The sequence below is a fragment of the Rana temporaria genome, chromosome 2, assembly GCF_905171775.1.
Source record: "Rana temporaria chromosome 2, aRanTem1.1, whole genome shotgun sequence".
NCBI classification, from domain to species: Eukaryota; Metazoa; Chordata; class Amphibia; order Anura; family Ranidae; genus Rana; species Rana temporaria.
This window is the reverse complement of record NC_053490.1, coordinates 204,799,615-204,941,993: the sequence shown is the minus strand read 5'-3', so window position 1 is coordinate 204,941,993 and position 142,379 is coordinate 204,799,615. Positions and strand designations below refer to the sequence as shown.

The window sequence follows — 142,379 nt, the reverse complement described above, 5'->3', positions numbered from 1 at the left end:
ATTTATGGAAAACGTTTTACAAAATGAAAAAAAATCTGTTTTCTGTAACCGATTTATAAAGTGTATCTAAATCTGCAAGTACATCTAACACCCCCACCCCCCCCCCTTCCTAGACTGGCAAATCTGCCCCCACCCCAGTGCGCATTAATCCAGAGTGGTTTCTATAGGAAGTGTGTTGCTGGCCAGATCGCCAGGTGAAAAAGAGGGGGGGAAACCTTAAGAATTCAGCCACCGCTTACTTTAAGTCCTTATCCTGCTTTTCCAGTAGATTAGAGGTCATCTTTAAACTTGGCGGTAAAGCCCCATCCATACACACGGGCAGAATGTTGGGAGACATTTTCCGGTGCAAAAGATATCGGCTGACATTCTGCCCCCACGTGTATGTCGGTCTGTCCGACAGAAGCTGGCCATGCATGCTGGAAAACGAGCAGCCGACTGACTCCCGGTCAGTGCTCTCAGCCACTGGCAGTGAGTGCTTAACGAAGTGTTCTGACAAGGAGGGGGGCGTCCACCAGTCAGAACACAGCTCAGTGCGGGAGATCCATGGATTAACCTTGAATGGGTTAGTACAGCGGCTCCAACCAGAGCCGTCATTTATTTAAAAAAATGTTGTGCAACCCCAGTGTGTGTGTGTGTTTACCAGGCTTAAGTCTCCAAGCCTAGATCCTTTTATATCAAATTACATTTATGCAAGAAAGCTTAATTGTGGATGACATATCTGTAGACTTGGAACCTTGGTGGAATTATAATATCAAAACTGTGTTGTGCCAAGAAGGACTGAGCAACCCTGGTTGTTTTTTTACTGGCCTAAAACATCTGATTGGAGATGAACATTGCATTCAGCAAATATAGGTTTATACCTCCTGGCACTGAACCTAAAATAGTAGGTGATTTGTAAGATTACAAATCTATCATCTTTTAGTGACTTGCTAACAATCGGTAATCTGAGAATTCAGAGAGAATGTAGGAAAGTGCACATATTCTTAATGGGCAGTCAACACATTTTAATAGGTTTTAACTATACATAAGCGTGTCTTGGCAAAACTACACAGTTCACCAATCCATTGTGATGTTGGTCTTGTTCAGTGAGAAGTGATATTTTTGAGGGTTTTACCCTTTGTATACAATGTTGATTTACTAAATCTGGAAAGTGCAAAATCTGGTGTAGCTTTGCATGGTAGCCAATCTGCTCTTAACTTCAGTTTGTTCAGTTAATGCGTAACTCCACTTTTGTTGAGAAAAAAAAATTCCCCCTCGGTGATCTATGTGCAATGCAAGGATTTTAACAAACGTTGCAGATTCCTATCTTTTGTTGTTCTGAAGAAATCTATGTGTGTTGTCTGTGTCCAGGTGGGAAAGTGAGTCTAATGGGAATGGTTTAGGCTGGGTTCACACTACTACACTACTTTCATCCTACTTTGCTCTGTGTTCAATGTTTCCCTATGAGAGCGTCTTGTAGCGTCCTACACAAGTCGGTCCGACTTTGAAAATTCTCCCTGTACTACTTTTGGTCCTACATTGATCCTACTTCAGGCCCATTGAATAACATTGAAGTCGGACCAAAGTAGTATCCTGTTCATGAAAGTAGGATGGATGTAGGACCAATGTAGGATAAATGTAGGACCAATGTAGCAAAGCAAAGTAGGATGAAAGTAGTGTAGTAGTGTGAACCCAGCCTCAATACTTATCAATCAGCTGCAGCACCTATAGGGCGCTAATGAGGAAAGCTGCTAGGCCTGCATCCCTTTTAGACATGTTCCTATTGGGACTATCTCACCAAAAATGACATTTTTGTTGCAAGGGATGCCTGAAATCTGACTTGTATCTTAGGGCAGACTTCTAGAAAAATTAGTGAGCCAATCACACAAGCAGATAATGTTTCTGGGGGTAGCCATATTGCATTGCTTTTTCAGAAAATGACAGAGCTGAAGATTAAAAAGGAAAGGTAATTTTTAATAACGTTCAATTATAATATGACTTGTGTTGCAATTGTATACGCTATATTTTTTCTTTCTTTGCAATTTTTGCGCACTCCAGTTTTTAGTAAATCAACCCATGTGTCAAAATGAATATACTTTATTCTATTGCCTGGCTAGTAGTCGTTTATAATTTAGAGAACTTCTGTAACTTATAAAAGATTAATTGGAATATGTGGAACCTGGTGCTATGTGTACTGATCCTGAGTTGCCCAACAACCCAGTTGAAGGCAGGGTGTTATACTTTGCCCAAAGTTGTCTATGTACTCTTATCCATGTGATCTGAGCAGCCAAGCCCATGCAATAATACACAACTACAAGGACCCATTAACCCCTGTACATTTTGATGCATTTCAATAAGGCAGCCTGTTTTGAATGGGTTGCCAATACATCAAAAGCAGAGGGGAAATTTTGCCTGCAGTATTTCTGTATTGGCGTATCACAATGCACTCTAGTGCGCTATAATGCAAGTGTGTTGTGGAAGTTTATTTGTAGTGTCATTCAAAATCAATGGCACCAAAGCACACTAAGTGCATTATTGCAATGCAATGTTGTGAATAGCCCCCTAAATTTGTTAAATATTTTCTGAAGTGTTACACTGGTGCTAATCCTTTGAAATATTGCTTGAAATGAACTCAATATAATTCCACGTGAACACTAGTGTCTACCTAACACTTATAAGTTATGTTTTGTAATTTTATGTTTTGTTGCAGTTAATGAAGGAGATTGCCTTGTGTCCATCAAATGGTCCTTCCCTTGTTACTTTATACTTCAGCTTTTGTTTATTTTTACTTTGTGTTTTTACATATATAAATATGTATATATTCAATTTTCAAAAACGGACTGAGCCTTTTCTGATGTCCCTGTTTTACAAAAAAACTTTTTCATTAAATTATGTATTTGGCAACCTTATTTTTGGTTTGGTGTTCTTAAAGCAAACCTTTTTACTCGTCAAATTGTTAGTGGCATTTGGCATTTAATAGTAGCCGGCACCACCTGGTGAGACGTCATCTAGTATGTCAAATGCTTGTCTGCTTACACACCTTATTAGCCCCTTAGTGTGATTAGTCCCTGCATAAAATCTATACTTGCCTAAAAGAGTACCCAGGGTTTTGGGGCATCCATGTCATTCTAGAGCCAACTGAAGCAACTTGCAGGCATCCAGTAAATGCTTATGCTTACACGAAAGTAAATGCCTTTTCATTTATAGATTTATCAGCTAAATTATTTTGAAAGAAAAGGATTCACCTTATCAATTATCAAATTTACCACTACATAGTTACATAGTTAGGTTGAAAAGTCCATCCTGTTCAACCACAAAAAAAATAAACAAACAAAATAAAAAACATAGTACAATCCTATACACCCAACAACAGAGGAAGGCAAAAAACCCCATCAGAGCATGATCCAATTTGCTACAGCAGGGGAAAAAATTCCTTCCTAAACCCCCGAGAGGCAATCGGATTTACCCTGGATCAACTTTACCTACAAATCTTAGTACTCAGTTATATTATGTACATTTAGGAAAGTATCCAGGCCTTTCTTAAAGCAATCTACTGAGCTGGCCAGAACCACCTCTGGAGTGAGTCTGTTCCACATTTTCACAGCTCTTACTGTGAAGAAACCTTTCCGTATTTGAAGATGAAATCTCTTTTCCTCTAGACGTAAAGAGTGCCCCCTTGTCCTCAGTGTTGACCGTAAAGTGAATAACTCAACACCAAGTTCACCATATGGACCCCTTATAGATTTGTACATGTGGATCATATCTCTCGTATTCTCCTCTTCTCAAGAGAGAATAAATTCAGCTCCTCTAAACTTTCCTCATAGCTGAGCTCCTCCATGCCTCTTATCAGTTTGGTTGCCCTTCTCTGCACTTTCTCCAGTTCCCCGATTATCCTTTTTGAGAACTGGTGCCCAAAACTGAACTGCATATTCCAGATGAGGTCTTACTAATTAGTTTCCTGATCACCATCCTGAAATTTGAGCAATTTAATTATTTAATTATCCCTTCAACAAGGGGCCTCTCGTGACCTCTTATCCAGTATGGGTTTAGGTTTTTATAAAACGCCACGGCAGTGCCTTACATCAACCACCAAAGAGGAACCTAGGGTCTCATGACGGTAAGGCTGGGTTCACATATGTGCAAATTTGATGCAGGTTTCCTCACATTCAATTCACATTACAGGCAAATGTGTCCGGCTCGCAATGGAGTTGGTTCACACTGGTCTGGCATGGCCGTCCTGTGCATCTTTTGGTCCAATTCATGTGTGAATTCAGGCATAAATGCGGAACTGATTTGCATCTGAACAAGTGAATAGGGACACCCCAGACCCCATGCTGTGAACCACGGCTGCACATATGTGAACCCAGCCTTAGGAAAGCCAAACAATTCTAAGTTGGGCAGAAATTCATATTCCAGCTCTCTCCATGATGCACATTTCAGGAGTTAACATCTGAACTCTGGAGCTTGGTCTCTCCACCTAGAGGTGTTTCAAGAACTCTGTTGTAGGTGAGGGACAGGTGGATTTTTCCTTTCACCTCAACCGGATATTGTGCTCCCCTTTCTGTCCTGCTCCAAAACATCCCAGTGGGTTTTATTTCCATTGTCTGGATGTGGTGTGAGCTGTGTGTATTTAACCACTTCCCGCCCGGCCTATAGCAGAATGCCGGCCAGCCGGGCGGGGGGGGGGGGAATATCAGTTATCCTGACTGGGCGTTCTATGACATCCAGCAGGTTAAAGCGCTTGCGCATCAATCAGTAGTGCAGTGTGTTGCTCCGAAACGCCACATCTCCGATCTCAGTAAAGCGACTAAGACGTAGGCTCTTTACCATGTGATCAGCTGTGTCCAATGCCTGGGCATTATGGTTCTGTGACGTCACAAGGGGGTGGGGTCTCTAGATGATGTCATCCAATGACCACATCCATAGTTATACATGAAATGTGCGACATCGAAGCGGACAGATTGTGGGGCGCAGCATCGGAGGAGGGTTGTTTTCTTCAGGGGGTCGGCGGCAGAGGAAGAAGACCGGAGGAGGAGGAAGAAGAGGGAAAAGATGACACCATTTTTAATAAATGACTTGTCAAAAACTGTCTCTTATCTTTTGTCACACTACTCTACAATACTAATTTACATGGGAGGGTGGCTGGAATCTGGGGAAGGGGGCTTCCGGATTTTGATAAGCCCCCACCTGCAGAGCCCCACAACCACCGGCCAGGGTTGTGGGTAAGAGGCCCTTGTCCCCAAAGTAACCCCCCCCCCTCCCATGTTGAGGGCTTGCGGCCTGGTAAGGTTCAGGAGGGGGGTGCAATCTCTTGTCCCCTCCCTTTCCTGCCGAGCTGAATGCTCTGTTAAGGATCTGGTTTGGATGTGGTCCCCCACACAATTTTTTATTTTTTTTTACACTTTGGTGTGGGGGTTTCCCCTCAATTGATACCAGACCAAAGGGCCTGGTATGGTTTGGGGGGCCACGCCGTTTTTTTTTTTTTTTTTGCTGCCAATTTTTGTGCATGCTGGGTGTAAGTGTATTATACTGGGCTGTCTTAATGGGTAGCTGAAGGTTCCCTTTCGAACAAGAAAAGGGTGAGTCAAAAATATTGTTTTTGTATTCACCATTAAATCTTTCTCTTGGCGTGCATTGAGGGGTATGTGTTTTACAGTGAACCTGGAAAGTATTCATAGCGGTTCACTTTTTCCACATTTTGTTATGTTACAGCTTTATTCTAAAATGGATTAAATCCATTATTTTCCTCAAAATCCTATAAACTACCCCATAAGGACAACATGAAAGAAGTTTGTTTGAAATTTTTTCAAATGTATTCAAAATAAAACAAAATCACATGTACATAAGTATTCACAGCAAAATTTAGCTCAGGCGCATCCTGTTTCCACTGATGATCCTAGAGATGTTTCTACAACTTGATTGGAGTCCACCTGTGGTAAATTCAGTTGATTAGACATGCCTGACGAAGGGGTCCTGCGCGACTCCAAAACGTTGCACCTTTGTGATGTGATTTTTTGTTATTAAAACTTTTTTGGGTAGCTGTTCAGATGCAGGAGGACGTGAGGATGTTGCCTTTTTTTCACGGAGGGAGGGGCCTGACTATGCCTGCCGGAGTGCGAGTGCCGTCCCCGGGAAGAGCCGAGGCAGACCCGTGACGTGAGAAGCTGCAGATAAAGCTCCCCCAGTCTACCCAGGTGTCTTTAGGCGGTGCAGCCAGTGCCTACGGAAGGAGACATATGAGCTGCGATCCGCTGCCCCCCCCCCCCGTGATCCACACATCCTAGCGGTCTCTCACAGGCTCCCAGCAATCAGCTGTTACACGCAGCGTTCGGGAGTGAGATAAGCCAGGAAGCAGGCTGGATGAAGACCCCTCTGAGAGCCACAAACAAGGACCTGTGGGGGATTAAGTGGAGGAATAGAAGACCAGAAAAAGGAGGTATCTTTAGATAGAACCACATTGGGAACTAATGAGAACTGTCCTCAGAGCCTGCTTCTTGCTTGCTATTGGTCTATAACCGCCAGTCTGCACTCTGTCTTATCTGTACTATGTCTAAGCAAACACAACAGTAGTAAAGGTGTCATTGTTGTAAGATACTGTGATAAGAACTGTTTTTAGTATCTGCTATTTCAGTCACGTGACAGATAAGATTCTCCGGCACAAAGGACTGGTGCATCTTAATCAGTGAACCAGTTAACCCGTCAATTGGAGACCTAGTGTGACTTAGTCAGAAGGAATCAGAAATGTTGTGAGCAGGGTGGGAATTTCTCTGAGTGTCAAATAAATCCCATATCCCTTACGCCTAGTATAGCAGAATATTCTGCGATCTCAAGGTCTGGATTAACTCGCATTAATATCTGCTTATTTCACCAATTGCAGTACCCTGCCCTGAGTATGACCAATGCTAACAGGAGTAACAACTGTGTTTGGAGTAAACTGTGAATGGATGAGATAAGCGGATTGATAAGTTTATGTGAACAGACAAAGTGGCATCTGTGTAGATAACTTGACAGTCCAAGTGGTAGCTGGACTGAATTCCTGTCTGCAAACTTAGACCGAGTTGTGTGTTTTTTCTATACCTCTGCAGCTACGGAAAATAAGCTAGCCCGGCTAAATTTAACGGTATCAAATCAAATATTATCTGTTTTTTTTATATATATATACCTCTCAGGTCCACCAGACTGGGCAACTCGGTGTAACTCACATAGACAGACTTATTAGTGCCTTTGTATATAGTGGTGGAAGTCCAACCTTTAATTCTTCCCTGTGGGTATTGATAACGGGCACTAGTGAATCAGTCCTATCAGCTTGTTTTTTTTATATATAGTTATAGAAGTATACCTCTATGGGCCTATTCATAATTCCTTTTTGCAACTTGGAAAACTGGCCTGCCCGGCTGAAGTTGAATCGCACTAGATTCACCATTATAAAACCGAGGCCCGAGTCGGGATATTTATATCTTAGAAGCCCACGGGGATATTCGAGTATCCTTACTCTTTGCGTAAGACAACATAACCCTCAGTTTTTACAGACTCCAATTTGGAAATCTATTGGATGGGGTGGAGTATAAAGCAATCCACTTCCAGTATATATAGATAATAAAATATCCAACTCCAAACTGGGGAAGTGCGTAAGAGCGGTTAATAAAAACACCATGAGTAAGACAACAAGCGTCCCAAAAACCCCTAAAAATAGCGCAGTAACGAGTACAATAAAACAATACATGACCAAAGAGGCAAGCCCCAAAAGCCCTGGTCAGAGCAAGCAACAGTCAGATAAAACCAATAAGAAAATAGATAAAAAGAAGAGTACGGCAAAAAAAGCAGGAAGTTCGCCAGATCTATCTAGAGACGACTTAACTACAGGGAGTGAACTAAAGATAAGCAGAATGGATGAACAAACAGACTGATGCACAAATGCCAACAAAAGGGGAAATGACTGAGATGTTAATGCGATTGGAAAATGCTATCAAGGTTGAGAATAAATTGGCTAAGATCTGACCTAGGGCATCTTTTGACAAGGGTAGAGGTGACGGAAGAGAGAACAGATAAACACGCCCAGGAATTAAGTAAATTAAAAGAGCAGGTCCGAGCAACGCAACAAAATCAAAGGGAAATCTTATATAGATTAGAAGATCAGGAGAACCGGAATAGAAGACAAAATTTGAGGATCTGCTCGCTTCCGGAAGTCTGAGAAAAATTATGAATAAAATATTTAATCCCTTACTGGAAAAGGAAATGGAGGACCCCCTTAAGATCGAGAGAGTACACCGGACCGGAAGATCAAAAAATGTAGAAGCCGATTGGCCAAGAGATATTATAGTGAGGTTCTGGATTTCCGAAGATAAATCAGAAATATGGACGAAATTTAGGTGAAAACCTCATTTACAGTATGAAGGGTCTGAGCTTCAAATCTTTACAGACTTAGCCCCAGAAACACTTGCAAGACGGCGACTCCTAAAACCATTTCTGTAGCAAATGCGGGCACAACATCAAATATAACTGGGTATTTCCGGCCTGTTTCATAGGCCAGAAAGAGGAATCATCAGCTAGATTGAGGTTCCTTGAAGAATTAATAGGATTTTGTAATAAACTGGACTTGCAGGTGCTAGAACTGCCAGGCTGGGCAGAAAAAGAAAACGAGATATGAAAGGAAGCGAACTCTGTAGAAAAGGCCTTTTTGTTTTTTATAGGAGGAGATAGGGGGGTGTGAGGCGAGCGGAGTAAAGGGGGGTTGAAAATGGCTAACTGGGGGGCCGGTACTTAGGCTTTGGTTTTTCAAACCCCCCCAATAGTGAGGGGGGGACTTATGGCAGAATCAGAGCCACACCTTGGATCAAGTGAACCAGTGGTGTAGGTGGTAGATGGGACCACTAATGGTTCTGAGGCCAGGAGAATGGGCCAAAGGGGGGGAGGAGGGAGGGTCGGGGGGGAGTAGGGTCGGGAGGGAGGATGGGGGGGAAGGGGGTGATTTGGAGAAGGGGGGAGGGGAGGAGTTACCTCACTGAGTTTACAAGATAGAAAGGCAAAATCCTATGGTATACAGTGTGAAAGTGAACAGGTCAGAAAAAAAAAAGAGAGCAAGGAAGTGATGACAGCAATTAAGTTTATGACCTATAATGTCAGACGTTTAAATACTCCCACCAAGAGGCACATGATTTTAAAAGAGCTCAAACGGTACAGAACGGAGGTAGTCTTCTTACAGGAGACTCACCTGACCCTGGAATCAAATGTCAAACTATTTTCCTTGGTTTTTCCGATATGGTATTATGGGGATACTATTTAAAAAAGAGCAAGGGGAGTGGCAATAGGATTTGCTAAGGGGGTTTGGTTCACATTGGAGGCAAGGATGACGCATATAGAAGGAAGATGTCTCTTCCTAAAAGATAAATTAGGTGAGATGGAATGCACTTTGGCAAACATCTATGCCCCTAATGTGAGCCCAATTAAATATTTTAGTGAAATCTTGGGAAAACTGGAGGACTTCAGGGCAGGGTATGTGATCTTGATGGGAGATTTGAACTTCTGTATGGATCCGGATGTAGACAGTACGTCCCGGGTACAGGGGACAAACAACGCACAGCTAAAAAGTTAAAACAAAAAATGCATAGTAGCCAGATGGTGGACATATGGAAAATACTGCACCCAAAATTGCGGGATTATACGTTCTACTCCCCTGTACACGGGACGTACTCTAGAATAGATTACTTTGTGGTTGACCATAGACTGTTGGAAAGGTTTATAGATTCAGAAATAGAAATTGCTTTACTTTTGGATCACGCTCCAGTAAGCATGAAAATTAATATCCCTGTACACCAAAGGCCACCTTTTTCTTGGAGATTAAATTAAGAATTACTGTATTTATTGGCGTATAATGCTCACTTTTTTACCCTGAAAATAAAGGGTAAACTGTGCCTGCGTGTTATACGCAGGGTGCTGTGGATGGTTTTTTTTTTCCTGAAATTTCCCTCTTCAAGTTAGGGTGCGTGTTATACGCTGATAAATACGGTAATTCGGGATGAAGGACTAGCAAGGGCGAAAAGAGAGTTGAAACAATACTGTTTGGTAAATGATACTGAAGGAAATACATTTAGCAAAAATGGTACAGAAAAAGAAATCCAGAAACTATATAGAAAAAATTAAAAAAAAGAAGGGAGAATTGGTACATTCAACAAAGGAGATAGCAGATACCTTCAAAAACTACTACGAGGGGTTGTATTCTGTAGAGCAGAAGTGTTGGCGGAAAGGGTCGAAAAAGGCAAAAATAAAAGTTTTTAGAAGGCACAAGATTGCCCATTATCGGCCAGAACGAAAGATTAATCTTGGACAAACCAAAAACAGAAGAAGAAATTAGTGGAGCATTGGCAGACTAACCCCCGGGCAAAAACCCTGGCCCGGACGGGTTTACAACGCTCTACTTTAAAAAGTGTAGGGAGATTTTGATCCCAAGACTGTGTCATTATTTCAACGGATTAGGGACCGAATATGAAATGAGCAGGGAGGCTCTAGCAGCTACGATTATAGTAATTCCGAAGAAAGGCAAAGATGAAATGCTTTGTTCTGGATACAGGCCGATCTCGTTGCTTAATGCAGACACTAAATTGTATGCAAAAGTATTAGCAGAACGAATGAAAGGGCTGATAACCACACTGGTCCATCCGGATCAGGTGGGATTCATCCCTGGAAGAGAGGGGAGGGACAATGGGGTGAGAGCATTGTTGCTCCTCAGGAAGTTGAAAGAGAATGGACTCATTAAACAAACCCTGGAAACCATGGATATTGGACCGAAGATGATCTATTGGATTAAAACATTGTACCACCACCCATCGGCAAGGATAAGAATAAATGGTAAGCTATCTCCAGGATTCGAGATGAAAAACGGTACAAGACAGGGGTGTCCCCTCTCACCGCTCTTGTTTGTGCTGTCTCTAGAGCCCCTTCTGTCCAGTGTCCGTAATAGCCCCGACGTGAAAGGTATCAAAGTAGATGAGTATGAACATAAACTATCTGCCTTTGCAGATGATGTATTGTTTTACATCGTTAACCCTAGGACTACAATTCCGAATGTATTAAAAATCTTTAAACACTATGGGGAGATCTCAGATTTTAAAATCAATGTAATTAAGACCGAGATCCTAAATGTAAATATCAGTTAATCAGAAGAACGGCTCTTAAGGGTAGAGTTTGGGTTTCCTTGGCGGAAGGAACTTAAATACTTAGGAATTTAACTCGCCAATTCAATTAAAGTATATAAAATAAATTATATTCCCCACTAGACTAAATTAAAACGGAAATCAAAAGGGTAATACACAGACCAATTTCATGGCTAGGAAGAATTAATATCTTGAAGATGGTTCTCCTTCCAAAAATTCTGTATAAATTCCAGATGTTACCAGTAGTATTGCCGCAACCTTATCTTAGAGTACTCAAAACTTTGTTAATGAATTATATTTGGAAGAATACATAGAATCTCCTTCCTGGTATTAAAAAATATGGTGGACTTACGGTCCCAGACATCAGAAAATATTATAATGCGGTGGTGCTGTCTCGGGTCGTGGAGTGGGCTAGAGACAATCAGGAAAAAAGATGGGTAAAGATAGAAAATGCACTGTCTAAGGCAAAATTGGGAAGCATAATATGGAATCCCCCTCAGTTTAGAGCACTGGATGAGAATACTCACGAGCTAACACGTACAGTAATGCACTTAAAATATGGAACATGTTGCACAAACAAATAGATAAGGATTCTAATTCACCTTAAAGGAAAATAAATATTTTGCACCAGGAGAAAAAACAGTGGGTGGGAATTGGATAAAAAAAGATAAAGCACAGCTTAGGGATATAATAAAAAAAGGGAAAATTACACCATTGCAGGAATTAAAACACAACAAGGAATTAATGGTAATCGATGAGTGGAGATATCGACAGTTGCGCCACTTTGTCCAAAACTTACCCCAACCATTAAGGTCAGGGGAACAGCTTACATCACTGGAAAGGTTATGTATTACAGATAAATCTAAAGGCATCATATGAAGGCTCTAAAAAAATATTATAGGCAGTGGACGAACTGGAGATGCCCCCATTCATCAAAAAATGGGAACGGGAGGTAGGAACACAGAAGGATAATATCACAGTAGGAAAACTTTTAAAATTTACCCACTCCTCGGCCATTGACAATAGGACCACAGAAATGAATTATAAGTGTATAGCAGACTGGTATGCAACACCAGATAAATTGAGCAAATTCAAAGAGGGACAGTCGGCTGACTGTTGGCGGTGCTGCAGGACTCTGGGCAGAATGGCCCACCTATGGTGGAAGTACCCAATAGTTAAAACATTTTGGGAGAAAATTTTAGGTTTGATAAAAGGTATCACCAAGAGGGAGATAAAAAACGATCCATGGATAGTACTTTTTCATGGAGGCGAGGAAGCGGCAAAATCCTACAAAGAATCCCTGATACCACATTTGATAAACGCGGCTAAAAGGTTGATCCCAAAAAAATGGCAGGAGGTGGAGTGCCCATCAATAAGGGAGTGAATCGACTCAGTAGAAGAGACGTATATTATGGAAGATTTGAAGAATAGTATCGAAGAGGGAAAAACAGGATATAAAGATAAATGGGAACATTGGAAAGAATTTAAGAAAACTTGGAGCTATGTGGAAAACCTAAGGGCCTAGACCTGAACAGGGGTCAGAGTAGAAAGGAATAACATATGGTTGTAAGAATCAAAATCAGAAGGTAGCAGGGGGCGGGAGGTGGGGGGAAGATGAGGGTCAAAAAAAGGATCTTTCTTAAATGTTCGTATATGTCATTTTTTTTTAATTGTATTGGAGTAATTCTGACCAGAATTTTCTGATAAATATACGAAAAAAAGAAAGAGAAAGAAAGGAAACAAAAAAACAAAGGGAATAAAAGGAAAAGTAAAAAGGGGAGGGAAAAAAAAGAAAAAAAAAACACATATAATGCGAAACCGTAGCAGAGACGATATAAGCAAATAAACTGTGAGTTAAGCCGCGTACACACAATCAGTCCATCCGTCTGATTGACGGTTTTCATCGGTTAACCGATGAAGCTGACTGATGGTCCGTCGCGCCTACACACCATCGGTTAAAAAAACGATTGTGTCCGAACGCGGTGACGTAAAACACAACGACGTGCTGAAAAAAAACAAGTTCAATGCTTCCAAGCATGCGTCGACTTGATTCTGAGCATGCGTGGATTTTTAACCCATGGTTAAATTTAAAGCAAGTTGGCTTTTTTTAACCGATAGTTAAATAACCTATGGGGCCCACACACGATCGGTTTTGACCATTGAAAACGGTCCATCAGACCATTGTCCTCTGTTTAACCTATCGTGTGTACGAGGCCTACGTCTCTTGTTTTAGGTGGAGTCTGAAGTAGTTAAAAAAAAATAAAAAAACGTAGACGTAGTTTGACGATCCTTGGTGTGCTGGCGAATACGTACGCTTGCTTGATGTTTCCAGGACCCAACTGGCAATCGCTGCAGCACCCACCGTTTTTATGAGCCATTTCTACCAGGAACGTGTGCGATAGGAATATGGATCAGATGATTTCAAAAGGCACACACCTGTCTATATAATGTCCTGGGCTGGACTTACCATTTGGCTTGACTGGGCTCAAGCCCATGGGCCCCGCCCATTTGGGGGCCCCGCCCGTTTTACGTTAATTTTTTTTCAATAATATGTCAGTCATTTAATTTTTCATTTAAAGTGTGTTTATTGGTCTAGCATTTTTACCTGTTCTAGGGACATTGATCATTTTTGTCCTCTGTCCAAGTAGACAAACTGTCTTTCTTTAATTATTACCCTTGTGAAGCTATTTTTGCAATATTATGCCTGGTGCTGGATGTGGCATGTTACTTTGGCTCCAATTGCTGTATTTGCGCTTTGAATACATTGCACTCTGACTTGTGTCAGTGCTTTTTTGTGCCCATGCCGCAGTATACATCATGTCCTCCGGGACAACGCTATGTTTACTATTGATGACTACGCGTCATCATTCTGTGACGCGGTCGCAATGACGTTATTACGCCCAGTCATTTTTCTGTGCATGTGCAGGTATCCGAATGACACTCTTTATAGCTGCAGCGATTATCGATGGACAGACGTGACTGCTCGTACGGTGGAATTATATGATCCCTCTCCATCTGACAGGTATAGCGAAAGATCTTTCCTTGCCAGGCTCCTTGTGGTGATATTGGGTTACTTATCCCCATACACACATTCATGTTATGCTGTTTTGCTTCTCTAGGCATACCCCTTTGAAGTGGGAGAATACATAGCTTGTGTATGTATCATTTTGTTCTATTTAAAGTAATGTATATGTAGCGGGGTCATCCTGTCAGAGTCTAAGGACAGGCCATCCCGCTGGGACTTTATTCACACTTGTAAATATGTAAGTTACCTTTAAGGAGTTATGCCTTGTGGGATTGCATGTAGCTGGAGATATGGACTCCATTGACTCTGAGGAGAAACAGACTACACATCCCACAATGCCCTGCAGCATGTGACACCTCCGAACAGACTTATGGGGGAGGTTACTTAAGAAAAGGGCGCGGCTGACTTCGCTCTCTCGGAACCTGCATCTTCTCCTATGCGAAGCTGCTGACACAGCCCAGCCGTGCGACTAGGCCAGAAGCCTGGGCCTAAATTCACCGAGAGGCCAGCCATCCGGAAGGAAGCAAGACTCCAGTATCCAGCCCGTGTTTCCAGAGATTGAAGAGGCAGCCCAGCTGACAACTGAAACAGTGGAGCACGCTCGTCCGGGATCCTTGTGCTGTGGAGCAGTGTTCCACCAACACGCCTTTTGAGGAGAACTCAGGCAGATCAGCCTGTCGGGTGAGAGAGCACATGCTCAGCCTTTGACTTCCACTTAGACAGACACCTTCGTGCCACCTCACAGGCCGTAGACACACGTTGGACTCCAGCTGAAACTTAGAGGCCCAGTTAACTGTTTAGGTGTTTTATAGAAGTGACTGATGCTGACGAGCGATCAGTTCACCAACGTTTGCTGTTCCAGGTACTTTGCTGTGTAATTTCTTTCACCGATTACCACTTGTGGATTACAAATTTAATGTACACCGACCGGCCGCAATGTGGATATTAACTGCTCTGTAGAACCGCTTGCTAGAGGGAGCTCACGAGTATAGACTTCCTACTTTAGTTTAAGTGAATAGTACTGTTCTTTAGTTTAACCCTTTACCTACTGATATTAATTGCTGATTCCTGTAAGGACCCTTGCAGAATCATAGTGAGATATTGTCTAACAGTTGTTTGTTGTGATCTAAACCTATGCTTGTTCTTCAAGTTCACATAAAGTAAACTTATCTTTCCTATTTAAATATAATCACTGTGTGAAGTGTATTTTCTCATCTGGAGGGACCTTCCAAGAAAGCAGGTAATACTATTGTTTTATTGTCACTGCATATTGTGGGCCTGCTATTGTGCCCCCCAGCCCATCAGAGGTCACAATACCTTACTCACCAGACTTCTGATGTGTCAAGGGAGGGTTCGAGCTTGTTAAATAGGGGTGAGTCAAACTAAGAGAGTAGATCCCAACAACAACCAGCGGGCTCCTTCGGGGGTAGCGCTACACGTGGTGGCTCGTCCGGGATTCTACTTCTCAAACCATCAATTATCCCCTAATACTGAACCCTGCCCTTGCCAAGATCAGCCATGGACGCAGTCACGGCCGCCAAGTGGTGCGTAGACAAAGGTGTTCCTGTACAGAAGGGTTAAGTGATTGAAGTGCAGGGAGAAGTTTGGCATGAAAAGCAAGTACTCTCAGTCCTGGAAGTTTTGTCCCAAGGCCAAAGGCTCTGGGTGATAGACTCGGAGGTGGATAACACAAAACCCCACACCTATGCCTTATGTGAATGGAGAGAAGGAGTTCCCGACTGCTTAAAAATACCCAGTGTAAAGGCCACCAATGGCAAGGAACTTTTTCTGATACACCCTGAACAAGAGTCAGCTGTCCCTTCCTCTTCTAGTGCAGTCCCCCTTACTTCTCCTAGTACTTCGACCCCCAAGAGGGCCCCAGGGAAAACAATGAAGGACACTGCCAAAGCACCGCTTAAGGACATCAACCCAGAGCTATGTGCTGTCCTGGAAGAGATCGTAGCCCAGTGCAAGAAGGATTCTACAGACTGTTTGATCACAGGATATAGAAAACTTAGTCTTCTCAGGGAGACACCCTGTGCCATCCTCAGGATGGTTTTGAAGAATGGATGGATCAGGCCGCCCAAGCTCTGGAAGAGTGGGGAATCCCAGAGAAGAGTAAGAAACAGAGGATCATGGAAAGCCTCAGAGGACCAGCCCTAGAGGCCATACGTAACCTCAAACTTAGTAAAGATAATTGCACTGCTCAAGATTATCTGGACGTCTTACAGAATGTGTTCGGGAGGATTGAGGACATCAGTGAACTCCGTTGCCAGCTGGAACACTGCTTCCAAAAGAAGGGAGAAAAACTATCTGAATTTGTCAGTCGCCTGGATAAGATTCTGCACCGGATGCTGTTGAAGAAAGGGATAAGGCCAAAAGATGTGGATAAAACACGCTTCCAACAAGTGGTAAGGGGAGCTCAACCCATGAATCCTATTGTCTTTCAGTTGCGAACTCAGAAGGAAAGTGGAGTATTGAAGTATCCTGATCTGATCAGGATCATTCGACAGGAAGAGGACCTCCTAGATCAAAAGAATAAATACCAAGCCACAGAAGCTCCTGCACGAGTGCGTGTTGTGGCCACTGAAGACAACAACCCTCAAGTTGAGCTCTTAAAGACACAAGTGTCTCAGTTGACGGAAATAGTAGCTGCTTTGACCGGTCAAGCAGGGTTTTCCCCATATCAACCCAGAAGAGATAAAGCCGAAAAGCCCCCTTATGGGTCTTACTTTGCGCAAAATAAACCAAGAAGGTTTGCTGTCTGTTTCAACTGTGGAGGGATAGGACACATCAAAGAAGTTTGCCCTAGTCCGGTCAGTGTCTACCAACCAGCTTTCCAGCCGCCGGAGAACTTCAGAGGGCCCCGGTGAAGGAGTCAACCGGGGGCCCACCTAACGCAGATGGCTCCAATGTGAAGCAAGAGACGGAAAGACCAAAGGAGAAAACCCCTCCAAGAACACCCCCTAATTCCCGCTCATGTGATTGGGTGGGGCCCAAAAGAAGTCCTCGCAAAAGAGGGGTGAGAGTACGAGTTACAGGAGAGAGAGAGAGAGCCACACCTCGAAAGTTCCCTGAGAATCTAGTGGGGCCTTCCCCATTGGTGCCCATTCAAGTAGAAGGAATCTACACCAAGGCCCTCCTGGATACCGGAGCACAAGTGACTCTCCTATACAGAGACTTCTACGATAAGTATCTTTCTCACCTGCCCTTGCAGAAGTTAGAAGAATTGGAAATATGGGCCATTGGAACTCAGAGTTTCCCTTATGATGGGTATTCTACCAATATGCTTTACCTTTGATCCCTCAACAGCTGGAGTCGCCAAAACCTTTGACACCCTGGCGATAGTCTGCCCTCGACCCCCAGGGGCCCATAAGAGCTCCCTCATCATAGGGACAAACACAGCTCTAGTCCGAAGACTCCTGACCCCCTTAACCGAAGCAGCAGGGGCTCAATCCAAAGGGTCCATCCAATGTTAAAGAGGGTGTTCCACCAGCTGGTGATGGAGAAAAATTCCCCTGAAGGAGTGGGAAGAATCTGGCGGTTAGGGAAATTCATGAGAATCCTGCAGCCTGGAGAGGTAACCTGCCTCAGTAAAACTTACCTGGTCTCAGCCAGGCCCATTTCTTGTCCTTGAACCCGACCCGGCCGGATCCCCAGACGGATTGGAGGTGATACCTGAAGTGATCCCCTTGAAGGTGCTGGAGAAAAATTGTGGGTGGGTATCCGTTAACATTCGGAACCCCACTGCTAAGCCTATGAGAGTGCCAGCCAGAGTGCTACTGGGCCGGGTGCAGCAAGCCACCCCCATTGGCCCTTCTGATCTGGCGGATGGCAGAAAAATAGAAGACTCAAGGAAGAGTCCCCAGCCTGATGGCGCTGAGCTTCCACCAGGGTGGAAGGAGAGAATATAGGCCCAACTTAGTAGGTGGCAGAAGATGTCGGATGTGCAAAGAGCGCCACCCACCGAATCTGACTTAGAGGACAAGCCTTTAAGGAGCGAGTCTGAAGAGTTTCTCTGACGGATTTGGAGGATCTCAGGGAGCAGCTTGCAGAGTTGAAAAGGACTGGAACTATTCGAGAATCCAGGAGTCCTTACGCTTCTCCCATAGTAGTGGTGAGGAAGAAAAATGGTTCTCTGAGGTTGTGCATCGATTACCGAACCCTCAACTAACGAACTATCCCTGACCAGTACACTACTCCTCGGATTGAGGATGCACTACAAAGCCTGTCAAAGTGGTTCAGCGTTATGGACCTGAAGAGTGGTTATGGCCTTCTCAACAACCAGAACCTAGTACTTCGTTCCTGCCCTCATCTGAAGCGACAAGTAGTGGGACACTTCGGCCAGAGGCCCCTGAATTAGTTACCCAGAATGTGCTTGATGAAGAATTAGAGGGTGGTATTGACTTGTACTCTGCAGAAGAATTCATGGAGGCCTCAAGCCTATTAAATAGAGACTTAGACGCTTTGGGGGATGAGGAATCTGTTGTGTCAGACACAGAGGATAATGCTGCTCTTCAGAATACTGCAATAGACCCTGTTCTTCCCAACCCTTCAATGCCGGATGAACCAAAAGAAAGACGAGTCATTCATCCACCAAAGAGATTGACCTATAGCCAATTGGGTGAATGTTCTGAAGAAGCTATCCTCGCCTCCAAAAGATCTACCGCTCTGTGTGATCCTCCAGTTTCCAATTTAGTGGAGGATAACCCCTGCTCACTCCCTGACACATCTGAATCTAGCACTTTTTAGTGTTAGTGAATAGTGGACAGGGTTGCCTGCCCATATCCAGGGCCGGTACAAGGCAGGGGCGGGAGGGGCGATTGCCCAGGGTAGTACCATTTAGTGCAGGAGGGGGGCGCAATCAGCCAGTGTGTCACTCACTGTCACAGCGCGGGGCCGCGGGCAGCGGCATTTTACACATTGTGTGCTGGCTGCCGAGTGCGCTCCTGGCTCCCTTTCCTCCTGTCACTGTGTGTGCTCGTCGCTCCCCCCCATTCAGTTGGTCGTGCCGGTGGATTTCATTTCAGCGGCGTGCGCCGCGTGACGTCACGCCGGAGGCGAGGTCACGAGGTGAGAGAGGGAGGACTCGTCTCTGCGCGGGGAGCTGTGTGTGTCGGCGCTTGCAAGATGGACAAGTCACGGGGGCGGCCTTCTCAGCCTGCCAGTGCCTAGTCCTACAGTGCCTAGTGCTGTCTGCAAGAAACAGAATACTGAAGTAGTCAGTGTAAAAAAAGTAAGCAACCAATCAGTAAATAATGAAATGACTGTATTGGGGAGGGGGGGGGAGGCTCACTGAGGTGAGGTGACCATCATTTTTTTAATAAAAAAATGTCAGTTTAAAAAAAAAATGTGTTATTTTTAGCCACGTTCGCCGTCTGACTAAAAAAAAAAAACATTAACCGCAGCCACTGTGCCATCAATTGTCGCCACTGTGCCCATCACAGGCAGCCACTGTGCCAACACATGCAGCCACTTGTGCCAACACATGCAGCCACTGTGCCACCATCAATTGTCGCCACTGTGCCCATCAAACGCAGCCACTGTGCCATCAATTGTCGCCACTGTGCCCATCACACGCAGCCCCTGTGCCCATCACACGCAGCCACTGTGCCCATCAAACGCAGCCACTGTGCCCATCAAACGCAGCAAATGTGCCAATCACACGCAGCCACTGTGCCAATCACACGCAGCCACTGTGCCAATCACAGGCAGCCACTGTGCCCATCAAACGCAGCCACTGTGCCATTAATTGTTGCCACTGTGCCCAAACGCAGCCATTGTGCCCATCAAACGCAGCCACTGTGTCAATCACACGCAGCCACTGTGCCAATCACACGCAGCCACTGTGCCAATCAAACGCAGCCACTGTGCCATCACATGCAGCCACTGTTTAATCAATTGTTGCCACTGTGCCCATCAAACGCAGCCACTGTGCCCATCAAACGCAGCCACTGTGCCCAAACGCAGCCATTGTGCCAATCACACGCAGCCATTGTGCCAATCACACGCAGCCACTGTGCCAATCACACGCAGCCACTGTGCCAATCACAGGCAGCCACTGTGCCCATCAAACGCAGCCACTGTGCCATTAATTGTCGCCACTGTGCCCAAACGCAGCCATTGTGCCAATCACACGCAGCCACTGTGCCAATCTCACGCAGCCACTGTGCCAATCACAGGCAGCCACTGTGCCCATCAAACACAGCCACTGTGCCATTAATTGTTGCCACTGTGCCCAAACGCAGCCATTGTGCCCATCAAACGCAGCCACTGTGCCAATCACACGCAGCCACTGTGCCAATCACAGGCAGCCACTGTGCCCATCAAACGCAGCCACTGTGCTAATCGCAGCCACTGTGCCATCAATTGTCGCCACTGTGCCCATCACAGGCAGCCACTGTGCCAACACATGCAGCCACTTGTGCCAACACACGCAGCCACTGTGCCACCATCAATTGTCGCCACTGTGCCCATCAAACGCAGCCACTGTGCCATCAATTGTCGCCACTGTGCCCATCACACGCAGCCACTGTGCCCATCACACGCAGCCACTGTGCCCATCAAACGCAGCCACTGTGCCCATCAAACGCAGCAAATGTGCCAATCACACGCAGCCACTGTGCCAATCACACGCAGCCACTGTGCCATCAATTGTCGCCACTGTGCCAATCACACGCAGCCACTGTGCCAATCACACGCAGCCACTGTGCCAATCAAACGCAGCCACTGTGCCATCACATGCAGCCACTGTTTAATCAATTGTTGCCACTGTGCCCATCACACGCAGCCACTGTGCCCATCAAACGCAGCCACTGTGCCCAAACGCAGCCATTGTGCCAATCACACGCAGCCATTGTGCCAATCACACGCAGCCACTGTGCCAATCACACGCAGCCACTGTGCCAATCACAGGCAGCCACTGTGCCCATCAAACGCAGCCACTGTGCCATTAATTGTCGCCACTGTGCCCAAACGCAGCCATTGTGCCCATCAAACGCAGCCACTGTGTCAATCACACGCAGCCACTGTGCCAATCACACGCAGCCACTGTGCCAATCAAACGCAGCCACTGTGCCATCACATGCAGCCACTGTTTAATCAATTGTTGCCACTGTGCCCATCACACGCAGCCACTGTGCCCATCAAACGCAGCCACTGTGCCCAAACGCAGCCATTGTGCCAATCACACGCAGCCATTGTGCCAATCACACGCAGCCACTGTGCCAATCACACGCAGCCACTGTGCCAATCACAGGCAGCCACTGTGCCCATCAAACGCAGCCACTGTGCCCATCAAACGCAGCCATTGTGCCAATCACACGCAGCCATTGTGCCAATCACACGCAGCCACTGTGCCCATCACACGCAGCAACTGTGCCCATCAAACGCAGCCACTGTGCCAATCACACGCAGCCACTGTGCCATCAATTGTCGCCACTGTGCCCAACACACGCAGCCAACAACATTGATTCTTTCTTAAAAACGGGGGTGGGCGCAGTTTGCCATCTTCGCCCTGGGCACCAAATGGCCTTGTCCCAGCACTGCCCATATCCGATGAATGGTGGGAGGATCCTCTGTCCACTCTGTAAGTCGATGAGTTGTTTTGCCTTGAGCAACGCCAGGAACAATGCACAGTGTTTGTTGCCTTGCATATACTAACACACCTTTCTCCGCTTGTATTTGAAAAGCATGTATCAGGATACATACTGTTACCCTCTTTGGGGACCAAAGATTTGAAGTGGGGGGAGTGTGTAGCGGGGTCATCCTGTCAGAGTCTAAGGACAGGCCATCCCCGCTGGGACTTTATTCACACTTGTAAATATGTAAGTTACCTTTAAGGAGTTATGCATTGTAGGATTGCAAGTAGCTGGAGATATGGACTCCATTGACTCTGAAGAGAAACAGACTACATATCCCACAATGCCCTGCAGCAGTGGAGCATGTGACACCTCTGCACAGACTTTTGGGGAGGTTACTTAAGGAAAGGGCGCGGCTGACTTCGCTCTCTCGCGACCTGCATCTTCTCCTATGCGGAGCTGCTGACACAGCCCAGCCATGCGACTAGGCCAGACGCCTGGGCCTAAATTTACTGAGAGGCCAGCCATCCGGAAGGAAGCAAGACACCAGTATCCAGCCCGTGTTCCCAGAGATTGAAGAGGCAGCCCAGCTGACAACTGAAACAGTGGAGCACCCTCGTCCGGGATCCTTGTGCTGTGGAGCAGTGTTCCACCAACGCGCCTTTTGAATACAAATTTAATGTGCACCGACCGGCCGCAATGTGGATATTAACTGTTCTGCAGAACCGCTCGCTAGAGGGAGCTCGCAAGTATAGACTTCCTACTTTAGTTTAAGTGAATAGTACTATTCTTTAGTTTAACCCTTTACCTACTGATATTAATTGCTGATTCCTGTAAGGGCCCTTGCAGAATCATAGTGAGATATTGTCTAACAGTTGTTTGTTGTGATCTAAACCTATGCTTGTTCTTCAAGTTCACCTAAAGTAAACTTATCTTTCTTATTTAAATATAATCAATGTGTGAAGTGTATTTTCTCGTCTGGAGGGACCTTCCAAGAAAGCAGGTAATACTATTGTTTTATTGTCACTGCATATTGTGGGCCTGCTATTGTGCCCCCCAGCCCATCAGAGGTCACAATACCTTACCCACCAGACTTCTGATGTGTCAAGGGAGGGTTCGAGCTTTTTAAATAGGGGTGAGTCAAACCAAGAGAGTAGATCCCAACAACAACCAGCGGGCTCCTTCGGGGGTAGCGCTACATATAGAATGTAGTGCCCGAAAGTGACTCAAGCCCAAGGGCCCTCACCACCCTAAGTCCTGCCCTAATAAGGTCCCACAGTTAACAGTGCATGTCGGAACACAAACTAAGCCATGAAGTCCAAGGAATTGTCTGTGGACTTCCGAGAAAGGATTGTATCGAGGCACAGATCTGGGGAACGGTACAGAAACATTTCTGCAGCATTGACGGTCCCAATGAACACAGTGGTCTCCATCATTCCTAAATAGAAAAAGTTTGGAACCACAGGACACTTCCTAGAGGGGGCCGCCTGGCCAAACTGAGCGATCAAGGGAGAAGGGCCTTAGGGAGGTGACCAAGAACTCCTCAGTAAAAGACACATGACAGCCTGCCTGGAGTTTGCCAAAAGGCACATGAAGGACTCTCAGACCATGAGAAACAAAATTCTCTGGTCTGATGAAACACAAATTGAACTCTTTGGCCTGAATGGCAAATGGCATGTCTGGAGGAAACCAGGCACTGCTCATCACCTGGCCAATACCATCCCTGCAGTAAAGCATGATGGTAGCAGCAACATGCTGTGGGGATGTTTTTCATCGGCAGTAACTGGGAGACTAGTAAGGATTCAGGGAAAGATAAATGCAGCAAAGTACAGTGACATCTTTGATGAAAACCTGCTTTAGAGCACTCTGGACTTCAGACTGGGGCAAACGTTCATCTTTCAACAGGACAACAACCCTAAGCACACAGCCAAGATAACAAAGGAGTGGCTACAGGACAACTCTGTGAATCTCCTTGAGTGGCCCAGACTTGAACCTTATTTAACATCTCTGGAGAGATCTGAAAATGGCTGTGCATCAATGCTCCCCATCCAACCTCATAAAGCTGGAGACACTCTGCAAACAAGAATGGGAGAAACTGCCCAATATTAGGTGTGCCAAGCTTGAAGCATCATACTCAAAAAGTCTTGAGGCTGTAATTGGTGCCAAAGGTGCTATAACAAAGTTTTGATCAAAGTCTGTGCATACTTATGTACATGGAATGTTTTTAATTTTTACATTTTTAATAAATTTGCAAAGATTTTTAAATAATCTTCTTTCACGTTGTCATTATGGGGTATTGTTTGTAGAATTTTGAGGAAAATAATGAATTTAATCAATTTTGGAAGATGGCTGTAACATAACAAAATGTGGAAAAGGTGAACTGCTGTGAATACTTTCCAGATGCACTGTAAACCATGGTAGCTGTGCTTCAGCTGATGTAAAAAAAAAATCTCCCTGACAAACAAATGCAGATAAAAAGCTGATTAGAGGATGCACATAGTAAAAGTCTCCAAACGCATTAAAACCCAGGCTCAGTTAACTACTGATATGTATTTAGTTTACCTTGTTCACACTGTTTTCATGCAGCAAACTCATGTATTTTACTGCATAAAATGCATTTTATGTACAAATTAATTTCTTTCCTGTGTGGCTAGTGCCCATCTAGGCGCTGTAGTTTGTGTGTTTTGGACAGGAAAAATGTACGGTATATAGTAGGCCCACGTCCATAGTCTCATGCGTAAAAGAGAAAATCTGATTTACTGCTAATGCAAAACAGACCAACACTCAACCATAACACTCAACATTAAGATTTGCTAAATGATGTAAAGCACAGGTAATAGCTGAGTACGGTCACCACATGTTATAAAACTGAGCATGCCTGTTATTTACCATTCATAATTTGTGCTCCGTAGTTCAATTCTAAGGATCTGGTTATAGATTTGTGCTGGGTTGGTAAATTTCCAGTGCCCTTTTTCTGACCCATTTCCGAACTTGGTCTTACAGAATGGAGAAAGTGCTGAAGAAGCCTAAGGTTTCTGGATGATTAGCCAAGAGTATTTTGTTAATCATGCTAAGCTGATGTTTCAAAGGTGCATTATCCACTGATGTTAAATATTAATAGACCTGACAAATATAAACCTGTAAGTTGACAGCACTTTCGAGCCATCACAAGGAAGACGGGACTGATTTGTGTATGTAAGATCTATTCTGTTATGTTCTGTTTGTTGCATATATGATGTTTCTAATGTATGAATCTCACTACAGAAAGGATAGCCATGTAGAGTGCATTTGTAGAATGTACTGGGTCTTATTTAAAAAAAAAAACGTTATTCGCACTAAAAATTATAGATTAATCAGTATTAGATTGTCAGCAGCTTGTGAAAATGTTACTAACTACAGTACATGGATATTAATGGTTCTACTTTCTTATTTAGATATAATTGAGAAATAATCTGAAACCACTTCAATCTCAGTTTTTTTTTTATTTGTATTTATATATGCATTGGAATTTTTGGCATCAACTGAAAAAAAAAAAAACACAAATTGGTTGCTACAATGGGTTGCCATCTTTGGCAATCCAACCAACATCCAATGAATACATAAATGTGTGTTGGTTGGGAAAATTGATTACTGTCCGTGATACTTTTAATTCAATCTTATTTTATTCAGAGAAAAAGAGAAACAAAAAGACAAGTAATGTCTCAAACATTTCATACAGTAAAAGCAATTACATCAACAGTAAGCACCGTGATACTTTTTTTATTTGCACTAACCATACAATTTTTCAGGACAAGCTTTCAGGGTATGTCCTCTTCTTCAAGGTCCTTGAAGAAAGGGACATACCCCGAAAGCTTGCCCTGAAAAATTGTATGTTAGTGCAAATAAAAAAAGTATCACGGACAGTACTCAATTTTCTGTCACAATTGCACTAATACGGCTACAATCACGTCAAGTGTGTTGTATATTGTATATCAGAATCTCGGTCAGAAAGCTTGGATGTAGGTGCCTGAGCACAAGAACACAAATGTTTAAGATGTAGGCCAGCCATTCTCAACCAGGGTCCGTGGAACCCTAGGGTTCCTCCAGAGGTGGCTAGGGGTTCCTTGAGCTGTGGCTGATTTAGCTCCTGTTTGATGGTGCCTACATAGTTCTGAGCCAATTCCACTTGGAGGAGCCAGTGGTATTACACCAATGATCTTCATAGTTCTCTGTAAGGGGGGCATTCTTGCCACTACTGTAAAAAAAGGGCATTCTTCTCACTGACCACCAAAGTGAGGGGCATTGTTCCCACTGACCCCCAATGAATGGGTTTTATCAGGGGTTCCCCGAGACCTGAAAATTATTTTTAGGGTTCCCCAGCGGTAAAAAGGTTGAGAAAGGCTGATGTAGGCTGTCATCCATTGCTTCCAGAGTCACATTGATGTTCTCCATGACCACAATTTTTTCTATTATTAGTTTTTAGTTCTTATTCGTTTCTACCAATGAATAATGCCACATTGGGCCACAAAATAGATGAATACATTTTCCATTATGTGTGCAGATCAATTAAGCTATCGGCCATATGACTTATTAAAACCATTTCAGAAGCAAACCATTTAGGTCCAATGAAAGAAAGTATAAGTATTTCTTACATGTGCTTTGGCTACCACGCATAGCACAGAGCCCCTTTCATGAAGTGAATGTATGGCACTGTCCTGATAGCAGCTGTATTTTGTATATTTGTATACCACCACCCCTTAAAATTTACACTTTTTATACAACTCAAAACAAATTCATGCGAGTATTCCAGGTATGTCAAGATTTCAAATACTCTCTTTAAGAGATCTACAGTATATGAAGCTAAATGCATCAGAGCCCAGTTTTGCGTTTAGACATGAATGTGACTGCCTCTAGATTTTTACATAGCCAGTTTCTAGCATTAAGCATAGAGATTTGATTCAAATTGGTATGTAGGGAGTAGGGGGACACAAACACCTCTGGTCCAGATTACTAGAAGAATGTGGAGAAAGCCTCTTAAGGGGGGAGGGGGCGAGCAGGCAATTCAGGACACTCTCTACTTTGCAGATAGAGAAAGAAGCTGTGTGTTAGTGGGCTTCCTGACACTCCTGCTCGCCCCCTCCCCCCTCAAGAGGCTTTCTCCACACCAGGGAGAAAACCTCGCATTACTGCGTGTAGTTAGACAGAAGAACAGGAAGTGAGGATTTCTCTGAAGAAATAAGGACATTTAAAAGCAAAATGGAAGGATGAGGTAAATGCAGGAAGACTGCACTAAGGTAAAGGAAGCTATTTAGGGGGGGAAAAATTACCTTTACAAGCCCTTTAAGTATTCCCTGTGTCTAATGTCTTTAATGTGACAAATCCACTGCTGAATGGATGTGGGGATGAGTCCTTCCACAGGGATACAAGAGCGTGCTTTGTTAAATAAGTGTTTTACCACTTTATTTTTATTTTTTTTACTTTCATAGGCACTTTATTATAGAGCAGGAGAAAAAAACACAGGGCAGTAATATGGACCTGTGACCAGATGGACTTAAGGGCCAGACAAGACCAAAAGATCTTAGTGCTGTTGACCTCTTTTTGCCACTTTTCAGCAACAGTGATGGCTGCAGTTTTTGCACAACAGTGATGGCTGCAGTTTTTTTTCTATGTGCAGGTTTCCTGGTAGTAACAACAGTAGAATATGCCTGCCTAATGTGTGTGTTGGAATAGACTCTAGCAGTGCCAAACTAATGCACTTATGACAACACAGGAGCACAACTAGGAAGCAAGGACAGCGTGCTGCCACTCTATAATATGAGGGGCCTGAACAAGGACCCAACCCCTTCATGAGGGTAAAAAAAAATCCAATTCCTAAACACAGTTTTACAACTTTGGCATGTGTTAAAAAAAAACATCGTGACTACTTGGTGTTTCCAGGTGATTTATACCTCCTGATTTTTTTTTTTTTTTTTAATTATTAAAGGAAAATTAGTCCAAAATAGTTAAAGAAATATATATATTTTTTAAATTTAGCTGTACAATTCTTGCTATTGCCATAACCTACCACGAAAAAAAACAACCCAAAAATAAATTCTCCTGCTCCTGCCGATCACAGCGATACTACATATGTATATGTTAGTTGTACCTGTAATAGGTCCCAGAAACAATAGTGAGTATTTTTCTTTTCTTTTTTTCCTGTTTTTATGCTTCGTAAAACACACCGACACGCTAACTGACACTAATCCTAAGTTTAAAATTATACTAACCCTGACATTAACCCTAACCTTGACCTTAACACTACATCAAGCCCTGATCTACCTATTTTATCATTATTCTTATTTTTGAATTTTTCTTTTTTTTTTTAACACACGTTTGTTTTTGTTTACATTCTACCCTCTAGCAGGAGAAAAAAAAGATACAATGTGCCTTTTTCTCCATTCAAGAAAAAAAAAACACGGGCATGTTACACAATGACTGATCACTGTGATAGCCAATCAGAATCTATCTCTACAATCAGATGATCAGGAACCAGAACTCAGAGTTCCTAATCAATAGTACTGGAGGCGGGGCTGTCGTGGGAGCCCCGTCTCTGTGTTGGGAGTGTACTGTGCAGCACGTTCCCAGCACAAACACCAGTATGCAGATATGTATCTTGACGGATAAAGGCCCCTTCTCCATGAGGCTGCATATATGTGTACAGTATAAGCGTGCACACAGGGTGCGCCCAGGCACACCCTAATCACCCTGTGCAGCACAGGATCCCCCCTACTGCCCTGCCCCCCCTTCCCCCCATCGTGCTGACAGCTTCCTTTCCTCTCCCACCGGCTGTTGCTAAGAGGATGTTTTAGGATGAGTGGGGGAAGGGGCAAGTAAATATGTAATTTACCAGCCCCTTCACTTTCTGAATGAACATAGTAAGTGATCGTTAGTATGTGTTTGATCTTTGGGATGCACACCCTAATGCAATAGGCTGTGCACACCTATGGCATACAGACAGCAAAGAGTTCATGAAAACAGCAGATTAAAAATATTGAAATTTTATTATGAAATGTAATTTCATAATGTTGAGGCAAGAGATTAATCCTATTTCAGCTAGATATATTTGAGGGAAGCTGCATTATTTCACAAGCAGGTTTAAAAATGCACATATTTGCATAAAATTACACATTAATATTGTATGTTCAGAAATAGTTCAACATTTTAAAGGTTTCATGCAAAGAATATAATCTTTTTAAATAGGATTTAAATAGCGATGTCACATTCTAGTCCAAAATATTCAAATGCACTGTTATTTATTTATTTTTTTTAAATACATAATTTATAAATTATACAGATCAACTGGAAAAAAAGAAACAAAGATCCTCTGCAATGTGAATCAATCTTCAGCATATGCAGGTGTTTCTTTTCTTCAACCAGAGAAAAAGCTGTCCCACCACCAGAGATGATGACCCCAGTGGGAAACAGGCTCACCAAATGGAGATTAATCCAATAAACTAGTCATACAAACAATGTCATTAAATCCAGTACGGGTCTTCCTTTATTCACAGGCTTCAGCATATAGTCCCTTAATAAATGTACAAGGCAGAGAGAGGGGGGGGGGGGGTCTTAGTGTAAAATCACTCACAAAACATGTTCTTTGCCTAGCATTAAGGATAAAAGGCTCAATAATGTACAGAAGGAGTGCTTCACTCACTCCAACCGACTACAGAATGAATGTGCCTGCCCCCTCCGTGCATGAGTACTTCACCATGCGTTGGCCCTTTCATATGGGTTTTGTTCTAATGAACTTCGTCAGGAGCTGCTAAACAAACAACAACCTCCAGCATTTTCAATTATCCCCATTCACACCAGAAATTGCACATTTACTGGGCATTTTTGCATACGTGGCTACCTCCATTTGATGCACGTTTTTACTGGACTTACATTTTCAGGTCACTTCCATCTTCTTTCTTTTTTGGGCCTTTATGTTCACTGCACAGCGTTGCGGTGCATTTACATGCATTTGCAGTGTGAAGAAATGCAGCTTGCTGTGCTTTTTTCCACTGTACGGCAATAGTGCTAACTATGCCCGTAGGATAACCTGGATTTTGGAGTGTCTATGCAATTGGAGGGCAGTCAAAAATGCATATCTGGTGTAAATGGGCCCTAAACCTTGCATTACTGAAATCTTCAGTTAAACATAAGGGCATACATAAACTTTAATTTCTTTGACAGACACAATTTAGAATCTTGTTAGAAATCCAATCTCATGTACAACATTAATAATTCAAATTATTCACAAATCTACTTTCTTGTCCGAAACAAGGAGGGTTAAAATAATCAATGCAGATTAATCATAGATATCACAAATCCATTTAAAATCCGCAGAATATCCTCACACTACGTTGCTGCTGACAAACATTATTGGTCCTATCATTCAAATCTGGAACAGTCTGACTGTGGGTGCCCAGCATACGAGGCGGTATCAAAAAGTTTTGAAACTAGTTTTGTAACACGCCAACAGATGGTAACACAAGGCTGCACGCACAGTCAAAGGGAGCAACGACCTTCATAAGTCAGTGTGCCAAAATACATTGTCCTGTGTACATCGGGATCTGTGCAACTGGTGCTTTTCTGACCACATGCGTTACCATGTCTGCTATTTCATCATGGACAGCATTTTAGAACAAAGAGCGTGAAACTGGCAAATATGCCACAGAGACGTTTGACACGATTTGGCAAGTTTACAGAGATGCTGCAATGAGTAGTGTTTGGAGTGCCCTGTTTAATTGTTCTCCGACGATCATAATGCACAAGTTGCTGAATGGTTTTGGCATTTTTGGGGGTTGAGCTCGTTGTCGATCTCTTGTCTTACAATGATGTTCTTCCGCTCTTGAAGCACACATGCCACTCAAAATGATTCATGCATCATTGCCGTTGTTATCATTGACATCATTGCTGTCCATGATGAAATAGCAGATGTGGTAACGCATGTGGTCAGAATAGCACCAGTTGTACAGCTCCCGATGTACACCGGAAGATGTCTTTTAGCACACTGATTTCTGAAGGTTGGTGCTCCCTGTGACTGTGCATGCAGCCTTGTGCTGCCATCTGTTGGCGTGTTACAAAACTAGTCTCAAAATGTTTTGATACTACCTCGTAAGTTAAAGGAGAAGTACAGCCAAACCTTGTTTGGCTATCCTTTTGCTGTGGATCACAGGAGTGCAGTTCGTTCTGCACTCCTGTGACCCATTTCAGCTGAAGCCCACTGTCGTCTAACGTCACAGAGCAGGTCCAGGCTGGGGAAAGATCATGACCATATGGTCGCGATTCAACCAGAAGCCTGGACTGGCACCTAGATCAGGCTCTCTAAAAAGCCTGAGCCAGCCCCTCCTGCCCCCTTCACAGTGCTCCAGTGAGTGCTTGAAGGGCAGAGCAGACAACGGTGACTGACAGTCACCAGCTCTCTGCTCATGGAGCTCTGGAAACCAAGTGATTAGTAGCGGTTGATCGCTCAGTTCTCAATTTTAGAAGCGTAATAGTTATGATTTCTAAAAAAAAAAGGCCAAACTTCTCCCTTAAAACTAAAATGAAAAAAAAAATATATATATATAGAAGCTGCCACTGCAGACCTCCTTCTGAAAGTACTGATTGCCTGGATCTTATTCTGACTTGGCTTCAGTACTTTCAAAAGTTGCTGACCCTAAACAAGTATGCAGATCAGAAAAATCTAAAGCTCTCCACATACCTCACAATCTGACTGAGTGTACAATCTCCTTCAGATCTCTCCTTTTAGTTCTGTGTAGTGCAGACACCTGCATGATTGGATATGTTTTGAATGTACAAAGATTTGTACAGTCTGATTGTAACGTGAACCTAAGGAAAATCCTGATCTGCATACTGGGTCTGTGAAGCCTCGTACACACGACCCAGGAACTCGACAGGCGAAACACATCGTTTTGCTCGTCGAGTTCCTTGTTAGTGCCAATTTTCTCCATTCCCGTCGAGGAAAATGAGAACATGGTCTCTTTTTGGCTCGACGAGTTCCTCGACAGTTTCCTCGTCTAAAAATGTACACACGACCGGTTTCCTCGGCAAAAAAAAAAAACCCAGCAAGTTTCTTGCTGGTTTTGGCCGAGAAACTCGGTCGTGTGTACGAGGCCTGACTCAAAGTATCCAAGGCATTGCTGGAAGATTGATCAAAGCAGTGTAACCTGCAGTTCAATTTAATGCAAAGTAATGCAGAAGGAGAATCCAATGAGTGTTTGGGAAGTGTGTTCCATTCTTTTCCTATAGGTGGAGTGCTCAGATCACTGGTAATGCTGAATTGCAGTGCAATCTAATCCTTCGGCCTTTATGCCACACAAACTGTGTTGCAGGAAATAGGATAGACAGAATTTCCTATTGAAAGGAGACTGAATGCTGCATTAACTTCTGCTTTCTCAAGTCAAGCGGGCTTATGGTGCAGCTGAGATTACTGTTACTACATGTCTCGTTTCTGGACTAATCATCAGACTTTGAAACTCCTTCTGATCTTGTTTTAGGATAAGGTGCTTGTAAGTGTTTACAAAGTTATGGTTGTTTATTTACTATATTAGACACTGTCTAGACTCCTGTACAATCATGTAGTGCATACAGCATAGCTTTAGTGCTATGCCGTGTTGAGCCACCTCTGTAGTTTTAAAAGACATTAAGTCAGATTTAACTTATTAAACAAAGTGTTCTGTCTCAGATTCCTAAAATGTATGTAGTCCAAGACAACTGAAGCTAACCAATCATTTGACAAGCATTTCCTGTTTTCATATTCTGTAGGATTGTATTCATGATTAGACACTGGCATTCATTCATCAAGCTGCAAAGGTTCACATTTAAAAAACAAACATCAGTCACTCACTATACCCTCCAGAAGATATACCTCCCCTTCATGACCATGCCATTTTTTGCTATACGGCACTGCGTTACTTTAACTGACAATTGTGAGGTTATGCAACTGTACACAAATTAAATTTATAAAAAAAAAATCCACAAGTAGAGCTTTCCTTTGGTGGTATTTGATCACTACTGGGTTTTTTATTTTTTTGTGCTAGAAAAAACAAAATGTTTTTACTTTCTGCTAGAAAACATATCCAATAAAAAAAACTTAATTAAAATACCTTATAAAAGGAGGGGCGTGGTCTGGAGCTGCATGGAGTAAGAAGTGTTGGGTGAGAGCTCCGCTCGTGACTGATCCTTTAATCTGCATCCTGGGGGAATCCTCCCTGCAAATTGGCCACAGGCTCACTTATCCTTGCCTCAACTACCTGGGTACAAGATGTCACCCCCAAAAAAGCCCGGAGCCTCCGCTAAACCCGACAAAACCCGCCATGTAGATCGTGATCTGGGGGAGGAAGATGGCGCCGCCGCGCTCCCTGATGGTGAGGTCCGTCCCTCCGGAGAGACAGCCTGGGTCCTGGAAGCCATCGCTGCCTGCCAAACTTCCCTCACCTCCAAGATTGAGGAGGTGAAGGTCGATATATCGCACATCCGCCATGATATGCATAAGCTGAGGGAGCGTGTGTCGGAAACAGAGCGCCGGCTCGAGCACGTGGAGGAGGGCCTGCACCCGCTCCAGGTCACTGTGGAACATCTACAGCATCAGCTCCACGCGGTTCTCTCCAAGCAGGATGACATGGAGAACCGCCTTCGGAGGTGTAATCTGCGCTTCGTGGGGCTCCCTGAGCGGTCGGAAGGAGGGGACCCCCCCACTTACCTGGAGAACCTACTGGTCAAGACTTTCGGCAGGGAGGCCTTCTCCTCCACCTTTGTTGTGGAGCGCGCCCATCGTCTTGCTGCTAAACCCCCCCCTGAGGGAGCACCTCCGAGGACTTTCATAGCCAAGCTGCTCAACTATCGTGACCGGGACGCAGTGCTTAGGCTCACCCGTGAAAAGGGAAACATCCCCCTCGGCAACACGACGGTTGCAGTATATCCTGACTTCTCCTCTGAGGTACAGAAAAAGCGGGCGCGCTTCACGGAGGCCAAGCGGCAGCTCCGCGTGCATCACCTGCCCTACGCTATGCTTTTTCCTGCAAGGCTCAGAATCGTATGCGACGGCAAAGCTCAATTCTTCGAAGATCCTCAAGCTGTCCTCTCCTGGCTGGAGCGGCGCAATGGAGCTGGCTCGTCTCGTGATTAACCCTGCGACCCTGGCTTGCCTCGCCGGCGTCCCACGCATCCCTGGCACCGCTGTCCACGATGTGAAGATTCTTTAACCGTGAGTTGGATGTGCTGCCCTTGGGCCTTCCCTTCTTCCCCCTTTTTTTTGACCCTTGCCTATTCCCCCTAACTGGACAGGGGGGCCCTCCCTTCCCCCACTTTTTCGTTTTGATTTTCTTCCCCTTTTTTATGAGCCCCCCCAGATATTGCTATCCTGTCATAAGTCACGGGCGAACCATCCACACCGATGTCCCACTTGAACGGACATCCCTCTTGCAACGATGTGTGCTTTGCAGTTTGTTCGTCCCCCCAACTGTGCTGGTTGCCCCGAACTTTGGGCAATGTCATCGCCCCTGGTAACCGCCACAAAGCTAAAGTTTCCCTGGCCGGCCCCTACCCTCAGACATTTGGTGGGAGGTGGGGTGTTATGCCTGCTATGTCGGTCCAGTGTTCATGCAGGACATGTTTTCATGTTAACTGTAATGTTATGTTTTATTTTCTTTTTCAGAAATTTTTTGCTTTTTTCTTTTTTTTTCAGTATTGATGTCAATGTACCGTACAAAACTTATTGTGTGTGCTACTGTGCTATTGTTGGAAGTGTGCGGGCTCCACTGTGCTGGATGGTTCTCCCACCTTCCCGGTCTGGGCTCCGTATGGGCCCCCCGGGAACGTGGGACTTCCGCTCGACGCCCTCTGGTTATCCCATACAGGTGTGCCCAGGACTGGGTGCCGACCCCCCCTTTTTGGGGGGGCGGTCCTGCTCCCTCCATCCCCACATCCACTCATGGCAACCCTTAAGATTGTAACCTGGAACGTCCGTGGACTGGGCGACCGTGTTAAACGGTCGGCAGTCCTTTCACACTTAAAGTCCCAACATGCTGATATCTCCGTTTTAGTAGAGACACACCTAGCGGGTCAAAAACAGCTGTGCCTCAGAAAAGCCTGGGTGGGTTGGGTTTATCAGGCCCCTCACACTTCTAACTCCCGGGGAGTCGCGGTGCTTGTGGCGAGGTCGCAACAATTTGAACTCCATACCTTGCAATCTGACCCCCACGGTCGATATCTATTTTTGCACGCCACCGTCGGAGGCCTTGAAGTACTCCTCCTTGCCTATTATGTTCCCCCTCCCTTTCAATTCGAGGTGCTACAGCGGGGGGTGGCCTTTATGGCATTACACCCGTCTGTACCCGCTATATGGGCGGGCGATTTCAATATGGTCATTTCACCGTCCCTGGACAGACTGGGCTCGCGCGCCCCACTGGGTTCCCTACCGGGAACTACCAGGTTTGGTAGGTTCCTCACTGACTTCGCCCTCACTGACACCTGGCGGCACAAGCACCCGACACTGCTCAAATTCTCCTGCTTTACCCCTTCCCGTGCAGTAATGTCCCGTATAGACCTTATTTTGGTAGCTCCCTCCCTTCTCCCACACATTCTCGACGTTGGCTTTGACACTAGGACACTCTCAGACCACTCCCCCGTACTGGGTCAAGCTCAGGCTCCCGACGCCTCCTGCGGTCCAGACTTGGCGCTTGAATCCATTCTGGCTGAGCGTTATCCCAGACCTGGACTCTATCGGGTCAGAATGGGACCGCTTTTTTACGGCAAATGACGGCTCTGCTTCGGTGGGTCCTGTTTGGGAGGCATTCAAGCTTCATGTTCGTATGATTCTATCCTCCCGTATCAATAGGCATAAGGCCTCATCTAAACTGCTGATCCTTCAGGCGGAGGAGCAGCTGGATGCCCTCGAGCGGACCTTCCAGGCCGACCCGTCCGAAACCAATGCCTCTCAGCTACGTCTACAAACCAGGCTGACAGATCAACTACACCTTGAAAAAGCGCGCCGTGGTATTTTCTTTAGCAAGCAGCGCACATATGAACATGGTGAACGGGCTGGGCGACTCCTTGCCTACATGGCTCACCTTGATCATAAACCCCCGGTGATCGTAGCTCTCCGGTCGGCGTCCGGAGCCTTGCTCTCGGACCCCGACCGGGTGGCAGAAGAGTTTAGGTCCTTTTACTCTAAGCTTTACGCGTCTACTGCACAACAATCCACGGAGGAGCTCTCCGCTCTTCTGCGGGATGTCACTTTTCCCACGCTATCCCCGGACCAGGCCTCTTTGCTGGAGGCCCCCATCACCGCCGTGTGCGTGGAGGGGGCCTTAGCAAGCCTCCCTACTTCTAAAACTCCGGGCTCCGACGGGATTCCCCTCGAATTCTACAAACAGTTTCAGGGGACCCTTGTTCCCAGGCTTTGTGCGCTTTACAACTATGCCTTTGATACGGGCACTCTTCCCTCCTCCATGAGCGAGGCACTAATTGTCCTCATACCGAAGCCTGGCAAGGACCCCTTGCTTCCTGAATCCTACCGACCCATCTCACTCCTCCAATTGGATGTGAAAATCCTTGCTAAGATCCTCGCCCTACGCCTTAATAAAGTCATCACTAGCTTAATACACCCCGACCAGACTGGTTTCATGCCTAATAAAAACACAGCGTTCAATCTCCGCAGGCTACACATGAACCTTCAGGCCCAACATGTGGAGGTGGGTTCCAGAGTGATAGTTAGCCTGGACGCCGCCAAGGCCTTTGACTCAGTCGAGTGGAAGTACCTGTGGGAGTGCCTTGGTAGATTTGGCTTCGGCCCCCACTTCATTAAGTGGCTCCAACTTCTTTATCATGCCCCAACGGCGCGCATCAGAGTTAATGGCAGGATCTCCTCCCCCTTCTCCCTGTTTCGGGGCACTCGTCAGGGCTGCCCGGTCTCGCCCATGCTTTATGCCCTTGCAGTGGAGCCTCTTTGCATTGCCCTGCGACACCATCCCGGGATTAGCGGGTTGCGCTGCGGTCGAGTCACTGAGCTACTCAGTCTATACGCTGATGACATGCTCCTCTACCTTTCGGATGCGGGTCCCTCACTTCAAGCAGCCCTTCAAGTCATAACGCAATTTGGGAAATTCTCGGGCCTACAAATAAATTGGTCCAAGTCCCATATCCTTCCCCTAGATCTAGGCCCCCCCACCGCGGTGCAGGCGTCCCTCCCTCTGGTGAGAACAGATGTCATTAAATATTTGGGTGTTTACGTCACTAGATCCCCACTTGACTACATGCATCTCAACATTGAACCCCTGTTTGATGTCCTTAAGACCAAGACGCAAACATGGTCCCGTTTACCCCTAGGAGTTATGGGTCGCATAAGTCTCGTTAAAATGATTCTACTCCCGAAGTTGCTCTACGCTTTTTGGCATGCCCCGCTGTACATCCCTCCCCGCATTTTTAAAGCCATGGAATCTATTATTAACTCGTTCATCTGGGGTCCATCACGGCACAAACTATCGTGGCGGGCGCTGAAATGCCCCGCCAGTCAGGGCGGCGCATCGGTCCCGGACCTTTTTCTCTATTATGTCGCATCCCAACTTTCCCACCTCTACCACTTTCATCATTCAGACAAGAAGCGTTACCTGGCCATGGTCTGCTCTAGGGCACCTGGCTTGGTCTCGCACCCCTTTCAGATTCTATTTTGCGAGCCCCGCGTCTCTCAGCGGATGGGCGATAGACACCAACTGCTTTTTCACCACCGTAAAATTTGGCAAATCGCCATGTCGGTCGGCGAGGCACCGTCTCCACACTCACACACTCCTCTATGGGACAACCCTCGCCTACCCGAACTTGCTACGGTCCCTGATCACGGTATTTGGATCAAGAGCGGAGTTATATATCTGACGCAGGTTGTGGCCCACGGGTCGGTTAGGACCTTCCAGTCCCTCAAGGAAACCCACACTTTACCTAATCACATGTTTTTCCGTTACCTCCAGCTCCGACATGCACTCACCACACAATTTAATGCTAACATCCCCACGCTGGAGATTCCGCTGCCCGTTGACATTGTTTTGGGCTCGGACCCCCAGAGACTGATCTCCCAATTCTACTCCTACCTACTGGCGCCTTCGGCGACCATCACTCTCCGGCAGGTTAAGTCCCGTTGGGAACCTGACTTGGGGGTGGTGTCGTCGGAGGACTGGGACGAAGTCCTTCTCAATTGCAGGTTAGTTTCTCCCAAACTCTCAGATCGCCTCACTCAATTGTACATCCTGCATCGGTCCTACCTGACACCGCACCGCATCTCGAAGTTTAAGCCAGGTAGCAACCCCAACTGCCCGGGCTGTGACCACTCTAATGCCTCCTTTTATCACCTCATTTGGGAATGCCCCGGTGTGCAAGGCTTCTGGACTCAGGTGGTCCGGTTCCTTCACGACCGCATGGGATCACCACTGTCCTTGTGCCCCCGTCAATGTTTGTTTGGCCTCTTCTCCCTGTCTGAAGCCGAGAAATATCTTAATACCTTTTTACAGGAGACATTATTCCTCGCCAGGCTTCAGATAGCTAGAAATTGGATGCGGGGACCCCCCCCGACACTGCAGCAATGGATCATAACCGTCAATGCAACCCTACCCTTTAAAAAGCTGCTCTATGTCCACAGAGGCTGCCCTAATAAATATCATAAAGTCTGGGACAGATGGTTGGGGGAGGCTTCCACCTGTGTTCCTCCTGACGAATGAGCTCCCTTATGTTGTTCTTCGGACTCTTCCGACCTCGGGCCCACAGCTTTGCCCCCTCCTCATATGTTGTTCTATATATCTATCCCGCCCTTCCTTTAAAGTGTTTGTTTGGTCTGTGTACTTGACATTGCATTGTATTCTTGCTTGTGGTGCATGTTGCACCGGTTATCCATACGTCTGTAATCCTTTTCCTTTATGCTCAATAAACGTCGTTTTTGATTTAAAAAAAAATACCTTATAAAAATGTAGGCCAATATTTTTTGTTTCCCTGCAAAGTAGGGGATAAAAACCAGCTCATCCCTTAGTGAACGCACGCCACAGAACACACATAAACACTGGTTAGGCACACATTTAACTCTGTGATCACTCTAAAGGTTTAACACCTTCCCAGCCATCATTAGTACAGTGACTATATATTTTTAGCACCGATCACTGTATTTGTGTCACTGGTTCCTGCAAAGTGTTAGTTAGTGTCAGACTGCCCGCCATACTATCGCAGTGATAAAGACTAGTTCCTGTCTCAATACAGGAAAGGCTTGCAGTGTCTCACTGGTATAATCTGTTGAGATAAGCAGAGACAAACAAACACACACACACACAGCTTCTTGTGGAATGCAGCAGGAAAATGAGAGAAGAGAAACTCTCTCTAACCATCCTTTGCCTTTATAGTGCTCATGACATCACAGATACATACATTTTCATTGGTTCACATTAAGTACACACCCATCGATCCCCTCCCAATCACCCTGAACCCCACCCATTTACCCTCCCCTCTTGTAAGCACATGGCAAAGTCCTTTGTTTAAAACGAAATAGTCCAGAAAACAGTCCTTTTAGATATTCATACGCAGGAAGCAGGCGTGTTGCCTTATAAGGGCATAAGCAGTCCAGAACACAAATTCCTTTGATGGGAGGTAGCAGACAAGAAGAAAATGGAGTGGAAAGCACTTGTTAAACACAATTCATTGCATTAAACATATCTTATATATATCATCAAGGAAAATAGGTACTAATATGATTTCATTCATGCATATATATTTATATATAAAAAGGTATTAAAAAGAATATATAAAAAATAATACTAAACATTATTAATAGTTCTAATAAAAAATTAGCTCAGCTTATCAAATAGGCATTATTACAGAAATCTATCACAGCAGTCCCACTATAAGTTACTGATCACTGCCGTTACGAGTATAAACCTAAATATTAAAAAATTCCAGTATCTACAGGTATAGTGCCTTGAAAAAGTATTCATACCTCTTGAAATGTTCCACATTTTGTCATGTTACAACCAAAAACGTAAATCCTTGCCCGGGCTGTCAGTTTAGGTGGACGACCATGTCTTGGTATCTTTGCAGATGTGCCATACTTTTTCAGTTATTAGATGATGGATTGAACAGTGCTTGGTGAAATGTTCAAAACTTGGGGTATTTTTTATAACCTAACCCTGGTTTAAACTTTTCCACAAGTTTATCCCTGGCCTCTCTGGTGTGCTCCTTGGCCTTCTTGATGCTGTTTGTTTGTTTACTAAGGTTATCTAACAAACCTCTTCAGGCTTTACAGAACAGCTGTATTTATATTGAGATTAAACAACACACAGGTGGACTCCATTTACTAATTAGGTGACTTCTGAAGGCAATTGGTTCCACTAGATTTTAGTTAGGGGTATCGCAGTGGAGGTGGCTGAATACAAATGCATGCCACACTTTTCACATTTATTTGTAAACAGAATTAAAAACCATTTAATATTTTCCCTCCACTTGACAATTATGTGCCACTTTGTGTTGGTCCATGACATTAAATACCAATAAAATACATTTACGCTTTTGGTTTTTAACATCACACAATGTGAAAAATTCAAAAGGGTATGAATACTTTTTCAAGGCACTGTACCTGTACACTGTAACTGTAGATACTAGTAATGGCAGCGATCAGCAACTTATAGTGGGACTGTGATAGTATGGCGGGCACTGACACTTCTGACACTTTGCGGGAACCAGTGACACTAATACAGTAATCAGTGCTAAAAATATACACTGTCACTGTACTAATGATGACTGGGAAGGGGTTAAACATCTAGGGTGATCGCAGGGCTAAATATGTGCCTAACCATTGTTTGTGTGTACTGTGAAGTGCTTTCACTAAGGCATGAGCTAGTTTTTATTTATTTTATTATTTTTATTTGCAGAGAAACAAAACCCAGCACATCCTCACTGCCGGCAGTCATTCATTGGCCGAAACTCGCTGATCAGCTTGTCCTGTGACTAATCACAGCACAGCCAGCATGCCCCCTATATATATATATATATAGTATCTCACAAAAGTGAGTACGCCCCTCATTTTTGTAAATATTTTATTATATCTTTTCATGTGACAACAAGAAATGATACTTTGCTGCAATGTAAAGTAGTGAGTGTACAGCTTGTATAACAGTCTAAATTTGCTGTCCTCTCAAAATAACACACAGCCCTTAATGTCTAAACCGCTGGCAACAAAACTGAGTACATTCTAAGTGAAAATGTCCAAATTGGGCCCAAAGTGTCAATATTTTGTGTGGCCCTCCTTTTTTTTCACAGTACTGCCTTAACCCTCTTGGGCATGGAGTTCACCAGAGCTTCACAGGTTCCCACTGGAGTCCTCTTCTACTCCTCAATGATGACATCACTGAGCTGGCGGCTGTTAGAGACCTTGTGCTCCTCCACCTTCCATTTGAGGATGCCCCACAGATGTTCAATAGGGTTTAGGTCTGGAGACATACTTGGCCACTCCATTACCTTTACCCTCGGCTTCTTTAGCAAGGCAGTGGTCGTTTTGGAGGTGTGTTTGGGGTCTTTATTACGTTGGAATACTGCCCTGCGGACCAGTCTTTCCAGTGATTGTGGGGGTCTGCGGACAGGGGGTTTATCGGAATCTGGAAGCCCCCTTTAACAAGGTGGCCCGCAGATCCCAGCCATCCCCTATATAAATTAGTATGGGGTACATTGTACCCTACTCTTTTCACCAAAAAAACTCAGAGAGGTGGCGGCGTTCATCATGATTGATGCTGGCCCTCTTGTTAAATCTGGGAAGGCCTTCTGCGTAGCAGTTAATTTTTATTGCTTGAATTATTTTTCCTATTATGGGCGTGAGTGGGGCCTTGTGTCTAAGTTTTGCCTAAAGCTGGATACATACTATAAAATTTTCTTATGATTTTTTCCTTTAGACTTACCTAAACCATATACGAGGTCAAATCTAAAAACTTTTAATTTGTATGCAATCAGGCAGGCCCTTACACTACACAGTTGATGGTAAATCTAAAGGAAATTGAACAACAAAAGTTGTATAGCGTGTATCCAGCTTAAAGTGGTTGTACACCCTGTACAACTACTTTTACCTACAGGTAAGCCTAGATTAAGGCTTACCTGTAGGTGCTGGAAATATCTCCTAAACCTCCACGCTTTAGGAAATATTTACAATAGAGCCGTGCGCCAATGTCTACGGCACAGGCATACTTTAGAAACGACAATCTTGGCGTTTCTAAAGGGATAATGCCGTGACTGGTAGCTCCCACGCGACTCTGGCCAGTCACAAAGCCAGAGTTCGCGGCCCCGGAAGGAAGAGGGGTGAAGATGGACGCTCGCTGCTAGTGGGGACATCGGTGACATCGCAGGCTTCGGTTTCAGGTAAGTGACATATAATGAGCTACTATGTGATGCTTTACCCTTGCAGGGAAATAAAGAGGAAGTAAAACCCATTAGGGTTTACTTCCTCTTTAAGGCCTCACAGAGCCTAGAGCCAAGTCTACCTACCAGCATGTCTTTTGGAGTATGGGAGGCAACCAATGTTAGCACAGGGAGAAAATGCAAACTCCTTGTCTTGGTTGAGGTTTGGACCAAGAACCCTAGTACTACAAGGCAGCAGTAGTACTAAACCCTGTGATTCACTTTTTGGGAAATGCTATAGTCTAAGGTTTACAGTGTACTTTATTGTTATGAGTTGGCCAAACTTTTCTATGATTCTAAAGGAGGTGTTAGAGGCAATTCCCAAACTATACCCAGTACCTATATTATTAGTGTAGTGCCCCCTTACTTCCAGTATGGGCACTACGCTAAAGTTAGTGGGGAATGGGAGAGTTATTCTTGCTCCCATTCACAATTTGTCAAATTTGGGCTGCTGTCATTCCAGAAATGTCCTGTAGGTCAGCCTGCGCTCCAGGGGTGTTGTTTCCACCCATGGGCGACAGGTGGCGCTAGAAGGGTTCTGGCAGAGCAATTTTCCACAGCAGCCAATTAGAGTAGTTTTCCCTCGCGGAGCATCTTTATTGGTACTTCCAGCGGGTTCCAGGTGCGGCATCCACCTTCAGGGTGCACGCATCCAACGGACCCTGGCGATGGCCTTCCAGGCCGGGGTCAACTGCTACGCGGAGCTCTATGTTGCCGAGAGGGGCCCCGGTGACTTACTGGGCCCCCAGTTCTATTGAGAGGATCCCAGGCTGGATGCCGTTCGATTGGGGGGTCGGCTTGAGGAGAACCCGGAGGCAGGTTGTCCAACAGGGCTTGAACGAACCAATCAGGGATCTAGTGACCGGAATGCTGACAGGTACGCTTTGCTGTCATCCGGTGACCTATGCTAAAACCTACTGGGAGGATTCAATTCGTCCATTTAGCTCCTTCAAGTAATTGCCCTGTGGCAGAGGCCCTAGAGCCAGGTCTGTGAGAGAGATCTGTTCCTCCCAGCAATCTAGAGTGACACTTTGGCTGCCAGGCTTGTGACAGGAGTCTGTCCAGGGGCACTTCACCCACTCTGGCTAGAGTGGCGACAAACTGTAATTTGGTACTACTGAGAGCAGGATTGCTCGGTTGTTATCCAGGCCTGATACCGCAAAGTGCTCCCTCTTTCTTCATCAATCTTTTCTTCCTATTTGATGTTGATGTTGGCCTGGAAATAAAGCATTGGAAAACCTCTATTCCTTATCTGGACATTCGCTCAATACTCTGTTCTCCAACTGCACCCCTAGACAACACCAAGGTAACTTAATACGCCGATCCCAACAACAAATCAGCGGCTCCTTCGGGGGTAGCGCTACCTTAGTTATCATGTAGCAACTATCAAAGAGTCTAATTTCTAATTGCACTCACTTTGCACTATAAAGCTGGACACACATTATACAATTTTCTTTAGATTTAACTTTATGTTGTACAAATGCCTGCCTGAGTACATACAAACTGAAAGTGTTTAGGTTTGACCTCATATTATATGGTTTTGGTAAATCTAAAGGAAAGTTGCATAATGCATGGCCAGCTACCACCTTGCAATGCAGAGGAACTGGACTGATAAAGGAAGCCTCTCTACTCCCACAATGTCAAGATGTGTGTTATTCCAACATGCGCAATATGAACATGAGCTGTACATTTCCCAGATGTTCCCACTGCTTTGTCTGACATTAGTCAGCTCTCTACAAGTTCCAACGAGGAAAGATGCCAGAGGGCTGGCTTGTGGGTAGGTGCATTCCTTGCTTGGATTCATTTATTTTTCCGTGTTGATTTTTGAAAGCAGAACTTTATAACTTTGTCATTTTTATACAGTCTATAATTGTCAGTTCCTGTGTCATGTCTTTATTGCTATCTGTGACCTTGACAGAGGAAATCAAACCTTATACATCTTATGACATGTGTCAAGATTCACAGCAGATTCACGAAAATAACCTTCTACTGTGCATTCAAGCAATTTTGTTGCTTATATATATATATATATATATATATATATATATATATATGTACTGAGTTCCTATCTTTCCAGTGGGCAATTAGTCCAAACTCCTTATACGTTTTCAACATTTAACACTTCTTTGAGTCCCCCACCGAATCCTAAGCTGTACTCAGTGGTTCCTTCCAACATCTCGTATGTCACTATTGAGTACTAGATTGAGGTAGAGGCCAGTGAGAGGAACCACACATGCAGTGGGGGACGAAAGCGATTCAACACTCTCAGGAGGTGTCAAATGCTGAAGGCTTGGCCTGAAGTTATCCTGCTTAAAGCAGTTATTAACTACTGGCCTTTTATTTGGGAACTTGCAAGGTAAAGTCATAATGTGCTAGCACATTATGTTAAACTTACCATAAAATTAAGCCCTCCCGCGCCAAGAAGTCAGCGCTGCAGGGGCTCCCATCCCATCTCGTCTTGCTTCTGGCTTCACAGCACAGGGATCTGAAGGAACAACACGGGTGGCCGTTCCTTCAGAGAGCGCATGCGCCAGTGATGTCGCTGGCTGTATGTAATGTAAATATCTCCTAAACGGTGCGAGTTCAGGAGATAGTTACAATACCTATAGGTAAGTCTTATTATAGGCTTGCCTATAGGTAAAAGCAAAAGATGGAAGTTTACTCCCACTTAAAAGAAAGACTTGCCACCGGCCTGAGAGGTATGTATGCAGTGCCTTTTTTTGTGGAAGCAATGCTTTGCAGTTTTTTGGGGGAATTGAAATCTTTACCAATATTCATTAACTTTGCATTTTACACTTGAAAACACCTGCAAATGTGCCTATGATCACCAGAATTTTATAAATATGCTGCAAATCTTATTTGATAAATACCTGCTCTAATTATTTTCCCCTTCTTTTATAGAACCATGTCATCCATCAAGATAGAATGCGTTGTGACTGAAAAATACAGGATTGGAGAGTCTCCTGTATGGGATGATAAAGAAGGAGTGTTAGTGTATGTTGACATTACGGGACAGAAGGTCTGCCGATGGAACCCCAATACTAAAGTAATACAGACTGTTAATTTAAGTAAGTTGAGTTCATAAAGTACATCTTCCTGGAGCACTTTACAAAAGACATTAAACCCAACCCTAGCCAAAACATTTTATTTTGTTTTGGATAGAGCAGCAAAGGCTGAGAACCGCTATCAGATTTATTATTTTATTTATTTATTACAGTACTATAGCACCATCAATTTACACAGTGCTTTACATATATATTGTGCAGTCACATCAGTCCCTGCCCTCAAGCAGCTTACAATCTAAGGTCCCTAACTCACATTCATACATACACATGTTGCGGTGCCCCCGTGGGGTCGCTGCATGTTCTAGATCCACACATCACCCTGCTTGGCTCAGACATCCATTTCAAGCACAATTTCTCTAGTCAGCAGTGAACAGTCTTTTACTTGTTTTTGTTGTTTTTATTAGGGAATTAAACTTGTATGGGGGAAAGGGGGCCATGGGATGCCCAGACAACGAATCTTGATGAATTGAGCAATCGTTTTAAATCTATTTTGCCAGTCTCTAAAACTTTACACTCCTCCAGCACACTAGAGAAGTAAAGATGCACATTTCCTCCAAATATCCAACAAACAAATTTGTATAAAGGGTGCAGCAGATCTGCCGATTGCAGTTACCCTTGTCTGAATATAACATTGTTCTTGACCAAAGAAAGACTTTCCAAAATTAACTGGGAGGATACAGTAACATCTTCCCTGCACAACAAAAGGTATTTTGTTATAGCTTTCAAACCCAAACTGGTAGGAATAAAATGTATTTAGAGTAAATGTCCATTGTTAGAAGTCTCCATGTTGGTTCAAAGTTGTCAATTATGGCATTTTTTTAAAGAAAATATCAAGTATAACATGTGTATAAGAGTGATGCTTGTACCAACGGTTGTTAGATATTTTTATCATGAGGAGGTGAATGATAGAATAATTCCCATATGGGATTGATTTACCAAAACTGGAGAGAGCAAAATGCAGTGCAGCTTGTGCATGGTAGCCAATCAGCTTCTTTTTTCAAAGTTTTTTATTGAATTATATTAAGTGTACAATTAGCTTCTAACTTCAGCTTGTTTAGTTAAGCTTTGACAAAAAAAACTGGAAGCAGATTGGTTTCTATGCAGAGCTGCACCAGAATTTGCACTCTTCCGTTTTAGTAAATGGACCCCTATGTGTCTGTAAGATGGAGTCCCTTGTGTACTTTGAGGAGGCCATATAACACTGGGATGTTGGATGTTCTAAGTAAGGTATTTGGTAACAATTTTTTTTCTGAATGTGCTTAATAGGATCGCCTCTGACAATACTATAGCCGTGACCATCAGAGAAAATATCTAACCCCCAAAATCTATAACCCTTATAGTCCTCTTTACTTAAATTGAAGTATTGTTTTTTCCTATTAATTGCCCCGTGTGTGATATTTGAGGGTCTTGGTAAAAGTCTCCATGGAGAAATAATGTCCAGGTGGTAAAAAATGCACCGGGTACCCTAATGGTTTCATGGGGTATTAAATTAGTTGGTTTGGTTACAGTATCAAATGAGTTGGTATGGTTCAGTGCTGAAGTTTGAACGTCTCCACCTCAAACTGAGATGTGTCTAATTTTGTTGTAGGACAAAAGGATAGGTTCTAGCCAGTAATTTTAGTTCACCCTATCCCAGTACTTGTAAAGAAAAGTTAGTCACCTGGCTCTCTTCATCTTCTGGTATTGTAGACTAGAAATCTTTTACTTTTAAACTTTTAAACCAGGGCACACTTTTTGAAGGAGGTATTTATCACACCTTAAAGCACTTATTTTCAGCGTTTATTTCTATACTTATCCTTGTTCTTGTTTGGTTATATTTGATGGGCTTATGATTATCATGGGGTGGAGAATGTTACACAGGTTGCTATGGGTTACACCAAGATATATGGATTTGTTAGTTATAGGCTTAGTATCACTATATTGCTTTGAAAAAGGGACCCTACAAGGTTAGAACTGCCCTCCTGTCAAGATGATGTCTACAACCCCCATGTCTTGTACAAGCATTACAGGGACAGACCAGACTACCAAGATGTCTAAAAATTTAGGGAAATATTAACTTTTCCCCACTTTATTGAAAACTAAAAAAACAAAGTGACTGGCGTTAGGCTTTAAATCCAATTTTTGGGGAAAACTGCATGAACTGACAGTATTTGAATAATACGAGGAATCCAGAGGATCCAGAAATACTCCATATAGGTGTGTCTGTGGTGAGAATGCAAACTACAATGTGTATAGGTGATTTACGAGTTTTGTATAAAATATCAATATATCAGAATATGCAAACTGAAAACCTGGATGAGGTATGCATGATTAATACTGACTTAATGTGTTTTTACTGTAGCTTCCTATCTAAAGCTCATAATAAAAAGTATGGGATGAGGCACTGATTGGCTGCTGAAGCAGAGGCATTGATTGGCTGCTCAAGCAGGCTCAGTGTGGAAGCTGAAGAGTAAGAAAGGTGGTGGTGAAAAGGAATCTGGTCACTTGAACCCAATCCTATAGGTCATTTAGCACTTTTCATTTGGCTTATCAAAGTCGGCAACATGGTGGAGATCTAGGGCACTGATGAAGCAAACATTAGGCCCAACTTAATCCTTTTTTTTTTTTCTATTTCCATTTGTAGAGGAACCAGTTGGCTCTGTTGGACTTCGAAAGTCGGGTGGCTATGTGATTGCCACGGGCACCACTTTTGCTGCCCTGAATTGGGAAGACCAATCAGTAACTACTCTTGCCAAAGTTGATGAAGACAAGCCCAATAATCGTTTTAATGATGGAAAAGTTGACCCAGAAGGGAGATTTTTTGCAGGTATTTTTAAGTTTCCTGTACATAATATTAAAAATATTGATCAAAAATGCAACAACAAACAAGAAAAAAGCAAACGCACACTACATGTATTAGTGATAAAATTGCACTCACAAAAGATCAGTCACAAAGAGCTATGATTTGCCACGTACTGTATCATATCATAGCCCATTGTCTTATCTACACTATCTAGCCCACTGCTTTTTTCTTGTCTGTTGTTACAGTTTTTCGTACTTCCCTGATCTATGTGTGGAGCTGCAAGCATTTATGAGGATCATTTAAGGCATTTTTGAAGTGACATTTGTACATTTTATACTCCATAACCGGTGACTGTTTTTGTTTCCAAGTATCAAGGGGCCTTCTTCCAAGTGAGTGTACCCTATGTCATGTTGCTATTGATCAAAAGTGGTTTACCATATAATTTAGTAGGCAATTCTTGCTGTGAGTTGCAGCAAGTTTGTATTTTTAAATTATAATTTTAAACTATTTTAAACATTAAATTACATAATGCAATTGAAGCAAAGGCTCCCAGGCCACAGAGTAAGCCTGAGTCAGTGATGTAACTCATATTCAAGCTAAAAAGGTTCAATTTCATTGTTCCACAGTTATGCTGGCCATAAACTATACGAAAAATCGGGCAAACCCATTTTCAAAAAACGAACATTCAGCCGTGAGCGCAAACGATAGTGCCATCATGTAATGACCAATAAATCATTCAGTGGACATAAATGAATACATTTTTTTGATAGTTTTTTTACATATACCTAGTGCAGACAGTTCGAACAGGAAACACATTAATCTTTCAATTTATCGTTCGCTCTACAGAAAGTTTCCAAACTTGTCATTAGTTTTTTTTTCGGCTCAAAAAACGTCCCAACGATTATCAATTTTGTGTCGATTAACTGTCAGAAAAACGAACGAACTGTCTAAATGACCAAATTTCGGCAGATTTTTCGTATAGTGTATGGCCAGCATTAGTATGTGGCCTAGCTTACCTCTGTATTGCCCCACTTCACTGACTGAAAACACGAAATTGAGGGCTTATCATGACAGCTAGACAAGTAACATTTTTAAAAGAGAATATCAATAATAATGGCACACCATGCATTTCTCAAGTACAGTATGATTACTGGTATATAATATATCATTTAATAATTAACACATTTATCTGGAGATTGTCAATAAATCTGTTAGCTTTGTAATTAGTGTTATTTTTTACCTAGGGACTATGTCGCAGGAAATCCGTCCTGCAGTTGTAGAAAGAAACCAAGGCTCGCTGTTTACCCTGTACCCTGACCACTCTGTAGTGAAACACTTTGATATGGTTGATATCTCTAATGGGATAGACTGGTCTTTGGATCACAAAACCCTCTACTACATAGACAGTCTTTCCTTTGCGGTGGATGCATTAGATTATGATGTGAAAACTGGAAAAACCTGTAAGTTATATATATATTATGTAAATTAATAAGTACTGCATAGCTCTATCCTCTATAATGTAAGATTATATTGTATCCTTTGTTGGTGCAAAAATTTAGCGAGAATTAAAAAATAGAAACATACACTAGATGCCAAGATGTCTGCACTATCAATCTTATGCTGCAGCTATCCCCTAGTCGGCTGTACACCGAGAACTGTGCAATCAAAGACTGCTGATCGCTCAGTTATCGGGTCTGCTCTGAGGAGGATCCCTGCAAAGCCCGAACCAGCTTTGAGATGTCAGCCGACAGGCTTTAGTCCACTGTTGGCTGAATCTGGGTCAGTTTATAATTTGTTAGGACATTTTTAACCAGAACAATTTTATTTATTTTTAACTTTAGACTTTAAACTTGTATTTATTATTTATTTATTTATCTTTTACTTTAAACCTTCAAAACACTTGTTTATCTATTTATTTTACTTTAAACCCTGAATTATGGTCCAAGAATTATTGCTTTCACTCTGACATTCATGCACAATAGCCTTTTACATAAACGTATGTGCTATATATGTGCATTTACATTCAAGTGTGTACGCAAGATGACGGGTGCATTTTGAGTTTAAAAAAAAACATATAGGGGCAGATCCACATACACCTGCGCTGGGCGCAGCGTATCTAAGATACGCTACGCCGCTGTAACTTACTTTTAGTTGGTTTGAATCCTCAACAAATCTGCGCCATAAGTTACGGCGGCGTAGCGTATCTCTCGCGGCGTAAGGGCACGGAATTAAAATTTGGCGGGTAGGGGGCGTGTTTCATTTAAATGAAGCGCGTCCCCGCGCCTAACGAACTGCGCATGCGCCGTCCGTAAAAAATCCCAGGGTGCATTGCTCCAAATTACGTCGCAAGGACGTCATTGGTTTCGACGTGAACGTAAATGGCGTCCAGCCCCATTCACGGACGACTTAAGAAAACAACGTAAAATTTTCAAAATTATACGCAGGACCGACGGCCATACTTAACATTGAGTACGCCACCATATAGCAGCTTTAACTATACGCCGGAAAAAGTCGAACGGAAACGACGTAACAAAATGCGGAAATAGCTAATTTGCATACTCAACGCGGATTACGACGGGAACGCCACCTAGCGGACGCTGAAAAATTGCATCTTAGATCCGACAGCGTACGAAGACGTACGCCTGTCAGATCTAGCCGAGATGCCGTCGTATCTTGTTTTGAGGATTCAAAACAAAGATACAACGTGGATATTTTGAAATTTCTTTGTGGATCTACCCCATATTGTTTAATTATAGCTCCATTTATTACATTTTTATATTTAACTTTATTGCTAGCACAATGGGCTAACAAACCCCCTATGTGATAGCATTGGGCAGGTGACAGATTCTCTTCAAGCCGGGTACACAAGAAACGAATGTCGGGAGCCATTTGCTGGTTCAATTAAAACCGGCCGACATTCAGCCCGTGTGTATGTTGGTCTGTTTCTTCAACAGAAGCCAGCCAAGCATACTGTAAAACCAGTAGCCGACCGACTCCCGATCAGCGATGTCAGCCAATGGTAGAGAGCACTGAACAGAGTGTTCTGGTGGGGGGGCCGTCCCCATGTCAGAACACAATAGCTCAGTGGTGGAGATCGCTGTACTTACTTTGCATAGTGAATACCAGACCAGAGCTGACAGTTTTTTTTTCATTCAACCCAAAAAACTATAGTGTGTACTTTATGGAGCCATTGGGGGTCTACAGCTAATCAGACGCAGATTGTGCAGGATGCAGGCTATTCAATGTACTCTAAAAGTCATCACCTGTACATGACAGCTGACAGTCGGCTGAAACATTTAATACTGGACTCACAGCAGCAGCCATGAGCTTGCTTATTCCCCTTGACTATCTGGAACAATTTTAAATGTACCTTGGCAGACAACAGGTTAAATTATGTTGTGCTATAGATTGCAGTGTGTTTTTATCAATTTTTTTTTTTTTGCTTTAGTGATTTTATGTTCTGCGGCAGGTTGCAATAGGCTGCACAAAAACACATGTTCTTTCTTACACCAACACAACACCAATGTGAACTAAAGCCATAGGAAATAAGGCTATTTATATTGTCCTTGCATTGGAACTGTGTTGGACAACTTACACTACAGAGTTCAATTTTTTGGGATTCATAAAGATATTTTTATACCTTGTTCATGCAGTGTACTTTTTATATTGGTATTTTTGGTATTATTGGTATTTTATTAAAAAAAAGGCGTAAAAGAAGTAATTTAAACTTCTCCATGCTAAAGGAGGCAATAGCAGGTTGGCACTACTGCTCCATGTAAATTTAGACCATCTGTGACCCTCTCAGCACCACTTTGCTCAATAACCTTCTATCAGAAGTTTAAGGGAACCAGGTGGGAAATGTTCAGCTAAACAGTGACTTAAGCCAATCAGATGTAGCCACTGTTCAGGTATCCTGGCAGCTGTTGGAGCGGTGGTTTTCAGAATCCAATAGCCTGCAAGAGAGATGCCTCCACCCCCGCTGTTAAAGCGGTTCTAAAGGCAGAAGGTTTTTTATATTAATGCAGTCTATGCATTAAGATGAATAACCTTCTGTGTGTAGCAGCTCCCCTCAAACTTACCTGAGCCCCATCTCGATCCAGTGATGGATTCGCTGAGCCACACAGCAGGCGTCATTGGCTCCCGCTGCTGTTAATCAAAGTCAGTAAGCCAATGAGGAGAGAGAGGGTGGAGCCGAGCTGCGGCTCCATGTCTGAATAGATGCATAGAGCAGCGTCTCGACTCGGGTGCCCCCAGAGCAAGCTGCGGGACCCGAGAAGAGGAGGATCTGGGCTACTCTGTGCAAAACCACTGCACAGAGCAGGTAAGTAAAACATGTTTGTTAATGTCATCACTTTAAGTGTGGATGGGAGAATCTATTGATTTCTCTTGTTGCTGAACATCAATGGCTAGCGTTAGACATGCTTTGGTCCTGAGGAGTTTGGAAACGGTGAAAGAAAATTTGAAAAATGTAAAAAGTAAAGCTTTCTACCCAGAAGTTATCTGGTTTCAGAGGCATGCAATATTCCCTAATAACATAAATTCAAAAATGTTTTGCAATCCAAATAATATTTGAGGATTTAAAGCGGTTCTCCACCCTAAAGTGGAGTCCCGCTGATCGGAACCCTCCCCCCCTCCGGTGTCACATTTGACACCTTTCAGGGGGGAGGGGGGTGCAGATACCTGTCTAAAGACAGGTATTTGCACCCACTTCCGGCCCGGCATTCACGGGCAAAAGACGGGCATTCCGTCACATCCCGTCGCCCCCCCGTTGTGTGCTGGGAACACTCGGCTCCCAGCACACAGCGGGAGCCAATCGGCGGGCACGGCGCGACTCGTGCATGCGCCGTAGGGAACCGGGCAGTGAAGCCGCAGCGCTTCACTTCCTGGTTCCCTCAGCGTGGATGGCGGGGGGAGCAGCAGAGTGACGAGCGATCGCTCGTCATCTGCTGCGATCGGCGCTGGACTCCAGGACAGGTAAGTGTCCTAATATTAAAAGTCAGCAGCTGCAGTATTTGTAGCTGCTGGCTTTTAATATATTTTTCCCATGGCACATCCGCTTTAACACACATTTAAAACACTCTCACCCCATTTCCCCCCTGAAAAAAAAAGTTCTACATTGTCTGATTCTATATGAATAAACACTAAATGCAATCAAGCACTTCAGCTACTATTCCCATGATCATTTCTAGTCCTACTCCATACACTTTTTGGTAATAAAAACAGCTCAAAACACTTAGCTATAGCTGGCCATACACGGTTCAAATTTCAGCCAGTTCAGCGGGAACCGGCCAAGATTCCTACCGGTAATGGACAGGCTAAATGTATTAAGTTGATCAATCGATCAACTTGGGTACAGCCAGCCTGCCTGATTAGCTTGCGATTATCACAAACGACTGCTATATCCGCTAGTGATAATCACTATCTTCTCCCGGAGGGGACGGCTTCCCCGCCGCCCCCCTCCATGCTGGGAGATGACAATTGCCGATTCCCTTGTCAGCTCTGCCTGTGTTGATGAGGGGAATCGCACAAATTTCTTACCTGCAGAAAATAAATTTGCATGGTGCCTAACTCAAAAACACAAGACCCTCAAACAACAGATGTTTTTTTAATTTTTGGAAGAACCCAACTAAGAAACTTTGCTTAATCTGATTTAACTATTGTCATCTTGTTATGGTTAAAAAAAATCCACAATGCAATATTTCTTTATTTGCACAGCAAACCGACGCCATGTCTACAAATTACAGCAGGATGAAGGAATTCCAGATGGCATGTGCATAGACTCAGAGGGGAAACTGTGGGTTGCTTGCTATAATGGAGGACGTGTTATCCGTGTAGACCCTGAGGCTGGTATGAGATATACTGTGTATATATATATATATATATATATATATATATATATATATATATATATATATATATAATTTTTAGTGCACATTATAATATTTTGAACTTAATTTTACACTGCAAATGCTGTTTCTTGGCACTGGAATCAAACTTTCCAATCTGTACTGCAGGTAAGGTAATCCAGACTGTAAAGCTCCCAGTAGATAAGACAACCTCTTGCTGTTTTGGAGGAAAAGACTATTCAGAAATGTATGTGACATCAGCCTGTGATGGCATGGATGAAGAGTTGACCGCACGCCAGCCTCAGTCTGGAGCAATATACAAGGTGATTACCTATTGTAACTCTTGAATTGTTTTGTGTTCTATTTAAAGAAATACAAAAATGCATGATAAAAAAACTCCGCACAAATTCATATAACAACTTACCAGGACCAATTTTCTAATATACATTATAGAAACCCAAGGCACAAGTGAAATATTTTGTCTAGATAGTTTACATGACATGTGTCCAACAAGTCTAACTACTATGCAGTGCAGTGTCAAGAAAAACGTATGTTAACCCCTTAGAATGAACTGGTTTTCTGCAGTAATTTATCATAAAATGTGATTTGATACTCATACAAGTCACAACAATATACAAGCATTATGTGCTTAAAGTGGAGTTCCACCAAAAGTGGAACTCTCGCTTATATGCTTCCTCACCCCTCCGGTGTCACATTTGGCACCTTTGAGGGGGAACGGGGGACCTGTTTAGACAGGTCCCCTTCTCTACTTCCGGAGACAGGCCGTGGCCCGATCTCCTGAAAGTTCAGCCCCCTCCTCCTTCCCCCGCCGCCGGGACAATTAGAAAGCGCAGCGCGCTTCACGAATGCGCAGTAGGGAACCAGGAGTGAAGCTCAAAGTCTTCACTGCCTGGTTCCCTTACCAGGAATGGCAGCGGCAGCACCCGGGAGTAGGTCCGAAGATCGGCTGGGGTGTCGACATCGCAGGCTCCCATGACAGGTAAGTACCCTAATATTAAAAGTCAGCAGCTACAGTATATCTAGCTGCTGACTTTTATTTATTTTTTCACCCAGGCTGGATTTTTGGATTACAACTTCTATTAGGTTTTTGTTTCTGTCTGTGCCCGGTTATTCAAATTTTCCCTCTCTATTTTTGCTGTTTATCATTAGCATAAAAAGTTAAAGAAAATCCCAAATTTTGGGTTGTCCACAGAAAAGTAATAGAGGGGAAATCTTCCAATGGGGACACTAGTTCCAATGAGCTGGGGGGCCCAAGGGATTTTCTTAATTTGCAGGGATTTCCTGCAAAATTCACTTTCTGTTTTGGCTATGGAACAAGAAGTGAAGGTAAATTTCCTCAATGGGACACACCTGGGGAAGAAAAAGTGCAAGGGAAATAACCTTCCCTTATTGTATTTAAAATTAAAACAATATTTTTGCCTAATGTTCTACTTTAAGCACACAAACAATTCTAATTTCTTGTGTCTTTACTGAGTGCACCATTTAACATTTACAGTGCTGGAGAAAAAAGTGAGTGAACCCATAGATTACTTTAACAAAGGCTACTTGGAGTCAGTAGCTTGCACACCTGGAGTCCAATAAATTAAATGACTTTCAAGGTGTGGTTTGGAGCATTTTTGATAAAAAAGCACTCAAACATTTTAGGTTGCTGTTCACAAGAAGCATGAGCTGATGTGAACCATGCCTAGCAAAAAGGGGCTCCCCAAGGGCATACTTTCAAGAGCAGTTGATCTGCATAAGGCTTGAAAGTGATACAAAGCATTCTTAAAGTGTTTAGATTTTTCATCAGTCGACAGTCAGACAAATTGGCTATAAATGAAGACCGTTTACTACTGTGGCTACCCTTCCTAGAAGTGGGTGCCCAGCTAAGATGACTCCCAAGGCACAACCCAGAATTCTCAGTGAGGTAAAGAAGAACCCATGAGTAACAGCTAAAGGTTTGACATTAGACATTGCTGGAACTGGCAAACATCCCTGTTCATAGGTCTACCATAACAAGTCTTTGAAAAACAAAAAAAAGTACCTCTCCTATATAATTAGGTAGGGAGCGAAAGAGGCGACGGGGGAGGCTTGTATGCTCAGGCTTTCTCCCTGAGCTTCCGGAGCTCTCGTTCCTGCCTGGTAGGGGAGGGGGCTGTCACTGTCCGTTGGCTGTTGGTCAGGGCTCGTTGAAAAGCCTATGGTGATGTGCCCCTGGAGTGGCAGTCCAGGGGTGCCGTAATTGCACTAGTGTTTTTAACGGCACTTTTGCTTTTTGGCACCTTGGTCACATCACCATACCACCTTTTTTACACCTGCCTCTAGGGCCAGGCCTTTTGGTCAGGACCAGAGGAATTTGTGATTCCTGCCTGAGGGCCAGCCATCGTACTGCACGATGGCTCACTTTCATTCTCCCTCATCTTTCTTCTCCCCCACTTTCTTTTTATTTATCCCTGTGTGCGTCACTTTATGTCTTTTTTTTTATTGTGCACTTTATTTTCACTGTGTGATTAGTAGGGTGCAGGTCCTCGGGCCAGCCCTGAACGTCTTGGGAGTAGGTGGACATGGCCTTCTGGCTTAGTTCGGCTGCTCTCATGGGGTCTCCCTTTGGGGGAGCCCCACCTAGTACTGGGAGGGTTCTGTTTCAGGAGACCCTCCAAGGAATGGGGTCTGTGTCGGCTTCGATTGCACAGACCACTTGAGTACCTCAGTCCCCGTCTGGAGCCTAACGCCCCGGGGATCAGGGTCAGGTCCTTCCTCACAGGAGGACTATTTGACGTAGCACCCATCTGCACGTTTTTGTGTTTCACTCTTTATGTGTGTGCACATTTTTTCTGCACCGGGTGGAGTTTTTTGGGTGTGTTTTGCACGCCATAGGCTTTTCAAAAAAAAAAAAGAAAGTCTTTGAAAAACATTGCTGCATGCCTGAAGTTTGCCAAAGAGCACCTTGGCAAATGGCAACGCTACTGGGAAAATGTTTTGTTGACTGATGAAACAAAAAGTTAAAGCTCTGCTGGCCCCTGCTGAATCGGGCGAGTTTTGAACTATCTATGGCTGGCTTAAGATGAGGATCAGATCACATTTTATGGGAAATTACTGCAGAAAACCAGTCAATTCTAAGGGTTTCTAAGGGTTATCTTTTTTAAATATTTTCTTGGGAGGTCTCTCTCATGCACTTTTTTTTTTTTTTAAATCAAAGAAGTTCTTTATTGAAAAAGTTAACAGACATACATCAGATATTTGTGCCAGGAAAGTTTTGGACAACATACATGTATTACATTACCATCTCCCTTTGTTGTCCCAAAAGCTTTTAGTAGACCTTAACAATCACTGTTTCATACCTTGGTTTCTTATGCATACATTATTTCCTCTCATACGCTTTAATACGTGATATTGTGCTAATGTCTGACCAGTGGTCGAATACATTTTTATCAATAAGGCAAGGAAGACCTTTGAATTTTTTTTTTGAGTTTAAGGGCTTTTTCCGTCCAAATTTCTATTTCACTTTTTGTTAGATACTGTGTATCAGCCTGGGTGCACCAAACAAGAGTAGTTTATTAAGTTCAACATTTCAACAGATCACAGTCCTTGAGCCTTGACAAAAATAGATAGTGATCCATACATATGGACCTGTAGTGTTTTGGTTGCTTTAGGAAAAAAGTATGCAAGCTCATATTTTCTGCTTACAGAAAGACCACTGGGTCTTCACAGTATGCTTTTTAAAAATCCATGGGCACACTTTAATTGCAATGCAGCATTTATAAAAAAAAACAATACAACTAAAATTAAACATGTTTTCAAATAATTTTCTTATAACAGATTACTGGACTTGGAGTGAAAGGAATTCCACCGACTGAATTTGCTGGTTGAACAAAACATGTCATCATAATGCCATTATTTCTGTGTCTACCAACATTAAAGCTACTGAACATGAACAAAGGAATACTATTTACACACTCTCTATGGCTAAAACTTCCAACATGTTATACTTTATGTAATGGAATAACCCTTTCTTTAGTATTTTGTTACTAAATAAATGTGTCTACTAAAATGGAAACATGTTACACTAGCCAAGCATCATTGGAAATAAAATAACACATATTTTCCTAAAATTCAGAGAGCGATTGTGTATTTTTAGCTACAGTAGAGTTAAGTTGACATAAAACCCTGTAAATTGTCTTTTATAAAAAAAATTTAATCACTCATATCAAGAATTATGTGACACGTCATTGGATCAAATGTGGATAGTTACTTTTAGAAAACACATATCTGTAAAACCATATGTCAAAAATGGATAGAGTCACTGTGTGCAACACTTTTAAGACAGAGTAATAGAATAAAGAAAGTAGAGAAAAGATGAGAAAAAGAAAATGGGAAGAAAGTGAGATAGAGAAAGGTGGTGTAGGTTAGATTATATAGGGGGAGCCTCTCTCCTGTTCTCACATTTTCTCAGAAACCTCTGTTCCTCCTAAAACTCAGTTCCCTTGAAGAAGCGGGGACAGAGAATTCCTGCCAATAAAACCAGGCTTCCCCAAAAAATGGGTACACCGATCTAAAGCAATTAGGCTTTACATGCGTTTGATACTATTGACTTTGATCACCCATGTATCTATGGATGGTGCCCGAGACTGTTTCCAATATACTGAGATGAACCTCCTAGCAGCATTGAGCAGTTATGGGAGTATCGATCTCTTATAAGTCTCTTAGGGAAGTCATTTTGATGCAGTAAGAAAAAAGTGGAGTCAGTTTTCCTGCCCAGGATGACAAAACATATTTGTGATACATAGTCAGCAGTTCTACAATAAGTCATTGCAAGCACAGCAAACCAGAGGCAGAAACATCCTAACCTGCATCCTTGTGACTTCAGGCAAAGGCTTAAAATTTGTAGGATGATTAGACTGACTGACTTATTATTCCCACTGATATCTGCTGTAAAATGTGCACACCTGTCATATATGCTTTACTGACTAGCACTCGGAAAACATGACAGTAGATGTGTGGGTTCATGTCACCACATGTAGGTGGGGACCCTCCGGTGACTTCATAACAGGTGTGCCTATTCAATGTCATCAGTTTTTAGCTGCCCATCCTGTTTTTTTTTTTTTCGTATTTTTTTGTATGGAAAGGGATTACAACACCAGTCAGGCTTTTATTGATGTCCTCTGAAAATGAAAGTAAGAGAAGATGCCAAATTTTGGGTTGTCACCAGAATAGGAATGGAGAGGAAATCTTTCAATAGGGGTACTAGTTCTGGTGACCTGGTGTCCTGTTTTGGTTTTGGGACCAAGGGAAATCTTCTCAATGGGAAACAAAAAGTAAAAAAAAATGGACTGGGCTTATAACCCCCTGACTCCATCCAAATTGAAAAACTGCAGAAAGCCTAATATAAGGCAATGAGCACCGGCATCTGTTTGCATGTAATCAAACATGCAGGGATTACTTGTGGGTGATCAGGCCTGGGCACAAATAGTATGCATCCAGGGCCGATCATCCACAGTGTTCTGACTCAACTACAAGGCCATCAACTTGATCTCCAGCTTCATATAGGGCTTACATGACCTGGTGTTCTATTTATCCTTTGCATCAATTCATACAGCTTAACTAAATGAATAAACTTTCTGTTAGAGAGACAGATGATCAATCCTTTCAAATGCTCTGTTTAATAAGAGATATTCATAGGTAGGAAAACGTTGCAGTTGTAAGCCATATGGAAAGATGTTTAGCATGGAAGGTATACTGAGCTAAAGAGAGAGAGACGGGAAGTGGAGGGGAATATATGGAACTACGCTGAGAGAGAGAGAGTTCAGCTAGACAGAAGAGGGCAGAACTTAAAGCGGATCTCCACCCTAAAGTAAAGTCGCGCTGATCGGCACCCTCCCCCCCTCCGGTGTCACATTTGACACCTTTCAGGGGGGAGGGGGGTGCAGATACCTGTCTAAAGACAGGTATTTGCACCCACTTCCGGCCACACGTCACGGGCAAAAGACGGGTTTTTTCCTGACATCCCGTCCGTCCCCCGCTGTGTGCTGGGAACACTCGGCTCCCAGCACACAGCGGGAGCCAATCGGCGGGCGCAGCGCGACTCGCGCATGCGCCGTAGGGAACCGGGCAGTGAAGCCGGAGCGCATCACTTCCTGGTTCCCTCACCGTGGATGGAGGGGGGAGCAGCAGGGTGACGAGCGATCGCTCGCCCTCTGCTGCGGACACCGCTGGACTCCAGGACAGGTAAGTGTCCTGATATTAAAAGTCAACTTCTGCAGTATTTGTAGCTGCTGGCTTTTAATACTTTTTTTTGAGCGCACATCCGCTTTAAAGACACAGAGCAATAATAAATCACATACAGTAGTGTAACACAACACACAGATAATTGCTGCATGTCCAATTACATGCGAGGCGAGCAGATGCAAATGGCTGCGGGTGCTGTCATTCTCTTGTTGCTTTGTATGAGGCTTCCTGCATACAACTGTTCACAGAAAACACTGTTGAGTCTTCAGTAGGAAATCGTAATCGACCGAAAATGCAGGTGTGAATGAGGTCTAAACGCATCTCTACAGCAGGCTGAACTCCACTGTCTTCTAGTAGTACAGCCTGCAGCAGTCTTCCGTATTCAACAATTCCAAAGCTCTGAATAATCTGTTGTACTTATCCAATAATATTAGGCAAATTGGGGTTTAAAGCAAAGGTATGGAGCTTAGTATTTTCTATTTGATTTTTCGGTGAAAAAAACACACAAGTACCATTAATAACTAATCATAAACCATGAACAATTATTTCTAACTAGCTGCATTGCCTTATTAAGGCTCCATGCACTTATACAACATAGGAACATGTGTGATTTTGCACATGTTCACCCAGCGCAAAAAAATGCCCTATGTTCTGGCTGGCGCACTGTGATGCCATTCATTCTTAATGACACTCCAAATGCACCAGCCAATGTAAGTGTGCTATAAGGCGTATCGGTACCCCCGTGAGGGCTGCTGATTGACTCTATACCCCACTGGCTACCCCGACTCTGCAAATCCCCTCTTACCTCTGACACCTTGGGTTCCATCCTGAAAAGTCACGTTAGTAATGAGAAACTCACACAATGTTACTGAACCACTCAGAATGTTTACTGTGGTATAAAAACAACACAAGGAAATGGATTATGAGTAACAAATGAATGAACACAAGAGAGGATTGACAGAGGTATTAATCAGTGCACAATTACCATACACATATAACCGAATAACAACCTGAAGGGGTATATGTGAACAGGTGCACAGGGAGATAGATCTTTAATACTTTCAACACATGTATTGAATACCTTCCCACTGAGCCCTCAGCACACAGACCAGTCCCAAAATGCACAAACAGTGAATACAGTAAACACATTACTATTTTTCACTAAATGGCTCCCTCTAGGTTGTAGTTCAGAGCAAAACTCCAATGTAGTACAGTAAGCTTTGTAGAAGAAAAAAGTGGTAAATGTTCCTTAATTTCCGGTTGTCTTCAGCTAGCCTCATATTATACTGCAGTGATGATGTTGTATTTATTTGTGATTCAAAAGGGACAAAAACAATGGCTGAAGAACAAGATGCTAATGACTGCACAACTGAAGAATTATTCCCACTTATAGATTCCTTCTTGTATATGTGAGTAATACAGTACTGACCTTACAGCTCAGGGAAAATAACAAGGCCCCAAAGTCTAGCTGTATGATGACTGGAAAGAAAGGATCCACAGCCGTGGAACTACACGTCTCACCAGCAGCCTGTAAGGAAGAACTCACTCAGCTATACTGTAGTCACTACTTGGAAGGGCAGGTGCCCTCTCACCACAATGGATCCCAGTGAATGTTGGACTCCGTCCGGAATCTCCTCCTGGTGCCTCCGTTAAGGAAGATGGCGTTGTCACGCCGCGCTGCAACTCCCAGTGGGCTGAAAGGCAGATGGCTTTGAATGCTCTGAAGCACAGACCGATCCACCTGCTCGATTAGAAGGGCCGTCCTCCAAAGGTGGATGATCAGGCTCTCCGCTGTAGGCCACAGTCTCTCACTCCTGGTCACACACACACAGACCTCCTGTTGGCAGTTGAATGGCGTCCAGAGAGGCTGAAAGCAGGCCGCGCCTGTCCTTTTATCTCTCCTTCCAGCAGGCTGTTCTGTGCACAGGGCATTGTGTGTCTTGTAGTCCAAACTGATTAAACAACATTCCTCATCCAGACTAAATATCCCACAATGCATAGCTGTATTTGCTTCTTAAAAAGGAAGGAAAAAATTACAGAGTTTAGTGATCACTAGAGGGAGCCAAAACCTTATTTAAGAAACACTAAACCATTTAACATAATAACTACAGTAGTAACCCCTGGGCTACAAATGCAACACAAAGCATGTTAACTTATTGCCATGCGTGGTAGTGTAATGTAATAAACAAAAAACAATGCCTGCACTTCTTTTGTGCTATTGTCATGAAAAGGGTAACCGTTTGAAATAAGTTGGCTGCCCCCAACATGATGCACCTGAACAAGCAAAAACACAGGAGACCTGTCCCACCTGCATAAGTATGAAGAGAGCGTAAATAAGCCTGAAGATTATTTGGCAGCTCAATACAAAGATTGCAATGTTTGCACTCTGAACCTGAAAGTGTTTAGCTAAATTCTATTTAAACTTTCGATATTCATTCATGCATGGCAACAACAGTTACTTCCTCCTCTGCAGGGAAGTAGTTTTGCTTTCTTGTACTTTTCTCTTAGTTCCTGTAATAAGTGTTTCTTTTAGTTCCTGTAATGAGTGTTTATTTTAGTTCCTGTAATAAGTGTTTATTTTATTCCAAGAAGATGATAATTTGGCACTGCATTTTATTACATTTATGCCTTGTACACATCGGTTTTCCCGGCAGTAAAAAGTCTGCCCGGAAAACCGAGGGGAAAGCCGAGAACCTGCTCGGCAGCTTTTCCCCCCTACACACGGACGGTTTTCCTGACAGGAAAACTGCCATGAGAGCTTTGGCCGTGAATCCCGGCCGTGTGTATGCTCCACTGCAGTGTTTCCCATAGGAAAACTGCCGGGAAAAAGACTGCCGGGAATCCCGGCAGGAAAAAAGAAAACATGTTCTAATTTTTCCCACCGGGATTCCTGGTGGTTTTCCTGTCGGGTGTTCTGCCATGGAGCATACACACGGCCAGATTTTCCCGCCAAAAGCTGTCATGGCAGTTTTCCCGACAGGAAAACTGGTCGTGTGTACGAGTAGGAATTTCCACATTTATTTCTGGCAAGTCAGAGATTTTCAGTTACTGTTCCCATGTATTATTTAATGTGTCTCTATATTGCATTGCATGTTTATAGACCAGAGTTTCCTCAACCTTTTTCCAGTCAAGGCACCCTTTAAAAGTCTCCAGGCACCCTATTCTAACACGTTCATTCTTACACCTATACGATTACCCACCACCGTCCGTGGGTACACTAGCCTTGAGTGTTCAGTTAAATTGCCTGTCTCTGCGCGACAGGTTACTCAGGCTCACATGCCAGTCACACTGGGTGGGGGTGTCATCGGGGTCTTTCATGCGCAGCGGTCTTGATGTTCTGCTCATACGTAGGTAGGCTCATAGGGTGTTGTTGTTGCATGTCTGTTTTCTGTATTGTCTAGGTTGTGTCTGCGCACCCCCAGCTCCTGCTCTTCCATTTCTGCCGGTCATTTCATCATCCCCTTGGGTCCGGTCTAGCAGACCTTCTGGTTTATGTCTGTGTCATGGGTGTTCCTTGTCGGAGGTGGTGGTGGAATCTCCCATCCCTGATTCTCTGACGTCCCTTCTATGGGTACTTTCAGCCAAGGCTAGCAGGTAGGAACGGGTTCGTGTGTCGTCATGGTTCCAGGTCAGGTTGCTGCTGTAGCGCATGGGCCTCGTCCTTCTGCTCCGTCAAGTTATCCATTAGGTATCCAGCACTTCAGGCTCCTGCCAGTTGTCAATTTTTGCAACTCTCCCGGTCACTTTCCATATTAGCATGGATAGGCCAGGGGTTGGGGGGGGTTTCCTCACGGAGCTAAGTCTGGCGGCCGGTTGTAGTATTCATTGTTAGGCATGGTTGCAGGGGCGTCTTGGGCCAGTTCTGGTTCAGTTGCCCCAAGTATCCTTGTATCATTAACGCTTCAGGCTTTCGGCTGGCTTGTCGCAGGCAGCAGGCTCGAATCAATCTTTCTCAGGGCATTGGTCGAGTTCAGGGGCTGCTTGACGCGTTCGGCGGGGGCTTCCTTCTTTCACAGGTCATGAGTCAGTAGCTTCTCCGGTCACAACGGCTTCTTATCAGGTATGCTTACGGTTGCCATCCGGGTGCGTGCGGCTTTTCTTCTTGGTCGCTCATCTACCCCCTCTCCACCTAAATATGGGTCTTTTGCCCTCTTTCAGGCGTACCTACGGCGGGCCAAATGGGCACAATCCAGGCCATTGGTTATTAGGGTTACCGCATCCCTTACTCGAAGTCTTGAAGACTCTGACTACAAGTAAGAAGGCTGGCCGCAGGCCAGCCTGTATTTGTGGGAGGAGTCTGGGGCTATTTAAGACTCCCTCCCGGTCAGGGCTGGGTCGCGGTGGATTTCTGGGTCCCACCCACCCATTCCCTCAGCTTTCTCATATTCTCATTCTACTTTTTCTTATTCAGGGTATGCCCTCTTTCAGGCGTACCTACGGCGGGCCAAATGGGCACAATCCAGGCCATTGGTTATTAGGGTTACCGCATCCCTTACTCGAAGTCTTGAAGACTCTGACTACAATAATAGTTTTACACATTGTAACAGCATCCATACACATTCTTTGAAGGCAAATACACTTTTGCACACTGGTACTGACTAGTATTCCAGCTTTTCTTTGTGGTCATATTCTCTGCCCCACACAGCTAACATGAACCCAGTGCAGAGATAGAGGGGCCTGGGGGGCCAAACAATGATGGTGTTCTGGTGCCCAATGTACTCCTTTTCAACCAATGATGTCAATGCAATGCCCAAGATTGTAATGCTGCACAATGAAAACTTGTGGTTTTGTGTATCAAAAAAGTCAGGCTGATCCACTTGCTGGTACACAATTTTGGGGCAATTTTTAGGCATTTTGCCAAGGCACCCTTGAAGAATCCAGAAGACACCCAGTGGTGTCACTATGGGGATGCATGGGTTACCCGGGTGACACCCGCAAGATTGGTGACACCATCCAGGAAGCAGTTGTAGTGGCGGATGCTGTTGAGGCCCCCCCATTTCTCCTGTCAGCAGCACAGGATAAGAGAGAGCAGCTCTTTTCAGGTTTGCCGGGCCAAAAATAGGGGGGTGACACCATGTTTTACCGCACCAGGTCACACCAACCCTAGTGGTGTGACCCAGGGTGCCTAGTCTTCCTGGTTGAAAAGGGCTGGTATATTAACTAGTAATTAGTAAATCTCAGTGGCAGGATCGATCTTACCTCTTACAGACAGTTTAGGCTGGCCATAGATGGATCACAATTCCCTACTGAACAGGTCGAATTTTGATCAATCTGTGGCTTGAGTGAAGTTGATGTAATATTTGACTACTCTCAAACAGGGATGTTGGAAACTTTTTATTCAATCAGCGGCTGCAGCCCTGATCAGTGTGTCCTGACAGCGGAGGAGTTCTAGGTGTCAACATACAGTAGCACAGCAGGGAGGATGCTTCCATCTACCTCACTTGTGTGGATGGGGGAATCTGTTTGATCCATCTGTTTGATAACTTTACAAGTTATGTCCCAATTAAAATTGCACCAGTGCTCCATTGGCGCTGATAGCGGCCGTTTACCACGTGATCGCTCCGTCCAATGACGGAGCGATCACATGTAAACAAACCGGCGTCATTTGATGACGCCGGTTACTCCCTCCTCTCTCTGTACCGATCGGTACAGTGTGAGAGGAGAGAGTGGGTGTCAGCAGCGCTGTGGGCTGGATCTGTGACTATTGCAGTCACAAATCCAGCCATCCCTGCTCAGCCATCCCTGCAATACCCCTGCGCAATACTCTCCAATACCCCTGCGCAATACTCTGCAATACCCTGCAATACCCCCTGCGCAATACTCTGCAATACCCCCTGCGCAGTACTCTGCAATACCCCCTGCGCAATACTCTGCAATACCCCCTGCGCAGTACTCTGCAATACCCCCGCACAATACTCTGCAATACCCCCTGCACAATACTCTGCAATACCCCCTGCGCAGTACTCCGAAATACCCCCTGCGCAGTACTCTGCAATACCCCCGCACAATACTCTGCAATACCCCCTGCTCAATACTCTGCAATACCCCCTGCTCAATACTCTGTAATACCCCCTGCGCAATACTCTGCAATACCCCCTGCGCAGTACTCCGAAATACCCCCTGCGCAGTACTCTGCAATACCCCCGCACAATACTCTGCAATACCCCCTGCGCAATACTCTGCAATACCCCCTGCTCAATACTCTGCAATACCCCCTGCGCAGTACTCTGCAATACCCCCTGCGCAGTACTCTGCAATACCCCCGCACAATACTCTGCAATACCCCCTGCGCAATACTCTGCAATACCCCCTGCACAGTACTCCAAAATACCCCCTGCGCAGTACTCTGCAATACCCCCGCACAATACTCTGCAATACCCCCTGCGCAATACTCTGCAATACCCCCTGCTCAATACTCTGCAATACCCCCTGAGCAATACTCTGCAATACCCCCTGTGCAATACTCTGCAATACCCCTGCGCAATACTCTGCAATACCCCCTGCACAGTACTCTGCAATACCCCCGCACAATACTCTGCAATACCCCCGCACAATACTCTGCAATACCCCCTGCACAATACTCTGCAATACCCCCTGCGCAATACTCTGCAATACTCTCACACAATACTCTGCAATAACCCCACACAATACTCTGCCATACCCCCTGCGCAATACTCTGCAATACCCCCTGCGCAGTACTCTGCAATACCCCCTGCGCAATACTCTGCAATACCCCCTGCTCAATACTCTGCAATACCCCCTGCTCAGTACTCTGCAATACCCCCTGAAAATACTCTGCAATACCCCCTGCGCAATACTCTGCAATACCCCCGCACAATACTCTGCAATACCCCCGCACAATACTCTGCAATACCCCCCAACAATTTTCAGATATTGGCACCATAGCTTGTGGACGCTATAACTTTCACAAATACCAAATAATATTCACCAATTTGTACTTATTTTTACCAAAGATATGTAGCAGTATAAATTTTTACCAAAATTTATGAAGAAAAATTACAAATTTGATAAATTTTATAACAGAAACAAAGAAAAATTCATTTTTTTTACAGAATTTTCAGTATTTTTTCTCTTATAGTGCAAAAAATAAAAAACCCAACGGTGATTAAAGACCACCAAAAGAAAGCTCCATTTGTGGGAAAAAAAAGGTTGTATGACTGAGTAATTGTCATTCAAAATGTGAGAGCACCGAAAGCTGAAAATTGGTCTGGTTATTAAGGGGGTTTAAGTGCCCAGTGGTCAAGTGGTTAATCTATTCAAATTGGGTCTCTGTCTCAGTTTGGCTGTGCTGTGGGCTTACTCTGTTGTTTCTGGGGTGCTGTTTCCACCCCAGGACGATAGGTGGCAGCAGTGGAGTCGAGGCTTGGGTGCTTTTCCCCAGCAGCCTATTAGGAGGGTTTCTCCTCGCTGTGCATGCTGGGGGGTATTTATGAGACAGACGCCATTGGTCTAGGTTCTTCTTCGAGGGCAACACCCACCTTTAGGGTGACTGCATCACGGCGCCCGGGCGAAATGGCCTACCAGGCCGAGGTGCATGTGCCACGCGGTGTTCCTGGTTCCGGGACCATGTTGGCCTGGAACATTTAAAGCTGTGGCGGGGCCCCAGTAATAGACTGGGTCCCCAATCCTAAGAAGATCCCATGCGAGATAGCTGTTCGGTGGGGAGTCCATTTGAGGAGAACCAAGAGAGGCTGGCAATCCAATAGGGTCTCGATAATCCACCGGGGATCAAGGGAACCGAATACTGAAATGATGGATATTGGTCACCTGTCAGTCGGTCACCTGTAAACTACCTGAAGGAGATCCAGGCCAAAGTCTTTTAAGAAGGATTACCTCCGCTACCTCAATCCTAAGCAGGGTCTGTGGCAGAGACTTTTCCTCTAAGTTCCAAGTGATACTCTGGCTGCCAGGTCAGTGAGAGAGGCCTGTCCAGGTACGCTATACCCACTCCAAGTGTTGTTGGAAGCAGGACAGTTTCCCTTTTGATACACCTGAATCTGCTATTTCTCCTTCTACTTCAACACTTCTATCACCACAAAGTTTTATTGTTTTTACCCGGCTGGGTAATAAAGAACACAGAAAAAGACACCTGTCGTGGACATTCCGTTAATGCTACATCCACCATACACCCTTAGATGGCGGAGGAGCCATGAGGTAACATGCCACCCAAAACAAACCAGCAGCTCCTTTAGGGATAGTGCTACACTTGCAAATCTCCAGGGCAGGAAATAACACAATTAAACCAAAAACCTGGTACCTGGAAGGAGAAAAGCGCAAGAATGAGGAGGAGGTGATTGCAGCAGGGCCATCTTTAGCACAGTGCAAAAGGGGCCTCTGCCCCGGGCCGAGTCATTGTTGTGGAGCCCAAAGTAGCTGCCCCTTGAGCCTGCACTACCCACAAATAGTTGATAAGTGGATGCGGGGGGCCCAAGAAAATATTTACCCAGGGTTCAATCAATATTAAAGACTGCCCTGGATTGCAGCACACATCGCTGAGAGATATACAGAATTTATTAATTCAAGCGGAGTAGGGCTGCAGATGCTAAATGTAGTTACTCACAGCAACCAATCAGAGCTCAATGTAGTAAATACAGAATGTGCACAATGAGATGTATTATTACTATTTCTTTGGTAACATGAGTTCCACACACAGATATTAAGACTGCCTCCTCATCAAATAAATGAAAGAGCATGCAGAAATAATTTAACACAAATACTTTAGAGTTGTTTTTATTGTCCTCGCCCAGGCACTTGGCATAGGGAGACAGGTAAGCCATTAGTCTCTTTTGTCTGGCTCGTGTGGCTGTGCACTACGGGGAAAGCATGCATTGCTGTTCCTATAGGTGATCAACACTGCCTGGTAATATGTGGTAATGTGTGATATGTCGCACATTATGTGGCTCAGGGCAATCCATTAAAATAAGAAGTCTGCTAATGCACCAGAATGGATAAAAAAAAATGTCATACAGAATATTTGTGACGCAATTCACCACAATACATGCTTGTGTGTACGTCAATGCTAGTGTGTTAGAGTGCTGTTAAAAATGAATGGCACTTCAAATGACTAATACTATTGCTGAAATTTTCTTTAAGGTATAACATTGGATTACCGCACCATTTGCATCACTTGTCACTTCATTTTAATGTCACTGCTCTTCTCTTCTGTGCCCTTTTTTTCTGCTTCTCTTCAGTGTTTAGACAGTTGTTCATGTTATGTACACTCAAAGGCCCAGATTTAAGAAGCAATTGCGCCCGTGTAACCATAGGTTACACGGCGCAATTGCTTACTTGCTCCGGTGTAACGAGTGCTCCTGATTCAGGAACCTCGTTACACCGACTGCAGCCTAAAATCTGCGCGGCATAAGGCTCTTGTGCCACACAGATTTTAGGCTGCATTCTTGCGTGGGCCGCTAGGGGGCGCTCCCATTATGATCAGCGTGTAGTATGCAAATTGCATACTACCACTGATTCACAAACTTGCGCGGGCCCTGCGCAAGCCAGGTACGGAGTTTCCATACGGCAACTTTAGCGCAAGGCTGCCCCTTCTAATAGTAGGGGCAGCCAATGCTAAAGTATAGCCGCCACTCCCACGACGTGAAATTTGAATTTCACGTCGTTTGCGTAAGTGATTTGTGAATGGCGCTGGACGCCATTCACGTTCACTTTGAAGCAAATGACGTCCTTGCGACGTCATTTGCTGCAATGCACGTCTGGAAAACGTTTCCCGACGGAGCGCGCGCTGTGCGCTCGGCGCAGGAGCGCGCCTAATTTAAATGATTCCCGCCCCCGGCGGGATCATTTACATTGCGCGCGCTTACGCCGGGCAATTTTGCCGGCGCACCCTCGCAATTTACGGAGCTACTGCTCCGTGAATCGAGGGCAGCGCAAAATATTTGCGGGGGCGCAGGGCAAAATCGTTGCCCTGCTCCACCCCAAATATCGCGCAAATGTACCTGAATCTGGGCCTAGTTCCCAAGTTGCCCAAAGTTCTTAGAACCTCTGGTACACCCCTTTACCTCTCCTGGGGCTAGATTCACATAGATTAGCGGATCTTTAGATCCGCGTAATCTATGTGATTTACGATCCGCCGGTGCAATTTTGCGAGGCTAGTGCAGTATTCACAAAGCACTTACCTCCAAACTTGCGCCGGCGGATCGTAACTCCCCCGGCGGAATTCAAATTCCGCGGCTAGGGGGAGTGTACAGTTTAAATCAGGCGCGTCCCCGCGCCGATTTAACTGCGCATGCGCCGCCGGCGAAATTTCCCAGTGCGCATGCTCCAAATGACGTCGCTAGGACGTCATTGTTTTCGGCGTTAACGTAAATTACGGCCATCCGTATTCGCGACCGACTTACGCAAACGACGTAAAAATTCAAAACTCGACGCGGGAACGACGGCCATACTTAACATTAGCTACCCCTCATATAGCAGGGGTAACTATCCGCCGGAAAATGTCGAAGGCAAACAACGTAAAAAAAAAGCGAGTAAAACACGAAACGCCACCTAGCGGACAGCGGAAGCGGAAGCGGAAGATTGCAACCTAAGATCCGACGGTGTAAGTCACTTACACCTGTCGGATCTAAGGGAGATCTATGCGTAACTGATTCTTATGAATCAGTCGCATAGATCCGACCGTCGGATCTCAGAGATACGACGGCGTATCAGGAGATACGCCGTCGTATCTCTTTGTGAATCTGGCCCCTGCTCTCTATCCCCTTTGTCATTGCTCTCCTCTTCCACCTTATGTATAAAAGTGTGGCAGCTTTTGATGTAAACTTACATGAAGCTGCTGTAGTGTAGGTACGTGTATGAAGTGTCTTTTTTACTGTACAGCTCCCAACTGAAGAGGACCAATATGCAGGAATAGAGTTTTTGCAGGTGCAGCGCGAGTATTGCAGAAAGTTGAAATTTTAATGTGTTGGGCAAATTATTATTTTTTTTAGAAAATGGAAAGGTGTCCTTCTGGTTTTCATAGTGTCATGATGTCATTCAAATATTTTTTCTATTTTGCAGTCAGTAAGTTGATGATGTGACCTCACTAGTATGCGGCCATAATGCTAATTTTGTAGCAGCCAGAGTTTGTAGCAGCTGTAGATGGCAACCAATCAGCTTCCATCTCTTTTTTTTTTTTTAAAGCTATAGAGTGTTTTCACACTATAGCTTATAAAAAATGTCATGTGCGGTTTATAACGGCGCATAGCGTGTCTTGGCGCATAGCGTGTCTTAGCGCATTTATAGCTTGTTTTTAATGCGTTGCACTGAATTTCAGCACAGTGTATATAGCGTTATTAATGCATACTTGATGCATTTTCTGTGTATACGTTATATGACAGCACTTCCTAGACATGTGAGCAAAAAATACATCAAAAACACAATGTGGTGCATTTTTGATGCTTTGTAATGCATTTCCTTGATGTTCATAGAAGGTAAAAAAATGTGTGTGGTCTTTATTACAGCGCACAAAAAAATGCATGCAGGACTTTTCAAAAGGCAGCGCACAGGTGTGAAACGGTACATATGTGTAGCACTACCCCCGAAGGAGCTGCTGGTTTGTTTTGGGTGGCATGTTACTCTGTTTCTCCCATGTCCAGGGTACTAGATGAGAGTTGTAGTAAATGGAATGTCCACACAACAGGTGACTTTTCTGTGCTTTTATTACCCAGCCGGGTAAAACTGTAGAACTTGGTGAAGAATAAAGAGATAGCAGAAATGGAGAATAAAAGATTCAGGTGTATGTAGATGGGAAACAGTCCTCCTTCCAACGACAACTTCTGTTTTACCACTCTAGCTGGAGTGGGTATAGTGCATCTGGACAGGCCTCTCTCACCAGCCTGGCAACCGGAATGTCACTCGGAACTTGGGGTTAAGTCTCTGCCACAGACCCTCCCAATGGTTGAAAATAATGGAGATAATAATGGTCCGGAATCCTCCTTAACAGATTCAGCACCCGGATCTCCTTCAGGTAGTTTTGGTTAGGTTACCAACTGATAGGCGACCACATCCAGCCTCTCAGTACCCAATTTCCCTGGTCCCCGATGGATGGTCAGACCCCTCTTGGAACACCAGCCTCTCTTGGCACTCCTCAGGCAGACTCTCCACCAGACAGCTTCCTCCAACAGGACAGACAGCTCAGGACCTCATTAGATTGGGGACCCAGTCGATCACTGGGCCTCAGCCGCAGATTAAATGCTCCGGGCCAACATGGTGCCGGAACCAGGAACACTGCGTAGCACGCACACCCCGGCCCAGAAGGCCATTTGCCGGGGGGCCGTGGTATGGCTACCAAAATGGCATCTGCCCCATAAATACCCCTCCCCAGCATGCACAGCGAGGAACACTCCTCCTGATAGGCTGCCGGGAAAAAGTATTCAAACCCTTGACTCCACTGCTGCCATCTGTCGGCCTGGGGTGGGACCAGCACCCCAGAAACGACAGCATGAACCCACAGCACAGCCAAAGCTGGGACAAAAGCTCCAAATTTAAACAGATTAACCTGGTCAGAGTCACTTAACTCTCTGACCCCTCTAAATTTACACTAGCACCGGTTCTGAAAAGTAACCAGGCGCTACATATGATTTTAAGGGAAATATTTTTCATGCACTTTGTGAATGTGCCTTCTAGCGTGGCAAAAGAGCATTAGAGCTTAGACGCTCACTTCACAGTGGGCATTTGGCGCCTAATTAAGCTCAAAAATCAATCAATCAATCAAGCATTGGTGTGAAAGGGCCCTAACTGGACAAGCTGAAGATAGAAACTGGTTGTCGTGTACAGCTGATTCAGATTCTGGCTGCTCCAATCTCCCAACAGCCTTCGAAACTTCACAAAGTGTTGGAGATTATTAAAAATATACAGCCTATTTCCATTACAAAGAAAAAGCAATATTGATAAAGAAAGGCAAACCTGCCTTATGGTTTGCTATCTTTACTTGATTGACGGGATCTCTTTAAGCAACCATCAGAAAGTTGCTAACTGCATGTTACCGTATTTATCTGCCTATAGCGCGCACCGGCGTATAGCGCGCACCCCTAATCTAGACGTGAAATTCCTGGAAAAAAATGTTTTATTACTTACAGTTTTGGTGTCTTGCCTGGCGTCCATCGGCGGCCTTGTCCGGTCCGGCGTCCGTCTGCGGCCTTCGTGGTGTCCTCCCTGCTTCTCCCGCGCTGTCTCTGAGCTGATCCCCGCTTCCCGCGCTGTGTTTGAACGCCGCCGCCGACATATACCGAGCACAGTACACTCGTGCACGCTCGGCCACACTCGGCTCCTCTCGGCTCCTCTCGCATAACCACGAGGGGAGCTCAACCTGGCTGAGTGTACCCGAGTGTACTGCGCTCGGTATATGTCGGCGGGGACGTTCAAACACAGCGCGGGATGCGAGTATCGGCGTATATCGCGCACCCACGATTTTGCCCTGATTTTAAGGGCAAAAAAGTGCGCGGTATACGCCGATAAATACTGTACTTTTGAAGCACCTTAGGACATGCTACAGGGACCAACAATTGAATGGTATTTTATAATACTTAGGAGTTCAGCTTTAATATACGTGGTGTGCCCGAACAATTACGCAGTTAAGCCCCGTACACGCGATCGGAATTTCCGATGTAAAAAGTCAAATTCCATCGGACTTTTTTTCTAAGGAATTTCATCAGAGTTTACATAGAGAACATGTTCTCTTTTACTCCGATGTGAGTTTGGTCGGACAAAGGTCCGATCTTGTGTACGGGGCATTAGTTGTCTAGTCCAGCGGGTTACAAGTCCCATGCCACAACAGCCTCAATTATGTCTAACTTTTTATGGGAACTTATTTCTAACCAAGACCTTTACAGATGTTTATGGGACCCTTCAGTTCTTCTTTCTATGAAAATAAAAGGGTAATGGAAAAAATGACTTAAAAATGCCAGCTGAATAAAACCTCTCTCAATTGGGCACTACTTTGTCAATGCAAACTTTTTTGTAAACACAGAGGATATTTCCCAGTTATGCCATAACCAGATTTTCAGGGGTCTTCCCAGCTGTAATAATATCCCAGTAACTGCAATTTGAGACATCAGCCCATACATGTCTGCTGGTATTCAAAAATGTATTGCGTAAGCAAGATATGTGAAAACACCTTCTAATGCGTGGTGTTGAAGGAGTGCTTGCTTTGCTTCTCTTCTATCCAGCTCTATGGAATGCAGTATGTTCATATACTGTAACTAATTATGACAGTCCTATGTACAATTTTATCCACTTACAGACGTTGCAGTTTCTACAGGAGGAGAAGGATAACTGCGCTAAACCAGAAATGTACACATAAATGTACAGATCTTGTGATATTATGAAAAGTACAATAGACGTATACCCAAGTGTATATCAAAAATACAGGCCAAAGAGCAGTGGCCTTTAGGGGTTAGGTGACTATATACTAAACAATTAAGCTCCAGATCCCTGGATGCCCAAATCTATAAGTGAAAAAAATAAACAAATAAATAACAGTAACAGTGTATCACAATTATCGGTCTTTCACCAGAATTAGTAATAAGTGATTTTACACTAGAAACGGAAATTGTGACATAAACAATTGTTATTGTAAATAGTCCAAAGAAAAAAGGAAGTCCATAATATGACTGTTGGAAACACCCGTGCAGATTGAAACCATGCGATTATCCGTGGGATAAATTATCCAAAAGTGAATCCACCACCAGTGATCGCAAGCCGCTTACCAGTAATCCTTTATGTTACTGGCCGCTTCCTGTATATGGATTCATCGGGTAGTGTGCGGGTATACTTGCGAAAGCAAGTTCTTTCTAAATCCCGCGATAACTCGTGGCAGACCTCCGCAATGTCTCCTGGGAACAATGACAATAGCTCCCAGGAGACATTGCGGCATCGAGGAAGTGACGGAATACCCGCACACTACCCGATGAATCCATATACAGGAAGCGGCCAGTAACATAAAGGATTACTAAGGTTCGCCTGCCCCTGACAGTGACTCGAGCTGGGCATCGCCGCTTAGTGAAGGATTGGCTCGGGCGGCTCGGCTGCTCTAGTCCTGCAAAGGGAACTGCGTTCCTGCTGTGAAAAAGGTGACCACATTTCCAAACTGCCATTCAGGGACAACCGCCCCCCCCCCCCCCGCACCCACGCCAGCCCCCCTAAAATAAACATTTTAGATTTTTTTTTTAAAATAAAGTCACTTAGTGACAGCGGCGTACTTTGTACTCATCAAATTCACCCTGTTTAGTGTCCCCTCAGGTCTCTCTGTCTCCTTCATTAATGTCCTCTCAGTTCCCTGTGTGTCACCTTTATTAGCGTCCCCTCTGTTCCCTGTGTCACCTTCATTACTGTTCTCTCAGTTGTCCCCCCGTGTTACCTTCATATCCCCTCACTTGTCAGCTTCTTTACTGTCCCCTGCTTGTGTCACTTTCTCCTTCATTACTGTCCCCAACTTGTGTCACCTTCTTCTTCATTACTGTCCCCAACTTGTGTCACCTTCTTCTTCATTACTGTCCCCAACTTGTGTCACCTTCTTTATTACTGTCCCCCAATTGTTTCACCTTCTTCTTCATTACTGCCCCCCACGTGTGTCACCTTCTTTTTCTTCATTACTGACCCCAACTTTTGTCACCTTCTTCCTCATTACTGTCCCCCACGTGTGTCACCTTCTTCTTCTTCTTCATTACTCCCCCCCACTTGTTTCACCTTCTTTATTACTGTTCCCAACTTTTGTCACCTTCTTCCTCATTACTGTCCCCCACGTGTGTCACCTTCTTCTTCTTCATTACTGTCCCCCACTTGTGTCACCTTCTTCATTACTGTCCCCAACTTGTGTCACCTTCTTCATTACTGTCCCCCACTTGTGTCACCTTCTTCATTACTGTCCCCCACTTGTGTCACCTTCTTCATTACTGTCCCCAACTTGTGCCACCTTCTTCATTACTGTCCCCAACTTTTGTCACCTTCTTCATTACTGTCCCCAACTTGTGTCACCTTCATTACTGTCCCCCAATTGTTTCACCTTCTTCTTCATTACTGTCCCCAACTTGTGTCACCTTCTTCATTACTGTCCCCCACTTGTGTCACCTTCTTCATTACTGTCCCCCACTTGTGTCACCTTCTTCATTACTGTCCCCAACTTGTGCCACCTTCTTCATTACTGTCCCCAACTTTTGTCACCTTCTTCATTACTGTCCCCAACTTGTGTCACCTTCATTACTGTCCCCCAATTGTTTCACCTTCTTCTTCATTACTGTCCCCCACAAGTGTCACCTTCTTTGTTACTGCTCCCCACTTGTGTCACCTTCTTCTTCATTACTGTCCCCCACTTGTGTCAACTTCCTCTTCCTTACTGTCCCCCACTTGTGTCACCTTCTTTATTATTGTCCCCTCAGTTGTTGTTCCCCTGCATCACCTTCACATTTTCCACTTGTCAGCTTCATATATTACTGTCCCCCACTTGTCAGCTACATGTATTACTGTCGCCCTGACCCCCACTTGTTGGCTTTGTGTATTACTGTGAGAGTAATACATGAAGCTGATAAGTGGGGGACAGTAATACATGAAGCTGATAAGTGGGGGACATTAATAAATTAGACTGACAAGTGTGGCAAAGCAGTGACAGGTGGTGCTCAAAATGTTTGTTGGGGGGGCGCAAACAAACTGAAAAAAAAAACATCAATTGCAGCCACTGTGCCCATCAAAGCAGCTACTGTGCCCATAAATTGCCGCCACTGTGCCATCAAACGTAGCGACTGTACTCATCAATTGCTGACAAAAAATTGAATAACTGCTGCACAAATATTCTGTATCTGTAACACAAAAAAATGAAACATTTTATTCTCTATTCTCTGCTTGTAAATATGGAGGGCCAGATCCACAAAGAAGTTACGCTGGCGTATCTATTGATACGCCGCGTAACTTCTAGGATGCTCCGGCGTATCTTTTTTCTGTATTCAGAAAACAAGATACGCCGGAATTTTGCTAAGATCCGACTGACGTAAGCCTCTTACGCCGCCGTATCTTAGTTGCATATTTACGCTGGCCGCTAGGTGGCGCTTCCGTAGATTTACGCGAGGAATATGCAAATTAGGTAGATACGCCGATTCACAAACGTATGTCCGCCCGGCGCATTTTTTACGTCGTTTACATGAGGCTTTTTCCGGCGTAAAGTTACCCCTGCTATATGAGGTGTACGCAATGTTAAGTATGGACGTCGGGCCACCGTCAAATTTTTTACGTTTTACGTCGTTTGCGTAAGTCGTTCGCGAATAGGGCTGTGCATAAGTTACCTTCACGTCTAAAGCATTGACGATTTGCTGCGTAATTTGGAGCATGCGCACTGGGATTCTTTCACGGACAGCGCATGCGCCGTTCGTAAAAACGTCAAATACGTGGGGTCACGATTAGTTAGCATAGAACACGCCCCCAACCAGCCTCTTTTGAATTAGGCGGGCTTACGCCGCCCGATATATGCTACGCCGCCGTAACTAAAGGTGTAACTTCTTTGTGAATACAGTACTCGCCTTTCTAAGTTACGGCAGCATAGCGTTTCTGAGATACGCTACGTCCGCTTAAAGATAGGCGCATGTACGTGGATCTGGCCCGTAATGAAAAATAAAAAAGGCAGATTTTGTAGATGAACGCCAGAATTGGCCTGGGGGGTCACGTGGTTAAAGTGGTTGTAAACCCCTTTTGAGTACTTCTACCCATAGGTAAACCTAGAATAAGGCTTACCTATAGGTAGTGGAAATATCTCCTAAACGTGCGCCTTTTAGGAGTCATTGCACTTGTAGTTGGCCGAAAGTGTTAATGGTACATGCGCGGGGAAGAAACAAATCAAAGTGCCATTTCTTCCCCAGCCTGTGCCGTTATTGGCGGCTCTCGTGCGCATTCACGGGAGTGATGTCACGCGGCTCGGAAGGAAGAGGGGACAGAAGATGGACGATGCCTACACAGGGGACATCGCTGGATTCTTTTGCAGGTAAGTGTCACATAATGGGCTAGTATGCTTTTAATTTGCAGGCTTTTCAGGTAGCAAAAGAGGAAGTAAAACTCAGCGTTTACTTCCTCTTTAAATTTCTTGTAATATGCTAAAACGTAAATATGAGATGCCAGTGATTGTGTTTACTTATCCATTTTATTATTCTGGCTGTTTTATAAGTCACCTGTAGGTGCCGCTGTGACAGTGAACAGGCTAAGGGAAGTGAGTTTTGTCCACCCCCCTGGACGCAATGCTCCAGTCCTTCGTCTAGGATGACAGACAAGGAGGGAACGTACTATTCCTGTTTCTAGGGGAGGGGAAAAGCCAGCCCCCTCTATCGCAGCGGCTGATCTACCAATGGCTGTAGCGATGGGCTGGTCCCCGGAGTACCTGTGTGTCCAGATACATAGAGGTGGTCGAGGAATTCCTGGTCTATAACATGATCCGGCATGTAGGGAAGGCTTGGAGTCCCTATAGACAGTGTGCGCTGCTGGTGAGTACTCCGATCCCGGGGATTACTTCCTATCCTAGTAATAGCATCCTACTAGAAAGTGGGATCAGGCTGATCTGTCACTTCACTCATCTCATTGTTTATCTGCACTTATCATATTATTCTCCTAGAAGGTGCATCACATACACATTGGCATGTATGATATCTCTATTGTAATGATTGCTTTGGAATATTTCTAAAACACAAAGACTTTTTAACCAGCTATGAACTAGGGTGACTTTTTTTGAGGGACCCCCCTATTAATAATTTCCTATGGAATTGCTAAAGCGACATTTTTATCAGGTATTGTACAAGAACATCTTTTGCGTTTGTCCCTTTGGATAATTTTAGATGAACTGATCGTGATCGACTCTGGAAAGCTATGTACTAACAATCAGATCATCGCACGGTCGCGTCAAAAGCGGTATTTTTTGTAAAAAAATTGTTTCTGCAGTGCATTTTTGATTTGATTTACATATTTGATCTGTTTCTGCAGCGCATTTTTGCGCACATGTTATTGAGCCTAGGTTCACATTTGTGCGAACGCAGACATCGCATGTGATTCGCACCCGGGGGACGGGGGGGCGATTGCATGCAATGTCTGTGCAATGCCAGCTCAGCCTTACAGCTGTATGGCTCAACCATGAAGCTGAAGTCAGCTTCTTATTTCAATACAGAAGTTGGCTCCCTATTCAGCCAGCTTCTTATTCAGGTTGGAGAAGCTGGCCCACAAAAGCCCCCCCTGCACTAAAAATCGGATTGCACGGGTGCTCTCACCTATGCGATCCGATTCCTGTACGAATCCACAGTTCGCGTTGCGATATGCGAACTGTTCTGGGGGTGGCATTAACAATGTATTGACACTGGCAGCGGTTAGCAGAGGGTAGTGTGAACTGCCTGCGGGAGAGAAGCGATGCGGAAACCGGCGCTGAAATCGCGCTGGTTCCTGCATCGCACAAGCATGAACCTAGGCTGAATGCGTTTTTCATTTTTTATGCTTTTTCTTTTTTTTTTTTTTCAATTTGTTGTTGAGCAGATGAAAAAACACAAATCACTGCAAAATCATGGCAAAAACGCAGCACGTTTTTATTATCATTAATATACAGGATTTATATAGAGCCAACAGTTTGCACAGCGCTTCACACCTGAGCGTTTTGTAGCTTGAAGCCTGAAGCTACAAAACGCTGGAGGAGAAAAAAACAATTATTCTCTATGGAGATGGTTCACATCTCCACTCCAAAAGGCCTGTACAAAATCGCAGCAAAAACGCCTCAAGATCGCGGTAAAATCACAACTTTCTGCCTGAAAACGGTACGCTTAGGTGTAAATGGGGCCTTTAAGTGGAGTTCCACCCGTTTTTTTTTTTTATCCCTAAAAATCTCAAAAAAATAAAAATTCATTGATTATCAGCACAGCCCCATCAGATGTGCCAATCAGCTGCCAATCAGTGCCCAGCAGTGCCCCAATAATAAAGTCTGCCAGTGCCCACCACTGTGCCAATCAGTGCCCACCACAATGCCAATCAGTGCCCATTACAGTGTCAATCAGTGCCAATCAGTGACCAGCAGTAACACCTCATCAGTGCTGCCCATCTGTGCCAATTAGTACTGCCTATCAGTGCCAATCACAGCCGCCTGCCAGTGACCATCACAGCCGCCTGTCAGTGCCACCTATCAGTGCTGCATATCAGTGCCACCTATTGGTGCCCATCAGTGCTGCATATCAGTGCCCATCAATTCTACGTATCAGTGCCTCCTCATCAGTGCCCATCAGTGAGGGGGAAAACAAACTTTTATGACAGAAACTAAGAAAAATTTAGTTTTTTTTTCCAAAATTTTTGTATTTTTTAGTTTGTTTAGCAAAAAATAAAAACTCCAGAGGTGAACAAATACCACCAAAAGAAAGCTCTATTTGTGGGAAGAAAATGATAAAAATGTAGTTTCGGTACAGTGTAGCATGACCGCGCAATTGTCATTCAAAGTGTGACAGTGCTGAAAGCTGAAAATTGTCCCTGCCAAGAAGGGGTGAAAGTGCCCAGTATTGAAGTGGTTAAAGAGGAGGGGGGGAGAGGAGGATGAAAAGAAACAGAACTTCCCCTTTTTGGATGAAGTTCCGCTTTAAGTCTTATCTTTTAGCTATTGAGATCCATTTCCCTGTATGTCATATCCATCAAATGGGCTGTGGATCAGTTATTACATTTTGGAGAGATGGATCGAAAAAGAATTACATTACTTGTTGAAGCATGTGTGGCCATCCTAAAGTGAATGTAAATAAAACAACCCATTCAGTTTAAAATAGAAATTAAAGGCAAAACATTTGTGTATAGATATAAAAAAAATCATAAATACCTTTTTCCCCTTTTTTAATAAATGATCACGTTCCCTCTGTTCTCAGCTGCATAAGAGCTGGCGGAGGAGAAGCAGCAGCACACCATCTTCCCAGTGAATGGCTGTGCAGCAGGGGTGTGTCAGGACAAGTCTGATCATTGGAGGAGAGCAGGCTGACATCACAGCATAGCTAGAGAACTGATCACGGCGTGTTCTCCTGCTTAGTGTGGTCAGTTTTTAACAGGAAAGCAGAGCGACTGGCAGGAACACCAGGGATTTCACACAAAGGAAGCAATACAAAGAGAACAGGATACCTTCTCATACAAGTACATGGTACAGCAGGCACGTATCAGAAATATGATGTGTTGGGGTAACAAACACTTTAAGGGTGATGATACACAAGCGACTCTGCTGCTAGTAATCCTGTCACTAACAATTTGTAATCCTGCCTCCAACCAGAAGGATTTATAAATAAATGGCTGTGGAACGAATCATTTGAGTTTCCATTATGTCTTATGGGGAAATTCGCTTTGGATTACAAGCATGTTTCCGGTATGAATTATGCTCGCAATCCAAGGTTTTACTGTATTTGTCAAAACTGGTAGTGGCAGGATTGCTAAGAAGTTGCCCGTTTGTCTGTATCCGCACACACATGATGTCATTCTCAGTGATAGCGATCGAGATTCAGCAGTGTTTGTGCCAGCAACAAACTGACATCTCACTGTGTGTAGCTACGGAGGGAACGATTCCATAGGGACACACGGGCAGCCTATTTACTGATCCTGCGATTTGTGATTTGTCACTAGTGGCAGAATCGCCCCTGTGTCATCAGGCTAAAGCTCACCACACACATTACAATCTGATTGTACAATCTCCTTCAGATCTACACACAACTATGTAGTGCAAGAGCCTTCCTGATTGGATACACATTGGATGGTTTAGGTAGGTCCTCATATTACATCGTTTTGGAAAATCTAAAGTTGATTGTACAACAGGGGGTGGTGCGGGGGTTGGATGCGGTTTATATGTCCTTCCAGTATGTTGTTTTTTGTTAACATATACTACTGTTCTGTATATGGCCATGTATGGGTCTGCTATATTGGATATGATTGCGGTACTTTGGACTGTATGTGTCGAATTTTTGATCAATAAACTCGTTTTTCTTGGTAAAAAAAAAAAATTTGATTGTACAAAGTGTGTATGGTCAAATTGTAACCTGCACGGTGACCCTAAACGGAAATCATTTGGTATTATTCATTAGTAAGGTCACTGTCACAGGGGCTACGTTTTTTTTTTTTTTACTGAAAAGCATAAAATAGGTGGAAATGTGGGGCTGTTGGCAGTCGGTTTTCATGGGAAAAAGAAACATTATACTCCAATAGATCTAATGCAGGTAGTAAGAAAATTACAATTCTTCTAATGACTTTATGTGTGTATGCAGGGCTGCTGATAGGGGGGGACCACCGGTCCTCTTGTAGGGGGCCCGAGCACACAGGGGGGCCCACAGGGAAGGAGGGATTAGTGATGGGCGACAATTGCAGAACTCTTCCTCCAGCAGCTTAAAGTTGGTCTCTCCCCCTCTCCCTGCTCCAAGCTTTTATCTACTGGAAAAGAGACAGTAGTCCCTCACTAATTCCCCCTCCCTGTGCCCAGCCTGTATATATATTTTTTTTTCATCTTCATGATCATTTTTATTTATAAACTCTGTTTTATCTTTTTGATGTAGCAGGAGTCCTGTGAGTTATGTTGTATTTTTGTCTGCTAATGCTAATAATGATTTTATTGTATTTTTAGTGAAATATATTATTTACTTTGGGGGCCCTGTCAGGTAGTCTGTACGGGGCCCCGCAATTTCTATCAGCAGCCCTGTGTGTATGCATAAATAAAATCTGCAGATATCTATGTCCTAAAGAAATAGCAGTTTGCAACAATGTAAAACATTGCATTAGGACAGATAAGCTACACCCAAAGGACAATGGAGTGTAGTAAATGGGGGTGTTAATTTGAATCATGTTACATGTTAAAATATATACTAAATAAATGTGTATTAAAAATACATGCTATTACAAAAAAAAATGGAATAAGCTGCCAACATACCAGAATGACAAAATAATGCATCTGCACTTTTTTTTCTGATGCAGCCAGGGCCAGCCCTACCAGGGGACCCGTCTATGGGACCCAAGCAGCACTTTAAGAGGGGCGGTGCCAGGGCCGTCTTTTCCGTAGAGCAAATGCCCCATGCCCAGTCACTGTTTTGGGGCCCAAAACAGCTGCCCCTGAAGCCCACGCTGCCTGCACATTGGGGGCCGCCCCACAATGCCACTAGCATTGAGGCCACTGTAGTTCACAGGGAGAAGGGGAGGCGGCGGGGCCAGGAAGGCCACTCACCCTCAGATTCCACCCCAATGCAGTTTGTATGGTCGGGATAATGCATTCAAACAACTCATTCAGTTTAAAATATAAATGCAAGGCAACACATTTGTGTATATATATTATATATATATATATATATATATATATGGTATTTATAATGTTTTTTTTATATACAGTATCTCACAAAAGGTAAGTACACCCCTTTGTATATCATTTATTATATCTTTTCATGTGACAACACTGAAGAAATTACACTTTGCTACAATGTAAAGTAGTGAGTGTACAGCTTGTATAACAATGTAAATGTGCTGTCCCCTCAAAATAACAACACACAGCCATTAATGTCTAAGTCGCTAGCAAACAAAAGTGAGTACACCCCACTTGGGCCCAATTAGGCATTTTCCCTTCCCGGAGTAATGTGACCCGTTAGTGTTAAATGTTCTCAGGTGTAAATGGAGAGAATGTGTGTTAAATTTGGTGTTATCGCTCTCACTTTCTCATACTGGTCACTGGAAGTTCAACATGGCACCTTCATTCATTCATTCATTCATGACAAAGAACTCTCTGAGGATCTGAAAAAAGAATTGTTGCTCTACATAAAGATGGCCTAGGTTATAAGAAGATTGCCAAAATCCTGAAACTGAGCTGCAGCACAGTGGCCAAGACCATTCAGTGGTTTAACAGGACAGGTTCTACTCAGAACTGGCCTTGCCATGGTCGACCAAAGAAGTAGAGTGCACGTGCTCAGTGTCATATCCAGGATGTTGTCTTTGGGAAATAGATGTATGAGTGCTGCCAGCATTGCTGCAAAGGTTGAAGGGGTGGGAAGGTCAGCCTGTCAGTGCTCAGACCATCTGTCGCACACTGCATCAAATTGGTCTGCATGGCTGTCGTCCCAGAAGGAAGCCTCTTCTAAACATGATGCACAAGAAAGCCAGCAAACATTTAGCTGAAGACAAGCAGACTAAGGATTACTGGAACCATGTCCTGTGGTCTGATGAGACCAAGATAAACTTATTTGGTTCAAATGGTATCAATCGTGTGGGGCGGCAACCAGGTGAGGAATACAAGGACAAGTGTGTCTCGCCTACCGTCAAGCATATTGGTGGTGGGAGTGTCATAGTCTGGGTCTGCATGAGTGCTGCCCGCACTGGGGAGCTACAGTTCATCGAGGGAACCATGAATGCCAACATGTACTGTGACATACTGAAGCAGAGCATGACCCCCCTTTGGAGACTGGGCCGCAGGGCAGTATTCCAACATGATAAAGACCCCAAACACACCTCCAAGATGACCACTGTCTTGCTAAAGAAGCTGAGGCTAAAGGTGATGGACTGGCCAAGCATGTCTTCAGACCTAAACCCTATTGAGCATCGGAGTGACATCCTTAAACGGAAGGTGGAGGAGCGCAAGGTCTCCAACATCCACCAGCCCATGTCATCATGGATTAGTGAAAGAGAACTCCTGTGGCAACCTGTGAAGCTCTGGTGAACCCCATGCCCAAGAGGGTTTAGGCTAGGGTGACCAGACATCCCCGGTTTCAGGGGACAGTCCCCGGATTGAGGACACTGTCCCCAGACCAAGTCTGTCCCCAGTTTTGTCCCCGGATTGGATTTGAACAGGGGCTGGGGCAATTTCAAAGACAGTCAGTGCAGAATAAAAAAAAAAAAAAATCAGAATTACACACCCCGCTCCGCCGCGCCTAGTAGCTTAGGGGGTGTATTTTTTTCCATCATCTGTGCCCCTTTCTGATGATCATGTGCTGGTCAGAATGGAGTGAATATTTCTTCAGTTTTGGGTGCATGCCCATTCATCCTCACTCACTCCTGTTCTTTTGCCTTGGCTCACGTCTTGGCCAGCCGCTTGCCTGCTTATCTCCTTGCCTTCCCTGGCGGTGTGATCTTCCTCCGCTCCCCACCCAGTAGTAGCTGGGGCCCGGAGAGTGAGACTTGACAGGCTGTGAGGGGGGGCGGTGGCAGGCAGAGAGAAGCTGATTGCCGCCATTACTAGTAAAAATGTCCCCTGATTTCATTTTAAAAATCTGGTCACTTTAGTTTAGGCAGTGCTGAAAAATAATGGTGGCCACACAAAATATTGACACTTTGGGCCCAATTTGGACATTTTCACTTAGGGGTGTACTCACTTTTGTTGCCAGCGGTTTAGACATTAATGGCCGTGTGTTGAGTTATTTTGAGGGGACAGCAAATTTACACTGTTATACAAGCTGTACACTCACTACTTTACATTGTAGCAAAGTGTCATTACTTCAGTGTTGTCACATGAAAAGATATAATAAAATATTTACAAAAATGGTCGGATGAGACCAAAATTAAAATTTTTGGCCTAAAATCAAAACGCAATGTGTGGCGGAAAACGAAAGCTGCACATTGCCCTGAACACCCCACCATGAAAGATGGTGGTGGCGGCATCATGTTGTGGGGATGCTTTTTTTCAGCAGGGAAGCTGGTCAGGGTTGATAGGAAGATGGATGGAGCCAAATACAGGGCACTCTAAAGGCTCGTACACACGGTCGGACATCCAACAAAATTTCCCTTGGATTTTTGTCTTAATTGATTTGTCCGATCACACCCATAGCATACACACGCTCGAACTTTTCTGCAAACTTTTCTAACACTTTCCCAACATCACGTGGTTTTACTTGCTCTTTACCGCCACCCTTTGGTTAACTTCTGCTATTGTTGGTTGAGTTTAACATTGGTTCTGAGCATGCGCATTTGTACTTTGTCCAAAAGTCCGATGGTTTGCTGTACACACGGTCGCACTTTGCACAATCGGACTTTTCGGAACAGAAAGTTGGTCCGTTCACAGACCCAACTTTTTGTCCGATTGAAGCCAAAAAAGTTGGTCCGATGGAACGTACACACGGTCGGACAAATACGAAAAGTGCCGGATTTTGAAGTTGGTTGGCCGAAAATCCGACCGTGTGTACGGGGCTTTAGAAGAAAATCTGTACGGCCTCGTACACACGACCGGACATGTCCGCTGAAATTGGTCCGCCGACCAGTGTCAGCGGACAGATCCGATCATGTGTGTACAGGCTAGCGGACAGATTTCCAGCGGACAAATGTTTCTTAGCATGCTAAGAAACATGTCCGCTGGGAAGCTGTCCGGCGGACATGTCCGCTGGTTAGTACGTCTAACCAGCGGACAGAAATCCCGCGCATGCGTCAAATTGATTCGACGCATGCGTGGAAGCATTGAACTTGTGCGATAGAGAACGTCGGTGTCGTCTACGTCACCGCGTTCTCTGTCCGTGCGGATTTCGGTTTGATGGTGTGTACAGCCATCAGACCGAAATCTCCTAGCGGACATGTCCGATGAAAACGGTCCGGCGGACCGTTTTCATCGGACTGTCCGCTCGTCTGTACAGGGCCTTAGAGTCTGCAAAAGGCTTGAGACTGGGTGGAAGTTCACCTTCCAGCAGGACAACAACCCCAAACACACAGCTAGAGATACAATGGAATTGTTTAGATCAAAGCATATTCATGTGTTAGAATGGCCCAGTCAAAGTCCAGACCTAAATCACATTGAGAATCTGTGGCAAGACTTGAAAATTGCTGTTTACAGACGCTCTCCATCCAATCTGACAGAGCTTGAGCAAAAATGTTACTCTCTAGATGTACAAAGCTGGTAGAGACGTCCCTAAAAAGACTTGAAGCTGTAGCTGCAGTAAAAGGTGGTTCTACAAAGTACCGATTGAGGGAGGCCGAATACAAATACACTTTTCACATATTTATTTGTAAAAATATTGAAAACCATTTATCATTTTTCCTTCCACTTTACAATTATGTGCCACTTTGTGTCGGTCTATCACATAAAATACATTTATGTTTTTGGTTGTAACATGACAAAATGTGAAAAATGTCAGTGGGTATGAATACTTTTTCAAAGGCACTGTAAGCTGAAGACATTTTGGGAGACCTTCAAGACCTTGAGCATTCTGTGCTGTTTTCAGCTTTTTTCTTTCTGCTCTCCACATTTTATATAGAATTTATCTTCTGTGGTTTTATTAAAAACATAATGCAAGTAGCAAATTGTTTTTGGATATTTATTTTTCAGCATTTTTTGGAATCACAAAATGGAAAGCTGTTCCCAGGAACCTGATACCCAGGTGTTACAAAACCAACAATGGATGTCACAACTATGCGAAACGTTGTGGGATATACCTCTGTACGATTTGTCAATCCCAGGTATTGCATTGTTTCCTTTTAATACATATTTAATACATATTTTAATACATATTTTTGTAATGCATTTTTTTTTTTAAAATAACGTTCCTTTCTTCTCTGATAAAATTGTGTAATGTTAATGCTTAACCACTTCTATACGGGGCACTTATACACTTTCCCACCCAGACCAATTTTTAGCTTTCAGCGCTGTTGCACTTTGAATGACAATTGCGCGGTCGTGCTACACTGTACCCAAACTAAATTTTTATCATTTTGTACCCACAAATAGAGCTTTCCTTTGGTGGCATTTGATCACCTCTGGGATATTTATTTTCTGCAAACAAAATAAAAAAATTACCGAAAATTTCGAAAAAATACATTTTTTTGGTTTCTGTTATAAAACATTGTAAATAAGTATGTTTTCTCCTTCACTGATGGGCACTGATGGTACTGCACTGACGGGCACTGATAAGGCGGCACTGATGGGCACCGATGAGGTGGCGCTGATGTGGTGGCATTGATGGGCACTAATATGCGGTACTGATGGGCACTGATAGGCGGCACGGATAGGCGGCATGGATGGGCTTGGATAGGCGGCACGGATAGGTGGCACAGATGGGCACAGATAGGCGGCATGGCTGGGCACGGATAGGCGGCACGGATGGGCACTGATAGGCGGCATGGATGGGCACTGATAGGCAGCATGGATGGGCACTGATCGGTGGCACGGATGGGCATAGATGGGCACTATTGTATGTGTTGTACTAATGGATGCCAATCAGTGCCAAACAATGCCTGCCAATCAGTGATGCCCATTGTGGGCACTGATTGGCATCCATTGCGGCACTGATTGGCATCCATTTTTTTGTGTCCTCCTCATCCCTGGTGGTCTAGGGTGGCATCCTTTTTTTTTTTTTTTTTTCATCCCTGGTGGTCCAGTGGGCATCCCTTGTGGTCCAGTGGGCATCCTCAGGGGGGGGGGGCTGTGCTGATAATCGATCAGCACAAACCCCCCCTGTCACAGGAGCAGCCGATCGGCTCTCCTCTACTCGCGTCTGACAGACGCGAGTGAGGAAAAGTCGATTACCGGCTTTTCCTATTTACATTGTGATCAGCCGTGATTGGACACGGCTGATCACGTGGTAAAGAGTCTCCGACTGACACTCTGCAACAACGATCGCCGCGATGCGCGCCCCCGGGGGCGAGCAGCGGCTCAGAATCCTGAGGACGTCATATGACGTCCAGTCAGGATTCTACAACCACTTTGCCGACGTCAATCTGTCATTAGCGGGCTGCAAGTGGTTAATATAGTATCAGTAATGATGCTATGATAAAATGTACCAAAAATAATAAGTTTGTTTAATTTCCTCTCTGCCAGCTTTTATACAAAAGGCATATTGTGTACTATGAAGAATTGATTCTGAGCATGCGTGTTTTTTTTGCGCGTTGGAATTGTATACAGACAATCTCCGACAAGAACTTTTCCTGTCGGAAAAATTGAGAACCAGCTCTCAGATTTTTGTTGTCGGAAATTCCAACAGAAAAAGTCTGATGGAGCCCACTACACGGTCAGAATTTCCGACCAAAAGCTCACATGAAAATTTTCTTGTCGGAAATTCCGACCGTGTGTACGCGACATAAGGTTCCATTTACATTTGGCGTTTTGGGCAGAGTCGCTGCGATTCTGCCCACGACCTTAAATCGCACTGAAATTGCAAACTGCATGTTTTCAATGGCACTTAAAACACGCTACTGATTGCTGCATGCTTTATCGCAGCAAAACCGCACTGGGATTTAGGTGCCATTGAAAATGAATGGCACCTGAACATGTGTTTTGCGATTGCAGTGCGATTTGCCCACAATGCCAAATGTGAATGGAGCCTAATATAAACATAAAGTAGATGCTCTGGGATGGCAGAGCGGGATGAGCTGAAGTGTCTGAGAGAATGACTTCAATTACTTCACTGCTGTGAACTTTGAGGATTATTTCCATTATCAACAGCCTTCAGAGGTCAGTGAGGGCTTGTTTTAAAGCTCTTTGTTGCTCATTAACAATGAGTCAATATTTGAACATCCAAAGATTGCTCACAGGTTCAATTTAAGGGTACAAATGTTAAAATTGTCGCACATGCACTAAAATAAACTGCATTTTTTTTTTGGGGAAAAACAGTTTTCTAGTATTGTCAGAGGGACATGATCGAGTTCTTGGTCATGCAGCTACCCTTATTTTGACATGGCCACCAAACTCAAGCAGCATTTTTATACTTCTGATTATGTTGAACCTAAACGTATGCAGTGATATTTGTATACAGGAAAGCCGTTTGCCTGTTTAGTACAGATTATCAAGGGCATTGTCACTTTTGGACATATGTTCATTTGTAGCCTATAAACTAAGAGTATTTCCAATTTTGCATAATACGTACGTTATATTTGTTACATGTTCACATAATTTAAAAAGAAGAAACATTTTGGCTTTGTTTTTTAAATGCTCTTTTGTTAAACTTCTAGCAATGAAAAATCCTACTTAGTTCTCTTTGTTATGAAGGGTGCTGGGAACCTGCGTTTCCAATGTATAAACCTGTCTGTACTGTGCAGGCAGATAGCATCCTATCAATTGTACTAGATTTGAACACTGCCCTTCTTAAAGCCTGGCACCCACTACTAGTTTTTCTAAAAAAAAATGAAAGCTCAGGTGAGAGCCGCTGTACTAACTATGTGAGGTTAGTACAGCGATCTCCCCTGTTGTTCTAGTGTCTGTCCCCCGCCAGAACACGCTGGTCAGCGCACTTCCGCCAAGTGCTAATCGGCCCATATGTACGGCAGCTGGTTTGACAGAATGGCCGAAGGGTCGTGACCAGTGGCGGCCCGACAATAAGGGGCACACGGGCCGCCCTCCATGTCCATGCGTTCGGCCCCATAATCTACATGCATGGTGCCGAATGCATGGATTCCAATTAAGGGTTTTTTTGTTTTTTTTTGTAAGCACGTGATTAGAGCCAGAGGCTCTAATAGGCTTCAGAAAAGGCTGGGCTTGGGGTGCAGAGCACTGCGCTCCAAGCCCATCCAGTTGTGTTACAATAGCAAATGAATATTCGCTATTGTAACACTGATTCTGCCTCCCAGCCAATCGGAAATCGGGTGACTTGTTTCCTGATTGGCCGAAAGGAGAACATACCCTATTGGGCGAAGGAAGAAGGAGATGCATGGCGAGGACATGTTGTGATGCAGAGGAGGAGCTACACGGCGAGAAAACGTTGTGATGCAGAGGAGGAGCTACACGGCGAGGAAACGTTGTGATGCAGAGGAGGAGATACACGGCGGGGACACATTGTGATGCAGAGGAGGAGCTACACGGCGAGGACACGTTGTGATGCAGAGGAGGAGCTACACGGCGAGGAAACGTTGTGATGCAGAGGAGGAGATACACGGCGGGGACACATTGTGATGCAGAGGAGGAGCTACACTGCGAGGACACGTTGTGATGCAGAGGAGGAGCTACACGGCGAGAAAACGTTGTGATGCAGAGGAGGAGCTACACGGCGAGGAAACGTTGTGATGCAGAGGAGGAGATACACGGCGGGGACACATTGTGATGCAGAGGAGGAGCTACACGGCGAGGACACATTGTGATGCAGAGGAGGAGCTACACGGCGAGGACATGTTGTGATGCAGAGGAGGAGCTACACGGCGAGGACACATTGTGATGCAGAGGAGGAGCTACACGGCGAGGACACGTTGTGATGCCGAGGAGGAGCTACACGGCGAGGACACGTTGTGATGCCGAGGAGGAGCTACACGGCGAGGACACGTTGTGATGCCGAGGAGGAGCTACACGGCGAGGACACATTGTGATGCCGAGGAGGAGGTACACGGCGAGGACACGTTGTGATGCCGAGGAGGAGGTACACGGCGAGGACACGTTGTGATGCCGAGGAGGAGGTACACGGCGAGGACACGTTGTGATGCAGAGGAGGAGCTACACGGCGAGGACACGTTGTGATGCAGAGGAGGAGCTACACGGCGAGGACACGTTGTGATGCAGAGGAGGAGCTACACGGCGAGGACACGTTGTGATGCAGAGGAGGAGCTACACGGCGAGGACACGTTGTGATGCAGAGGAGGAGCTACACGGCGAGGACACATTATGATGCAGAGGAGGAGCTAAACGGCGAGGACACGTTGTGATGCCAAGGAGGAGCTACACGGCGAGGACACATTGTTATGCAGAGGAGGAGCTACACGGCGAGGACACGTTGTGATGCAGAGGAGGAGCTACACGGCGAGGACACGTTGTGATGCAGAGGAGGAGCTACACGGCGAGGACACATTGTTATGCAGAGGAGGAGCTACATGGCGAGGACACGTTGTGATGCCGAGGAGGAGATACACGGCGTGGGTGACCTTAGCAGAGGGGGGGTGGCTAGTTGTGCACTGTTTGCCATCCCCCAAGAAAATATACCATCGGCCGCTGCCACTAGTCATGACCGAAAAAGGTCTCCCAACCGGCTACCGTTCAGCGCTCTCAGCAAATGGCTGACCAGAGTGTTCTGGCGGGGGCTTCTCCATTGTGCAGTATGTTAATGAGAACTGGACTCGGTCAACGCCAGCCCAGCTGTTGGGACTGATCACACTGAGCTAGTTGAGAAATACTTGTAGTCAACCATGATACCTTCTCCTCAGAAACATCTAAAAGGTTGGACATATTAAAAAAAATAGGTATGCTGTGTGAATAGGAACACATAACAAACATAAAGTTGAGTTTTTTTCTTTTTAAATTTGACTGCAAAAGTGTAAATTGACTTTAAACACTGCTGGCCTTACACCGAAAAGCAATCCATAACTGAGTGAGCCCATACGTGCCATTGGCATACTATTTGAAAGGAACAGGCCATGCCATTTACCTTTGTATTTTCCCATTAGATATACAGAACAAGATAACCTCAGAAATAAGGTCGTTCTTTCCATAGATGACATGGAACATAATGTACAGTAATGAATCCGTTACAAACGTACTTGGAGCTGGCGAATTGCACAAATCCCCATATAAGACCATGACCTACATTTGTTCCCTTGTAGCTCTTTTAATCTGTGCAGGTTTTGATTATTTAGAGTATACGGCTAAGGATACACACAGTACAATGGCCGCAATCTAGATCCCTTGAGTTCCTTATTAAAATGTATTCTGCACAGTTTGACAATATACTTTTGTACTTTGTCATAGTAATTGATGCTCGGTTAGTAGTGGATAAACCGCTCTGTTTTCCAGGTCACATCACCAATCAGTGAGCATGTTATGATTAATAATGTCTGCGGATGAACTACTTTAACCTCTTCCATACAGGGCACGTATACACCTTCCCGCCCAGACCAATTTTTAGCTTTCAGTGCTGTTGCACTTTGAATGACAATTGCGCGGTCATGCTACACTGTACCCAAACTACATTTTTATCATTTTGTACCCACAAATAGAGCTTTCTTTTGGTGGTATTTGATCACCTCTGGGATATTTATTTTCTGCAAAAAAAAAAAAAAATTGACCGAAAATTTAGAAAAAAAATGTATTTTTTTTGTTTCTGTTATAAAACATTGTAAATAAGTAAGTTTTCTCCTTCACTGATGGGCACTGATGGTACTGCACTGACGGGCACTGATAAGGCGGCACTGATGGGCACCGATGAGGTGGCACTGATGTGGTGACATTGATGGGCAGCACGGATGGGCACTGATAGGCGGCACGGATAGGCGGCATGGATGGGCTTGGATAGGCGGCACGGATGGACACGAATAGGTGGCACAGATAGGCGGCACGGCTGGGCACGGATAGGCGGCAGGGACGGGCACGGAAAGGCAGCAGGGACGGGCATGGATAGGCAGCACGGATGGGCACTGATAGGCGGCATGGATGGACACTGATAGGCAGCATGGATGGGCACTGATAGGTGGCATGGATGGGCACTATTGTATGTGTTGTACTAATGCATGCCAATCAGTGCCAAACAATGCCTGCCAATCAGTGATGCCCATTGTAGGCACTGATTGGCATCCATTGCGGCACTGATTGGCATCCATTTTGTGTGTCCTCCTCATCCCTGGTGGTCTAGGGTGGCATCCTTTTTTTTTCCCCACTTCTGGTCCATTTGCCCATCCCTGGTGGTCCAGTGGGCATCCCTGGTGGTCCAGTGGGCATCCTCGGGGGGGCTGTGCTGATGATCGATCAGCACAAACCCCCCCCCTGTCACAGGAGCAGCTGATCGGCTCTCCTCTACTCACGTCTGACAGATTACCGGATTTTCCTATTTACATCGTGATCAGCCGTGATTGGACACGGCTGATCACGTGGTAAAGAGTCTCCGTGAGAGACTCTTTACCTTGATCGGTGTTGCGGGGTGTCAGACTGACACCCTGCAACAACGATCGCCGCGATGCGCGCCCCCGGGGGCGCGCAGCGGCTCAGAATCCTGAGGTCGTCATATGACATCCAGTCAGGATTCTACAACCACTTTGCCGACGTCAATTTGTCATCTGCGGGCGGCAAGTGGTTAAACTGTTTACAGCCACTTGTCCCCAGGCATACTTGTCAGTTACCAAAGAAGAATATACTGGTTATCTATGTTTCTAAAGCTGGCCATATACCAGGGGTGCCCAACCTTTTGAAGAGCGAGGGCCACTTAAGCGAATTGGTAACTGGTCACGGGCCACAATGAGTGGAGCGGGAGGATGACGGGTCCGTGTACACAGACACAGCCCACGCTACTCTATGGGCCCTCTGATCCAATCTGATTCGCCCAGACAGAAGGGGGCAGATCCCTTTCTATTTTTTTTTTAAGGTAGGCTGGTGTAAACAAACACAAGTCTGTTTACATCTGCTGCTCCATAGAGGTGAATATTAAGTCTGATTGGGTCGGACCGATCATGTGTAAGGGGCCTAAGGCTGCTTTCACACTAATGCACTGTGATTTGCCCAAACACCGGGTGCAGCGCACCTATGGATTTTCTGCAGGTTAGCTGCACCTTGCCGTAAACTTCTATTATATCCTGCAGGTGTGGTGCACTTTCTGAAAACGCAACAAACCCACAGGTAATAACAGAAGTCTATGGCTCAGTGGTTGTTTCCTCTACCAGCGGCTTCATTCACAAAACTGCTGCTCTGGGATGGCGGGTTGGCAACCTGTGATCTGGGATTGCCAATCTGCCATCCCAGAGTAGGAGGCCGAGGGCCACATCAGAGGGTTCTGCAAGCCACATGTGGCCCCCGGGCCACTGGTTGGGCACCCCTGCCATGTACTGTTATATTCTTTTGTTCCCACAGCCTGTGGGCTGAACAATGAATTCTAATAGATTCCTCTATCCACATTAATGGGGCAGATGGATAAATCTCCCCTGCAAAGCCCCATTAGCCAAACTGTTAGATACCATTCCAATGTGCACTATTGCACTTGAAGTTAATTTGTTTTGCAAATATCTGTAGATCCGCCACCCCTACTAAGTTTGAAATTCGTTTTATGTCTTCTTCCCCTTTTGATGTGTGTTACATGTGAAATCGCATATCACTAGCATTATTGCACTATAATGTTAATATTTATAAGAGGGGTTTCCACCATTCCTGCTAAATTTCATTTTTTTAGGCTTTATTTTCAGTTTGATGTGTATTATATGTGACGTTACATATCACAGAGACTGGTATTATGGTAATACTGAAGCTTATTGAGATTACCATACATTTGTGGGTTCCACCATTATTGTTAGATTATTGATTAGTACGTTAACTCTGCACTTTTTTTTTCTTTTTTGGCATTAATAAACATCAACAGATTTCCGCTGTGCCCCACCAGACCAGACCCCTATGGACAATGTGCCTGGCTGCAGAGCACCTCTCCCCATCCCTGCACTCAGTGCATTGATAGGCAGCACTGATGGGCAGCACTGATAGGCACTGATAGATGGCACTGAGTGCAGGGATGGGGAGAGGAGCACAGCAGCCAAGCACATTGTTCATAGGGGGGCTGTTTTTTTTGTCTTCTTAAAACTAAATCTGTTTTTCAGTTTTTTTCTTCAAACTTTTTGAATCTATCTAATTTCTTACCTTGAGATCCTGCCAATAAAAGCACTTCTTGTTGCAGCGTTACAAAATCTGCATTTTTTTCTTGTACACGATTGGAGGATAGAAATCAGCAGAGCTTCCCCTCAGATCTAAAGCAAATGCACTTGCACTGCACAGACTATTTGCCTTTTGTAAATCAACCCCATTGCATTTTTGCACAGCACATTTCAAGATGCTGTAAGGCTCTGCAGCACATAAGAAGTACATACAGCTGGACAAAACACTTCAGTGTGTTTTATTAATGCATTTGATAGGAAGCTAATGGGTGGGTGTTGGGTACTCGATGTCCGCCGACGCCGGCCGAAACCTGCTATTGTCGGGCAGAGAGACAGAACTGCAATATGTAAACAAGGCAGATCACCGTTCTGACAGGATGGGAGGGATAGAATTTGTGCCCCTACAATAAAGGGAATAAATTCCATCTCTCCACTTAGTGAAAACACAATTCACATAAACACTGGTTAGGCGCACAGTTAACCCTTTGATCAACCCTGATGTTTACCTCTTCCCAGCCAATGTCATTAGTACAGTGACAGTACATTATTTTTAGCACTGTATTTGAGTCAATAGTTCCCAAAAAGTGTCAGTGTCAGAATGTCTGCCACAATATCGCAGTCCTGCTATAAGTCACTGATCGCTCCACTGTGCCTCCTTTATATTTTGCACTGATGTCAGTTTATTTTTCTATGTTTGAGTGTATTGCCTAACGTTTATGACCAGGTTGTCTGGTGTTTTTTTTTCGTATGTTTTTCTGTTTTTTCGTTTGTCTTAAACCTAATAAAAATATCTTTAAAAAAAAAAGTCACTGATCGCTGCCATTACTAGTAATAAATAAATACAAATATTCCATAGTTTGTAGACGCTAAAACTTTTGCGCAAACCAATCAATATATATGCTTATTGTGATTTTGTTTACCAAAGATATATAGCATATTGACCTAAATATATGAAGAAATTCAATTTTTTTCATTTTTTTTTTACTGTATATGTTTTATAGCAGAGAGTAAAAAAAAAATATTTTTTCAAAATTGTCAGTCTTTTTTTGTTTATAGCGCAAAAAAAAAAATACCACCAAAAGAAAGCTTTACCCTTGGCTTTTTACCTATTTTGTTACATTACAGCCTTTACTTCAATGTTTTTTTTAATCGGAATTATATGTGATGGATCAGAACACAATAGTCTAAGTTGGTGAAGTAAAATTAGAAAAATATATACGAATACTATTTTTCGGAAATAAAAAAAATGATAATTGGCATGTGCGTAAGTATTCACCCCCTTTGTTATGGAGCCCAGAAAAAGCTCTGGTGCAACCAATTACCTTCAGAAGTCACATAATTAGTGAAATGATGTCATGTGTGCAATCTAAGTGTCACATGATCTGTCATTACATAAACACACCTTTTTGAAAGGCCCCCAGAGGCTGCAACACCTAAGCAAGAGGCATCACTAACCGAACACTGCCATGAAGTCCAAGGAACTCTCCAAACAAGTAAGGGACAATGTTGTTGAGAAGTACAAGTCAGGGTTAGGTTATAAAGAAATATCCAAATCGCTGATGATCTCTAGGAGCACCATCGAATCTTTCATAACCAAATGGAAAGAACATGGCACAACAGCAAACCTGCCAAGAGACGGCCGCACACCAAAACTCACGGATGGCATCAGAGAGGCAGCACAGAGTTCTAAGGTAACCCTGGAGGAGCTGCAGAGTTCCACAGCAGAGACTGGAGTATCTGTACATAGAACGACAATAATTCGTACGCTCCATAGAGTTGGGCTTTATGGCCAGAAGAAAGCCATTACTTTCAGCAAAAAACTAAATGGCATGTTTTGAGTTTGCGAAAAAGGCATGTGGGAGACTCCCAAAATGTATGGAGGAAGGTGTTCTGGTCTGACGAGACTAAAATTGAACTTTTTTTCCATCAAAGGGAACGCTATGTTTGGCGTAAACACATCACATCACCCAAAGAACACCATCCCCACAGTGAAACATGGTGGTGGAAGCATCATGCTGCAGGGATGTTTTTCAGCAGTCGGGACTGGGAAACTGGTCAGAGTTGAGGGAATAATGGATGGTGCTAAATACAGGGATATTCTTGAGCAAAACCTGTACCACTCTGTGTGTGATTTGAAGCTAGGACCGAGGTTCACCTTCCAGCAGGACAATGACCCCAAACACACTGCTAAAGCAACACTTGAGTGGTTTAAAGGGAAACATGGAAATGTGTTGGAATGGCCTAGTCAAAGCCCAGACCTGAATCCAATAGAAAATCTGTGGTCAGACTTAAAGATTGCTGTTCACAAGTGCAAACCATCCAACTTGAAGGAGCTTGAGAAGTTTTGCAAGGAGGAATATGAAAAAATCCCAGTGGTAAGATGTGGCAAGCTCAGAGACTTATCCAAAGTGACCATGAGCTGTGATAGCCGCAATGGGTGGCTCTACAAAGTATTTACTTTAGGGGTGTGAATAGTTATGCACATCGACTTTCTGATATTTTGTCCTATTTGTTGTTTGCTTCACAATAAAAAAAACATCTTCAAAGTTGTGAGCATGTTCTGTAAATTAAATGATACAAATCCTCAAACAATCCATATTAATTTCAGGTTGTGAGGCAACAAAACATGAAAAAATGCCAAGGGGGTGAATACTTTTGCAAGGCACTATTTGTGGGGAAAAAAAGGACATCGATATTATTTGGGTACAATGTTACACATCCGCGCAATTGTCAGTTAAAGTAACGCAGTGCCGTATCGCAAAAAAATGGTCTGGTCATGAAGGGGGTGGGGGAGAGTTCAAGTCGTTAAACAAGGCCCTTAGACATTCACATTTATTACAAATTGCTGAACTCTCCTGGAAAAAATTCAAATTTCCTGGCTGATCAGCCAGCTTAACTGATTTACTGACCCGGAAAACTATTCAGATCAAGGCTTCAGAATGTTCTTCTACTTAACTGGTAAATGCATAGTTGTTCAAGATCAGTGACTCAAATGAATGCAATCAGTCAGTATACCAATGTCTTGGAAATGTTTTAGATCGTCAACTCCTATCTTAATATTGATCAGTGGTACCAACTGAATACCTAGTGAAGTAAGGAACAGACAGGAAAAAGATACGCCTGTCTATTTGGAAGGTTTCTCATTATTATTATTATTTGGTAGGGGTCTCATTAATAATACAATCCTAGGCAATACATACAAGATAGTTTCTTACAGAATGTGAGCAGGTAGCAGAAGAGTTAATATAATGCCAAAGACTTGGCTGCAGTAGACAAAGCATACAAAATCATTAACAGGAATTTCTTTCACAACAACCAGGCATTTATCCTTCCAAAAATGAAGAGAATATTGGCACTTCTCTTATGGCAGATTCACTTTAAAAACTGAGATTTGTATCTTGGCCACTAGAGGGAGCTTTGAAAGTGCAATTATTCTTTGTCTGTCTCTCTTATTAGTGGTTGTAAACCTCAGACATGAAATAGGAACAAAGCATATCCTTCTATAGTGTGTACTTGTCTCAAGTAAGAGCACTAAGTGTCATTTCTGTCTGCTGCCCCCCTCCTCTACTATAAGCACAAATCCTTTCAATCGGTTTTCCTGGCACCAAGAGAAAAAAGGTGACAGGGAGGGAGCTCCAGCTGATTGACAGTCTTACTGTTAGCTCCTGTCGGACACACTTTACCCCTTCAGCACCCCTACAGTGTAAACCCTTCCCTGCCAATGTAATTTTTACAGTAAGCAGTGCATTTTTATAGCACTAATCGCTGTAAAAATTACAGTGGTCCCAAAATGGTGTCAAAAGTGTCCGATATGTCCGCCATAATGGCGCAGTCACGATAAAAATCGCTGATCGCCGCTATTACGAGTAAAAACTAAAATATTAATAAAATATGCTAGAAAACTATCCACTATTTTGTAGACGCTATAACCTTTGCGCAAACCAATTAATAAACGCTTATTGCAATTTTTTTTTTTTTTTACCAAAAATATGTAGAAGAATACGTATCGGCCTAAACTGAGGAAAACATTTTTTTTAGATATTTTTTAGGGATATTTATTATAGCAAAAATATGTAGAAGAATACATATTGGCCTAAAGTGAGGAAAACAATGTTTTTATATATTTTTTGGGGACATTTATTATAGCAAAAAGTAAAAAATATATATATATTTTTTTTTTTCAAAATTGTCGTTCTATTTTTGTTTATAGAGCAAAAAATAAAAACCGCAGAGGTGATCAAATACCACCAAAAGAAAGCTCTATTTGTGGGAAAAAAAGGACGCCAATTTTGTTTGGGAGCCACGTCGCACGACCGCGCAATTGTCAGTTAAAGCGACGCAGTGCCGAATCGCAAAAAAAGGCCTGGTCTTTGGCCAGTCAAATGGTCCGCCCTGGACCATTTGACTGGCCAAAGACCAGGCCTTTTTTTAAGTGGTTAAATGTATCTGATAACAGGGCCATTTTGCAAACCAGTTGTTCTCCCCAAAAAGCCATTGCGCTAAAAGTATAGATTTAAACTAAAATTTTAAAGTGTGTGATGACCTGATTCTATAAGCTGAAGGCTTAATCTCACGATTAATTGTGTGTTTCTTTATCAGGGAGTCATGACACCATGACTTATTGTTTAGACAGATGTTCACCAATTGATCCAGATTCACCAAAGTTGCTGCTCTTTTTAGGAAAATATGTGCCTTCTCTAACGCGCAAAATCCTTTTACGATGGTGTATGACACAGGTATATATTTTATTTTGTTTTAAAAAATTGGAAACCATAACTAATCTTTGAGGTATAAAATCGATCATTTATTGGTAATCACTAACCCATGTATTGGCTACAAAAAAATTATAGGACTTATATGTATTATTTACTGAATTTCTGTTGTTCATTTACTTACCAGATGTTAAGGAACATCAGAGTTTTTCTTTTCTTAATGTGATGGTATTCACAATTGTAAACCTCGGCCCAGATTCACAAAGATTGACTTAAGTTTAGGCAGGCGTAGCGTAAATGGGCCGGCGTAAGCCCGCCTAATTCAAAGTAGGCTGGTAGGGGGCGTGTTGGATGGTAATGAATCGCAACCCTACGTAAATGACGCACCTAATGAACGGCGCATGCGCGCGCATGCTCAGTATCACGTTGAATTTTCTCCGAAAATGACGCCAGCTCAATGCTTAGTCGACGTGAACGTAACCTACGCCCATTCACGTACGACTTACGCAAACGACATAAAATACGACGCTGTTCCGACGTCCATACCTAACATGACTTACCCCTGCTTTATGAGGGGTAAAGTTACGCCGGTCGGACGCCTTGCGTAAACAGCGTATTTTAATACGCCGGGCGCAAGTACGTTCATGAATCGGCGTATCTAGCTAATTTGCATATTCGACGCGGAAATCAACGGAAGCGCCACCTAGCGGCCAGCGTAAATATACACCCAAGATACGACGACGTAGGAGACTTACGCCGCTCGTATCTTGGCCGAATTCAAGCGCAAATTATTCTAAGAATCAGGCGCATAGATACGACGGCGCACATTCGGACTTACGACGGCGTACGTGGAGATACGCCTTTGTAAGTCCTTTGTGAATCTGGGCCCTCGTGTTTTTTTTTTTACCTACAGCCCTACTCTTGTTCAGCTCAGTCAGGCCCCCGACTGGCAGTACCCCTATTGGTTGCTAGCCATTGACTTGCTTAACAAATTCAGAAATCATCAATTACTGGGTTTACATTTCCATAGAGTGCCCATTCTGCACTAGAAATGTACAACTTCAAAAAGTACTTTCCAGCCAGCAATAGAAAAGCACAATGCCAGCCAAAGAAGGCATGACCCGATATTGCTGGTTAGTCTGTTGGTTTGGTGTAATGAAAGGACCTAATCTATTCTACACACTATCCATTATTTGTAACTTGTGACAAATATTACACAAAAACACCCTAAGGGCCCTTTCACACCAGCGGATCGTATGTCCGTATTTCATCCATCCGTTTTTGGATGAAATACGGACATACATGTATCCCTATGAGATAGCGGGTGTCACCCGATCTCATCGGACCCCGCTATGGTCCAATTCTGCAGGCAGAGGAAAATCCTATTTTTCCATTCATCATCGGATCGGGTGAACACGGACAGACAGTCCGTGTTCATCCAATCCCCCTATAGGGGAGAGCGTAGATCTGACAGGGCGGTCCCTGCACAGTGTGCGGGGACCACCCTGTCATCTGCCGGCTCAGCAGGGACCAATGGATCGATCCCCACTAAGCAAGCGGATGAGACATGTACGGATCCTCATGGGATCCGTACATGTCAAAGGGGCCTAAAGGAAATTGTTGATCATGGGAAGAATATCCCATTGCCTCCTGAGGGAAGAAGATTTTTTCCCCCCTTCTGGAGCAAATTATTATTTTTTGCCTTCCTTGGGATCAACTATGGGTATAGGATTGTATATATGGAGGTTTTGTATTTACAGTGGAACCTCGGATTGCGAGTAACGCAGTTAACAAGCATTTCGCAATACGAGCAATTATTTAAAAAAAAAATCCTGACTCGTTTTTCTAGTGTTGTCTCACAAAACGTGCAGGATTCAAGCCTCTGCGGTTTGCAGTACCACATTTGGCCAGAGGTGCTGGGGCGCCGGAGCCAATCGGAACAGTTCGGAAATACTCCATTCCCGAATGCAGCAGAATGGTCAACTCTGGCCACATGCGGCATTGCATGCCATAGAAGTCCATGTGGAACTAATTATTTTCGTTTCCATTGACTTCTATGCGGAAACTCGCTTTGATATGCGAGTGCTTTGGATTACAAGCATTCTCCTGGAACGGATTATGCTCGTAATCCAAGCTTCCACTGTATTTATTTTTTCTGTTGGTTAAACTAATTGGACCTATATCTTTTTTTTTTTTTTTTTTGTAACTCGCTGAAGTGCAGTCACGTGATGTGGAAGCTATGGCTCCCCTGTGTAATGGAGCACTCAACGGCGGCTCCTATTGCCCCTCCTTGTTGGTGCTCCATCCTCTCCCCTGCCGCAGCTGCTCTCTGACACAGCAGAGTCAGAGCTGCTGGATCATGTGACTGCACGGGAGCCAGTTAAAAGAAGGTATTTACACAGATCTTTTTTATACAGGCTTTGAAGGATATATACTAGGAGGAGGGAGGCCACATTCTTATGAATGCTTGGTATTAGCTTTATTATACAATTATTATTATTATTATTGAATTGATTTATTTACAAGAGATTGAAGCCCTAGTATCCTACATTTTTAACCACTTCCGTACCGTAGGATGTCATATGACGTCCTGGACTTTGGTGGGGGATATCTGAATGATGGGTGCAGGTACAGGCATCATTCAGAAATCCTTCTCTTTAGGCTGCGATTCTGCGCACCATAAGAACGATCATAGCGGCGTTATGACGTCACGTCCGGGTACCCAGATGTAAACAAAGCCGCAATCGCAGCTGAAAGCATGAACGGTGAATTTTTGTTCTCATTCTTTCCAGCCTGGAGGAGAGATATGGGGTCTTATCGACCTCGCATTTCTCCATAAAAAGGACCTGTCACACACTATTCCTATTACAAGGGGTGTTTACATTCATTGTAATAGGAATAAAAGTGATAAAAAAAAGTGTAAAAATAAAAAAAAATTATCTATTTACTCGTGTAATATCATCTTTCACATTATACAAACAAATTGGGCTAACTTTACTGTTTTGTTATTTTTTAATTCCAAAAAAAATACATTTGAAAAATAAATTTTGCGCAAATACCGTTGGAGATAAAAAGTTGCAATGACCGCCACTTTATTCCCTAGGGTGTCTGCTAAAAAAATATGTATAATGTTTGGGGGTTCCGAGTAATTTTCTAGCAAAAAAAAAAAGAAAGATTTTTACATGAAGGAGAGAAGTGCCAGAATAGGCGCGGTATGGAAGTGGTTAAGATGCCCTTTTCTCATCTCAAAGACTGCAGGTTGTAAGCAATTTCGATATATATCAGGTATCAGGGATGCTTTCCTGTTTTTCACACTTCTGCAGACAGCTTTATCAATAAATATAAGAAATTGTAAAATGGCAGAATGATTGAGCATTCCAATAGTATTCTTGTAAAAACAGGGAAAAGGAAAAACTGAAAAATGATATGTGCTAACAATGGTACAACCAGCCTGTTGGATTTTACATGCGATTATTTCTAGCGGCTATTATAGCTGCTAGACTCCTTAGAACAATGTCTTTATTGTACAAATGAAATTCAAAAAACAACCAAAACGATGCAGTCAAAATGAAGTGAAACACAGGAAAAGGGTGGCTGACATGTTTCATGTGCTATGAGTAAGCATCACATGATGTGAAACATGTCCGTCACCTTTTTCCTGTTGTTCAGTTCATTTTGACTGCATCGTTTTGGTTGTTTTTTTGGATTTAATTTGTACAATAAAGACATAGTTTTAAGGAGTGCGGCAGTCCAGGATCTTCTTCTATCTAATGCACCTGTGCATAGCCAGCACCCTTTTGGTTTAGTGGGACGGAAGCAAAGCCAAGGGATCAGCAGTTTTTAGAGCGGTATCATCTCTCACTATTATAGCTGCTAGTAGTAATTGCTTTGTTCTCCTGTTGGGAGTACACAATGGCTCTGAGGGAGAGATTCCCCCATCAACACTGAGGCCCCATACACACCATAGAATCTATCCGCAGATAAATCCCATCAAATGGGTTTCTGCGGATAGATCCTATGGTGTGTACACGCCAACGGATATTTATCCGCGGATAAATCTCCCCTGGGATGGATTTCCAGCAGATGGATATTTGCTGACATGCTCAACAAATCCATCTGCTGGAATCCATTCCAACGGATGGATCCGCTCGTCTGTACAGACTTACCGGATCCATCCGTCTAAAGGGATTCCCCGCACGCGTCGTAATGATTTGACGCATGCGTGGAATTCCTTATATGACAGCGTCGCGCCCGTCGCCGCGTCATAATAGCGGCGACGGCGCGACACGTCATCGGCAGAGGATTTCAGCGCGGATTTCAATGCGATGGTGTGTACACGCCATCGCATAGAAATCCTCGAGAGGATTTATCCGCGGATACGGTCCGCTGGACCGTATCTGCGGATAAATCCTCTCGTGTGTATGGGGCCTGAGTGTGTTGATGGGGGTAATTGAGCGATTTTCTTTCCTGCAGCCACGCTCCATCTATGGCCAGCTTTAGAGTTGTATGTGTGTTCACAAGCCTAACAAAATACAGCTGAATCCAGGGTATTTGGCTGGGAGGTATTCAGTTCTGCCTTTGTTAGGACTTGTAAATAAAATGTACTGGTCTTGTAAACCTAGTTGTTACTGTTCCAGAGCATTATTCTCATATAATAATTTAACAAAAATATATAAATGAACTTGTATTGGTACAAAATGTGTAAATTATTTTAGTACATTTTTTTAGACTTTAACGGTTGCTGAGCAGCTGGATGCTGGTATAAGATACCTCGATCTTCGAATAGCTCACAGGCCTGACATTCCTTCTCCAAACCTCTATTTTGTACATGGATTGTATACGTTTTTGACAGTTGAGGTAAGTGACTGCTTACTTACTGTAATTAGAGCAGAAACCAGATCATGATTTCCAATAAAAATCATTCAAACAAATATATTTACTTTATAAACATAGAAAAATTACATTTTCAGAATTGTAAGGCTCATAATTACAATTTAAAGTATTTTAACCACTTAAAGCGGGGGTTCCGCAGATTATCTCCTTTATTACTCCACTACCAGTGTGTCCCACTCCTTTAGCCGGCGTAGTCAGTGTTCTCGAGGAAACGATATTTTATAAAAAGAAGCGATGGACGTTTCCATTTTAACTTTGGGCACTGTGAAGCCCACAGGGTATTCTTCCGGGATACGGCGAATGTGTTCCCATACCTAAAATGGAGAATTCGTTGCCGCCCACGTCACATGACCCACTTGCCGAGTCACGTGAACGGCGAGATATCGTAAGCCGTAAGCACAGCGCGTCTCCTGGGATTCTCATGCCTCACTCCCAGGAGACATAGCGCTGGTGGGGGAAAAGGAACATTCACGCCCACTCCCGCGGGGAATATTAAGTGACAGCACACAAACGGCAGCATTAGAAAGGTAAGGATCGAGATTTTAAAAAAATACAACGGATTATTTATTGTCTATGGCTACCAGTTTGATTTGTCTATGGCTACCAGTTTGATTCAGCACAAGTCAAAACTTAGGGTGAACCTCTGCTTTAAGGACCGCCTCCTGCACATATACGTCGGCAGAATGTCACGGCTGGGCACAGGCACGTACTTGTACGTCGCCTTTCGCCGACCCAGTTCGAAGCTCCGTGACCACGCCCGTGGGATCCCGATCGCTGTCGGTGTCCCGTGATCGGTCACAGGAGCTGAAGAATGGGGAGAGGTGAGTGTAAACACACCTTCCCCGTTCTTCTGTGTGGCAGTGTCACTGATCGTCTGTTCCGTTATAGGGAACGACGATCAGTGACGTCACACCTACAGCCACACCCCCCTACAGTAAGAATCACTTCCTTAGGGCACACTTAACCCCTTAGCGCCCCCCCCTAGTGGTTAACCCCTTCACTGCCATTGTCATTTGCACAGTAATCATTGCATTTTTATAGCACTTTTCGCTGTGAAAATGGTCCCAAAAATGTGTCAAAAGTGTCCAATGTGTCCGCCATAATGTCGCAGTCACGAAAAACGCTGATCGCCGCCATTACTAGTAAAAAAAAAAATATTAATAAAAATGCCATAAAACGATCCCCTATTTTGTAAACGCTATAACTTTTGCGCAAACCAATCAAACGTTTATTGCAATTTTTTATTTTTTTTTACGAAAAAAAAGAATAATACTTATCGGCCTAAACTGAGGAAAAAACATTTTTTATATCTTTTTTGGGGATATTTATTATAGCATAAAAAAGTTAAAAAATATAGAATTTTTTTCAAAATTGTTGCTCTATTTTTGTTTTTTAGCGCAAAAAATAAAAACCGCAGAGGTGATCAAATACCACCAAAAGAAAGCTCTATTTGTGGGAAAAAAAGGACGCCAATTTTGTTTGGGAGCCACGTCGCACGATCACGCAATTGTCAGTTAAAGCGACGCAGTGCGAATCACAAAAAGGGGCAAGGTCCTTAACCCGCATAATGGTCTGGGTCTTAAGTGGTTAAAGTATTGTCCTGGAAGCTATGAGGGAGGTTTACTAAACCTGGAGAGTGCAAAATCTGGGGCGGCTGTGCATGGTAGCCAATCAGCTTCTAACTTGAACTTGTAAAATTAAGCTTTGGCAATAAAACCTGGAAGCGGATTCGTTTCTATGCAGATCCGCATCAGATTTTTCATATAAATGAAAAAAAAAAATATTAATCTGTATATTTGTATAATTATGTGTTGGTTTTCCCCCACCTTAGGAAATTCTGAATGAGATCTCAGACTGGATGACAAACAACCCGAAGGAGATACTTATCCTAGCATGTCGTAACCTACAATCAATGTCCCCAGTACACCATATGCATCTAATTAGCTGCATACAGAGGATATTTGGATCCAAGTTATGTCCAAAACATGTAAGGATAAAGAAAACACATATTCAAATGTCTCTTGCTTCTACCTAAGGGCCCTTTTGCATGTACAGATCCTGTGAGGATCCATACCTTTCTCATCCACTTGCTCAGTGGTGATCGCTCCGTTGATCCCCGCTGAGCCGGCAGATGATAGGGCGGTCCCCACACACTGTGCAGGGACCGCCCTGTTAGAGCTCCACTCTCCTCTATGGGGGGATCGGATGAACGCGAACCGTCTGTCCTTGTTCACCCGATCCGATCCGCAGACGGATGTAAAAATAGTATTTTCCTCCATCTGCAGAATCGGACCATATCGGGGACCAATGAGATTGTATGTCAGTGGATGTTCATCCACTGACACCCGCTATCCCAAAGGAATACGTGTATGTCTGTATTTCATCCGAAAACAGATGGATGAAATGCGGACATACTGTCCACACGCGGGAAAGGGGCCTAAGTAGGCTCTTGGACAAAGTATGTCTGGTTTTGAGAATCTATGATGCACAATACAACGTATTCACTGTACTTAGGATGACTAAAGATTTTAGACATCTAACGAATACCTGATATTCTGATATATTTGGTTGCTAACAATATATGGTATCAGAACAGCAAGAAATCGCAGATTACGCTTAGCCTACATTTTATTTCTAAGGGCTAGTTCACACCAGAACGAAAGGTGCATTCCATGTGTGTCCTGCACCACATGTAATGTCTTTAATGCCTTTATGATCTGCTGCGGGTGCCAATATGTTGTAAATGGCACCCCAAATGCAGATTTTAAATGCTATTTGTTTGCGGGCACAAGATTGCATGTTACTGCAGTACCATGGGATTTAGTGCGGCAAGTTGATCAAAAGTAGGGCATTGAATTACAGAGATCACCCAGTAAAACCTACCCCTGCCTGTACTCGTTCTCCTCTGAATGGAGAAAATGATACAATGGGGGTTATTTACAAAAGGCAAATCCACTTTGCACTACAAGTGCAAAGTGCACTTGGAAGTGCAGTCGCTGTAGATCAGAGGGGGACATGCAAGGAAAATAAAAAACAGCATTTTAGCTTGCACATGATTGGATAATAAAATCAGCAGACCTTTCCCTCATTTCAGATCTTCCCCTCAGATTTACAGCGACTGTCAGTGCAATTCCAAGTGCACTTTGCACTTGTAGTGCAAAGTGGATTTCCCTTTCAGAAATAACCCCCAATGTATCTTTTTCTCCTAGTCAGAAAAGAATGTAAAAAAAAAAAAAGTAAATAAAATGGCTTGATGGCTATATTAGTGTCAGGGCCCGTGTTTAGGGTCAGTCCGTTTTAGGTAGGATTAAAAAAAAAGTTTTTTTATTTAGTGTCAGTATGTTTCGGATAAATAAAAAAGCAAAAAATAAAAGCAAAATGCACAATATTGTTCAGAGATCTGTGAATGAATGAACTGCCATTGTGGCAGATGGACGGACTTACAGCTATCAGTGGAACACAAGTACAGTAATCACCATACTCAAAGTCCATTGTCACTTCCTCCAGCTCTCCAACTGAAAGCCTGTACTTCTGTATTGGGAGGAAGCGTGGCATTGCACTCCAGAACCACCGATTGTGGGTGTAAGGCTCCTGTGTGATAAAAATAGTGTGCAAAAATATGTGCATTTACTATTTTTTTTTTATTATTGAAGGTGAACCTAGTCTTTAAAACAGACCCTCGTTTTAAAATAAAAGTTGCTCTAATTGTCAAATTTCTTCATGCAAGAGATTTTAAGCAAATGTCTTAACACTAAATATCCAAATCTATTTTGTAGATTGTGTTAGTGCATTAGAAATGTGTTTTTTTCTTTCCACACTCAGAAGGCCTACATTTTAGGAGCTTCAAGGAAACCTTTGGATTGAAGACAGATATTGCCACTAAGCATATGCTTGTGTTTACTGTGTTTGTCTAGGAACCACCTACACTAAGGAACATGTGGAAAAAAGGATTTCAAGTTATTGTTTCTTATGACAACAATGTGACATTAAAAAATGTGCACCTGTGGCCTTCTATACCTTACTGGTGGGCAGACACAACAAATAAGCACTCCTTGATTAACTTCCTGGAGAAGAAAAAGCACTCGGGACGGCCAGGTACTATTGTTGTCTTACAGTTGTAGAAGAGCAACTGATACTATTGCTGTGACAGCAACAGCGTATGCAATAAGCTCACTCTGAAAAGCTTGTCCACCAAAACCAGTTAAGGGATGGTTACACTAAATGCCATGTCTGAAAATTCTAAGAAAAAAATGACACATCAAGGGATGAGACAATTTAACATCCATTTCCCTTAGGCCACGGTTCAAATCTTGGCCAGTTCACAATGAGATTCGAACCATTAATGGGCAGGCTGAATGTACCAAGTTGATCGTTACGCCTGCCGGATTCGCTTCCGATTATCACAAGTGGCTGCTATAGCCGCTAGCAGTAATCACTGCCTTCTCCTGGCAGGGACGGCATCCCCCCACTGTGAGCAGACCATGGCTCGACAGGAGGGATTCCCCTGTCAACACGGTCTGTGTTGATGGGGGAAATCAAGCAAATTTCTTTCTTGCAACCCCAGGTTGCAGGAAAGAAATTTGCTCAGTGTATGGCCTGCCTCAGTGGAGGTAATTCTAAATGACCTGAAATACAACTGTCTAATAAGAAGATATAAGCACAGGCTTTTTGCCATGGAGTCAGAATATTGATCAAATTTCATCAGCTAAATAAGACAATATGAATGTAAAAGTGGCTTGAAAGTGCTTTGCAAACAATAAGCTCAAACAGTGACAAAATCATCCTAGTATCAAATTCAATGCAGTCTACGATAATTAAGAGAATGCAGTACCGTATTTATCTGCCTATAGCGCGCACCCCTAATCTAGACGTGAAATTCCTGGATTTTTTTTTTTATTACTTACAGTTTTGGTGTCTTGCCCGGCGTCCATCGGCGGCCTTGTCCGGTCCGGCGTCCGTCTGCGGCCTTCGCGGTGTCCTCAACGCTTCTCCCGCGCTGTCTCTGAGCCGATCCCCGCGCTGTATTTGATAGCCGCCGACGACATATACCGAGCGCAGTACACTCCGCTCCTCTCGCATAACCGCGAGGGGAGCCGAGCCTGGCCGAGTGTACTGCGCTCGGTATATGTCGGCGGCGGATTCAAACACAGCGCGGGAAGAAAGTATCGGCGTATATCGCGCAAAAACGATTTTGCCCTGATTTTAAGGGCAAAAAAGTGCGCGGTATACGCCGATAAATACTGTATTTTTTTTATAAATTAAGGCAGAACTAAAGTCTGTTGGGGCTCTTGCTATAATGTGCAAGCATGCATAAAATATTTGCATACGATAGCACACTTATACCAAACGTGCACTCCATCCAGACTCTGGTCTTGTTGGTCACACATTACATCCTTCCCAACAATTGTCTCGGTCCTTGGGATACCAAGAATATTAAATTGCTAGGAGCAAATAAGACTTTCCATGTCTCTTCTGCTGAAAAACGATCTTTGTGGTTTGCGGGGGTTTCCTCCATTTACTCCAGTTTCCTTCCACACTCCAAAGACATGTTGGTAGGTTGATTGGTGCCCATCTAAATATGCCCTAGTGTGTGCGTGTACGAATGTGATAGGGACTGATGTGAATGGGCAGTGTGTAAGGGACTGATGTGAATGGGCAGTGTGTAAGCGCTATATAAATTACCTATAATGGACGTCTAGCAATTTTTAATTGTGGGACTTTAGTTCCACTTTAAAGTAAAATGTGTATCTTGTGCGTATCTTATTTTTTTTTTATTAAATACTAGAGTTTTAAAACTATTTAAATACTCGTCTAGGTCTTGTATGCTATTCTAATATCTTATAATATTCCTTTTTACAGGTGAATTTTTCGTTGCTGGTCTTAATTTGACAGAAAACACCTCATATGTCTTAAAACACCCTTTGGGATCCATGAAGAAATTGACTTTGCCTAAACTCCCGTTCCTGAACAGCTGGGTGCAGAAGCAACACCCTGGAGTTAGCAAAGATGCCACCAACATCATGGCAGAGGACCTCATTGGCTCTGGCCAGTTTATTTCTGATGTTATTGACCTTAATCACAAGCTGTTATTGCATAAAAACTGACAATAGACTGTCAATACAAGTTATACTTTTGCGTATGTGTCGGAGACAGTGGGCCATATTCTCAGAAGAGTTACGACGGAGTTTTTCAGGAAACTCCGTCGTATCTCTGTTTTTTGGCCCGCGTATCTATGCGAGTGATTCCTAGAATAATTTTCGCATAGATACGCTGTAGATCCGACAGGTGTAAGTGACTTACACTGTCGGATCTTAAATGTAATTCGCCGCCGGCCGCTAGGTGGCGTTTACATTCAGGTCTCATTTGTTTATGCAAATGAGCCTGATACGCCGATTCCCGAACGAAATCCCGTCGCTTACGTCGTTTGCGTAAGGTTACCCCTGCTATATCAGGGGTAACCTTACGCCAGTCCCACGTATGCCATGTTAAGTATGGCGTCGGGTCTGCGTCGTCTTTTCCCGTCGGGTACGTCGTTTTCGTAAGTCGTTCTTGAATACGACTTTACGTCAATGACGCACACGTCGGCGTCATTGACGTTTTCCGTCGAGAACTGGAGCATGCGCACTGGGCTATTTTAAGCCCGGCGCATTTGCAGTTCGATCGGGACGGGGGCGCGCTTAATTTAAATACAAGCAGCCCCCTTTGAACTACGCGGGGATACGCCGGGCCTTTTACACTACGCCGCCGCAAACTACGGAGCAAGTGCTTGAGGAATACGGCACTTGCTCCAGTAAGTTGCAAATTCTTGGAGAATCTGGCCCAGTGGCTTTAAATAGATTAGCAGTCAGCTAAACTATACACAGGCAACCTCGGCCTGTGTGGGGAGGGGGGGGGTGTGTGCACCTTTCCTCCAATCGGATGTCTCAGTCTCTAGCAATGATCTCCTCCTACAGGGGAATCGGGAATTAAAAATTCTAACAGAACATGCACAGTATATCAAGGTGAAGACAGCAGATATACATGTAAAACTTATGTAGGAAGATTGGTTTCAGCCCTGTGTATCCGAGGCTGTTCACTTCACTGGGTATACGTGATGGTTTACAGCCACTTTAACAATAGGAAATGCTAATTGATGGTGCTGTAGAACTTTTTCTTTGGAAAAATAACTGCAAAGCTACCTACTAAAATGTAATGAACTATTTTCTATGGTGCTTAACATTTACCCCCTGTAAAAAGTTTGCTGAATATCTGGTCATAAATCTTGCATTGCCTAACAAACACTGCTGCTAGCTGCAGGTCCTAAAGTGCAGCTTCCCCAAACTTCTAGGCTTGGAAGTTCACACTCAAGAGTATGTGGAATATGTCTCATGCACTGTTCAGACAGTGCAAATGCAGGCATGCGAAAGAAGGTAGGCGCAGCAGAGTAGTTTCCCGACCGTCTGTTTTTCTATAGACACTTATAGATGTCGGCTTGGAGCATGAACATTAAAGATATGGATGAAGCTACGTGAAAACTGGATCCAAGAAGATAGAATGCAAAAGGGCTCAAAAAAGAAAAACACATCATTAATATTAAAGTGGTTGTAACCCTTAAAAAAAAAACAAATGATCCTGTTCCTTTAACCACTATCCCAACCGCCGCATGTATATGTACGTCCACAGAATGGCACGTACAGGCAAATGGGCATACATGTACGTCCTTGCCTTCTAGCGGGTGGGGGGTCCGATCGGGACCCCCCCCCCCCCCGCTACATGCGGCGGTCAGGTTCCCTCGGGGAGCGATCCGGGACGACGGCGCGGCTATTTGTTTATAGCCGCTCCGTCGCGATCGCTCCCCGGAGCTGAAGAACGGGGAGAGCCGTGTGTAAACACGGCTTCCCCGTGCTTCACTGTGGCGGCGTATCGATCGAGTGATCCCTTATATAAGAGAGACTCGATCGATGACGTCAGTCCTACAGCCACACCCCCCTACAGTTGTAAACACACACTAGGTGTACCCTAACTCCTACAGCGCCCCCTGTGGTTAACTCCCAAACTGCAACTGTCATTTTCACAATAAACAATGCAATTTAAATGCATTTTTTGCTGTGAAAATGACAATGGTCCCAAAAATGTGTCAAAATTGTCCGAAGTGTCCGCCATAATGTCGCAGTCACAAAAAAAATCGCTGATCGCCGCCATTAGTAGTAAAAAAAAAATAATAATAATAAAAATGCAATAAAACTATCTCCTATTTTGTAAACTCTATAAATTTTGCGCAAACCAATCGATAAACGCTTATTGCGATTTTTTTTTACTAAAAATAGGTCGAAGAATACGTATCGGCCTAAACTGAGGGAAAAAATTTAGATATGTTTTTGGGCGATATTTATTATAACAAAAAGTAAAAAATATTGCATTTTTTTCAAAATTGTCGCCCTATTTTTGTTTATAGCGCAAAAAATAAAAACCGCAGAGGTGATCAAATACCACCAAAAGAAAGCTCTATTTGTGGGAAAAAAAGGACGCCAATTTTGTTTGGGAGCCACGTCGCACGACCGCGCAATTGTCTGTTAAAGCGACGCAGTGCCGAATCGCAAAACCTGGCTTGGGCATTTAGCTGCCTAAAGGTCCAGGGCTTAAGTGGTTAAAGCACGTTAAGCTGCATAGTGCTTGTGCGTGTCAGTTTTCCTTTTTTAAGCTGTAAAATAAACCTGGTTGATCCTGCCAGTTCCCATGTGTGCTGACCACAGTAATCATGGCTACCGAGTGCTGATTATCGTGGTCAGTTTACGTGCCTCTGTCATTCTACTTCTTTCCTCCTCAGCAACAAGCACCAGGCAGGGGTTCTAAATAACACAATCTAAAAATTAAAAAGCTTGTATTGTAGTTAAACCAGAACCAGTCGAATTTGATCTATGCACCGGCACTTTGGTTGTACAGAAGTCGATCTACCAATGTACAACCACTCCATCAGGTTTTCCCTCCTTGATCAGCACCACAGGCTAGCCCACAGCGCTGATAAATGTCATCTGATGGCAGGGAACGCTACCTGCTGTCAGAATACAAAGACTCAGAGGGAGAATTCCCCTGTCCACATTAAGTCCTCCATCACACGGGCGGCTGTTTTAACGATGTTAAAAGCAGGTTTTGTTATTTTGAAATTCCAAGACTCCAGGCACAGCAATCACTTGCATTTGTACATTGAGATTAGCTGCTTTTACTTGTTTACATGCTGCTGCAATGGAACATTCTTGCCATTGCTAATGAGCTTCCCGTTTTTCTTTCCTTGTTTTTGCTGCCATCTGCAGGTGAAATAGTATACTGCGATTACCTGCAGTTATGTGCGGATAGCTGCAATAAATTGGTCCTGGACGCAGTCAAATTTATTTTTTCTAACCCGCACCAAACCCCATGTAACAAAACCATTGCTAAATGCAGTTGTGTGAATGGGGCCATAGGAAAGTGTGAGTTTAGCTGCAGTAGATAACTTGATCTATCCACAGCTAAAAGCTGAATTCTATCCGCCCGTGTGAAAGGAGCCTAAGGGTATGGGCTGACACACTGGGGATTTACCAAAACTGGAACACTCAGAATCTGGGGCAGCTAACCTCAGCTTGTTCAGTTAAGGTTTGGCAATAAAACCTGGAAGCGGATTGGTTTTGATACAGAAGTGAGCCTGATTTTGCACTCTCCAGCTTTAGTAAATAAACCCCTTTGTGATTTTAACAGCTTAACGACTGCTGCATGTATATGTACGTCCACAGAATGGCATGTACAGGCATATGGGCGTACCCATATGTCCCTGCCTTTCCGCTGGTCGGGGGTCCGATTGGGACCCCCCCCCCCCCCCCTACATGCGGCGGTCGGAAATCAACGGGGAGCTGATGTATGTAAACACGGCTTCCCCGTGGCGGCTGCATCGATCGTGTGATCCCTTTTATAGGGAGACACAATCGATGACGGCAGACCTACAGCCACACCCCCCTACAGTTGTAAACACACACTAGGTGAAGCATAACTCCTTCAGCGGTTAACTCCCAAACTGCAACTGTCATTTTCACAATAAACAATGCAATTTAAATGCATTTTTTGCTGTGAAAATGACAATGGTCCCAAAAATGTGTCAAAATTGTCCGAAGTGTCCGCCATAATGTCGCAGTCACAAAAAAAATCACTGATCGCCGCCATTAGTAGTAAAAAAAAAATAATAATAATAAAAATGCAATAAAACTATCTCCTATTTTGTAAACTCTATACATTTAAATGCATTTTTTGCTGTGAAAATGACAATGGTGTCAAAATTGTCCGAAGTGTCTGCCATAATGTCGCAGTCACGAAAAAAAGAAAAAAAAATCACTGACCGCCGCCATTAGTAGTAAAAAAAAAAAAAATGCAATAAAACTATCCCCTATTTTGTAAACGCTATAAATTTTGCGCAAAGTCGCAAACCAAATCAATAAACGCTTATTGCGATTTTTTTTTACCAAAAATAGGTAGAAGAATACGTATCGGCCTAAACTGAGGAAAAAAAAATAAAAAAATTTATATATGTTTTTGGGGGATATTTATTATAGCAAAATTGTCGCTCTATTTTTGTTTATAGCGCAAAACATAAAAACCGCAGAGGTGATCAAATACCACCAAAAGAAAGCTCCATTTGTGGGAAAAAAAAGGACGTCAATTTTGTTTGGGAGCCACGTCGCACGACCGCGCAATTGTCTGTTAAAGCGATGCAGTGCCGAATCGCAAAACCTGGCCTGGGCATTTAGCTGCCTAAAGGTCCGGGGCTTAAGTGGTTAAGAGTCTACAAAATATGGTGTAGAAAAAAATGAAGCAGCACACTAAAGTTCTGTAGACAAACCATTCAGAATTGTATGATCCAAGTACAGTCCAAAGAGAAGATTAAAACCGTTTAATCAAAATAAAGTCAGTGATAATAACATTAACAATCAAGGGAATCGATGACGAGCACTATCATGTATAAATGGAAGTTCCTGGTTCCACCAAGCCTCCGCAGCACAATGAGGCGTTCAGCTCCTGGTGTAATATAGAGGCTGAGATTGGTCAATACACATAGCCATCTCCATACAGCAGTGTGATAGACAGAAGGCCGTCAATACACCAGGGAGTAAAATGAAGGCACCGATCAGCGACTGGAAACAAACAAATTAAATGGATGCCCTGTGCACACAGAAGACACCGGATAGGTTTTCGGCACCAAGCTGCGGATACGGTCTCGAGAATAGGAACGGAGGCTGGAGAGGAACAGTAATCTCTCACACCGGATAACTGGTTTCAAAGCAAACTGCTTCTTTGTCAAAAGGAAGAAGTGGTTCGCTTTGAAACCAGTTCTGTACACAAATTACTGTATTTATTGGCATATAACATTCACTTTTTTACCCAGAAAATAGAGGGTAAACTGTGCCTGCATGTTATACGCAGGGGGCTGTGAAAAGTTTTTTCCCTCAAACTTCCCTCTTAAAAGTTAAGGTGTGTGTTATACGCCGATAAATACGGTACGCAGGAAAGCCATAGCTGCAAAAAGCAATTTTTTTGCCAGTTTACGTTATAGCCGCTTCAGATTGTGTGTGCCGTTCAGTGCAGGAGTCAAGGACCCCTAGAGAAGGGGAAAGACCTTTGACCTTGCCACAAATTCTGCTTTTCTCTACTGTTGCAATCCCCTTGTGTTGAAAATATACAATATATCATATCGGTTTCATTGTTAAACAGGTTAAGCCACTGAACGTAAACCACATCAAGACTTATGAAAATAGGTTTTATTCTTTTACAGGACAATGCTAATATAGTTGTATCAGGTCACTGAAGATTCTATTAATAAACCATTCATATACATATTACCCACCCAACCCCCCCAGGCTTCTGCAGGCATAACTTTTTTGTATAGTGCCTTTAAATATATATAAATATTCACTTCTGTCCAAAACATTTTGAAATGGCAATTAGCAATAAGTGCCCTTCACATTCTAGGTCCACACTATTTTGAAATAGCAGGAAAACATTCTAAGTGCACTTTAAATGCATGGTTAATAAAAGTAGTGCAAACATTCATTTACAAAACAGTTTTCTGTATTTTCCATAAGCAGCATTGGTTATGATGACAAGCACATCAGCTGCACCGTCTTCTGGCAGTACTTTCACTTCCTGTACAGAAGCCTCTTTGTAAAGCCAACTAAGAAAAACAACAGAAAAAGAGTTGGTTACACCACTGTTTGACCTATAATAATGTCCCAGGTTACAATGCTCTATACAATAAAAAATAGGATTTTTTTTAAACTCCCCGTAAAATCCTTTTCTATGGAGTCCATGGACGGACACAGCTCCTTAAATCTTGACAAGTGGGTTATGTTATTTAAATACATGTTACAGGGGGCGGTCCCTCCAGACATAACCCTCCTCACTGCAGCATGCAGCCTCAGTTCATAACAAGCAGTACAAACCTAAAAAAGAAGGGGTGGGTGCTGTGTCCGTCCATGGACTCAGAGAAAAGGATTTTACGGTGAGTACAAAAAATCCTATTTTCTCTTATCGTCCATGGACGGACACAGCTCCTTAAATCTTGACAAGTGGGATATCCCCAAGCAGTGTCAAAAACCAGGGGTGGGAAATATATCAGTAAAAAAGGGGTGGAGGTGGACATGGTATAATTGGATTTTGTAAAAGCTTTCAATACAGTTCCGCACACACGGCTCATGTGTAAGGAAAAGTCTACAGGATTAGAAATATCAGTTTGTAAATGGATAGAAAATTGCCTAAAAGACAGAATTCAGAGAGTATTGGTTAATGACTCTTACTCTAAATGGTCTAAGGTTATAAGTGGTGTACCCCAAGGTTAAGTGCTGGAACCCTTACTTTTTCTATATCTTTATAAATGATATTGGGTCTGGGATTAAAAGTACAATTTATGCCTTTGCAGATGACACCAAGCTATGCAGTGTAACAACATCCTTACAGGATGTCTCCAATTTACAAGCCAACCTCAATGCTCTGTCTAATTGGGCGACTATGTGGCAGATGAGGTTTAATGTTGATAAATGTTACGCACTTAGGGGCTAAGAATATGCATGCATCATACATACTAGGGGAGTACAACTGGGGGAATCAATGGTGGAGAAGGATCTGGAGGTGTTGGTATATCACAAGCTCAGTAATAGCAAATTTAGAGGGAGTATGAATGCTTTTTAAGGCACTGTATGTTCATAGTGTGAACCAAGGCTTAATATAGGAAGGGAGTTTGGTATCTAGTGTAACTGCTGGTTTTTAAATAGGTTGTTTCACGCATTATAAAATGTTTCTATTAGACAGGATTTATATAGCGCCAACAGTTTGCACAGCACTTTACAAAATGAAGGCAGATATTACAGTTACAATAAAATTTGGTACAAGTGGAATCAAAGGGCCCTGCTCGTTAGAATTTACAATCTAAGAGGGAGGGTCAAGCGATACAAAAATGTAGTGGGAGATGAGCTGATGGAGAAAGTAACCACACAGTGTATTAGAAGCAGGATAGGCTTCTTTTAAGAAAAGGGTTTTCAGGGATCGTCCAAAGATGTATAGATAATGAGAATCTGACATATTGGGGTAGGGAGTTCCAAAGGATGGGAGAAGTCCTGGAGGTGAGCATAGGAGGAGGTGACAAGGGAGCTAGATTGCAGAACTTGAAGGGACTGAAGAGAGCCATTTGGTTGAAAATGATCTATTCAAAATGGAGGATCTGCCAATGACAGCACAAGACAGACAGGAAACCTACAAGAAAACATGGACTATTTGGAATATGTTTTTACTTTTGGAGGAAGGCAAGGCCCTTTAGGGTTTTAAGCCCCTAAAAAATACATTAAAAAAAAAAGACAGAAGATCTCTGTTGGCATGTGCCAGAAATGTAACTCAAGCCAGATGCCACCTCTCCCCTCCTTTCCCTCACAGTCCCCTACCCCCCCCCCCCACCCCCTTTCCAGCATTTTTTCTATTTTTAATTTATCTATTCTTCTTTTCTTAAGATATATTGTATATTTAGAATATGTAATAAAAACTATATTTGATAAAAATAAAAGGGATCTATTCGTATTACGAATTATCTATAATATGTATTTGAAGTGCAGACATGTATTTGAGTCTTTTAGCTTTAACATCTAAAATAATTTAACTAAAATAGATTGTTGATTGGTAGATGCCATACACTGGAACAGATTTACAAACGTAGTGGACCTGGATAATCTTACATACCTTAACTGAGCACTTTCCAGATTTACTCGGATTGTGGCAGCTATCCTCCCTGTAGTCTCCATCACACCAGTCTCTATACATTGTCTGAGGCCTTCCAAGCCATATCCATGAAGTGCAGACACAGAAACAGCTGTGTCTTTAGTTTCATGTCTAGAACGATTAAAACAATTCCTTTAAACAAAAAAGTAAACAGGATCTATAGTCGAAGAAAAAAATAAATAAGTTCTCATGGAAACCCCCCTAGATCTGGCTTCACTGCTCCAGATCTAGCATGCAATGCAGGAGTCTGCAAATGGTTACTTCCATCAGAACTTAATCACATGTGATTTGTTTTGTGACAGATTTCAGTCACCTATTTATGATCCTAATCCTTTAAACTTCCCATGAGTTATCCTATACATATTCATTGTTCCTCTCATAGGTAGCAAATGTATGGGTTTGCATCAAGACAATCAAAAAATTAAAAACAAGCTTCTCACTCACAAAATGTAGAAAACACACACACACACACACCAGTTGCACTGCATCTATATATCTGTTTTGATGGAGTTTATCTTCAACAACCTCAATGCCAAACACTCCCACATCCACATGCTAGGGCGATACAAAGATCCCCAAAATGACCCCTATTTGGAAAGCAGACAGTCCAAGGTATTTAGTAAGAGGCATAGCGGGTTTTTAAAGTTGTAATCTCAGTCAGAGATGCAGCGATTACCCCAAATTTATAACCAGAGAACCTAAATCCACATAAACTGTTAAGGAGGAAAATTATAAGGACGAGGTCTCATTTTAAGCTTGAAAGAAAAGAAGCTCCTATTGAGATCAGCGATCTTTGTGCAATATTTAAAACCTGTACACATTGATTAGCAAATATTCATGGCCATCACAAAATATATAGGAAATTTCCTAAATCCATCCCATGCTGAAACATTTATCTTTGAACTGTGTTGGACATGCAACCACACAGAAAAAAAATGCCTTTGCTGAATCTTCATTTTTGTTTCTTGCACAAAAATAAAACCTCAAGACAGACTGGAGCATAAAATGTAGTTACATACATAAAACCAAGTTCACTTACCCCTCAACCAAGTCAATTTTATTGTGCACCTCAATCATTGTATCAAGGAGCTTCTGGGGAACATTCAAGTTGGAGAGAACATTCAGAACACTTTTCTTCTGATTGATAGCTTCAGGGTGACTTATATCTCTCACGTGAATTAATAAATCCTGGTAAGTAAACCATACATGGAGTCAGTGACTGAACAGCTGTACCGGAGATAAACAACTATCATTCTGCCATGATGAATATACAAAAATAAAAAAAATGCAAGTTTAATAGTTAAAAAAATATATATATATTTTTACCAAAACCGAGACAAGAATATAAATGTTGCCTGAACTTTAGGGACAGTACAGGTACAATGTAATATTACCAGGGCCGGCGCTAGCGCAAGGCAACTTTGGCACTTGCCTTATGGCGCTAGCGCCAGCCTCCTCCCTCCCTCCTCTCCTTCCCTGAGCCTGCGCTCCCCACCGCCGCAGTGTTTTCTATCTTCACCAAGTCCTTCCTCCTGAGTCCTGCGTCACGAACTTCATCTTCTCCACCCCAGCGGCGCAGCTGCACACTGTCCTCTCCAGCTGCCGGCCGGGTGGGGTTTGTCCTGAGGGGGGGGGGGGGTCTGGATGTACTAATGGAGGGGGCGGTTTTGTACTAATTGTGGTGGATGGCTCTGTACTAATTGTGGTGGATGGCCAAGTTGTGGGGGGCTCTGTACCAATTGTGGTGGATGGCCAAGTTGTGGGGGGCTCTGTACTAATTGTGGGGGATGGCTTGTGGGGGGCTCTGTACTAATTGTGGGGGGTTCTGTACTAATTGTGGGGGATGGCTTGTGATGGGGGTCTGTACAAATGGAGGGGGTGGTTTGTCCGGGGGTCTGTACTAATGGATGGGGGGGAGGGGTCTCTACTAATGGGGGGTGGTTTATGGGGGGGGGTCTGTACTAATTGAAGCGGGAGGTTTTGTCCTGAGGGGGGGTCTGTACTAATGGAGGGGGGGTGGTTTGTCCTGGGGGGCAGCAATGTGTGTGGGCTGCCGCTGCGGGCGACATCTGAAGGACGAGTCCAAACCACGCCGCGCTAACCATACAGGCCGGACACACGCCCGCAGTGCCGCCGCCGTGACTTGCAAGGCTTCAGAAACAGGTAAGGGGGACCGGTTTTAAAGTTTCCTGTTTAAAAAAAAAACACCAAATCCCTGCAATAATATATTAAGCAGCCTGTATAATGTATTATTGATGGGATTTGTAGTCCTCTAACTGCTGGTTATCTGCATTGCGTTTTATATAATGTACTATTGCTGGGATTTGTAGTCCTCTGTAACTGCTGGTATTCTGCATTGCGTTTTATATAATGTATTGCTGGGATTTGTTGTTCCTCTATAGCTGCTGGTATTCTCCATTGCGCAGTATAATGTATTATTGCTGGGATTTGTAGTTCCTCTATAACTGGTCAGTGGTAATCTGCATTGCGCAGTATAATCATTATACAGCGCAATGGAGAATACCACCAGCTATAGAGAAGCAATAGTACATTATATACAACGTAATGCAGAATAACGCCATCTATGCTATCTTTCTCTGTAAAAGATAAATAAGTTAAACGATCACTTTAAGCATCATAACCATTAAAGATTAATGGAGCACAGATATAATGTATGGCGTGTGTGTGCGTCCGGGGGGGCGGCAAAATGCACCTTCGCCTTAGTTGGAAAAAATCCTTGCACCGGCCCTGAATATTACATCAACTTTTTGCAATAACTACAATTATTAAACATGGGCTCTGTTTCCATCTATTGTTTTTCAACTAGAATTGTCTACCAATTGTCAGGCACCCCTCACCCCCTCCATTTATGTGCAGGTTGGCAAAATGTCTCCTGCTGTGGCCTTCTGCCCCCATTGTGCAAAAAAAGTATATAGCAGTGTGCAGAGGATTCATCCAGTGTTAACATGTGGTCACACCCCTTTAGCGCCTGACAGATTAGAGAGCGAGAGAGAGAGCGAGAGAGCGAGATTACACTCACACTATATCATTTTAATATTAGCGGTCGACTGATATGGGTTTTTGTCTGGTTGATGCCGATATATGATGCAGATTTTTGCTGCCGATATTTTAGGCCAATTTTTTTTTTTTAACTCACCCACTCCCACCTGCTTGCTCCTGTCACTGTACCACACACTATGTCCTCAGTACAGCTGGCACTGTTTGGCACTGGCAGGTTTCACACTGAGCCCATAGTGCAACTGTGAGACATTAATGGCTGGGTGAGTTATTTTGAGGGGACAGCAAATTTACACTGATACAAGCTGTACACTCACTACTCAGTGTTGTCACATGAAGACTCTCTCTATTAATATATATAATTTATTACACACACAAAGCTGAACTTCAGTCTTTTTTTCATCTTTCCATCCAACAAATCTTCTGCCCTTGTTTTAACTTTGGATAGTAAAACTTTTTTCTGCCAGTAAATACCTTATACAGCCCACTTCATGTTTGGTAAAAAGACTAGGCTTATGACATGCACAGCTCTCACTCTTGTGAAAGCTTTCCAGGAAGGGAGGGAGGATGAGTCATAAGAAAGCCAATGAGAGCTGCAGAGCTGGAGGTGTGTGTCTGTAAATCCAGCAAATGAACAGGCAGCATTTACAGCTGCCCACAGTTAAAATGATTGCAGCCACACTCAGTGAAGGAAGATTTATGCAGCATATTTGCCAAGTACAGAATCACAGTATATATAAAATATGCATAGTGGTTGGAGTGAAGCTACAAAATGGCAAAGATGTTTTTATTACAAATTATGTGAGCAGACTGCAGTTTATTGTTAAGGCTGTTGGTAAGCTGCACAGGAACCCCTCATCCCTATACTCAGGTCCCTTCTGGATTTTCAGAAACCTAAACCATGAGTGTGCATGAACCCTTATACCTTATTGGTGAAGTACTTCGCGTCCCGTGTCTTATGATGCTTATAGCCATGATGCATCATATTGCTCCCTGAAATTCTGCTCCTGACCGTTTCCTAGATTGCTGCTCTGTGATCCTCTAAAATTGTGCCCTTTAGTTATAATCTATTCAGTAGCTGTGCAGAGATCCTGCTGTTTGTTCCCTGATGGACCCCGGACTGCTATTGTACCCCCTCTGGACTTGACCTCTGCCCCACCATACTGCCACCTTGTGGCCCTGATGATTTTCCCTTGTCCTATTTTGCTTCTGTGCTCTTTTGGACTCCTCCCCCCACAGTACACTGGACTGTTGTCACCGTACTCCTGGATCTGTCCCATTGCACATTCCTGGATAACACCCTGGCTCCACTGCATTTATACTGCGAGCCCTGTAGAATTAGCCTTTGTCTAGAATAGTAGTAAATCCCTAGTGTGCTGTACCATCTACGAAAGCAACCCTGTGCTTAGCATACTGAGCCACTGTTCCACCCACGCTTCAGGCACAAGTACATTCTCTGATTATATAGAAGAACTGTTAGTTTTAACATGCGCACATGTGTACCTCAACTGATTTATGGTGGTATTATAGAATGTTATGTACTGTATATGTGAAGATACACCCGTTTATCATTTAAAAACACATTACAGAGCTGTTCTAAATTCAAAAGTAATTACCGAATGAATGACATCCTCTAGTGTGGCAGAAAAAGACTCTATTAAACTGTGTGGAAGCTGAGAGAGAAAGCCAATGGTATCAACATATATAACTGGCATACGACAAGGAAGCAATCCACCGTGGGCTGTGACATCAAGTGTGGCAAAAAGCTGGTCACGTGGCTGAAGGCTTATATCACCAGTGAGCGCCTTTATCAGGGTTGTTTTTCCTGCAAGTAAGCAAAAACACAACTACAATGTTGCATCTTCCTTAGAATATTGCAGTAGACATGATAAACAAGTTCTATACATACCAGAGTTGGTATAACCCATTACAGAGATTATTGGAAACTCCCGCCGTTTGCGCTGTGTCCTCAGTAGTGTCCTCTTCCTACTTAGTTCAAATAAAGCTCTCCTAAGCTTTATCTCTCTCCCCTTCAGCAATCTTTGTTGGACCTCCACTAATGTTTCACCTGAAGGAGGAACATCACATAAAATCTTCTGGCGACACATTTTACTCAGTGGTTTCTTAAATAAATCATTTTAAATAGAGCTAGCACATAAACCATACTTCTTTTAATTCCTTGTGCAGGATTTGAACTGGGAGAAGGTTAATCAGTATACAAAGTTAATTGAAGCTCTACTTTTTTGCAGAGTGCGGTCAAGCTATAAACTTGCCAACGGGATTTATGACCTCATGTGCTACTGCTCCATTACTGTCCAATCACCAGGCTAGAAAAACTGACTAGAGAAGAAATGTTCTCTTGTAGTCACTCAAAGGTTACCATGATCCTAGGGGGTAAATGGGATTTGAACCATACCCTAGCTTTAAGCAGAACTCCAGGGATCTGCAAAAAATCACTTAGTACATTTTATAAAAAAATTAAAAAAAACGCAGAGGTGATCAAATACCACCAAAAGAAAGCTCTATTTGTGGGGAAAAAAACATTTGGGTACAGTGTTGCATGACCGCGCAATTGTCATTCAAAGTATGACAGCGCTGAAAGCTGAAAAATGGCCTGGGCAGGAAGGGGGTTTAAGTGCCCAGTTCTGAGGTAGTTAAACTTGCAATTTCAGAGTTTGTTTTTTACACCCTAGAAACAAAAATTAAATGCATCACATCCTACCAGTCCTTCAATGGAGGCGACTTTAGTTTACTTTTTTTAAATGTTATTTTCACCTGGTGATGCTGCCAATAACACGTTTGAATCACAACACTCACAGTACGGTATCTATAACGGAAAAGCAATGTCACTCTAGGACAGGAAGTATGTCAGGATTATAGAACCCCACCTATTTATCTCCAGATCTTTGAGGGATTCGTTCTTTAGCTCACAGAGGAGTAAAAAGCATAGGACTTTGAGCTCAGTGGCATTTTAGTAGAATAAATGGGTATTGTGTGTACCTACAACACAAGGTTTTCAATGCTCTATAAGCAACCAAAAAGGGGGAAATTTCTATAAGGGAAGCTCATTGATGGGGTTTACAAACATACAAAAATAATCTGGCTTACCTGACCCCATTACATATCTTGAACCTCCACCCTGCTGGTCCAAGTGGGCCATTTCATTTCTTAGTTTGGATCTTTAAAAATGGAAAGAAGAAGAAAAAAAGAAACAAAATAATAAAAAAAAAAAAAAAAAAAAAAAAAATGAGATTTTACAAATCACTTTAAACTGTACATTTTTGCCTTACCTTGTAGAGATGGGGTTCACGTGCTGTACCTGTAACTTGTAGTGTCATAGCTGATTGACCCCCCTATGTCAATGCATTATTTACCTAGCTTGTTAATACAGAGACGACAGGTAGCTCCTTGTTCTGAATCACATGTCGCCCAGTGCATATGCCTTGCCATTTCCTCAGTGTTGCAGCACAAACAGGGGAATGCTAACGTAATGAAATGGTGATCTCTTTATCAATTGCTCTACCTGCTTGTAAGTCAGGTCTAAATAAATACTGCATCTGCACCAGTTCTAGACAGAGACCCAGGTCTCAGATGGAGTTTTTAGGAAGTGCATCAAAGGCGAGTATAAGTGGGTAAGAAAGAAGGTTTTTAAGACACCTAAATAAACAAACAGTGACAGACTAAGGCACATGTTGGGACCATTTTCCAATATACTATATCTTTATCTTGGTGCTTTGATCCAAATTACCAACTATAAATCATAAGTTGTTATATTTACAGTGAATCTACCTTAGTAATGGAAGTTTAGCCAGTGCAATCTGTAGCTTGGCTTCTTTTGTGCGGGCATTGTATTGGAAAATATTAAGGACCACTGTGTATCTGTCAAACACTTTCACTCCCCACGCTGTTTCCAGTTCATTCTGCAAGTAAAAATATACAGTAAACTAAAGAACTGAGGTTCATTTGAAACATCTAACAAGTATTTTACAAGGTTTTTTTAAATGGTTACAAGTGTTTATCTACTAATGTAAATATGCATATTTATATACTGTGTGCACAAGAATAAGCTGAAATGGGACATCGGGTGAACAAAATCATACCATCCTTTAATTTAGGTTGGCCATGTAGGCCCCTTTCACACAAACGAACCATCTATCCGTTTTTCTTCCATCCGTCTACAGACAACAATGCATTCCTATCGGCAAACGAATGACCATCCGTTACTATCTGCTTCCGATTTTAGCAGTTTTTTAAAACGTACAAAGCTACGTCAACGGACAATGTCCGTCAACGTCTGATTAGTTAAGATCTGTGTTGAATAATCCCCCCCCCATCTGTGAACTCAACCTATGACCCAGGCAGTATTTGGACAATAGGAAGTACATCCCCAAGGAGAACCATGGCCAGAGATGTCTCCCATGCGCAACTCCTGGTCACAATGTTCTTTTTCTTGCTCTCCTTTCTCCACATCTATAAAAATGACAAACAACGTCACGCTGTCCCAAAAATTGTTGGAATCCATCGCACAATGCAGATAGCACACACACACACGGATAAAAGGAAGAACACAGCAAGGACAAGTCACTCACTGAAAACTGCAATGCAGCATGGGAGGAGCAATGCCTTCTGGGTAATAACGAATCGAAACGGATGTAAACGGGTAAATTAATGAATCGGAAGAAACCACGGATAAGAACAGATACGTTTTTAATGTGGCTAAACTGATGGGGGCCGTATGCAGACAGCCAAAATTCGACGAATGATGTGTCGTCAATGAGGATGCCCATTACCATAAACAAACAGTAGGGAAGTTTGGTAGAAGATTTAAAATCAAATTTACTTTCATTTTAATTTCTTGCAGTTAATTGGAAGTCTTAAACCTTCCAGTTATGCGGCCTACAGGATTGGACACTGGTTGGAAAAAAATAGTAAATAATTGGGCCAGCCCAGGGTGTAATCCCTACCGCTACCAGCATCCTCAGTTTTGTGGCAAAGCAGTATCAAGTGTATAAACATAAACAGACAGTGAGAACCCATGTCCCTCAATGAATTTGAAGAAAATAATTTTACAGTGTGTAGAAAAGTGTGAACAGAAGACCAGGTGGCAGTCCTACATATCTAGGAAACAGAGGCCTGATGCTGAAAAGCCAAGAGGTGATCACTGTCCTAGTAGAGAGAGCCTTAAATGGAGAAGGGGGAACCCAGGCATTAACCCTTTCGCTGCCAGGGCATGTGCTCCATTTTGTACACTCAGGTGGCCAGACCATTTTTGCAATTTTTCCATTGTTTTTCTATTTTTCACTTATAGCTTTCAGAATTTGTGAAAGACACACCGCCCCCCCCCCCCCCAACTCGTATATATTTTCTGAAAGCACACGATTAGTAGGAAAAAAAAAAAAAAGAGGAAGAAGTGCTACTGATTTATTTGTAGACCCGCGGTATTTGCGCAAATATTTAATCGAACCAATATATTTGCAAAAAATACACTAAAACCATTATTAGCAGATAAAAGCACAGCTAATTCACAATTAGCAATTCCTGCTAATCCCTACTAAATATAAAAGCTTAATCTGTATAGAGTGAATGACAAAAAGTTAATGTTTTTACATTGCACCTTTTTGCAAAATGGTGAAAAATCAAACGTACCCTAAAATTTATCTAAAAATCTGAAGGTTTTCATTTTTCAATTACAGCTTTCAGGATTTGAAAAGACCCCTCAAACTAGACATCTTGTAATAGCACATGAACTGTAGAATGAAAAGTGCTACTGATTTTTTTGGGCCCCGCAATAATTGCGCAAAATGTTCATCATATTGCTATTTTTTACAAACAAAATACACTAAAGTCCAAGTCACATGATTAGAGCCAGAGGCTCTCATTGGCTAGAAAAAGGTTTGGCTTGGGAGCCCATATCTTTTTTTTTGAGACAGAGAAAGGGACCTGAAGATAGTCCCTATCGCTTTACTTGAATCAATGAGAATCTGTATAGAGATTCCATTCATTCAGAAAATTACTTGCTTTCCAGCTGCTGGCGCTTAAAAGGCAGTGCTGTCGTGGCATTAATACACCGGCTCAGCCCTCCCCTTGCTCTCTGCACATGGAGGCCGGAACCACAACCACTGGCGCGCAGTGATGACGTCCCATTCGTCGGTAGCGACGCCCAGCATTTTCCGGGATTCGCAGTGTCCTGCAGCGAGAAGGCCATGCCTTCCCACCACCGATGCCGCTCGCCAATGTTCAGCCATCACTTCCTTCTCCCTGACCAGGTGCCTGAGGGACCGCCTTTTAAAGGGCTATGGGCAATGTGTTTCCTATCCAGTGGAGAAGCTCCATCTCTCAGGGGCTCTCCTGAAAGACGACTGGGGGAAAGATAATTGGGAAAAACAGGGAATAATGGCACCCAGTGATTAATAAACATGAGCTCCTGGTGCCTGGCCAGAATCGCCTACTCACTAATAAGTCTTCAGAGGCAGGGCAAACAGGAAAAAAAAACAAAAAACAGCGGCACCAGACCATGAAAGTGCTCCACAGCCAACTTAACTGGTACATAGTCTAAAAAGTGCCAGCATGGAGCCCAGGGTATGGTCGCTTCCAGGCTCACATTCAACCCAGCTATATCAGGTTTTGGTACAGTCTAAAAGCCAGGCTATTTATTATTGTGCCAAATAGCTGCCAGTCACTGGATAAAACCAGCAGCAACAGTTTTAAGTAGATGATTGATTGATAGATGATTGAAGAAATGTAGCTAGAAAAAAATTCAATGGCTAACCTTTACATAAACAAAAGCTAAAAAGTGATGTCCATTCTCCTAGGACAGTGATCCAGATTTTTTGGAACTACATTTCCCATGATGCTCAGCTACACTGCAGAGTGCATGAGCATCATGGGAAATGTAGTTCCAAAACATCTGGGGTGCCAAGGTTCACCATCACTGTCCTAGGACAATGGTTCTCAACCTGTCCTCAAGTACCCCCCAACGGGCCATGTTTTCCTTTACTTTGCATAGCTGCTCAATATCAATGACATGGTATTGATAAGAGCTATTTTATCTAAGGAAGTTCCCAAAACATGGCCCGTTGGGGGTACTTGAGGACTGAGGTTGAGATCCACTGTCCTGGGACACTAGCAAACAACTGAGGCATGCTGGTAATAAGAAGGGTGATATCCTGAGCTGGCCTACAGTCTGCCGCTTTCCAATCCTTTTGTAGGCAGCAGTATAACGTAAAGGTTTTAGACTTCATCTCTCTCAAAGGAAGAAAAATATAGATATGCCCAACTCATTTTCTCATCTACTAAAACAATTTTAGACACAGTTAAATAATTTAATAGTTATTAATGCATAAATTTAGTTTGAATTATGTAATTTGCAATTTTTAAGTACCGGTATTTCATATATTGGAGCTTTACCTCACTCGAAGGAGATAGTCTTTCAACGTTCAAAAAAACTGCAGTGAGCTGAGGAATACCTTTAAACTTTTCTAAAAAAGAAAAAAAAGAAACAAGGGTTACAAATTTGATTATTAAAGCCGATTTCCAGGAATTCAGGAATTCAGCAACTGTGTAAAAAATTCAGGCCTACTATGAGTTAAGTCCAACAAGGTGCATATGACCTCCTGGATTTAGCCTCGTACACACGATAGGTTAACCAGAGGACAACCGTCTGAAGGACCGTTGTCCTAGGTTACCGATGAAGCTGACTGATGGTCCGTCACGCCTACACACCATAGGTTAAATAACCGATTGTGTCAGAACACGGTGACGTAAAACATGCGTGGATTTTTAACCGATGGTTGTGCCTACTAACGATCGGTTTTGACCTATCGGTTACCAATCCATAGGTTAATTTTAAAGCAAGTTGTCTTTCTTTTAACCTATGGTTAAATAACCTATGGGGCCCACACACGATCGGTTTTGTCCTTCAGACCGTTGTCCTCTGGTTAACCTATCGTGTGTACAAGGCCTAAGAGCACACATGTGACCCACATAAAAAGTATGACCAAGAGGTTAGACCATATTTTAAATCTACATATAGGTATGATATGCAGATAAATAACACTATCACTGCCACAGCCTGTTGTACTGTGTATCTTCACGCATGCCATAAGTCACTGCCATAGAGTACAGTATAATGGGCTGTGCAACAATGCCTGACCTGTCATAGAACCAAAAATGTATAAAAAATAAAATCAAGAGCCTGTAAGGTAATAGGTCTCAAAATTACTGGTGATGTCTTACCTTCAAGAGTAGGTCTATTTTTAGGGCATTTTCTTTAGTTCAATAACCTACTGGATCCAAATATACTGCAAAAAGCATAAGTGTAAACAATATTTTCAACATATTACCTGTAAGAGTCTGAAAGTTCCCTTTTCCAAAAATGTGTTTCTGATCAGGTGATTTTGTAGACATGATTAGCTTATCCACAACTGTCCAGTTAGGAATGCTGTGTACTAGAGCGACTGCTTCAGCAAGCAAAAGTTCAGCTGGAGAAAAAGACAAGGCCATTGGTAAAGATAGTTTATGGAATTCTACTCTGCAATGCACATTGCATTCTAATGGTAACATTTATCATAAACATCAGCACTTCAGTATTATTCAAATAACAATTCTCATTCAAGTGAAGCTGTCTTACCAGCAGAACTCATATGTATGGCTTTTAGAGTAAAATTGTGCAAAGACCACACATATTGTAAAATGAAAGCAGGGCCTTGAAGGATAGAAATAAGTCCCCTTTTACACTGGGGCGCATTTCAGGCATTTTAGCGCTAAAAATAGCACCTGTAAAGCGCCTCTCAAGCCACCCCAGTGTGAAAGCCCGAGTGCTTTTACACTGGGGCAGTGCACCTACAAAAAAAAAAAACACCTAAACTCAAGTTTAGGAGCTGTAGTGTGCATGAAGCCTTAGAAGGTTTTGTTGCTATTGGTCAAATGCTACTCGCTAGTCCTGTATATACCACTGACACAATTTGTAGTAGAGAGTTCCGTCCCAGGGCTGCTTAACCACTTAAGACCCGGACCATTATGCAGGTTAAGGACCTTGCCCCTTTTTGCGATTCGGCACTGAGTCGCTTTAACTGACAATTGCGCGGTCGTGCGACGTGGCTCCCAAACAAAATTGGCGTCCTTTTTTTCCCACAAATAGAGCTTTCTTTTGGTGGTATTTGATCACCTCTGCGGTTTTTATTTTTTGCGCTATAAACAAAAATAGAGCGACAATTTTGAAAAAAAAAACCTATATTTTTTACTTTTTGCTATAATAAAAATACCCCCAAAAATATATATATATAAAAAACTTTTTTTTTCCTCAGTTTAGGCCGATACGTATTCTTCTACCTATTTTTGGCAAAAAAAAAAAAAAAAGCAATAAACGTTTATCGATTGGTTTGCGCAAAATTTATAGCGTTTACAAAATAGGGGATAGTTTTATTGCATTTTTATTAATAATTATTTTTTTTACTACTAATGGCGGCGATCAGCGATATTTTTTTGCGACTGCGATATTATGGCAGACACATTGGACAATTTTGACACATTTTTGGGACCATTGTCGGGATAGCGCGTCATCACGACTTACAAGTTGGGATCCGCCAGCTGCCCTGATTGATGACAGCCTCTCCCCGCCCCTCCACTGCTCAGCGCTCCAATGAGCATGGAGAAGCAGAGAGGAAAAACGCAAAACTGACAATCAGCAACTTTCCTCTCTGGGATCTGTGAGAACCGAGCCATCGGCGGTGTTCGGTGGCTCGGTTCTCAGTGCAGAGATGCCGGGGGACAGATGGAGCATCGGTCTGATGCTCCATCCACCAAGGAAAGTATAAATCTTAAAAAAAAAAAAAAAAAAACACATACTTCTCTTTTACGTATTCTTGTTACATCCGTCATCTGTCATTATTTAATGAAATGTTCTACTTATATTTGTATGATCTCTCTTTGTACATCTCAAAACCCCAAAAACAAACTATCATGTAGCCTTAATTAAATAGGTTATTGTCTATAGACCGATTATTCCTACCAGAAGAGATAGATTGGAAAATAAATCAAGTATTGAGGTATGCATGGCCACGATAAGGTTGACCATATACTACTGTACAATCTCCTTAAGATCTACCTATACACAATCAGATGGTACAGTGTATGGACAACTTTAGATGCAAAGCCCCAGTGAACATCTGTGTAGTGCCTTCTTTTTGGGCACACTACCATTAAGCTCCGTTAGGCTGCATTCACACCTGAGCGTAGCGTCTTTGAGCGTTTCTTTGCAAATTGCGTGTTTTAATACAGCAATTTTGAGATTTGCCATTTTTTTTAGTAGCCAATAGAGAAAACCATTATCTGATGCATCATTTGTTGCTAGGCATTTCAGCTTTTCCATTATCTTACCTTTTTTTTTTATTACTTTTTTTTCCTTAGGGTAAGGGGTTGGAATTAAAGTGAGACTAAAGTCCCGTTTTTTTTGTTAAATATAACAAACATGCTATACTTACCTCATATGTGTAGTGGTTTTGCACAGAGCAGCCCAGATCCTCCTCTTCTCAGGTCCTTCTTCAGTGCTCATGGCCCCTCCCCTCTTGTTGAGTGCCCCCCACAGCCAGTAGCTTGCTGTGGGGGCAACCAAGTCGCAGTTCCCTGTGTCCATTCAGACACAGAGCTGTGACCCAGCCCTGCCCCCTTTCTCTCATTGACTTTGATTGACAGCAGTGGGAACCAATGGCGCTACACTGCTGTCTCAGCCAATGAGGGGGCGGAGACCCGGACACCCGAGTCTCTCATGCAACATCGCTGGATTTAGATGGACCTCAGGTAAATATTAGGGGGGCTGCTGCACACAGAAGGTTTATTATCTTAACCACTTCCGGACCGCCCACATACTGCGGCAGGGCGGCCCGGCTGCGCGAACTGATGTACCTGTATGTCAGTCCGTGCATCAGATACAGCGGGCGTGCCATGGGAGAAATCGCAGTATAGAGAGGCAGAACAGGCATCTCCCTATGTAAACAAGGCGGATCCCTGTTCTGACAGGGGAAATAAAATATCAGCTGTTCCTAGTGATCAGGAACAGCGATCTCCCTCTACTCCCAGTCTGTCCATCTCCCTGACAGTTAGAAAGCACCTCTCTAGGGAACACTTACCCCTTTTATCACCCCTAGTGTTAACCCATTCCCTGCCGTGCCATTTATACAGTGATCAGTGCATTTTCATAGCACTGATCAAAATGTGTCACTCAGGGTGAGCTTTGTCCACTGCAAACCCGCTAAAAGAATGGCTAATACCCGCCATTAGGGATGAGCTCCGGCGTGTTCGCACAGTCCACGTGCAGAGCACACCAGGAAGTCTGCACGGCGCTGCGCTAACCACACGCAGGGAGACTTTTCCTGATCTCTGCAGCCGAGTATCGGGACAATGTCTCCCTGCCTGCGATTAGTGCAGCGCCATGCAGACTTCCTGGCGGGCTCTGCACGTAGAATGTGCAAACACGCCGGAGCTCATCCCTACCCGCCTTTACTAGAAAAAATAAATAAAAAGTCCCTAAATATTTCTCCTATTTTGTAGATGCTTTTGCACAAACCAATCAATATACACTTATTGCAATTTGACAAAAAGATATCAAAAGCGCGGCTCTCAAGTGCCAAGTGGACGTCTTTTAAAGTGCATTACCCGCGCGCGCCTCTGGGGGGCGGGCAGTGGGTAAACACTGTCCCGGCGCATCGCTGAAGAGCCGATGCGTGTACCTGGCGGCTGCGATGTCCGCCGGGTACACGCGATCATCGGTAACACAGCAGGGACGTGGAGCTCTGTGTGTAAACACAGAGCTCCACGTCCTGTCAGAGGAGAGGAGACCGATCTGTGTCCCTTGTACATAGGGACACAGCATCGGTCACCTCCCCCAGTCACCCCCTCCCCCCACACAGTTAGAACACACCCAGGATACACATTTAACCTCTTCCTCACCCCCTAGTGTTAACCCCTTCCCTGCCAGTCACATTTATACAGCAATTAGTGCATTTTTATAGCGATGATCGCTGTATAAATGTGAAAGGTCCCAAATTTGTGTCAAAAGTGTCCGATACGTCCGCCGCAATATTGTAGTCCCAATAAAAATCGCAGATCGCCATTGCTAGTAAAAAAAAAAAAATACAAAAAAAATCATAATTCTGTTCCCCATTTTGTAGGCGCTAAAACTTTTGCGCAAACCAGTCGCTTATTGCGATTTTTTTTTTTTACAAAAATACGTCGAAAAATACGTATCGGCCCTAACTGAGAAAAAAATTGGGATATTTATTATAGCAACAAGTAAAAAATATATATATTTTTAAAAAATTGTTTCTCTTTTTTTGTTTATAGCGCACAAAATAAAAACCGCAGAGGTGATCAAATACCACCAAAATAAAGCTCTATTTGTGGGGGGAAAAAAAAGGACGTCAATTTTGTTTGGGAGCCACGTCGCACAACCGTGCAAATGTCAGTTAAAGCAACGCAGGTCCGGGAAGCTGAAATTTGGCCTGGGCACGAAGGGGGTTTATGTGCCCAGTAAGCAAGTGGTTAATAAGCAATCTGCGTGCAATTTCCATTCAAGTCTGTGTAGTTCCAAATGGCACTGCACTAAACTCGCTTAGGACTCCAAAATCTCATTGCATATATGTGAACGGCCTCCAAAAACTTATGTCATGCAATTCCATGTGTTCTGAAACCCATCAGAAATCACATAAGTGTGAAGCAGAAGCAGAAGCCTCGCAGCGCCCTCTAATGGTCATTATTATTATTATTACCAGTTGTGTCATGCGGCTTCTTAGCCCCCCATTTAACATCTGGATGTACAATGAAAATCCTCTGCGCCCCAAAGAGGGCGGGCGCCTGAGAAAGCAGAAGCTCCTCCACATCCTCGTCTTCCTCCTCGATCGTTTCCGCTTCACCCCAGCCCCCCACTAGCGGAGACTTCCCCTCTCCCGGACCCGAGCCCTTCCACAGAGTGCGGAACCCCAAGGTGTCCAGCCGCTCAGGACCGAGGAACGGCACCACGTGACTGCCATACCGAGAGCAGCCCGGGGAGACGGTGACCCTCCGCCCCATGTGACATGCCCTCACCACCCCCAGCAGCCGACGGAGTGACATTGTACACTAGCCCAGGCTCCATGTGTGTCATGTGACCTGCCTCTCACACCACGTGCTGCGGTGGGGCGGGGACTCTGGTCACGTGGGTGGGTCATTACATAATACTGTAGCTCTGTATATAGTAGTAGTACCAGTGTGTAGATAGAGCAAGCAGAAACTAACCTTACAATCCTATTCTGCAGACAGCAGTTGGAGCTTTTTCTTTTTAGGCTTCCTAGCCATCTGTTGTATTGCTCCATAGGCTCAAGCTACAGTTTACAGCATTAAATGATTACCTCATATTATTGTCATTTATCGTTTGTTTTTGTAACCACTTGCCCTCCGGAAGATTTATCCCCCTTCGTGATCAGGTCATTTTTTTTTTCGATACGACACTGCGTTACTTTAACCACTTGCCGACCAGCCGCCGTCATTATACTGCGGCAGGTGGGCGTGTGCCCACTGCACGGCAGGTTAGCCAATGCGTGTGGCCGGCGGCCGTGATGTCCACTGGCCACCAGCGCATACCTCCCAACATTTTGAGATGGGAATAAGGGACACCTACTAACAAACGTATGTAGGTATAGGACACGCCCCCTGACGCACACCCTTAAAGGAGAATTAACCAAAAAAAGGTTAATTATATCCACAAGGACTTTTTTTTGCCACTATTATTCCTTTATATTGGCGTTTAAAATGTACACATGCAGCAATTAAAAAATTGGATGAGAGGTTTAGCACTGGAAAATACCCATTTAAAAATATAAAACGTGCATTTTATATACAACTATATAGATCAGACCAAAATGAGGAGGAATGAGGGACAGAGGGACATTGCTCCAAATCAGGGACAGTTGGGGGCTATGCCAGCGATCGGTCCACAGAGAGCCAGAACGGGGATCTTTCAATGTAAACAAACAGATTCTGACATGGTAGTAGAGAGAGATCGTCTGTTCCTAGTGATCAGGAACACCCCTCCTCCTCCAGTCAGTACACTCCCCCAACAGTTAGAAACACCTCCCAGGGAACACATTTAAGCCCTTGATCACCCCTAAACCCTCAACAAACACTTTTCACTACAGGTAAGCCTATAATAAGGCTTTCCTGTAGGTACCCAGGATATCTCCTAAACTTGCACAGTTTAGGAGATATCCCCCGTGTCAACATGTGCTGACGTCATCGGCACATGCGCACTGAAGCAGTGACTTGTTCGTGTCATTGCTTCAGCTGATGTGCCATTACCGGCGGCTCCCGCGCGCTTGTGTTGGAGTGACGTCATTGCTGCTCCAGCCAATCACAGCGCTGGAGCCCGCGATACCCGGACGGAGGGAGAGGGAAGACAAGTGACCACAAAGCCGTTAACACCTTCCAAGATCAATATCAGTAAACCGCCCCCCCCCTCCCCTCATACGCACATACCTTGTGCGAGAGGGCTGGCCGCATGGCGGTGAGGATATGTCCATAGCGCTGAACCACTAAGCAATAGCAGTACCAAAGGCTTACACTATCAGAGCTGGAAATAAGCACAGAATAGCCAATTGAAGCACATGTAAAATAATTCCCCTACTTTTTAAGGGGGGTACATAACAGAGATGCCCCATAGCCAGCTTACCTTGCCCTAGATAGTGCCGAGCTCCGGGAAGCTGTCGTGCAATGCCCACAGGTATCCCACCTGTACAGGGCTCTTCAGCGTTTTAAACATCCCACTGGAATGATGTCACCGCTGACCCACACGCCGCGCGCATGCGCTGTAGATCCGGAACAAATAGTGCCTGTGCGGCCTCGGACCCCTCCGCCTCCCTGAGAATGCGTGAAACCAAGCCTCGGTTTTACTGCGGCTCCGCGCATGCGCAGACATACAGCGGACCGGGAACCAGGAAGAGATACGGCGTCCAGGAACGCAGAAGCGTTCCACACGGATCAGGAAGGGACGGCGATGTATGGAACAAGGGAAAAAAACATGCATGTATGAGCTAAGGGCAGACAGATTCCAGGTAAGTAAATCCTACATCTGCCATTACTCAGGATTGCCACATCCAAAAATGCTGGGCAGGGACAGGGGGTGTTCAAAGTGATTTCTCAGCAAAATAAAGCATGGAGACAAGGATGGATGGATGAGTTTGCTTTGAATATTAAAAATGAATTAAATGGTGTTTTTGGTTTGTGGTGTATATCTGCTTTAAAAGAGAAGTATGGTCAAAGCTGCAGGCTCTTAAAGGATCATAACCATATTGTTTGGATCCACCCAGCTGACTGTTTGACAGCTGGCTTCACCTTTTAGTATGTGGCTAAAAGCTGAACCCAACTGTGCCCACCCCCTCTCCAGCCTCGCCCTCCAGTGAGAAGTAACGGGACGAGTGGAGAGCAATGACTCAGTTTGCCCCGGTTGATGACGTCACAAGCTATTTAAGATCTGTCAACTGGCGGGAGCCTTCGTCGCGAGAAGGGCTTTTTTTTTTTCTTTTTTCGGGCCGGCGATGGTGGCGGGCATCGTAATTGATGATGGATCTACACCTGGGGACATTGTTTTTTTTTTTAATAAAGGAATTGACAAAAACTGTTTGTCTTTTTTTTCATTTTTACACTTTTTATGGTGAATGAGTAGTGGTACAATGTACCCCATATTCATTCACATGGGGGGGGGGGGAGTGGGATCTGGGGGCTTACAGATTCCGATAACCCCTCCACCAACAGACCCCCACAACCACTGGCCAGGGTTGTGGGGAAGAGGTGCTTGTCCCCATCAACAAGTGCTTTGGGGACATATTGAGGGCATGTGGTCTGGTATGGTTCAGGAGGGGGGGGGGCTTTCCTGGCCTGCTAGGCTGTAGGGTCTGGTATGGACTTGGGGGGGGGGGGGGGGTGGCTGAGTGCCTATGCTATTTAAAAAAAAAAATTGGCGTGGGGATTTCCCTCAAAATTCATACCAGACCTAAGGGTCTGGAATGGATTTGGGGGGGACCCACACTATTTTTTTTTTTATTTGGGCATGGGGTTTTCTTTAAAATCTGTACCAAACCCCAAAGGGCTTTGTATGGATTGGGGGAGAGCCCCCAACCTGCTTTTTTTTTTCAGATCGAATTTGTGTACAAATATGATGATGTGCGATGTGGAATTTGCATCTGAACCGCACCGAAGTGCTCATAAAACGCACAGGACTCTTTTTCAATTTGCAGCAAATTCGCACTGCTGCTGCACCGCATATACGTGCCTTGGCTCCATAGAAGAAGGCTGCCAGTTCACATGTCATGCCAATCAGATAGGATTAAAAATGCATATAATACACATATATGTGAACGGAGCCTAGACAGATCGCTGACCGCTTAGTTCTCGATCTTAAAGCCAGAGAGGGACAAGTAAGAAGGCTGGCCGCAGGCCAGCCTGTATTTGTGGGAGGAGTCTGAGGGTACTTAAGACTTCCTCCCGCTCAGGGCTGGGTCGCCGTGGGTTTCTGGGCCCACCCACCCATTCCCTCAGCTTTCATATATTCTCATTGTACTTTTCTTATTCAGGGTATGCCCTCTTTCCGGCGTACCTACCAGCGGGCCAAAAGCCACACTCCAGGCCATTGGTGATTAGGGTTATCGCATCCCTTACTCGAAGACTCGGATTACAACTGCAATATCACAGCAATGCTGCAGCATCATAGTGAGTATGTATTTTTTTTTTTTTCAATAACCTTGTACATCTCCTTTAGGTGATGTATGGGTCAGTGGGAGGAGCATACATGTTTATGTTCACATGACAGGTGTAAGCAGGGCCGGCCTTAGGTGTTCAGGCGCCCTGTGCAAGCTAATCCTGTGGCACCCCCTGGTCACCTAAACATACACAAAGAGGAAAAAAATATTTGTAACAAATAATTTGTTTTAATAACAGTTAATTGCATGTGCATGTGCAAACAATTACAATAATAAATAACTTAACCCCTTCCCTGCCAATGGCATTATTACTGTAACAGTGCATATTTTAAGCACCGATTACTGTAGTAATGTCACTGGTACCCCCAAAAGTGTCAGTAAGGGGTCCGATCTGTCCGCCGCAATGTCGCAGTCTCGCAAAAAATCGCAGATCGCCGCCATTACTAGTAAAAAAAACAATAAAAATGACATAAATCTTTCCCGTAGTTTGTAGGCGCAATAACTTTTGCGCAAACCAATCAAAATACGCTTATTGCGATTTTTTTAACCAAAAATATGTATCAAAACATTGATCACTGCAAACAGGAGGGATGAAGATGACAGGGGGATGACGGGGGTGGGGTGGTAGGGGGATGACGTTGGAGGGGTGGTAGGAAGCTGGCAGTGGGGTACAGGGGGGGTGGTAGGAAGCTGACGCCGGCCTTGCTGCGACTCACATTCTGCGAGCTGTGATGGCCGCACGGCGCCCCTATTGCCCATGGCGCCCTGTGCAGCCGCACAGCTTGCACACCCCAAAGGCTGGCCCTGGGTGTAAGCTCTAACAAGCAGGACTCTCTGATTCCTTCTGTATTGAATTGTATTGTAACTGTAATGTCTGCCTTCATGTTGTAAAGCGCTGCGCAAACTATAGAAATCCTGTATAATAATAATAATTTGCTGAAAATTTGGTTTGGCAATTTTTAAACAGTTGCATTGGTCCAGCTTGGACCAATGTAGGTATGTATGTGCCATACTAGAAGCTGGAAATCATTGTAGTAGTCACCACTACTACACTGATCGCCACCAGCTTCCAAGTCCGCTGCATTGTAAACACAGGTCTTGTTAAAAATACAAATGATTTTGTGCAGATCGCTGGAGATTCTTACAATAATCATCGGAAAGCTTTGAGACAAGCGAACTTGAGAGTAAAAAAACGGTTTTGTAGAATCTGGGATTTATCCCTAGGAGCTTTCAGATCATTAGGTAACAAAGCTTCTCCCCTACTCATCCTCTACTGTGTTTTTTTCAGCTTCTCATGCATTGTTTAATAGAGCATGCTGTCTGCACATCCTATTCAAAGAGCAGCTGCTATTGGCTGAGCAGGATCCAGCTAGCATCAGTCTGCTGTTTCCACATCCCTGAAGACAAAATAGACCCTTCATGCCTTGTACGCTGCAGAAATCTCAGCTTTATAGAAGAATCCTCCCGTTGCTTGCTTGGTGGATTATGTAAGGATGGCTGCTGTCAGTCAATCTCAGCCTCTGCGCCAACCGTGCCTCTACCATTCACGTAGTAAAGGTAGTGTATTGGAACAGGTCTGCATGTTGTACACAATGCAAGGATTGCTGTTAGTGTTGTTGGCTTAGCCTCTTTATGTCTGCAGAACAAAGCATTAGGCAAGTCATGTTACTAATGTCATTAGCTTTAGTAGAGAATCGGGAAGAATACATGATAAGATGTAAAAAAAAAACACGCTTTTTATGTCATCTATCATGATATTGTATGTCATCTGCTAGTGAACACAAAAAATATATATAAATATATATATATATATATATATATATATATATATATATATATATATATATTAGGGCTGTGGAAATTAACTATTAATTACTCGATTAATCGTTAATTTTTTTGATTGATCAAAATTCTTTTGATCGGTACTCACCTCTCCGCCGGCTTCCAGGTCTTCAGGGAGTTCCCTCGGAGGTCCGGTGACATCACGGACACCGGCGGGGCTTGCTGTGTCCATCTGAAGGGCTCCTTTGCTGTGCCTTTTTATCTACATACCCGCGGGACCTTACTATCTGCCACGCGCAAGGGCTGTTACACTTCCCTCTATCAACCTGGGATTCTACAGCCATCCCTCGGAGTTGTGATAGTTCCCTTTGCCGACGGACTGATGTTAACCTATCCTCATCTGGATTCAGCAGTGGTATCGTTGTACACATTTTTATACCAGTAGATTAATCGATAAAAAAAAAACGATTAATTGAACACGATATATATATATATATATATATATATATATATATATATATATATATATATATATTAGTTTTTTATCTTTATTTATATTATATATATTTGTTTCCGATTAATTTCAATATACTTACATATACTGCATATATTTTTACATCCAGTTTGTCCTCATATTTACCGTGCGATAGTCGTATTCAACTTTTTAAAGGAAATTTCACTTTTTAAATACACACTTGATAAATTAATCTGTCGGCTAATAAATAAAGTAAAACATTAGATTGCGAGCATAATTCATTTTAGAAACATGCTTGTATTCTAAAGCACTTAAAGTGAATTTCCCCGTAAGAAATAATGGAAACGCAAATGATTTGTTTCACAACCATTTATTCATAAGTCCTTCAGTTTATAGTCCATATAAAAAGATTATAACAATGTGACCAGGTTGTGTAACCATAAAATGTCCAACCACAAATGGAAGCCTCCACAAGGGGATTAGAAGCAAAATCCAGTAGGAGCTACGGAGTATAAAAGAGAAGGGAGGCGCTTCTAAGGCCACTTTCACACTGAAGCGGCGGGTCCGTTAGCAGTAAAGCGCAGCTAGTTTTAGCAGCGCTATACTGCTGTTATAGCTGCACTTTGGTTCTGCTAGCAGGGCGCTTTTAACCCCCCAGAAGGGGTTAAAGAAGGGTTAAAAGTGCCCGCTTAGCGCTGTTTTTTAAGCGCTTTTAAGGTGCTTTGAAAACGGCTCCCATTCATTTCAATGGACAGGGGTGGTGGAGGAGCGGTGTATATACTGCTCCCGCCCCAAAGCTGCTGCTTGCAGGACTTTTTTCCCATCCTGCAAGAGCACCACCACATTGTGAAAGCACCCAGGCTTTCACACTGGGGCTGCAGAAGAGGCACTTTACAGGTACTTTACAGGTGCTATTTTAAGAGCAAAAACACCTGTAAAGCACCTCAGTGTGAAATTGGCCTAAGTGTAGTAATACGGTTACATTTGAT

The 142,379-nt window shown here is 43.8% G+C and overlaps 4 protein-coding genes across 8 annotated transcripts in view; 3 read left to right on the top strand and 1 right to left on the bottom strand.

Annotated features, from left to right (window-relative positions):
* Window positions 1–24,823: 24,823 nt before the first annotated feature.
* Window positions 24,824–57,899, top strand: RGN (regucalcin). Of its 3 annotated transcripts, none has more exons than XM_040336290.1 (7): window positions 24,824–24,925; window positions 45,051–45,217; window positions 47,838–48,020; window positions 49,241–49,456; window positions 53,712–53,843; window positions 54,011–54,165; window positions 57,662–57,899. In XM_040336290.1, exons 2-7 carry the CDS (start codon window positions 45,055–45,057, stop codon window positions 57,710–57,712), a joined length of 900 nt encoding a protein of 299 aa, XP_040192224.1. In that variant the 5' UTR covers window positions 24,824–24,925; window positions 45,051–45,054; the 3' UTR covers window positions 57,713–57,899. The 3 variants fall into 3 exon arrangements, with proteins under 3 accessions (XP_040192224.1, XP_040192226.1, XP_040192225.1); XM_040336292.1 differs by having other exon boundaries at window positions 24,875–24,929; XM_040336291.1 differs by lacking the exon at window positions 24,824–24,925 and adding an exon at window positions 32,115–32,248.
* A 20,470-nt stretch (window positions 57,900–78,369) lies between these two features.
* On the top strand, window positions 78,370–111,244 carry PLCXD1 (phosphatidylinositol specific phospholipase C X domain containing 1). 3 transcript variants are annotated; one of them, XM_040336288.1, is made up of 8 exons: window positions 78,371–78,540; window positions 78,841–78,961; window positions 87,318–87,448; window positions 100,124–100,260; window positions 104,965–105,093; window positions 106,961–107,116; window positions 109,044–109,224; window positions 110,989–111,244. In XM_040336288.1, the coding sequence occupies exons 3-8, from the start codon at window positions 87,337–87,339 to the stop codon at window positions 111,231–111,233; spliced, it is 960 nt and encodes a 319-aa protein (XP_040192222.1). In that variant the 5' UTR covers window positions 78,371–78,540; window positions 78,841–78,961; window positions 87,318–87,336; the 3' UTR covers window positions 111,234–111,244. The 3 variants fall into 3 exon arrangements, with proteins under 3 accessions (XP_040192223.1, XP_040192222.1, XP_040192221.1); XM_040336287.1 differs by lacking the exon at window positions 78,841–78,961; XM_040336289.1 differs by lacking the exons at window positions 78,841–78,961; window positions 87,318–87,448 and having other exon boundaries at window positions 78,370–78,540.
* Window positions 111,245–116,868: 5,624 nt separating this feature from the next.
* On the bottom strand, window positions 116,869–135,562 carry GTPBP6 (GTP binding protein 6 (putative)). Its single transcript, XM_040336286.1, has 10 exons — window positions 135,174–135,562; window positions 130,752–130,889; window positions 129,817–129,887; window positions 126,199–126,329; window positions 125,518–125,588; window positions 124,319–124,477; window positions 124,026–124,234; window positions 120,431–120,579; window positions 119,353–119,502; window positions 116,869–117,301 (listed from the first exon to the last, which is right to left on the bottom strand). The coding sequence occupies exons 1-10, from the start codon at window positions 135,514–135,516 to the stop codon at window positions 117,178–117,180; spliced, it is 1,545 nt and encodes a 514-aa protein (XP_040192220.1). The 5' UTR covers window positions 135,517–135,562; the 3' UTR covers window positions 116,869–117,177.
* Window positions 135,563–140,462: 4,900 nt separating this feature from the next.
* Window positions 140,463–142,379, top strand: part of LOC120926402 — a 19,837-nt gene continuing 17,920 nt past the window's right edge. Inside the window, exon 1 of the mRNA XM_040336285.1 lies at window positions 140,463–140,690. Coding sequence (XP_040192219.1) covers window positions 140,627–140,690 — 64 coding nt within the window. The 5' untranslated portion in view covers window positions 140,463–140,626. The remainder of the gene's footprint in view (window positions 140,691–142,379) is intronic.

Bases quoted from the DNA above. Each gene is read 5' to 3' on its own strand.
- RGN (XM_040336290.1), top strand. From the start codon at position 45,055: ATGTCATCCATCAAGATAGAATGCGTTGTGACTGAAAAATACAGGATT. The intron at 49,457-53,711 runs GTAAGTTATATA...TTATTTGCACAG, and splicing joins TGTGAAAACTGGAAAAACCT to CAAACCGACGCCATGTCTAC. The intron at 54,166-57,661 runs GTGATTACCTAT...TTCTTATAACAG, and splicing joins AGTCTGGAGCAATATACAAG to ATTACTGGACTTGGAGTGAA.
- PLCXD1 (XM_040336287.1), top strand. From the start codon at position 87,337: ATGGAAAGCTGTTCCCAGGAACCTGATACCCAGGTGTTACAAAACCAA. The intron at 87,449-100,123 runs GTATTGCATTGT...TTTCTTTATCAG, and splicing joins GTACGATTTGTCAATCCCAG to GGAGTCATGACACCATGACT. The intron at 109,225-110,988 runs GTACTATTGTTG...TCCTTTTTACAG, and splicing joins AAAGCACTCGGGACGGCCAG to GTGAATTTTTCGTTGCTGGT.
- GTPBP6 (XM_040336286.1), bottom strand. From the start codon at position 135,516: ATGTCACTCCGTCGGCTGCTGGGGGTGGTGAGGGCATGTCACATGGGG. The intron at 130,890-135,173 runs GTAATAATAATA...CTTTTTCTCCAG, and splicing joins GAAGCCGCATGACACAACTG to CTGAACTTTTGCTTGCTGAA. The intron at 117,302-119,352 runs GTATGTAAGATT...TGTTTTTCTTAG, and splicing joins CTGGAAAGTGCTCAGTTAAG to TTGGCTTTACAAAGAGGCTT.